The 144,179-nt window shown below is 44.6% G+C and overlaps 3 protein-coding genes across 5 annotated transcripts; 2 read left to right on the top strand and 1 right to left on the bottom strand.

Moving 5' to 3' along the window:
* Window positions 1–11,627: 11,627 nt before the first annotated feature.
* TUBA8 (tubulin alpha 8) lies at window positions 11,628–16,439 on the top strand. The gene is made up of 5 exons (XM_063447633.1): window positions 11,628–11,722; window positions 12,364–12,586; window positions 13,407–13,555; window positions 14,092–14,772; window positions 16,089–16,439. Exons 1-5 carry the CDS (start codon window positions 11,699–11,701, stop codon window positions 16,374–16,376), a joined length of 1,365 nt encoding a protein of 454 aa, XP_063303703.1. The 5' UTR covers window positions 11,628–11,698; the 3' UTR covers window positions 16,377–16,439.
* A 20,438-nt stretch (window positions 16,440–36,877) lies between these two features.
* On the bottom strand, window positions 36,878–37,931 carry LOC134600936 (gametocyte-specific factor 1-like). The gene has a single exon (XM_063445322.1). It carries the CDS (start codon window positions 37,866–37,868, stop codon window positions 37,200–37,202), a length of 669 nt encoding a protein of 222 aa, XP_063301392.1. The 5' UTR covers window positions 37,869–37,931; the 3' UTR covers window positions 36,878–37,199.
* A 32,004-nt stretch (window positions 37,932–69,935) lies between these two features.
* USP18 (ubiquitin specific peptidase 18) lies at window positions 69,936–109,589 on the top strand. Of its 3 annotated transcripts, none has more exons than XM_063447634.1 (11): window positions 69,936–70,018; window positions 80,097–80,245; window positions 84,081–84,177; window positions 87,756–87,901; window positions 89,157–89,236; window positions 89,422–89,568; window positions 89,674–89,769; window positions 93,390–93,554; window positions 96,173–96,304; window positions 97,526–97,575; window positions 108,106–109,589. In XM_063447634.1, exons 2-11 carry the CDS (start codon window positions 80,122–80,124, stop codon window positions 108,152–108,154), a joined length of 1,086 nt encoding a protein of 361 aa, XP_063303704.1. In that variant the 5' UTR covers window positions 69,936–70,018; window positions 80,097–80,121; the 3' UTR covers window positions 108,155–109,589. The 3 variants fall into 3 exon arrangements, with proteins under 3 accessions (XP_063303704.1, XP_063303706.1, XP_063303705.1); XM_063447636.1 differs by having other exon boundaries at window positions 89,160–89,236; XM_063447635.1 differs by lacking the exon at window positions 69,936–70,018 and adding an exon at window positions 79,760–79,880.
* The last annotated feature ends 34,590 nt before the right edge of the window (window positions 109,590–144,179 follow it).

Below are 144,179 nucleotides of genomic sequence, written 5' to 3' on the forward strand. Positions count from 1 at the left end.
ATTGTGAGGTGTAGCATAAACAACAGCATTAACAGTGAATTAATCGTCTCAACAAATATATACAATTAACTGGCAGTTCAAACATTGTTAAAGAAAAACATTAAGCGTATCCCTGTCCCCCTCCCCCTGGTCCCCCCGGCTAAGCTAGCTGGGGTGTAGTGACTAGGTCCCCTTTCCATTGGGCTGCGTGGATGTATCTGGATTTAGTGCAGGCGCCTACGAGGCCAGGGCCAGGTCTGGGTCATTCCTATTACCTTTGAAGCTGTTAGGCCTCACTGCTGGTGTTTTGGGCGTAACCGGTACAGCGGGCCCCCCAGGGCCCAGGCTCCCGCCTCCCCTGAGCCCCGTGGTGTCCACCGCGCCGGCGGCCCCGGGCTGGGCAGCCTCTACCTGACTACTGTCTCACAGGCACCCCTGTCGGTTGCGTCCCTCGCCCCAGGTGGGCCCCGCCGGCGCCACCGCCCGCCTGCTCCCCGAAGTTCGTCACAGGGCAGGTGGGTGACAGCAGCCGGGCCCAGCCAGCGCGAAGGGCCTCCCCCAGTTCACATTACACAGCATATACGATACAGTGATAATTAACAGTGGTCAGGTTCCCGTCCCGCTACCCCCTCCCTCCAAGCGAGAACCTCATCAGTGTGGGAGACCCCCTCAGGTTATAATAAACAGCTTATTTGATATAATACAAGTGAATAGCCTTAAGTACGGTCCCATCCCATTACCTCCCGCCCCCCGGGTGGGAACCCCTTCAGTGCCCATTCAGTCTGATAGGTTACCCTACTCCACTGAATTGTGGAGTTCACGTTGTGCATTCGGTCTCCGTTATGCTTTTGTCATCGTAGGGGATCTCGACTCACGATGGCTTGGTGTGTAGCATCACAGCGGAGTCCATTTAGTGTGTCCATAGTCTCTGGTTTCTCGGGGCTGAGATGGGATCGGCTGTTTAGTTCGTCGGTGGAGGACCACGGGTTGGGGGGGTTCTAGGAGCTCGGTTGCTTACATGTTGGCGCCTGAGGGGCGCGTGGTTTGTTGTCTCGGTCTCCGAGGCCTCGATGGTTGTTGCAGTCTGTTCTGAGTCTCAGGTGAAAAGGTGTAAAAGGCCATCGGGTCAGGCCAGGGCAGATGTATCTGAGGCAGTTGGAGTTCTCTTGTAATGTCTCTAAAGTCTTCTTCGCTCCTCACCATAAAGGGGCCTGTATTTGTGGTGATTTGTAATCCATTAGGGAAGCTCCAGCGGTACCTAATTTTGTTGGTCTGTAGCACTCTCGTGAGGGGGCGCATGGCCCTGCGGTACGCCAGGGTTGCCGGGGATAAATCTGGGTAGAGTTGTAGTTCTGCCCCTTTGTGTAGGATTTGGCGTCGGTCTCTGGCACTTCTCAAGATGTCTTCCTTAACCTGGAAGTGTGTTAGGCAACAGATGACGTCCCGTGGTGGGGACTCCGGCGGGCCCCTGGGCCTGAGTGCCCTGTGTGCCCTGACAAACTCAACGGGCGAGTCGGGCGGTTTCTGCAGGAGGGCATTAAATATTTCCGTGAGTGTGTCACGGATCGGTGTGGTTTGGTCCAGATCTTCCGGTATACCTCGGATCCTGAGGTTCTGTCGTCGCCCCCTGTTATCTAGGTCTTCCATGTGGAGGGCCATTTGGCGTAACTGTGTTTCTTGTCGTTTTATAATGCTTACTGTTGCGTTCTGCGCCGTCGTGACATGGTCGCAGTCAGCTTCTAGTTGAGCCAGTTTGGTATGGATCCCCTGCATATCCTCCCTCAGGGCATGTAATTCTCCGGTTATAGACTTGTGGAGGGCATCGTTGGCCTCTTTGAGGTCGGATTTCGTGGGCAGGTTGCTCAGTATAGTCGCCCAGTCCAGCTGGGAAGGGGGCAGATCGGGTGGAGTCAGTACCTGCTCGTTGTGTCCGCCGCATGGCAAGGCCGCGTGGGTAGTGCCTGAGGCTTCCGTTTCCCCGGAGGCCTGATCGGCCTGATCTGCTTGGGTTGTGAGGAATTTGCGCATGTTTGTCGCCTGTGACCCCCTCGGGGTGTCGGTGGTCGTAGTAGCTTGTTGGGACCGGTTATTTCTCCCCATTGTCGACGGGCTAAGGCTAGTGAGACGGGTTTTTTATTTCAGCCTGCAGGGAGCTCCTGGTTCACGCCGCCATTCCGCTCGGCGCTCAAGCCACGCCTCCCTATAGATACTTTTTATACGGATAGCCTGGCTTTATCGCAGGTTTCCGCCTGTTCCATATGGGCCCTCACATGGCCAGACCACCGCCGGGTTCTGACACTTTTTGACTCATACCAATTCAGATGGAGAGGTAATTGGCAACTAACTGAGTTTCTACTTACGGATGATCGCTTTGCCTATGATATTACAAACAAACTGACTGAATACTTTGAACATAATTGTACAGGTGATACTGTGGATACCTCTATCTGGTTAGCCAATAAAGCAGTGATGCAAGGCCTTTTCATCAGGCGATCCACTTACCTTAAAAAGAAACACCAAACAAAGCTAACCTCTTGCCACAAACAAATAGTATCATTAACCTAACAGAACAAAGCTAACCCATCTTTAGACCTAGCCGGGCAACTACAAAATCTGTACCAACGCCTTTACACATTTAACACTGATAAAACATCCTATTTCCTACACAAGTTGAGGGCCACCTCTTATCACATGGGCGGTAAGGCCAACAAATATTTAGCTAATAGACTTAGGGACAAACTATCTACTATCAGAATATCCTATATAACAGGAGAGAATGGCAACAAGAGACTAAGACCCCAAAGTATAAGTAAAGAATTTGCCTAGTTTTACACTAAACTGTATAACCTACAAAATAACCCTAATACACATAACCCAGCCTTACAAGACATACAGTCTTACCTAGATAACCTCCACCTTGCCCAACTCGCACCCGGCCAATTCCAATCCTTACTTCTACTACTCCCTTTGACCGAAATTACAGATGCCATCAAACAGTTGCCGTCCGGTAAATCTCCAGGAGTAGGTGGTTTAACTAATTTATATTATAAAAAATTTGCAGATATACTTCTTAAAGTATATCAATCAATGACAGACACTGGCACCTTACCAAATGAAGTGCTAGAGGCCACAATTGTCACTATCCCCAAACCGGATAAACCCACAGACGAATGCAAAAGCTTTCACCCCATTTCCCTACTGAATACTGGTGCCAAACTATACGTAAAAGTACTGGCCAACAGACTAAAGCCTCTTCTCCCAACTCTAATACGAGATGATCAAACAGGATTTGTAACTGGACACCCGAAAGTTGTCTGTGGTGCTTGGAAAGCTCAGGGGGGCCAGCCAAGGCGGTTTACTGCTAGCCTTATATGAGGAAAAGGTGTTTGAAAGCCTCGGCTGGGCCTTCTTGCGGCCTACTGACCATTAGACCAATATTTACCTTGTACTCTAACCCTATGACATAAGTATTACAAGCAGGGTTTTTTCCCTTCCTTTCCGCATATCAAATGGAAGAAGACAGGGATGTCCCCTCTCTCCACTAAATACTTTCTAGCACTAAAACCACAGTTAGAATCCATCAGAACTCACAAGAATATACAAGGGGTAGACCTCAGTGATAAAAATATTAAGATAAGTGCATTCGCAGATGACATCCTACTATACGTTACTAACTCTGAGACTTCTCTCCCAGCTATTATGCAATTGATAACTACCTATGGCCGAGTATCATATTACTCACTTAACAACCCCCAGACACAAGCTTTAGCCATAGGTGTACCTGAGCCCCTTCTTTCCACCCCATGGCATAACTTCCAGTTTGAATGGAGAACAGATACGATTAAGTACGTGGGCATTGCAGATATACTTCTCTCCCAGCTATTATGCAATTGATAACTACCTATCGCCGAGTATCATATTACTCACTTAACACCTCACAGACACAAGCTTTAGCTATAGGTATACCTGAGCCCCTTCTCTCCACCCCATGTCGTAACTTCCCGTTTGAAGGAGAACAGATACGATTAAGTATGTGGGCATTGCTGTCACGAAAAACCCCACAGACCTATATGCTACTAACCATGTTAAAGTCTGGAGCTCATGCCGGCTAATATTGTGGAAATGGAGCACATTATTTCTGTCTTGGACAGAAAGAATTATAGCGTTTAAACTGGTCATCTTACCCAAATTACTGTACCTATTTCGCACACTTTCGTTCGCTTTCCCATCTGCCTATAATAATTCTGTCCAGATGGATCTTAATACATTTGTGTGGGCACGACAGAGAATGCGAGTGCACCACACACTGCTGAGAACCCCAAAGACAAGTGGAGGCTTGGCCCTCCCAGATGTCCAAACTTATTTTCTTATTCTTTTTTTTTTTCTTTTTTTTTTTTAAGTGCAAGCAAAGAATACAGGCTGATCTGCAATGCCACAACAGCATGAGCAGGCAATGTTTGTTACAAGACAATACAGTGAAATGGCATTTGTTAAATCTGCACAATTATTTAGTAGTTGATTTTTTAAACTGTTTAGTTGGCATACGTTATGTGCTAGTCAAGATACGATCATAGCTGTTTAAGTAGTGAAAGTTAGTGCTAGGCATATGTGGATACTGTGTCATTCACAATTGCTGTGCTTTGATACACCTAGTGAGGGTAGTGAGCCCCTAAGTGGATGCTTGCAGGTCTATTTATAACGAGGGAACACTAAACTGTGATTAGGCTTAGACAGTGCTTAAACTAGACTATAGACAACACATGCTGTGCATATATATAATGGTAGCTATACAAACAGACTAGTGTACCCTGGCCATACATGGCATACAGGCTAGATCTTGTGAATTCACTGCAATACAGATATGCAAATATCACCCAGGCCAATCGGAGCCACCCGTGTTGCCTTGGCGGGGAGCCGTCATCGTGGTAGTCCTGCAACCTCATTTACAGGGGTAGTCCCGCTCCTATTTGATACCTGCTCTGCCCGTTCTTTGCAGCAGTGAGTGAGCGAGGGCAGGCATCAGAGCTCAGTCCGACCATTGGGCTTCTCGCTGGTTTCTTAGGGGCTGTAGCTGTGGTGCGGAGTGCTTGTCCCGCTTGGACCTCTGGGAGCCTTGATAGGAGGCTTGGTTTCATCTGCTTGTGGTCGTCATGTCAGGGGTCGTGTTGTGGCGGGCTGAGTGGCAGGTGAGCAGGAGGTCTGTCTCTCAGCAGGAGTATCATGCCTGGTGATAGGCTTGGTTCCTCCATGTGGCAGCAGCCGGTCCGTCGTGTTTCCCCTTCCCCCCAGTGCAGCCGCTGTCGTCGCTAGTGTGGGTGGTTGCGTTGGTAGGTAGCAGTGGCCCTGTGTGGCAGGGTCTGTAGGAAGAGGTTGCGTTCTCAGCTGTGAGTGCGGGGAGTGATCTGGACCTCCCCGTGTCTTCCGCGCACATGGCGCCCGCCATCTTGGCGCCCGCCATCTTGGTCGTGGCTATCGGGCCCCCCCGGCCTCGGCCCGCGGAAGCTGTGGCATGGCCTTGGGTTGAGGACCGGGATCTCCCCCACCGGTCCAAGGGCAGTCTGCCCCACTCACTGTCGGAGAAGGCCTCGGTTGGGGCAACGAAAGTCTCTCCTCCAGGGGACTGAAGCTCGATAAGCCAGCCTCTCCCTGGTTCCAGCAATCCCTTGCTTCAGCCATTATTGCTGTCGGTCTTCGTTTGGGGTAAAAAACATGTTTTTTCAGTCGTTTTGGGTGGTGTGTTGCAGGAGCTTCACTTGTGTGCGACCTTCCAGCTCGGCGGTCCGGCCCCATCCCCCCAAACTTATTTTCATGCAACAATACTTGTCACAACCATCCCACATCTCTTGTCAGGACCCATCCCCAGTGGGTAAAGTTAGAAAGCCATCTTTTATCACTGCATACTCTTGCCAAACTGCTATGGTTACCAAAACAGTTGCGCCCACCTACCCGGCAAACACGCCAACAGTTACCCTGCTCTACATATATGGGACAAATGCAGAGACAGACTCTGCAGAAACCCCAGGCTGTCTTTGGCCACCCCACTCACCTCCTTACCTTATTTCATCTGCACCTTTAATGATAAATGTGGAATTACGCACTTATACCACTTATTTGACCTTAACACCTAACAGGATTATAACATTTTAATGACCAAGTACGACCTACCTAGGTAATCAAATTACTTGTTTATCCAACTGAGATCTTTTTTCAAACACCCTAATCAAAAGGAGGCTATGGCATAAACCTCAACAGCTACAATAACGGAGTGTGAACAAATGTGTATTAATACATTTTTTCTTCCAACGTAAACCGATCTCCATGTGTTACAGGTACTTATAACAACATACACACTATGCACACTCGAATCCAGCAAAAACAGTGGAAAAAAGATCTAAACTACACATACATCCGAAATCAATGGGGAACTATTGATACTTTGCCTAAGAAATTAATTAAATCATCTGCACACATAGAGCAACATTATAAGACCCTTTATCGTTGGTTCATGGTACCCAGTCAACTGCATAAATTATATCCCAATACCTCCTCACAATGCTGGAGATGTGCGCTTGATGAGGGCTTTATATTTCATGTGTGGTGGCAGTGCCCAGAATTATTTCGTTTCTGGACCACCATTCACAAGGTGTCTACACAATCAACAGAATGCACACTATCATTATCATTATACCTAACACAATGCCTAATTCAAGAAAAAACAAATAATGCACATTGCCCTGATGGTGCAAAGACTTATTGCAAGAGCTTGGAAATCTACTGCACTGACTCGTACAGAATTATTGTCTGAGATTGACAAACAATGCTCCTATGAGCGAAATATTAACCCTATATTTTCCCCCACAAAAACCTTTCTTGACACATGGGTTTCGTGGGGGGACACATAAAGGTCGAGTACCTAAGTTGCTCTGTTCTACCTCAATTACGCAAGATGTACAACTATTTTCACCGATCTTCTGCATAACAATATTGTACCGTCATAATCATTTATTGTCTGATGCGTTTCTGTACATTTGTAATTTAATTAAAACATGTGTAGACTCAAGAAACTGCTTTATGTCTATATGTCTTTCGAAATATTGCTGATCCCCCTCCTTCCATAATCTCAATCTTTTTTTCTGTATCCCTTACCTTAATTTGAAAACGCAAACATTCAAGTGTTATAAAAATAAATAAATACACAAATCAATTAAAAAAAATATGAGGTAATATACGCCCTTGTATCCAAAAGCACCTCCTGTTTCTTTGCTGTTCCTGCATCAGAACTGGTCAGAGTCTTGGCTTCTAAGGACTCACTTATTTGCAGTATCATTCTTTGATGTTTTACTGTTTCATTTGATTATATTGCACTATTGGTCACCCTTCTTTCACCTTTCATTTCCCTCTACTTCTGTATATTTTCTTTTTCGTGGATCCATCTCTTGGATTACTGCTTTTGCCTTCCTTATTTGTTCCCATTCTCACTGATGTGCAGTGCTGCAATTTATTTCTGCCGGCGCTGCTTTGATATTGCTATTTTCTTGCACTGTGGCATTTGTCTGGGGTCTTGGGGCTCTCAGAGCCACATTTGGTCTATCTCCTGTCTGTGTTTGACGTCTTCAATAGGCACGGCGGTCATGTAATTTATGCTTTACATGTTTTGCACAGTTTATTCCCTGGTGCCAGTTTATTATGTTTTTATGGAATATTTCATTTGCAGCGTTACTATATGATATCAGTTGTCTCATGTTTGTTGGTATTTTGGTTAATTTTGAGATACTTTATCCTACTATCCGATATGTTCATTGAAATGTAAGTTCCCGATTCAACACTGTGTTAGGATTGACTGGCGTCCATTTACTGCTGTTTCTGTTTTTTGGATTTATTGTTTCATATTAGACTGATTTTTGTGCTGGTCTCTCACCCCAAGCAAAGAGGAGGTGCTTTTGGACACAAAGACTTGCTTTTGATTGGTTTATGTATACTTACGATTTGTGCTGCTGTTGCTGTTTAGTAAAGTGGGTCAAGCAAAATATTCACCTCCTGTCATTACTAAAATTAAGATTGTAGGTACATTAAAGCTTGCAAAATCTTCCATTGTTTGATATGGATGAGAGCAGCGTATTTGTATGTATTTTTTTACCAAAAGGTTAAACAATAAAGACCGTTTTTGCAGCTACTATAATTCCTGAAGATTTTTTTATTAAGAAAAATAACTGAAGAGATCCAATTTGAACTGGTTATATTACCTGGTGTTTATACATGATGGCTGTATCACCCTCTGGAGCTGACACATGTAAGCTGTATCACCCTCTGGAGCTGACACATGTAAGCTGTATCACCCTCTGGAGCTGACACATGTAAGCTGTATCACCCTCTGGAGCTGACACATGTAAGCTGTATCACCCTCTGGAGCTGACACATGTAAGCTGTATCACCCTCTGGAGCTGACACATGTAAGCTGTATCACCCTCTGGAGCTGACACATGTAAGCTGTATCACCCTCTAGAGCTGACACATGTAAGCTGTATCACCCTCTGGAGCTGACACATGTAAGCAGTATCACCCTCTGGAGCTGACACATGTAAGCTGTATCACCCTCTGGAGCTGACACATGTAAGCTGTATCACCCTCTGGAGCTGACACATGTAAGCTGTATCACCCTCTGGAGCTGACACATGTAAGCTGTATCACCCTCTAGAGCTGACAAGTACTAGTTCTATCACCTTCAAGAGTTTACATATGCTAGCAGACTAGCCCTGTAGAGCTCATATTTGCTACCTTTCTCATATCTGGCTCTGAACCTGTTTAATACTTTCTGATGATCCTAAGTAGCAGGATCAACCACTATTTCTTATGAGTGTTGGCTTTTCAGGATGATTTTAGTTTCCACAAATGTGATTGGCTGTCTGCTGTGATTGTCCTGTCACATTTCTATGATGCAGACAGGTGGCTACTTAGTATCACATCCCATGTCAGCACTCAGTCACAGCGACACCTGCAGGAGAGAGAGACACACACACAGTATAACTTGTCTAGAACAATGGTAAGCTACTTCTTCCATCTTACACTATAGCTAAATGAGGAAAGTTTAATAGCAAATATGAGCAACACCAAACTACTCATGGTAGTAACTACCCACTTTAGGAAGCCCAATTATTGATCAGATTATGTATATTGTAAAAAGTTATTCTGAAGAAGTTCCCATATTCAGTCTTACTCTCAGTTATTTCATGGTAAGAACAGATATACTTATTTGTTTACTTATTTATTAAACAGTGGTTTAACATCTGAGTTTATTTAGGAAAACATCTCAAACTCTTATTTTTAAGTATATATTCAGTTGTTAATAACTCACTGATTAATGAATAAACTATATGGGGGATGCCTGAATAGTGATTGTAACCAGGCTATTTTATACCTCCCAACTGTCCCTAGTTAGGACAGACAGTCACTATATTGGACACCAATCCATCTTTTCTATCTTAATGTCCTCTTTTCTCAGTGCTCCATATTGTTTGTGTAAATGAGAGGTCCACAGCAATAATACTTCATATAATGTGTCTTTTAACTATGATAAATGTGTTTAGAAATCAGTCTGTGTAAATGAGATACATTGTTATTGTTCTTAATAAGTCACCTAATATTTCTTAGAAGAGGCCCACCCAGGCCACACCCCCACTCAAAGACTTAAAATGAAAGATTCTCTCTTTGTCCATTTGAAACGTTGGCATGTATAATAATGTATTATAAATCCTATCCTATAAATTGATGATTTCTGCCTTGAATATAGAAAATATTTTGGTTCTCAGCAGAGATATATTTTTATCACATAGAAGATGTAAATAATAAGGTGAAATAAAGGAAAGATAAACATTTCGTACACTAAAGTGAGAATTGTGAAGAGTGTTTTTTCCAGATTAGCAGTTTTTGCCTGCAATTCAAAGTTTAGTGAATAAACTCCTTTAAATTCCCAGCAATTCACACTTTACTGAATAACCCAGAATAACATTGTTTGTGGGAGCAGGGAATGGTTTCAAGCAATAGGTAGACATGTGGCGTTTTTTTGCTTGTTCTAGAACTACAGTGATAATCTAGGGCAGACATTCAGTCATTCAAGTGCGTATGCATATTTAAAATATAAAATCGGCAAATCAGGCACTTTATAGAGCAGATATTACCTTTTGATTCCTTATTGAAAAAAACTTTTCAACTATTCTAACCAATCTTTCTGTAAACTCATTGATGACTTTGTTAATACTTTAAGGAACACTATAGGGTCAGGAACACAAACATGTATTCCTGACCCTATAGTGTTAAAACCATTTTTTAGCTCCCTGGCAAGCCCTTGCGTCCCTCAATATAGTAACATCTTACTTGTATTCAAGTCTGAAGCTGCTGGCTCTGCCCTGAACTGCCTCTGTCTGCCGACATCATCAAGAAGGTGGTCTGAGTCAATCACAATGCTTCCCCATAGGATTGGCCGAGACTGTCAATGAGGCAGATCATGGGCAGTTTAGGGGCAGAGCCAAACAAGCCAAACACAGCCCTGGCCAATCAGCATCTTCTCGTAGAGATGAATTGAATCAATGAATCTCTATGAGGAAAGTTCAGTGTCTGCATGCAGAGGGTGGAGACATTGAATGTCAGTGCTGCTTACTCTGCAGCACTGCCCAAGGAAGCAGCTTTAGCAGCCATCTGAGGAGTGGCCAGTGGAGTTATTACTAGGCTGTAATGTAACCACTGTATTTTCTCTGAAAAAGGGAATGATTTTACTCGCCAGAACAAATACAATAACAATACAACACTCACTACAGCTTGCCAGGATGCCCTAACGCCAATGTATTTGCTGACGGTTTGAATGTATCCCCTGTATCTGCTGGGTCTCCTCTCCTGCAAAGGAAGTCCGGCAGTGCAGGGATAGCTCATTGGCTGAGAGTGTCAGCTGATCACTCCCTGCACCTTCAAGCTTAGCTCAGTCAGGTAATTTCCAGCTTTCTGAGAGACATGAGCTGCACCAGCAGACCTTAAGTAATGAGTCAAGCCATTCTAAAATGGACTGACTGTTTACATTGGGGTGTCGCCTGCGCACTGTAGTGGTTATGGTGCTTGGGGTATTCCTTTAAGTATGTAATCAGATGACATAATTTAGCAGCACTTCCTTTAAACATGGTGCTGTAACACACATTTGTCTTGACAGATAAACCACATTCAGTATAACAGTCTCTGTGTTATGCATCAACATGCATCGTTTCACAGTTATAATACAGCCTCACATTTTTTAATTCCTTTTCCAGTTCTCCAGAATTCCTGGTTTAGTGCATAACCTCCAGTGGTCTATACCACCATATGCAATCTTAATTTTTTTTTCTTTCTTTCCATTTTCCAGTATGGATTTTTTTCCTTTAAAAATGCCACATACGAGATTACATTCAAACACACTGACAGAGTTATTCACTTAAGTGAGAATTCAAAGTGAATTTCAAATTTAGGATCACAATAGCCAAAATAGATAGATAGATAGATAGTTACTTTTTGTGTCTCAGTGCTCCTGTGTATACAGTATATGTGTGTCAGCTTGCCTGCCATTTAATTGGTAGCTGTTTATAGCTCCCTATCCTGTAACCAAATCCAAGTTATGCTGTTCATTTCTTCCTGCAACTGCTGGAGGGACATTCTGTGCTGGGCCTTAATTTCGGAGAAAGCAGACTGTTCTACACCTACAATGTGGGGGATCAAAACTAAATCTGTATGTTATGTGTGGAATGTGTTGAATATAACATAGAATTTCATTGGATTCAGATATGCTATTTGTGTCGTCTGCCATATGATGTGTTTGGGGTGCCTTACCACAGAGAGCTGTTTTTGCATAGGACTAAAAGGAGCAGCCAAGCAAGGCCCAACCATTTTACAGGGCCAGCAGCCCCTTATGTTACAGTGCTCAGAAAAACGGTTTGCATAGTGCTTTCACCAACCCGAAATGTCTACAAATTCTTTAAATCCACTAGCAGATCTTACAACTGTGTTTACATGTAACAGTCCGCTGATTATAATGTGCCATCATGTTGACAGTATATAAATAATACTGTTAGATACAGTGGAGCAGTTTGTATGATGTCCTGTAAGTGTTGAAGATAAGCCTGGCCACATACATTAACTTGTGAATTGGTTTAAGAATGGGGTAAGAACATATAATTAGTATATATCACCTAATGTGTATGTTTCCATGCTTTATTTCTTAGTATAAGTTTACATTTTAGTTATATTTATTGTTAAAGCTATTTGTATACAGGGTTGTTTTTTTTCCATACACTAACAAGTACAATACCAAAACATTTTTTTTGTGCTTTATATACATTAACCCCCCCCCCCCTTTTTTTTTTTATATAGAGGGAATGTATATCAATACACGTGGGCCAAGCGGGAGTTCAGATTGGCAATGCATGCTGGGAGCTCTTTTGTCTGGAACACAAAATCAAACCAGATGGATCATTTGTGGACAAAAATGCTCTTGGCTCATCTGATGACTCATTTACAACTTTCTTCAGTGAGACGGACAATGGCAAGCATGTGCCCCGGGCAGTGTTTGTGGATCTGGAAAGCTCTGTGATAGGTAAGTTTTTTCTCTCTGCTGATCTAAGCATGAGTGAATTGGCATGTTTCTTCTTCTCCTGGCTAGTGCATTAACTAGGGGCTGGGTGAAATAGAGAAGCAGTACAGCAGTACTCGGAGCCCTGTGCCCAACACTTTTCTATTGCACCTAAACCCTATTAACTATACTAACAAATAGGTCAAGATAAAAAAAAATGTAAATATCCGTAGCCTCTGTATTGCATAGTATTGTTTTGTGACAGTTTAAAATTGCTAATATCATCACTTGCCAAACCTGTAAAACAGGGACTGTAACTAGGCTGATAGCAATGATCCTACGTGATAAGTGGAGCATTAGGTGGCTTCCCATAACCCTGTCCAAAACACCCATTGAACTAGAAGTAAAAGCTCCTCATTGGTGGAGCCTTTTCCTAGTATGGGAAGAACTGTCTGTTGTGTCTGTAAAAATGCAAAAGCTTTACAAACTTTGAAAGTTTTGTTATTGCTTTTTAATTAAATTTTTGTTTGATTTAAAGGAATAATGCAAACCTCCAAAGCACTTCAAAAGATAGCTGCACTTTTTTTTTAAAATTAAGCTACTAGGTTGCCCATTCTGGCTATCAATCAGACAGTCAGATAGGTGCTTTTCCTCACTTACTGTAAGCACTTGCTCATAGAGAAGTTCTCTTTGAGAAGCATTGGTTTGGCCAGAAGATCATCTGTAGTGATGATCTCCTAGGAGCACTCTCTCACCACTGGTGAGTAATTAACAGTTTAGTTTGTGTTTTCTTTTCTATTAATTGAGATTGAGAATATATTTTGTATTGACTTTTAATTCCCAGATGAAGTGCGCTGTGGACATTACCGCCAGCTGTTTCATCCAGATCAACTGATTACAGGCAAAGAGGATGCAGCAAATAACTATGCGCGTGGTCACTACACCATTGGCAAAGAAAGCATTGACTTAGTATTGGACCGAATCAGAAAATTGGTAGGAAATGGTTAATCTTTAATGTTACACTGTAAAGACACTATTAGAAGCATCCTGATATGGGTATTTATTAAGAAGTTAAGTAAAAAAAATATATTAACATACTAAACTAAGCTCAAACTCTCATTACTCCTACAGCAATGACAATAGTACAAATCAGCCCCAATACATACAATAAAAAACAAAGAAAATAGTTACTTGCACACTATCCCAAATCCTTATGCACATTTAAATAACTGGAGTTTTTTTAGTGTCCTCCAATGGCCATTAAAGTGTAAGCTCACCTGCCACATCAAGGCAAAACCTCTCAGGTGAGCCCTACACTGCCTTGCTGTTTTCTTAGTGTGCCCTAGAGTGTGCCCTTTAAAACTACTTGTCTATCTGTATGTAGCCAGTGTCAGATGGAAACTCTGCGTTGCTTACCTCCCATTGGTTATATTGTGTTGAAGTTACAGATAATGACAAGTAGATACTTTTACAAATATTAGTAAGTAGATAACTTGCTTAAATTTACCTTATTACATCTTTATCTCCAGAGTGATGCCTGCTCAGGACTCCAAGGATTTCTCATTTTCCACAGTTTTGGAGGGGGCACAGGCTCGGGGTTCACATCTCTTCTGATGGAACGACTCTCCATGGATTATGGCAAGAAGTCCAAACTAGAATTTGCCATCTACCCAGCACCACAGATCTCCACAGCAGTGGTGGAGCCTTACAACTCCATTCTAACCACACACACCACACTGGAGCACTCTGACTGTGCCTTTATGGTTGATAATGAAGCTATTTTTGACATCTGCCAGAGAAACCTAGACATAGAACGTCCAACCTACATAGATCTGAATAGACTCATAGCTCAGATTGTTTCGTCCATCACAGCTTCACTACGTTTCGATGGCGCCCTCAATGTGGACCTGACTGAGTTCCAAACCAACCTAGTCCCTTATCCACGCATCCACTTCCCGCTAGTAACCTATGCACCCATAATCTCAGCAGAAAAGGCATACCATGAGCAACTGTCTGTGTCAGAGATTACCAGCTCCTGCTTCGAGCCAACTAACCAAATGGTGAAGTGTGATCCAAGACATGGGAAGTACATGGCCTGCTGCATGTTATATCGGGGTGATGTTGTTCCCAAGGATGTCAACGTTGCTATAGCGAATGTAAAGACAAAGAGAAGTATACAGTTTGTGGACTGGTGCCCTACAGGGTTTAAGGTGCGTAGTGACACATACAATGTCCTCTGTACATGAAATGCAGTAATATTTAATGGCGAACTTGATTATATTTATTTTAGCTTACAAATCATGAGTATCCTTATATATGTGTTTGTGTAGACACTAAATATGTATAATTCAGATATAATTTCTGCATGTATAAAATATGCTCATAATATTGGCCAGACAGAGGGATATATATCAGAAAGGGATGATGGCAGAAGGAGAAATGACCAATATAACTGTTCAGTCATGAAATTGCAAAGAGCTTACAGACCGACTGATTCAGGGGACAGAAAGGCAAGCAATAGGAAGGATACAGATTATTATAGGCCTCGATTTAATATTTTTGAATAAGATTTTCTAATGATTTAAGATTTTTGGCTAAACTTTTTTAAAATCATTTTCAACATATAAAAATATCAATATTTCAAAATATTAAAATATCTTTCAAAGTATCAAATAGTAATACTACACTTATCCAAAAATATAATCATTTGAAAAGCGTATCCAAAATATTATATCAAGGTGATAGTGGGAAGGGCAGAGAGACACTGGGAGGAAATCATACAGACATTGCTAAGAAAGCTATACAGACACTAGGCAAGTGTATTAGTTTTGACAGTGTGGGGTGGAGGGAGGTACCAGCCATACTTCAGAGAAAGGGAATGTTGACGAACACTGTGATAAGAGAAGATAGAAACAGAAAGGACTTCATGTCATACTGGGAATGTAGACGCCTAGGTAGTTGGCCAGACTAATTCAGGTCAAGAAGGGCAGATGCATACTTAGAGTAGAGGAGACAAAGGAATAGAATATACAGGCACTAGGGTGGGGAAGTTAGAAAAATACAAGGGGATACAGAGATTCTAGTAGAAGGGAAATAAAGGCTGGTTAAATGAAAGACAGTAACATGCAATGGGAAAGACATAGAGAAACACTCTGGACTGCATGTAGGAGCAGGCTGTAGGGTAGAAAACCAAAGTTGGACCGACACAGGGATGGGGTGGCCAGACTGATACAAAGGAGAGTGACAAATTGAAACAGGCTTATGTACAAGTATATGTGGGGGAGAGGACAAACAGAAAATAGAAGAGGCTAACAGGTACAGGGGAGAAGGCACAAATCAGGAGATGAACTTAAATGGATAACAACTGAAGTTCCTTTGATATATATCAATATTATGTTCTTTGTTCGCTTATTATACATTTTCTTAGTTGGGTAATTCTCATGCTTTGTAGAATGTTCTAGTCTCTTCCATATCTCCAGAAAGAATTTATTGAAGAAAAATATTCTCTTGTATTTTTGTGTCTTAGGTTGGCATTAACTACCAGCCTCCCACAGTAGTTCCAGGAGGGAATCTGGCCAAAGTACAGCGTGCAGTCTGCATGCTCAGTAATACAACTGCCATCGCTGAGGCGTGGGCCAGACTTGATCATAAATTTGATTTGATGTATGCCAAGCGTGCCTTTGTTCACTGGTATGTTGGGGAAGGCATGGAGGAAGGGGAGTTTTCTGAGGCTCGAGAGGACTTGGCAGCACTGGAAAAAGACTATGAAGAGGTGGGAATGGACTCCTTTGAGGAATTGAATGACACCGAATAATACAGAAGAAAAAGTCTCAGTGTTTCAAATAAAATTAACCAGAAATAAACATACTGAAACTTATTTTGATATGAAATAATCATTTGTTTTCCAAATATCCGCTACACTTATACATATGAAGGAAAGATAATACTCACTTAATTATAGCTTACTTTCTGTTGAATACCATACTCTCTCTAACTTCTCTCATTATTTGATATTACCCTACAGTCAGTGGTGTATTTTGGATTTGTGTTGCCCTAGGCACCTCCCCTCCATATTTAAATTTCCCCTACCCCTTCTTGTCAAGGACCCACTTTGACTGACAGACACTTTCTTACTGATGCAGTCACAGACCTACACTCACTTAACTATAGTCATTGGCACACATACTGTTTAATCAACACACACTTTCACTGACAGACAGACAGACACACACACTGACAAACAATGACATACATACTGATTTGACACACTCTGACAGACGCGCACACACTCACTGACAGGCGCACACTCATTGACAGACACACACTCTCATATCCACTGATTTAACACACTCTGACAGACGCACACACTCACATATACACTGACAAACAATGACATACACAAAAACTCACTGATTTGACACACTCACTGACAGACGCACACACTCACATATACACTGACAGACGCACACTCACATATATACTGACAAATGACATACACAAACACTCACTGATTTGAAACACACAGACGCACACACACAGACACATTTCCCCCCAACACTCACAGACACACACTTTCCCCAACACTCACAGACACACACACACTTCCCCCTGCGCGGGCATGTAGGGGGCGGACAGGCAGAGTAAGCGGCAAGGGATCTCTAATTGTCCTGCTCAGCTCCCTTGCGCGCCGCTTAGTGATGCCGGGAGCCGTAGTGACGTCATATTGGGGGGGGGGGACTCAAAAGTGTCCAGACGGCCAGCTCTTGAGCCCCCCAGGACACAAGGCAAACAAGGCATCCGCCTGGGCGTTTAGGTGTGTCTTTTTTTGCCGCCCCCTGAAAAGTGCCGCCCATGGCAAATGCCTTGTTTGTTTTGTGTAAGATACATCGCTGCCTACAGTACAATCCCCCCATACACCTTATTCCCTGTAACAACTCATCTTACATGTAACCTACCTTAATGCAAACATGTATTCCTGACCCTGTAATGTTTAATCCACCATTTAGGTGGCTTGCCTGGCTCGCTGTCCCCACCCCCAATCCGTCTCCTTGGTGACATCATCGGAATTGCCCATTTTTAGCCAATCCAATGCTATGGGAAAGCATTGCATTGGCTGAAATCGCAATGAAGACGCTGAACGGCAGTGCTGCCTACTGTGCAGCACTGCCCCAGGAAGCACTTCCAGTGGCCATCTGAAGAGTGGCCACTTGGAGGTGTCTCTAGGGGGCAATGTAAACACTGCCTTTTTTCTGAAAAAGCAGTGTTTGCATTAAAATGCCTGAAGGCAATGATTATACTCACTAGAACAACTACATTAAACATAGTTGTTCTGGTGACCATAGTGTCCCTTTAATATAATCATTCCAGAAAACTAATTATCCATAGAACCTCTTATAACATTTCCCAATATTCCATATAAGCCATGCCTATAGTTCCTCCTTATATGCCACCACTTCCCTAATTATAGATTCACCCACTGCACACGATAACTGTTGATCCTACTGACCCATGTTCCCTTGCCAATAACTCATTTTATTTTTCCATATAATTACTCTTATTGACCCTGCCTACATCTCTTTTTATTGCACCATATAATAAGAGATCATAAACAGTGTGTGTGTGTGTGTGTGTGTGTTTAGTGTATGTGGAGTGTGTGTTTGTGTACAGGATGCAGTGTGTGTAGTGGATGCAGTGTGGGTGTGTGTGCTCGCAGGGCCGCATTCAGTGGGTGACAACCATGACGGTTGACACAGGCCCGGCAGCCCTGGGGGGCCCGGCCGCCCGGGCCCCACGTGGAGCAGCGAAAGTGCCGCAGGTGCATCTGCACCGAGGCCCATCAGGTGGCCCAAGCATTTAGGGCCACCCGATGGGCCCTATATCTTCAGGGGCCCTGTCAGCGCTGCGGCCGGGTAATTGCGTGACTGGACCCCTTTAAAAAAATTGGGGCTGCACCGCAAGGGCTGCTGGGAGGAAGTGACGGCCGGTCACTTCCTCCCAGCTTACTCCGGGCAGGGGCAAAGGGAGAGTGGAGGAGCCACCCTCATGCAACTTAAAGGTAAGAGAAGGGTGGCTGATAAATGAGGTTGTGTGTGTATATATGTATGTGTCTGCAAGTATGTGTATGTCAGTATGTATGTATGTCAGTATGTATATATGTCAGTATGTATGTATGTCTGTGTGTATGTCAGTATGTATATATAATTAAAGAAACATGTACCAGTGTATACACCTCCCCAATGTGATCACAGCAAAAAATGAGTAATATTACCAATATAAAACTTGACTGTAATACAGACAGCGTAGAGCTTGATTGGGATATAGACTAAAACAAGAAAGAAATAAAAAAACAACATAGTGCAAACTGTATAATGACTGATGGAAAGTAAATGAACATATGACTCTCACTCACATGCTCCAGAGCCGTACCAGGCTCTGTAAATCAGGCTCAGGGGTGCCAAGTACTGGCTAACAATCCAGGTGTTTCAAGTAGATGAGACTCCAAAATTAAGCACAAAATATTTATTGTATAAAAATATATATAAAAAGTATATACACTGCTGGGCACTATGGGGGGGGGGGGGAGGGGGGACCCAAAACAATCAATAATGTAACATATAACAAAATTGGAGGTCCACTTCAGAGAAACTGCTATGTTTACATTAGGGTTAATCCAGCCTCTAGTGGCTGTCTCATTTAAGGTATTTTAACCCCTTAAGCCCTAAAGGAGGGGGGTGACCTATTAATACTTTAGTGCCAGGAAAACTAGTTTGTTTTCCTGGCACTATAGTGGTCCTTTAAGTAAGGAAGCCTATCAGTTAACCCGGCACTCCTGCACCTTCAGCCTGCCTGCATCTTGCCTTCCAAAAGAGCTCTGCAACCACTATTAACCTGTCAGCTTCTAGGTGACCAGAACACATGGAACAGGAATTAACCCCCATGTTAAGAAACTAGCAGGTTGAGATAGGAGTTGGTATTCAGGTGTCGATGATTAAAGGGATACTTTAGGTTATTGAACCAGTTTTGGTGTATAGATCATGCCCCTGCAGTTCACTGCTAAATTCTCACACAGACTGCAGGATGACAAATGGTTTAACCCCTTAAGACCGCAGGACGTACTATGCCGTCCTTATTTGGGCGGCTCTAAACGCCGCAGGACGGCATAGTACGTCCTGGGCGGTCTTCAGCCCCACGTGGCCGGCGGAACATGGCCGCTGCAGATCGCGGTCGGGGGGCATGCCTGGCCCCCCAGGCAGCCCCCCCTGTGCCTGGGAACCGCGGTCTGCAGCTTCCGATTTACCATGTGTCAGCCGATTTTAAAATCGGCTGACACATGGAGCCGGCCGCATTTTAAATCTGCAGATCGCGGTCGGGGGACATGCCTGGCCCCCCAGGCAGTCCCCCTGCGGTCAGTGACCGCGATCTGCAGACTATGATCGCAGGGAGAGGCTGTCTCTGCGATCATAATGCAGAGACAGCCTCTCCCTGCGATCTGATCGCAGTGACAGCCTATCACTGCGATCAGAGTTACTATGTGTCAGCCTATTGGCTGACCCATAGTAACTGCAGGCAGGATCCCCCTGCAGATCACGGTGGGGGGCATGCCTGGCCACCCAGGCACTCCCCCTGTGGCCAATTACCGTGATCTGCAGGAGGTGATCACAGTGACAGCCTGTCACTGTGATCACTGATCCTGTGTGTCAGCCAGTGATGTAAAATCACTGGCTGACACTGTCTCTGCCCCTCTCCTCCCCTATTAACCCCTTAAAGTAAAAATAAAATAAAAATTAAAGTTAAAAATAAAATATACTTAGATCATTTATATATATATTATATATATGATCTAAGTGTATATATATATATATATATATATATATATAGACACACACATTTACACATACACTAAGTGTATTTTAATATTTATATATATAATTATATATATATATATTAATATCAAAATACATGTAGAAGGATATTGATTAAATATATACATAATTATAATTATATATATATATATATATATATATATATTTTATAATAAAAAAAATATAAATACGTTAAAATAAATAAATAAAACAATTAAAAAAAAATAATTAAAAATATATATGTGTGTAATTTCGTTCTAACTGTATTTTGATATTAATATATATATATTGATATCAAAATACTCGTAGAACGAAATAATATATATATGTATATACCTAAGTATATACGTATACATCACTATATGTATACCTATATATAAATAAAAATAATTGTAAAAAAATTATATACATATATATATACATATATATATCCACACACGTGTATATATAATAATTTTACATATATATTTATGTAATAATTTTACATAATTAGGTATCCTAATTAATTACAATTAGCGGGACCTGCCTAACAACCCAGGCCGAAAGTATAGGGAATTTAATTTGCTAGCACTATATTTAACCCTATAACTTTCCAAGACACCATAAAACCTGTACATGGGGGGTACTGTTTTACTCGGGAGACTTCGCTGAACACAAATATTTGTGTTTCAAAACCGTAAAATGTATTACAACAATGATATCGTCAGGGAAAGTGAAATTTATTGCATTTTTCGCACACAAACGGCACTTACACTGACAATATTTTTGCTGTAATACTTTTTACTGTTTTGAAACACAAATATTTGTGTTCAGCAAAGTCTCCTGAGTATAACAGTACCCCTCATGTACAGGTTTTACGGTGTTTTTAAAAGTTACAGAGTCAAACATAAGGCTTGCGTTTCATTTTTTTCACAATTAAATTAGCCAGATTGGTTACGTTGGCTTTGAGACCGTATAGTAGCCCAGAAATAAGAATTACCTCCATAATGGCATACCATTTGCAAAAGTAGACAACCCAAGGTATTGCAAATGGGGTATGTTCAGTCTTTTTTAGTAGCCACTTAGTCACAAACACTGGCCAAAATTGGCTTTCAAATTAGTTTTTTGCATTTTTCACACACAAACAAATATTAACGTTAACTTTGGCTAGTGTTTGTGACCAAGTGGCTACTAAAAAAGACTGGACATACCCCATTTGCAATACCTTGGGTTGTCTACTTTTGCAAATGGTATGCAATCATGGGGGTAATTCTCATTCCTGGGCTACCATACAGTCTCAAAGGCAACGTAACCAAACTGGCAAATTTAAATGTGAAAAAACTGAAAAGTGTAACATGCTTTATTTGACCCTGTAACTTCCCAAAACACCATAAAACCTGTACATAGGGGGTACTGTTTTACACGTGAGACATCGCTGAATACAAATATGTGTATTTTATTGCAGTAAAAGCAAACAGTATTATGACATTCACAGTTAGAATGTCACATAGAACTAAGAAAATTTAAAAAAATCTTATTTTCTCTCATTTTTTTATATTTTATTCATATTAAGTTATGTTCCATACCTAAATATTTGATGTTAAATGAAAGCCCTGTTTCCCCTGAATAAAATGATATATAATAAGTGTGGGTGCATTTAATATGAAAGAGGTGAATTACGGTTGGACAGACATATAGCGCAAATGCCAGGTTTTGTTTACGGGTTTTTTGGATCACAACTTGTACATTTGGCTGCGGTCTTAAGGGGTTAAGGACACATGACATGTGTGACACGTCATGATTCCCTTTTATTCCAGAAGTTTGGTCCTTAAGGGGTTAATTTTTATTCAGGCGTTAACTTGCTTTAGAAGTTTTTATGCACTGCTCTGTAAATTTAACTTTAATCACACACAGGAGGCTATTGCAAGGTCTAGAAGGCTATGAACATAGCATGATGCATGAAATTCTAGATTAAACAACTATGCAATAAAGTAACCTAAAACACCTAGGTTACTTTTCAGGAAGTGTTTAGGAGGGCTGTGCAAGTCACATGCAGGGAGATGTGACTAAGGATGCAAAAACAAAGTGATTTCACTCCTAAATGGCAGATAATTGAGCAGTGAGACTGCAGGGACATGATCTACACACCAAAACTGCTTAACCCCTTAAGGACAGACGACGGATATATTCCGTCATGATTCCCTTTTATTCCAGAAGTTGTGTCATTAAGGGGTTAATTAAGCTAAAGTTGTTTTGGTGACTATAGTGTCCCTTTCACTCCGTATGTAGTTTCATGATACCTATGATTCCTGCAGTTGGTAGTTTGTATTTCATTCCATTAAAAGTAGGGACCAGAAATGTTAATTAATAAATTATATATATCATATCACACTACCAATTGCAGGAAAACATAAGAAAAATAAATAAATATATATATATATATGTAGAAAGGCCATTAGGCCTGAATTTGTGGGAGGAGTAAGTCCCCTACTTAAACACCCAACCCCTACTCACCTTTGACGTTCAAGTTCAAGTGTTCCTTGTACTACTTCCGGTTCGCGAGTCTTCACGTGCGCGTCACTTCCGGTCCGGACGTCCCCTGTACCAGCTGCACGGCTGAATCCTGCTCCCGCTCAAGTGCTACCGGCGGTCCGCTCAGTACTACCGGCGGTCCGGCAGATTTCCCCGGTCTGTTTCCTGCCTAATCGTGAGTCCTCTCATTCCGGTCCCCTCCACATCGCTCGGTGGTTCAGCAGGGGACCGGAAGACTAATTACATTAAAAAATCTTACCGGGGACCACCCACGCTCCCCTCATACTACGGTCTCTTTCTAAACACTCGTCTGGGGGGCTCTACACCCCCCCCCCCCCCCCCCCCACTCACCCCCTCACGGTCTTAAAACCAGGGAAACGTTACTTTATGCCAGGGGGATACATACATTAAAAAATTAAAACTCATACTGTTACTATGAAGCCATGTTTTCACTATGTGGGGAAATGAAGTCTTACCAGTTTCCATATTCTGCATGTATTACAACATTCATTCTTTTTTCGATATATTCTGTGTAGTTGTTCACATACCTAGTTTTTTTTTTTTTGGTCTGACATCGCCACCTAGTGGTTTTTTGTGGTACTTAATGTTCTGTATAAACATACAGCTTCCCTGCTAGTAATTACTATTTACATAGTCTTTTATTTTTTATTTTTTTTTACTATGCCTTAAAAACGTGCTAAATAAATCTCTGCCCTGTTAAAAATAAATCTCTTTGATCTCCACAGATCGCACTTTGCCACATAGTACGGCAATTAATTGCAATTATAAAAACTGGGGTTCTTATCCCTAATCCAGTTTCCTTTCTACGCTACTACCAACCGTTCGGTCATACTATATTTCAAACCCTGCTTCTTGTCCTTTAAACCAGGTATAGTATTTATTTATTTTTTTTAAACTTTTATTCTCTGTTTGAGGTAACTCAGGCAGCCAACAAGTTACACTTGTCAACTCACTCTGCGCTCACGCATTACGCCCACTCAGATTTACATCTGTCTCAAACCCTTAGGTTCTACTACGATAGCATCTACAACTTGCCCCGTCTAAATTCGGAGGAATCCTCAATAATTGTACCATATCCAGGTATAGTCTTCTTTAAATCTTCAATATATTACTTCAGTTTCCCATGAAAAGGCCTCAGACAGCCTTCACGGTTCATGCCCCCCCTATTAACTCATTTGGCACCCTTTTGCCACGCTCACGCAGATCTACATCTGTCTCAAACCCCTTAGGCTCTGCTACGACATCACGAACCACTGGACCTCTCTCATACACTTGAAGAAACAAGTCCACGGGTATAATCTCTGTCAAGGTTAGTATCCTACCAGCACATAAAACGCCAATTATCCCATAGTTTTTACGTGAACTGGCTCACAGGGTCTGAACGCCAGACCTAGATCACCGAGGCATTTACAAATCATCTCCCAAACCTCAACACGGAGGTACGGCCCACGCCCAAATCATAGTTAATCGCCTCATTCGCCCTTCTACAGGGCCGTAGTCAGGGCCTCACTCGTCACGGCCACACGTTTTGAAACCTTTTAAACGTCACCGAGAGGCCAACATCCCGCCACCACATCCGTGGCAACATAATCCACTTCGCCCAAATCATAGATAGAGCCTCTCACCGCCACTTGGCATTAGCAGGGCCTCAACCGTCACTAGTCTAAGTTAAGTTTTTCGCTTCGGCAATAATCCTACAGTCCAGTTCACATAAGCTTTCTTCCCCCCCCACCCCTTGAAATAGTCCTCAGACGCCCCTACTTAAACCAGCTCATTTAATTTATTTCTAGAATGTCACAAGATACAGCTCCCATGGATGAGGTACCTGATGAGGATATTACTTCAACACCTATCAGACCAGAGTCCCCAGGAGCTTCTCTCGCCCTTTCTACCCCTACGTCTTTGAGAGCATGGACAATACCTAAGATCGTTGCCGAACTTAGGCTCAGGGGCATCCCCTTTCCGGCTACAGCCCGAAAGGCGGAATTATACAGACTATTAACCAACCTAGCCCCAGAGCCTAGGCCAGGCACAAGCTCTCAAAGCCAAGTTTCTGGCGCTGGCATCGCTACCCAGGACACCCTCGCGGCAATCCTGGCCAACCTGCAGACCCTAAACAGCAGGTTAAGCAAGGTGGAAAGTGCCATAGCCTCCCCAGGTAACCTCCCTGTTCCTATAGCCCCAATCCTGGCTGTACCTATGGCACCAGCACCCGTACCTACACTTCCCCCTCCAGCTCCTGCTCCAGTACCGTCGCCTTTTGTGTCACCAGCTCACTCCGTCCCAGACGCCATTAGGAAAGAAATCCTAGATGGGAAGGACGTGTGTCTGGTGTCACTACTTATTGCCTCCCAAGACGTACTGGAGAACAGGGCTTATAATTTTGGCGACATCTCAGTGGTCCTAAAAACCAGAGATCCAAGGCTCAACAAAAAATTGTCTATCCCCAATTTCGTGTTGGCCTTTGGGATATACCGAGATGTTATCTGCTCGGTATATCCCCACAGGAGAGAGGAACTGGACCTCTATCTCCATAAAGTGGTGGATTTGGGCGTTAAGTACGGGGGCTCATCTTTCTACGATTATCACAAATCGATATCAGCGAAAGCGGCGACCCATCTGAAACAGTTTAATGTCAGAATTAACTGGTGTCAGATGGATACGGAACTATTCTGTCGCCATTTCGCTGGTCTGAGGCCCCCGTCCTGCGCTATATGCAACTCCTCAACCCACTTGGCTGATTTGTGCCCTTCTATGGCTGACCCAGCCACACCCTCTACCACCCCTCAATCCTCTTCCACTCCCCACCTTAAACAGGAAGGCGGCCAGAGGGACAAACTAGGGAGGCCCATCTCCTTTTTGGGGAAGGCGCAGGTGTGCAACAACTTCAACGCAGGTTCCTGCAGCTTTAGCGCTTGTAGATTGTTGCACATCTGTTCCATCTGTTTCAGGGCACACACGAAGACCATGTGTCCGGCCAGGTTGTCTCCTAACAAATGACTAACCGATGTTAATATCGACAACCTGGCCTTTTATCTTAAAGACCATCCAAGCAAACATCTGGTGGAGTACCTAATAACAGGCTTCACTCAGGGTTTCTTCACGGGTCTCGTAGCCATCCCCCCAGGGATACTGGAATGCCCTAATCTCCGATCAGCCTGTCTAGACCCAGAGGCCACGGATCTTCTCCTCTCCACTGAAATCACTCAAGGGTTCATGATCGGCCCCTTCACCACCTCACCTTTTTCCTCCTGGCGCACTAACCCTATCGGGATAGCTGTACACAAGTATTCTAATAAAAAACGTATGATTATTGATTTATCTGCACCGCACTCCTCTTTTGTTCCTAGCATCAACGCACTCATCCCCGCACACGAATTTTCACTACAATACGTTAAAATAGACGACGCCATACAATCCATCATGACAACTGGCAGCAACGCTTGGCTTAGCAAAACAGACATTACCAACGCTTTCAAACTGCTGCCCATGCACCCATCACTTTGGCACTTGCACGGTGTTAAATGGCGAAACAGGTACTATTTTTCCACACGCCTCACTTTCGGTTCCAGAAGCAGTCCTAAACTCTTTGATATTTTTGCGGAAACGCTATGCTGGCTGCTTCTGAACATTATTAGGTGTCACACAGTCATTCACTACTTGGATGACTTCCTCATCATAGAGCCAAGCACATGCACACCCACCGATATCCTCAGCACCTCTGCACTTTTCACCACCCTCGGGGTACCTTTGTCCCCCGCCAAAACAATTGGCCCCACCACTAAACTCACTTTTCTGGGCATAGAGCTAGATTCTGCTACCTTCCGCGCCAGCCTTCCCACTGAAAAACTTGTCCGCCTGAGAGGGGAAATAGACATGTTCCTGCGGAGCGATGTATGCACCAGGAAAGAACTTCAGTCCCTATTGGGGTCCCTGAATTTCGCGATGCGCATCGTTCCGCAGGGCAGATCTTTCGTGTCCAGGCTCCTTTGCCTGCTTCACGGGGTACCGGACGACTGCCCAATCGCGTTGGACCAGCATGCCAAAGCGGACCTACTCATGTGGAGGCAGTTTTTATCCCTTTGGAACGGTATCTCTATGTTTATCCCACCCCTCTCAGACTCCTCTCCCTGCTTTTACACTGACGCTGCAGCCAACACGGGTTTTGCAGCTATATTTGGTAATCACTGGTTTAGGGGTCACTGGCCAGCTGAGACGGATGCCTTGCCGGGGTTTAGAGAAACTTCAGCGCTGTTTGAGATTTACCCTATTGTGGCAGCCGCACACACTTGGGGTCACCTCTGGTCCGGCAAGGCAGTAAAGTGTTATTCCGACAGCTCGTCAGCTTGCGATATCATCAATAAAGGTCGCTCATCCTCTCTTACTATCATGCGGCTGATTCGCAAGCTGACCTGGTTGGCAGCAACCGTCCAGTTCCACCTAATTTGCCTTCACATCCCAGGTATTCACAACACGGCTGCTGACGCTTTATCTCGCTCTCAATTTCAGGTGTTTTTCCAGGCACTCCCGTCAGCCCACCATCAACCATCCAGAACACCGAATTTTCACGAACTAATCTTGGACTAAACACACTTATGCACCACGCCATGACACTCACGCACCAAGCACTATCACCAAGCACTGCAATCACCTACACTAGGGCACTTAACATTTTCAATAAATTTACTGCTGAATTCGGATTACAAGGCGATTTCTCAAACCAAACCATGGTGGCTTTTGCCTCCTTTTGCCATTTACATTTAAAACTTTCACACAACACCATTAAATTATACCTCACGGGGGTGCAGCACCACAGCCTCACAAATTTCCCTAACAACACCCCCTTTTTATCATCATACCCCATAAAGAAAATCTTAAAGGGGATCTCTAAAGTATCGGTTCCATCTATCACCACCAGACTACCTATAGATGGGCCTATCTTTAGATTACTAAGCAACCTCCTTGATGAATCCCCGTTTGATCCCAACACTAACCTGGTGATCAAATCTGCAATCTATTTGGCTTTTTATGGGTTCTTAAGACCTGGGGAATTTACTGTCGTTTGTCAAGGGGATACCACTCACAGCCTAAAAACCTCACAACTCACAAAAGTAGACGACTATTACGTTCTCACAATCCCATCTACCAAAACAAATCAGTCCCTACACCCCACCATCATTCCTCTCTTTCCAACAGACAATGCTTGGTGTCCAGTCAAGACACTGGACACATTACGGTCAGCTTATAGCACACACCTACCAGACTCACCGCTATTACAACTACAAGGACACCCACTCACCACAGCTAAATTTACCACACACGTAAGAAACTTACTGGGTAAATTGGGTTACAACCCAACTTCATTCTCCGGGCATTCCTTCCGTATAGGAGCCGCTTCAGCAGCTTCTAGCACTAACACCCCGGTCCACATCATAAAGAGACTGGGCCGCTGGAAGTCCTCCATTTACAACACGTATATTCCACGACCAGAAAGAGAACTTCGCCAGGCCTTCAGGAACTTGGTTATGTAATCAAATGCAATAAAGTGTGTTTTTTTTGAACTTCTCTTTGCCCTCTTTTATTTACAGGCCCACTCGGACGTTGGTTTTCGGCACACCACAACCAACTTTTATCTCTTACACTAGCTATTACATATTAAATTCCGAGCACAAGTAGAAAGGCCATTAGGCCTGAATTTGTGGGAGGAGTAAGTCCCCTACTTAAACACCCAACCCCTACTCACCTTTGACGTTCAAGTTCAAGTGTTCCCCACCCACCAGCACCCTTAGAACATACAATTCTCCTTGGTGGGCCCTCTTTTATTTACAGGCCCACTCGGACGTTGGTTTTCGGCACACCACAACCAACTTTTATCTCTTACACTAGCTATTACATATTAAATTCCGAGCACAAATATATATATATATATATATATATATATATATATATATACACATATTATTATATTATTTATTTTGTTTTTCTTATTTTTTACTAAACAGACTTTTCACTTGCCGGTGCCTTAAACACAAATATCCATAAAAGTATCTGCACTTACGGTCTTGTAGAAAGCTATCATTATTTCTTTATGTAGAAGTAAATTCACATGTCTGTAAACATATTGACGTTTCAGTCCCCAATCGGGACTTCCCTCAGGACAGAAGGAAAGTCCCGATCAGGTGCTAAAACGTAGATATGTTTATACCGATGTGAATGTACTACACTAATGCAATAATGCAAAACTCTTTTTACAACAAGTACTTACAAAGAATATGGAGGCAACGCAGAAGCTCACAGAACATCTGTTGAATTAATTGCACAGCTGCCTTTAGATTCCGTATATAAAGTCTTCACAGCTATACCAATGACATAGCAGAAAGGGCTAAGGAAGTTAGAAAAGATAAATGAAAATAACTTTAAATCTGTATATTTGTATCCACAAGTACAATTCAAATCCATCAGTACAGGTTTTTAAAGTAAGTCACTAATACATTATTAACTTCATTTTGATTAATTGACCTATTGTTTTAAAGTGCCCTTCTACATGTAAGGAGGATGGAGGAACGTACTTGTGATCACTCTCCCTTATAATTCTCCCTGTCTGCAAGGCATGCAGGCTGATTGTGTTGGGTTATGGCTGGAGGCTTACTGCAGATTTCCAACCTTTCCCTGTTAAAGGGACATTGTAGTCACCAGAACAGCGACCGTTAAAGGGACATTGTAGTCACCAGAACAGCTACAGCTACAGCTTAATGTAGTTGTTCTGGTGAGTATAATCAATGCCATCAGGCATTTTTATGCAACCACTGTCTTTTTCAGAGAAAAGGCAGTGTTTACATTGCCCCTAGGGACAGCTCCAAGTGGTCACTCCTCAGATGGCCACTGGAGGTGCTGACTGGCTCAGTGCTGCACAGTAAGCAGCCCTGCCATTCAGCGTCCCCACGCTCTGCATGGGGACGCTGAATTTTCCTCATAGAGTCATTGATTCAATGCATCTCTATGAGGAGGTGCTGATTGGCCAAAATGGTGTTTGGCCCTGCCCCCTTGCCGCCCATGGGAAAGATTTGGATTGGCTAAAAAGATTTGGATTGGCTATTCTGATGATGTCACCAAGGGGACGGGGCCAGAACCAGCGGACCATGGAGGGCCTAAAATAAGGTGAGTTTTAACCCATTCTGTGAGGGTTAAGGGGGGGGGGGGGCAAACCACTTAAATGGTGGGTTTTCACTATAGGGTCAGAAATACATGGTCAAGGTTGGGAGGAGAAAGAATGACATTTGGAGGGCGGAGCCTGAACGCTGAACAGAGCGGTCGCACTGTGGACGAGCTCCGGACACAACGATCCGAAACCCGTTAATTAACCCACAATTCTCCACAAAGAGACTACTTACCAACCCAAGCTACAAGTATCCAACATGGAGAAATGGATGCATCGAGATCCTGAGCAAAATGGGCGTCCTCGACCGGGAGAGAGACCTGAGGCCTACCCACAGCCTACCCAGAAGGTACAGGGGAGACGGCCGATCCCCCAGCCGTCTGCAGCCCAAACAGCGGGAGGTCTCCCCGGAACATCACTTTCCCCCCCCCCCCCTGCCGGTGAGGGATATCCCGGCGCCCACAGCATGTAGCCCTAGACGGAGGTACCGACATCCGCTCACCGACGCCGCAGGGCCAACGACAAACATGGCGGCAGCCACGTGGGCCTCAACATCCGAGGCCTGCCCGATTCCACTGTCGGAAAGGCTAAACCGACTATTCGAAAGCTTCTGGGCCAAGATCTCGAGCCGTGGGGTTACCCCGGAGGAGGCGCCAGCGACATCAACCCCAAGAGACCCCAAGCAGACAGCAGCAGTGCCGAAACGGCACACGAGGGAGACCTGGGCAGCAGGGAGAAGGAGGCGGGAAGCCCGAAACAAGCAACGACGTCTCAAAGCCCGACCACGGGTGAGTCACCTAAAATCTCACAAGGGACTCATCCGGAGGCTACCCCCGCAACACCTCCCCCTCAAACACCCGGCCCCAGAGGTGAAACGGCGCTGCACCGGAAGGCCCTGTACTTACAGGCACAACGAGCAACAAAACCGCTTCCCCTCAGCCCCAGGGACCCGCACGGGACTTCCAAACACTCACCGCCAAAACGAACCAGCGACGGACGAAAGCCAGTTCACCGACCGAAGTTCAAGGCCACCAGCATGCCTCACAACTACTACCAGCTACTCCAGCACCAGCATGAACCTAAGAGCAGCAGAGACCGACCGATCCAGCAGGCCCATACACCACTGTGAAGCACTCGTTGGACACTGGCAACCAAGCTACGGCGGCCTAACACAGAGGGGCATCGGCTGAGTAGCCCACTGGGACTTTACATACCCTGGCAGGAATTACGGCACCCGAAACCCGACACAGCCCTACTCACCTCTATCTTTTCGCAATGGACGCAATCCAGCCCTTTCTGCAACCATCCAGGTCTGCTACCTGCAAGAACCGACACGGTGTCCTCACATCTGACCGTTATGTATATGTTATCTCTCCTGCTCTTATCATGCTAATGTTTTTTTTTCTTTTTTTTTCTTTTTTTTATTATTAGTACATACTGTATAACTTGTTTAAGCTCTGGTACTAATGAAAAGTCTGATGATACAGCGACATGTTAAAGCGTCACATGTTAAAGCGAAACATACTTAAGCGGCACATGTTAAAGCAACACATACTTAAGCGACACAAGTCAAAGCGACTTATGTTAAAGCGACTTATGTTAAAGCGACTATTGTTAAAGCGACTATTGTTAAAGCGACTATTGTTAAAGCGGCTATTGTTAAAGCGACTATTGTTAAAGCGACTAATGTTAACTTGGACATAGGATATGTCATTTTTACTAACCCTTATTTGCTACGGTTTTGCATAAATTCACACTCATACTTTACTTTAAAAAAAAAAAAAGAGGCAATGCTAATCTGGAAATGTGACACAATACTGTTGTATTTATCCGAAGCTGTAACCTATTAGAACATTATCCTTGTTTTCTCTTCTGTAACCTATCCCATATGCCTTCAATAAAAAACAGATTGACAAAAAAAAAAAAAAAAAAAAAAGAATGACATTTGGGATGGAAACCATACATAGAGACCCTAAAGGTCGGTGAATGTGAGCTTGGGGTGGGTAGGAGATGCGAACACTGAGGTTGTAGGTGTAGTAGTGACACTAAGGAGCTAGAAATGGGGATACAGGTGAGGAGATAAGGTGACACTAAGTGTTTCTGAATGATGGTTAGATGTATAATGATATGGATTGGGTAATAATTATATTTTATGTAGGGGCTAATTGGGGTAAGACTTGGGGTAAGAGAGTCATGCGGTGGAGCTGGAAGAGTTTAAGCGGCTTTGTCACTTTTCAGTATTTCATGAAAATATAATTTTGGATGAAATACTCATACTAACTGTGTTGGAATCGCATTAAAAATTCCAATGCAATACCATACCATGAAGCAAAAATTAAAGGCCTGGGGCAAAGCTTTGTAGTCAACTTTTGTCAAATCCCAAGAGATGGTTGTGGGAATCAGGCATTCATATAATTGAAGAAATACCTGCACTCCCAAGATTGATAAAAAAATCAAATTTTAACAAACACAGATTGCCTAAATAATAACTACTTACAAGCAATAGTGGAACCCAATCTGTATCAAACTGTTTATCAAATCATACGTTTAATGAAACGTTTATATCTTGAATCGTTATGTCTTCCTAACTTAAAAATATATGCAAACCTAACATGTCACGATGTTATGCTATGACTATAAACCTGCGGGGGGCGGGGCCTGGCTGCCGAGCTGGCCGGTTGCACGGCACAACAGCTCCAGCAAATATAGATTGATAAACTTAAAATATGGACCTATTCCACCCACCCGATGGCACACCGCGGTGGGCCGGCACTTAAGGAGACACTGGACACGGGGAGAGGCTCTCAATCGATGTTTCAGTCCCCCGGAGGGGCATGCATCGCTCCGTTCGGATCAGGCCTACTCAGGCGGTGAGTGAGGACGGACGGCCGCCGCCCACTATCCTGCCCGATACTGCCCAGCCAGGCTTCTTCGGCTGGGAGGACCAGGCCCTGTCCCCCCTCCTGGGCCGGTGGGGGTGATCCCGGCCTACACCCTGTACGCCCGGTGGCTCCTGCTACAAGAGACCAGAGTACAGCCTAGACCACATCTAATATGGCGGCGCCGCGATTCTGCAGGCGCGCATGAGCACCTCTTGCTACCGAGGAGATAGTACCCACCTGTAATGCACGCCTGAAAAGAAAAACCCAGCACCCACTCACACCATGGCTCAGTCCCGAGACTCCAGACTACAATCCCTCCACAACGGCACAGCGAAATGAATTAGCCAGACTGCAGGGAGAGGACACCAATCAGCTGGGGGAGAGCGGCGGCAGAGTGATCTGTGGCACAGGGGGACATGTGTGCCTTCAGCGTCCAAGCCAACTCAATTTAGCAAAGACGAAACAGCTCTGGACTCACTGGGGGCGCAAAGACTGAATAACACCCCTCTTTAGAGCATAAATACCTGGAAGCCTACCGCTGGAGTGTTGGGGTGTCCCTATAATATAAGCGAATTGTAAAGGATCCTGCTATCCGTGCAGCGCTGATCCTTGTAGCGTCTCCCGAAATCCAAGCTGAAAAGAGTGAAGTAGTGATTATATCTCCCAATTCCCCAAACATGAGTCGAGGCTTCATGAAGGGGTAAAACGAATGTGTTTATTGATGGCTAAACTCAGCCCTTTTTATGATGGTCTCCCAGCAAGGGAACTCCCACATGGGACCTTGTGGAAGACTGTAACAAAATATGCAGAACCAATCAGTATACAGTACAATTCTTATACACACCCACAGGAAGAGTGTAACCCTTCCTCTGTATCCTGGAGATAATTAACTTAAGTGGTTGCAGAGAACCTAATTATCTCCGGGCAGAGAGAAACATGTGCTTTTTACCTTTTAACAAAACTGTATTAAAATCAATAACTCATGTTTCGCTGAACGAAGTCCCCATGTTCCACACACCCCCAGATAGCTTGGATCTGAGCGCATATTATAGGCGAATAGCGCTCAGATCCCACGAACACAGTTCTCAATAACGTCGAGTAAAGTTTAAGTTCACCAGCTGTAATGGAAGTTAAACTGCACGAACCCACATACGAGTGTAACAGGGGAAATGTATAATCCAAGCAAGTAAGGCGAATTATGTGATCCAGAGACAGCGGGCTCTGTCCCAAGTGCCTTAAGACCCCATGACTTAACGGGCCAGCATCCCATTGTAAGAGGCTAGCAATCCGGCTCCTCCAAGCGATAGGGGGTAGGGCAGTTTGTCACATGCAGACCCAGTGACAAAAGCCATTTTGTCACACATCTCCCCTTTTCCAAACGGACTAACAGGGTATCTGACCTCCTGCCGGTCAGTGCCCTTGTTAGTCCAGCAGCCCACCCACAAAACAGAAACAGCAGTACAGCCCTCCCACAATAACTGGTTACTACACCTGAGTGAGGGAAAAACTTGTCCATGTCCAGGTGCCTCACGACGGCTGTGTGGGGGACTGGTAGGCTGCCTTGGTGGGTGGCTGAGTGGGCAGAGACCAGCGGTACTCTGCCCTGGTACCAGCACTACTACGGGAGTAGTCTGGTTGAAACCTGGTTGCTGGAGACCGACTGTCTCCCCTTTAGCTGCACAGCTCTGCTGCTGGAGACCGACTGTCTCCCCTGTTTCTGTACAGCTCTGCTGCTGGAGACCGACTGTCTCCCCTGTAGCTGCACAGCTCTGCTGCTGGAGACCGACTGTCTCCCCTTTAGCTGCACAGCTCTGCTGTTGGAGACCGACTGTCTCCCCTTTAGCTGCACAGCTCTGCTGCTGGGGACCGACTGTCTCCCCTTTAGCTGTACAGCTCTGCTGCTGGAGACCGACTGTCTCCCCATTGGCTGTACAGCTCTGCTGCTGGAGACCGACTGTCTCCCCTTTAGCTGCACAGCTCTGCTGCTGGGGACCGACTGTCTCCCCTTTAGCTGCACAGCTCTGCTGCTGGAGACCGACTGTCTCCCCTTTAGCTGTACAGCTCTGCTGCTGGAGACCGACTGTCTCCCCTTTGGATGCACAGCTCTGCTGCTGGAGACCGACGGTCTCTACTCCTAATACAGTGTCCTGCTGCTGGGGAAAGGAGACTGGGCTCTCTATTCCCTGCTGGACCGGTGAAGAGACCTCGGTCCCATCTCCACATGCCGACTGTGGATCCTCCCCGGACCAGTCTATGAGGTCCCCTACCTCTGCAGCTGGTAGCGGAGCAGGGTGTACCTCAGCCGGGTCTTGCCAGTGGTAGTGCTGCAGGTTAGGCTGTGAGGGGATCAAGCTGAACAGATGTTGGTAGTCCTGCTCCAGCTCCCACTCCCTTCTGACCAGGAATGTTAGATCTGCTCTCACCCCCCTTTCGGGAGGCCAATTGTGTAGGTCTCTCCTGTAGTCCATAAGGTCCCAGAATCTGGACTCTCCTGTGCTCCCAAAATCCATTTCGTCAAAGGACTCCCATAATAGACCAGGGCCATTGTAATCCTCACCCTCGGGTCTGTGGTATTCCTCCATCCAGGGAGCCTGCCGCACTGTGTCCCACCATAGTGCCTGGTATGCGTCCTCTAACCAGGTCTCCTGCCATACCAGGGTCTCGAGCTCCGACACCCACTCCTTCAGGGGCTGCTCCCCCAGCAGAGGCTTTCGCAGCGCCAATCGCATTTGCAACCTCTGCTCCTCACTGGGGAGACTCTTGCTCCGTTGTCGCTGCACGTCCTCCATGGCCTCGTGCCATACGCCTTTCCGGGCTGCATCCCTGTAATCCGGGTGCTCCTCCTCATGGAACGCTGTCCAGGAACTAGCTGATTCCATGCTGCTGTAGCCAGGGGCACTGTACGAATACTAGCGTTGCCCTAATTATAAATCCATGGTACCGGTGTCGCTAGGATGCTATTCACTACTTGATTCGGTTCTGTATATCCATTCGGGAGAAAATCCCGCCGCTTGCCACCAGTGTAAAGGATCCTGCTATCCGTGCAGCGCTGAACCTTGTAGCGTCTCCCGAAATCCAAGCTGAAAAGAGTGAAGTAGTGATTATAGCTCCCAATTCCCCAAACATGAGTCAAGACTTCATGAAGGGGTAAAACGAATATATTTATTGATGGCCAAACTCAGCCCTTTTTATGATGGTCTCCCAGCAAGGGAACTCCCACATGGGATCTTGTGGAAGACTGTAACAAAATACGCAGAACCAATCAGTATACAGTACAATTCTTATACACACCCACAGGAAGAGTGTAACCCCTCCTCTGTATCCTGGAGATAATTAACTTTTTTTTTTTTTTTTTTTTTAATGGCAAATTAGTAGCTTTATTGCTTTTATAACATGTCTCCAATAGAGAATATAACTTGGTATTAAGTGCAATTGCAATGTAAACCACTTTCATTGTGATACATGTTGTATTATCAGATAAAATAAATGCAGCTACAGTTCACATTGTAAAACTGAAATAAACCACAATCCATTCAGTTGTATCTTGTTTATTAACAAAGGTATCATAGCCAACTGATATACGGACTAGAATAAACTTCGTGAGACAAAGGGTTATGCAGTTACCAATATTTAAGCCAAAATAAAGGTGTATCTTAATAAGCGACTACATAAAATATTACTAAGGTATAAAATCAATTTTAGCATAGTGTTTGCTATTCCAACGTTATAAACATAAGACGTCCAATGCAGTAACCTTTATCTGCTGGACTGAGAGCTTTCAGTGGGTAATCTGTGATGGCTGTGTAAGGTCACATCACAAGTTCTCAGATATAGACATCTGATTGGTGCTTCTCAACCAGGTCCATCTCCGAGACCAGCAGCAGTATTTAAACATGTGCGTAAAAACAAAAATACCTCAGGACTGTTACTATGGGAAAGGGTGCCCAACAAAAGTAGCCCATGGCACATTGCTAGAAATGTCAATATGGCTTGTGACTCCAGCTAACAGTTGGGACACGCCAACATAAATACTATAACTGCAAACCCTTTCCTCCTGACATGGTGTAGAAATGGCCTAGATAAAGCTTTCTTGAAGCAGAGTTTAACTTGCAAATTCAAAACAAACACCAACAATATCAACGCACAGGCACTTGAAAGGGCAATCTTCTCTTACAAATCTGTAAAAGTAGGATTTCTTCAATAGATTAGTCCTTACTGGAACTAATTTTCCACGGCAGCACATAGGGCAGAGATTTAGGTGCACGCAAACTTGAACCCAGACTTGATTTAGGATCCATTAAAGTTCCAGAACTAGGCACAGGGTACGAAGGTGTCCCCCACATGAACACAGAAGGCGGTTTACTCTGCAAATCTTGGTCCCAATCCTCAGAACACGGAGGGGAAGTCCACATGCTAGGCTTCACATCTCTTTTGTAAATGCTGTTTTCATCAGCAATGTCCTGTTCAATGCAACTTTTATCCTCACAGCTTGAGATATGGTGGCTGAGTTCTGCACGTGGCACCATATGACGAGCATTAAATGGGCAAGTGGCAAGCTGCATGGCAACATCTTGATGACTCTTTCTGCACTTTATCAGATGATAAGGGTATCGACAAGCCCTTATCTGGTGATTGGCATCATATGGGCACTGTAGAAGTCTCTCTGGATCTTGTGGACCATAGACTTTCATTTCTGGCTGTTCATGCTTAAAATGAACAGGAAAAGCTTTCCAGTTAGTTTTCTTCTTGGTGGCTTGTGGCACTGCAGAATTGCCAGTTTCCTTGCAACGGCTGTCCTGGCAGGTCATAATGTGCATTCTCAGATCTGTGCCTTGAATTTTGTGCTCATTGTTATAGGGACAGGTGACATCCATGGCTAAACCTGATATTTCCTGCCCGCCGCACACACCACAACAAACTCTCTCCTCCAAGGGCCCCGCGAGTCTCGGAGATAATTAACTTACCCCTCCTCTCTATCCTGGAGATAATTAACTTAAGTGGTTGCAGAGAACCTAATTATCTCCGGGCAGAGAGAAACATGTGCTTTTTACCTTTTAACAAAACTGTATTAAAATCAATAACTCATGTTTCGCTGAACGAAGTCCCCATGTTCCACACACCCCCAGATAGCTTGGATCTGAGCGCATATTATAGGCGAATAGCGCTCAGATCCTATGAACACAGTTCTCAATAACGTCGAGTAAAGTTTAAGTTCACCAGCTGTAATGGAAGTTGAACTGCACGAACCCACATACGAGTGTAACAGGGGAAATGTACAATCCAAGCAAGTAAGGCGAATGATGTGATCCAGAGACAGCGGGCTCTGTCCCAAGTGCCTTAAGACCCCATGACTTAACGGGCCAGCATCCCAGGGTAAGAGGCTAGCAATCCGGCTCCTCCAAGCGATAGGGGAGGTAGGGCAGTTTGTCACATGCAGACCCAGTGACAAAAGCCATTTTGTCACACGAGTGACCTCAGGACTCTAACTACCTACCAAGCGAAGACCTCTGCAACAGCAAAGGACATGATATAGCAACACTTAACCCATGAGTAACTATCATAATATTGTAACCCACTAGCCTGTATCACAACAATCGCTTTACTAACACTGTTTCATGCGCACACGTAAGCCTCATGCTACCCTACAAAAATGTGCTATACTGGGGGGCGGGGCCTGACAACAGAGCTGTGAAGATGCTTTTCTCAGCAGCTCTTGCTAAACTCGACATTTAAAGCGAAATTTCACTGACACACCGGCACCCAATCGCGATTATAAGGCCATCACATGAGAGTGGGCAATGAGGTGAGAAAAACGATACCTCTCAAGCAAAGGACCAAGCAAAACTCACTGTGAGGCCTACAAGCATGGCAGGCGCAGGGGAGACAGCCGCTCCCCAACCGCAACACCACGCCGGACACCTGGCAGTGGGCCATCGTTCCCCCCTCTCTGGACCGGTGGGGGTCATCCCGGTCTACCCACAACCGATCCCCCGGCAAAGCAACGGGCCAACACCAGATCCGCGGAGCCCAAAGCCAGCTGCCTCTGCGGGCGCTAAAATGGCGGTAACCTACCAAACCGCCGACTCACCCAACACATGGCAAGAAACGGAGATGCGGCTGAATAGCATCTTCTCTGCTTTCTGGGCAAAGCTGGAAGCACACATGGGACCCCCGACACCTGAGAAGCCGGGTCAGCCATCACCACAGTATACCCAGCAGGAGGCCAGACGGAGACAAGCAGCAGTGCACCCCCACCGCACCACCACGAGAAGCCAGCTTTCATTGCAGTCCCTCTCGAGGCCAAGCACCGGAGAACTAATGGGGAGTGGTGGTGTGAGGCATCTGATCCCTGGGACCCTAAGGGTGTCAACGAGACGGCCGCATCAAACAGGTGAAGCTCACCCAAAGCGGCAGAAGCAGAAAAGAGATGCAAGGCCCAAGAAGGTAGAAACCAGAAGATGGCGGAGGGTCAATCACTCACCTCTCCCACGCAAGACAGCAAAGCGGAGGGGACGGTTGATGCCAAGCTCAGGACCACCTCAGGTACCCAAAGCAGCAGGAATGAACCTACCCCAATGGCACAGCCCAGCCAGTCGACCACACACAGACCCACCCAATAGCTACACCGCAATGCAACATCACGGGCAACAGCAGCCCCAACGAGGCATCGGGTAAATCACCCAGGGTGAAGCGGGACACTAGCCTTCCCGGCCGTGTGACCTCATACAGCGCCCAACACAATAGCAGGATCTCACGACCTTGGGGACACATCTCACTAACTGCCGACTTGGCAGGGACATCCGCCTGGGGGACTCCAGGGGACATTTTGGATTTGTTTAGCACTGTTTGATTTATCTACTGACACTATCAATTTGCTATCTCACGTACCAAAGCCCAAGGAGTACACTCAGCAAGGCACACACTGACAGCTCTCACACTACTCCTCACATGTTCCAGCTTGTTAGAACTTTATAAAATGTTTATTATGCCTCACACGTGCTGTACCATACACCTTCAACCCTAAGCATAGCTTTTATATCTGTAAACACAGGTAGCTCAGCACCTTCACCACAATGCCCATCATGCCAGCAACACCATACACTCATCGGGAATAGGGTGAACCACTCGAACTCCAGAGTGCTACCAATCGCCAGGTACTAGTTACAACCCGGTATAGCCAGTGTGAAACCTTAAACGGCTATGGGCCAGCAGAACCCCCAAGCTGGTCTGCCACAGTTAGGCAAAAACCGCCCCTAGAATCGTATAGACAGATCATTATACTATTGCTTAGTTATTCAGTATGCTTTAAAGCTGACTGGCGAAAGTTTTCAATGACAAGCTCATAACATGAAGCATGCATACTTTTGTTTTACTATAGGCTTGATTCCAACCATTACTACATGCATGTTTTAGTGCTGCTAATCTCATAAATTTGTTTGTTTGTTTGTTTACCTCCCTTGCTGATCTTTTAATCTTCCTATCTGAAAGCGATGGTAACAATTAATCAACCGGTCAGCACTGATTACCACTTATGTCGATTTGCCTATCAACTGTTATACTGCACTGTAGGATATAGATGGTAGTCGCACTCTAGACTCACATATTTACTTAACACTGTCACACATCGCTGTGCAGCACAGCCAATTGTACATAGCCTGACCAGCATGCTTACAGCACATAAAAACTGAGACAGATCATCAGGATTCAGAATTTAGTTACTGACCACATGTATCCAATCTTAGTGTATGCAATGATTCCTTTACTATTATTCTCTATTCACATATAAAAATTTGTGCAGAACCCTCTGATACCGGAGAAACTGACGGAAGCCAAGCACAGAGAGATGGACACAGGTTTCTTCAGGAAGGAAGAGATTCTTTATTCGGTTCACCGATCGGGACTCAGATGGACTAATGTCACCAAAATACAACAAGTTCTGAGCCCCGGACAATAGTGTAGGCTCCTTATATAAGCATGTAACTCCTCCCATAAGTAGCTCCACCCACACATTCTCTTACCCAATCAATCGAATAAGAACTAACTTCCTGTTTGACCGCATGGCTTGCCCAGCACAATGGAGGAGGGGAATACTACATCCGGTATTCTCGCACATGCTCCGTACACTACTGATCGTATCTTTGCCACGTGCAACCAACCGACCGATACACCAGTATATGCACGTACACATGCCACGTGGTAATCTCGGCCTACTAAATTTATTTTTACCGAGATTCCACCACATTCCCCCCTTTGAGGCCTCTGATATTTTCACAATTACGGAGGCATCACTTAACCTTAGTTTGCATATACCTCAGGTTGCCATGAACCAGACCAGACTTTGCGACTAATGACGTGAATCCCTCAACATTCTTCTTCCTGCACTGGTTCTCCCTGATTTAGAGCCTCATATCTATATATGGCCATTATCTGTGCAGCAGCCTTTCTTTCTGCTATATTTTCTATAATGCCCTGCACAGACCTAACTACCAAAGGAACAAGACATGGTAGGAGAAGACAGAGCATTAAGATTAGCATGACTCCATCTACCAATGCCTTAAGTCCTCCAAACTGCTCATACCAATTACCAAACCAACTACTTGGATTATACCCTTTCCATACCTGAGTAGGCACATGCGCTAGTTTAACCATATGGCTATTAAGCTCAGCTATTGCTTGCCCTTCATCATCTATTTGAAGACAGCAATTGCTTAGGTTAAACTTCCCACATACACCTCCCTCTACTGACAATAGATAATCCAAAGCTAATCTATTTTGGTAAACGGCTGTCCTCATCCTAGTATTATGCTTCGCTAGGAGATTGAGCGCTTGTGATGTCTCATTGGTAATTATCTCAACCACTGCCTGTAACCTTATAATGCGGTTGAGCATATATATTGGGGTTCTATATCCGAAAGTACCATCTTCTGCCCAGTGGCTGGCCCATAATAATCTATGATACGCTGGGGAGGCCATTCATTATCTTCCCAGGTACCTATCTCTAGGGGTCCCCTTTTCTTCCTATGATTCACATCATATACTTTAACTCCCAAAGTCTCTCCTGTTTAAATAGGCAACAAGAAGAAGGATGGTTTGAGCATACCTAACACACATGCCCCTTCCCAGTCCTGTGGTAACTCCGAATAGGCCTTCTTACCACAGATCCAGTACAAATTTGCTGGGGCTTTCCAACTAGATGTGATAGATAGATCAAACCACACGTCCTTTAAATTGGCATAACTTGCAAACGGGTTAGGTGTTTCTGAGACATTTGAAGCCGACCACCAGGTTGTATTCTTTGTAGTATCATCATAAGCTTTTTGCCCTAGACAAGTTAGTTCTCTTACAGATGTGTTAAACATTATTCCTTTTCTTGCTATGCAAACATAACCTATGATGGAGGTCTTTAATCGCCACTCAGATTTACCTCTAACACTCATTTGATAATCGGCTTGAGAAGATATTATTTGTTCAATTGTCTCAGAACCGGACATTATCTCCTTTGCTTCCCAGGGCCATTGGTCTCCCATGTTAGTACCTCCACATACATAGCAGTTGGTCACATTAAGACTACCAGCAATACTTTCAGCTAAATCTATAAACAGGTTTTTAGCATTATGGGGGATCTTATTTTCAACACTCATCTCTTCATAAAAAGAATGGAAAACCTGATGAGTTTGGGATGCTACGGTATCGGTCTCTATCCCTATAAATAATATTGTCCCAGGATCTAAACCCGTCCCATATATCTGGAACCCAAATAAGTTACCAAACCTATCTAAAAATTGTTCAGGATTATTAATAAGTATATGGACTGGGTTACACTCCATAGACTTACAATACGGTTTGGTAGGCAACTTAGTAACAATCATATCCTTATCTACTGTCTGTCCCCAAGTTGCCCACCACACACAAGACCAATATGGGCAATAATTATAATCCCTATCTGGGCATTTTGGACTTACGTACTTATTTTTGCTACTGGGACAAATATACTTATCGTTAGACCCATACGTTCTCTCCCATTTAAGATCCCAACATACATTCCACGGCTTTCTACCACTTGATATCGCTTTACATGCATCAAATAGCAGAACACCCGAAGAATGTACGGTTTCTAATACTGTTTTATTTATTAGGGTCCCCTGTGGATCTCCATTCCGGAGGGTCAACCAAATCGTACGGGGTTGATACTCTGGATTGAAGCACTTAGGGTCTCCTACTCCTAAATGGCATACACTATATTCTATACCTAAGTATCTACACCTAGACACATATCCTTTACACTCATATTGTGAATGCCAAATTAGGGTCTGGGAAATATGATTACCTGTTATAGTAGTCTTAATGCAAACCTCACAGCTAGGTGTGTCGGTACCTCTACCTTCCTGAATATTTAAAAACACAAAAATACACATTATCAAAAACACTCCTTTCGCCGTCTTCATCCTCAGTCTTCGTCCGTGCGATGGCACCTCAGCTTCCAGGATGTAAGGGCTGCAAGGAATGGAGTTCTGCTCTTCCCTTCACAGAGGTCCCTTCGAGACACCCTGGCTATGACACGTGGTCAGGCTTTATTATGGCCGTCAAAACACTCACTTACTGATCTCTTTAAATACAATTGTAATCCCAATATCTCCTCGTCACTCCGACTGAGTCGTGCGCTTTAACCTGATCTTGCAGGGATTCTCTGGATCTGGTGTAGCTTGCCAAGAATCTACTGCTGCTGGTTTAACCCTGGAGTGATGAATCCACGGAGTCACTTCAGCCACCTTTATTGCTGTAGGGGTAGACAAAAGAACAACATAAGGACCCCTCCACTTAGGCCCTAACGGTATACTGTTCCACTCTTTAATCCACACTTGATCTCCTGGATGATAGCTATGAACAGGGGGATAAATATTCACAGGTAATCTATCTTGTACCCATTTCTGTACCTCCTCCATAGTTTTACCCAACTCTACAACCTGCTGCCGGGTAATTCCTTCTCCCAACTGACTCAAATCCCCCCTTAAGTTACCAAGTACGGGAGGTGGACGCCCATACATGATTTCAAAAGGTGAGAGACCCATCCTTCTGGTAGGTGTACTACGAATACGTAACAGAGCTATAGGTAAAAGAACATTCCACTTAAGCTGAGTCTCTTGTCACATCTTTGCCAACTGGTTCTTAATAGTTCTATTCATTCTTTCTACTTTACCAGAGCTCCGTATGAAGCTTCCACTTAATACCAAGCATATGAGTCAGTTGTTGTAGGCACTGATGAACAAAGGCTGGACCATTATCCGATCCTATAGAGCATGGTAGTCCATATCGGGGTATTATTTCTCGTAACAGGAATCGTACAACTTCTCCTGCTTTCTCTGTACGAGTAGGACATGCTTCTACCCAGCCTGAATAGGTACACACAACTCCACCGATGTCCACCGGATTTAGGCATTACTGTATAGTCTATTTGAAGATCGGACATAGGAAGTCCCCCCATATACTGGACTCCCGGTGGTTTCACTGGTCCTTGCCTTGCGTTGTTCTTAGCACATATTACACATCTTCGTACAATGGCTTGAGTCAAGTTGGACAATCTTGGTATGTAGAAATGTTTTCTGAGAGATTCTTCCATACTATCTCTTCCAGAATGTGTCCCGTTGTGATAGTTCTGGACAATTTCTACAGCTAGTGATGCTGGAATAACTATTCTTCCATCTTCTAACTGATACCATTTGTTCTCCAGGTACTTCCCAGCTTCAGTCTTTAACCACTCTTCTTCTTGAGCTGTATAAACTGGAGTCCATTGAGACAGTGGAGTCGGTATAAGTGCAGCTATATGTTCCACATATTCCTGTCTTCCTGATTCAGCGGCACGCTTAGCTGCATTATCTGCCATCCGATTTCCTTTGGTTACATCACAATCTCCTTTCAGATGCGCCCGACAATGTATAATACCAACTTCTTTCGGTTCCCACACGGCTTCCAGTAGTTGTAATATTTCAGCTGCGTACTTAATTTCTTTACCCTCTGAATTCAATAGTCCTCTTTCTTTATACAAAGCTCCGTGGGCATGAGTGGTTAAAAACGCATACTTGGAGTCCGTGTAGATGTTCACTCTTAAACCTTCAGCCAATTGTAACGCTCGTGTTAGTGCAATTAGTTCTGCCTTCTGTGCCGATGTTCCTTTTGACAATGGCCGTGCTTCTATCACCTTGTCTATGGTTGTTACTGCATATCCTGCATAGCGAATCCCTTCTTTCACATAACTACTGCCGTCCGTATAGTACTGGACATCAGGGTTCTGGATGGGAAAGTCACGAAGATCTGGTCTACTTGAAAATACTTCATCCATCACCTCCAGGCAATCATGTTGACTCTCAGTAGGTTGTGGCAAAAGGGTAGCTGGATTTAAAGTGTTAACAGTCTCTAAATGCACTCTTGGGTTTTCACACAACATAGCTTGATACTTAGTCATGCGGCTGTTACTAAACCAATGATTGCCTTTATAGTCTAGCAACGTCTGTACTGCGTGCGGGACTCGCACATAGAGTTCCTGACCCAGAGTGAGTTTATCGGCTTCAGCTACCAGCAGGGCGGCGGCAGCTACGGCTCTTAGACAAGGTGGAAGACCACTGGCCACTGCATCCAGTTGTTTTGACATATATGCAACAGGTCTTTGCCATGATCCCAAGTACTGTGTCAATACTCCCACAGCCATTCTTCTTTGCTCGTGTACATATAAGTAGAATGGACGTGTATGATCAGGTAGACCTAATGCTGGGGCACTCATCAAAGCCTTCTTCACGTCTTCAAATGCCTTTTGCTGTTCAGGTGTCCACAGGAAGGGATCGTGTTCTGTACCTTTTATAGCTGCATAAAGAGGTTTCGCCAATATCGCATAACTGGGAATCCATATCCTACAGAAGCCTGCTGCCCCCAAGAATTCCCGCACTTGTCTTCTATTCTTGGGTATTGGTATTTGGCATACAGGTTCTTTTCTCTCTGGCCCCATTATTCTTTGACCTTCAGAGATATGGAATCCCAGATACTTGACAGTTGGCTGACACAACTGAGCTTTCTTCCTGGACACCTTGTATCCTGCCTTCCAGAGAATGTGTAGTAGATCATGTGTTGCTTGCTGACATATTTCTCTAGTAACTGCCGCTATCAACAAATCATCTACATATTGCAATAGTACACACTCTCCTGGGATGGACTTGAAATCCAGTAAGTCTTGACTTAAAGCTGATCCAAATAGGATAGGTGAATTTTTAAACCCTTGGGGCAGTCTTGTCCAAGTCATCTGGCGTTTCGAGCCCGTTACAGCATTTTCCCATTGGAATGCGAAGATACACTGGCTTTCCGCAGCAATTCGAAGGCAAAAGAAGGCATCTTTGAGATCTAAGACAGTGAAATAGGTAGCCCCGCCCGGAATTAAAGCAAGCAGGTTATATGGATTGGGCACAACTGGGTGTATACTTACGACCGCATCATTGACTGCTCCCAAGTCCTGCACAGGGCGATACTCATCTGTACCGGGCTTTTGAACAGGCAGCAATGGGGTGTTCCAGGGGGAAGTACAGAATTTTAGGATACCATACCTTATGAACTTATCCAAATATGATTGTATATTCTTCGTGGCCTTTTGTGGGATATGATATTGCCTTAAGTTCACTGGATAGACCCCAAGTTTCAGTTCGATTCGAATTGGTGGGATATTGCGAGCAAGTCCTGGTGGGTTGTTCTCTGCCCACACTCCTGGTATATTAAACAAGGATTCATCACTCTTAGGGTTTTGGCTAGTCAACGCTGTATAAAGTCGCCACTCTTCTTCCTTTGGTACAGATATTGTCATTATACCTGAAGGTCCATTGAACTTTAAAGATGTTGTTCCATTTGGTAGAAACGTTATCTGCGCTTGTAGTTTTGACAACAAATCACGTCCTAGCAGTTGGACTGGACATTCAGGCATATAAAGGAATTGATGTTTTACTACGTGGCCTCCGAATGTACAGAGTCGACTTTTAAGAACTGGTTTAGCAGCACTCCTTCCAGTTGCTCCTATTACGGTGATGGTTCTTCCAGATGGAGGAGCAACTAGGTCAGTCACCACCGAATGTTCAGCACCAGTATCGATCATGAACGCACTCCTTTTTCCCCCTATTGATACATCGACCATAGGCTCCGCTCGGCCAAGGGGGATAGAGCCCGGTCGGTATCAATAGTCCTCCATGACCGTGTCAGCCAATCCTACAAAGTCCCTATCTTCTCTATCGCGGGATCTCTGCGCTGCTGGATAATACCTGTCTTCTCTAACACTTCCTCTATTGCTACCATTATTCCCTCCAGGACCTCCTCTACCTCTCGCTCTGCCTCTATAATTACCATATCCTGCCTTAGGTCTGTCTCTCTCATACTGTTCCCTTTGTGGACACTCACTTCTCCAATGCCCTTCTTCCCTACAGTACGCGCACTGATTCCTACTCAGGGGTTCCCTATTCCACTTACTATCGCCTTTACCTGCTCCCCTATACACCTCTTTCTCCCTTCTATCTACGCCTGCGATCGCTACCGCTAGCATATCTGCCTTTCTACGCATCTTGCGCTCTTCCTCTTTCTTCGTTTCTGTTTCCCTGTTCATATACACTTTATTCGCTACCTCCATTAGTTGGGTTATGGACATCCCTACGAACCCTTCTAACTTTTGAAGCTTGCGCTTTATATCTCCGTAGGCTTGGCTGACAAAGGCAGAGTTAACCATCCGTGAATTCTCACGGGCCTCCGGATTAAAGGGGGTATACAAGCGGTATGCCTCCAATAATCGGTCATAAAAGACACTGGGCGATTCATCACATTTCTGCAATACCTCAGCCGTCTTAGACATGTTAATCGCCTTCTTTCCTCCAGCTTTCATGCCAGCAATAATAGCGTCCCTATAAGCTTTTAAATGAACCAAGTCTGCGCCATTGACATTCCAATTTGGATCGGCATTTGGATAATGTGCTGTGGCCCATGCTGCTGGGTTGGCCTGATTTTGTGTACGGGCCTCTTCTTCCAGCGCTTTAATTGCCGCTTGATTTATCCTAGTCCTTTCCTCGTTATTAAACAATGTCATTAATAATTGCTGGCAATCAGCCCAAGTGGGATTGTGTGTCTGGACTATTGAGGTAAACAGATCCGTAATGGCTTGAGGCTTTTCGGTGTAAGAGGAGTTATGGGTCTTCCAATTAAAGAGATCGGTGGTCGTGAAAGGGACATAAACGTAGACTGGATCAGCATATTGTATCTGGCCATCATCGTTAATGTGTGTCGGGCCAGGAGTCAATCGAAGTGGCATTTGATAATGTCAGGGTTGGAGAGTACCGGTCAGTTGTCGGGTTAATACGGGGCTTCGTAGAGATGCGTCAGTTAGGGGTTCCGGTCGAGGGGTAGTAAGGCAAGGGGACGGGGAAGCTTTACTATGGGGAAGGTTGGTGAGTAGAATATTCCGGGCCGGGCTAGGGGGAGCCTGACCGGAAGCAAGATATGGCGCCAAATCTGGGTATGTGGAGTTAACGGAAGCAGGTATCGGAAGGGGAGGGTTCGAAACAAGAGGGCTGGGCTCTGAGCTAGAGGAGGAAGTAGGTGGGGACAACGGGGCAAGGGGAGGAGCGTTTCCAGCAGCACCTCCTCTTCCTCTTCCGGTGGAGGAGGAGTAAGGCGGCGGCATAGGGATCTCAGACTCAGGGGGCGTGTCCAAAATGGGCGTAATTACGGCCTTAGTGGACAAGCGAGTCCTGGCCACCATGAAGCGACATTGTTCCTCGTGGCATACTCGGATCCATTTTGGCGAGTCATTTACGGCCTGCCTCCAACAATCAATATAGGGAAACTGGCCGTAAAGTTCAGGCCTACCTGATACAGCCACGTGTACACGCTGTACCAGATTAGGATCCAAACTGCCACGTGGTGGCCATGCGGCAACCAAAGTAGGCCATTCCCTACTACACAATGTAATCAGGCGTGCTGGAGACATCTTTACCCCAAAATCACATGCTTTATATCCCTTTTTAAAAATTCTTTATCATACATCCTAAGGGATCCAAAATCGTCGAATCTGACGCGCCCATACTTAACAATGGAGCGTCGTTTCCAACAGAAACTATACAAACACTCTACCAATGGTCACACCCGTTTCCTTGGCAACAGCACCACGTGGTACAGTTACTAAGTGAAACGCACACAACAAAACACAGGGATTCCCGTACACACACAGCTGTTACACCAGTCACTAAGTAACTAATACTGTGCCCTTTGGCGTAAATATTCGGTCACCCACGCTATAATTTCCTATATTTGAATTACCCGTCTATAACATACCCCAGTAACATCGTCTTTACAAACAGTAGTTACAGTACAGTTAGCATAGGTTAAAGTACAATTTAAAGTCACAGTACAATTAGTAGTGGTTATGGTGTTAAACATGCAACATAGACGACAATTATTAGTACTTATTTACAGTGTCAGTAATTATACATGGTTATGGTACCATGCGCTTTAATACAATTACACACTATTCACACTCTCGACAGCAGAGCTCACGCTATCTAGCAAGATATACACGCTACTACAACAATCTTTAACACATATACAATTCCCAACTAATCTATTGGCCAGTACCTTGATGGACTACCTAAAACTATCTACATACGTTTTGGTTAGCCACACTGCCCAAGCACCACATATAGCGAACTAGAGGGCGGAATTTACAACAGCACCCTTTTAGTCTATCTACTCTATCAATAGTCTAGTGGGTTCCAAATTTACACGCCTTCCCACTTAGCCAAGATAGGTTGAGATCTAGCGAACCGAATTTACACAGGCGCCGCTTAGTCTCTCGGTCCCTCCGACCTAGCGAACTAAATATACACCCTAGAACGCTAGTCTAGACAAGACATCGGTGTCCGGCTAGGGCTATTTACACCAGAACCCCGCCTGACTCCAAACCAAAATTAAACGGGCTTACTAAAGGGCGTTTAATTGAGCGGTGCACCTTCGCTCCTTCCCTCCACTGGAGGGGGCAGATTCCAAATAACCCCTTATGGGCCTACCGCACAATCGGTATCCAATACCCCTAGTGGGTCCGCCGTCTAAAACAGCGGTCGTCTTACCTCCTCGTTCCTGAACCTGAGTTCACACTCATCGACGGGGACACCCCAGCACTTACTACGTAGAGGCCGATGATCTCCTGGACAACAAACCAGTGGCGCCGAGACGAAGGGAGGTCCACGCAGAAGTTCAGGGGTGCAGCCGTAGAGAACGTGGGCAAAGATAGACCGTCTCACGCCTCTGCTTCTCAGCTACCGTTGAACGATGAGCTTCCCGGCCAATGCACCAAATGATACCGGAGAAACTGACGGAAGCCAAGCACAGAGAGATGGACACAGGTTTCTTCAGGAAGGAAGAGATTCTTTATTCGGTTCACCGATCGGGACTCAGAGGGACTAATGTCACCAAAATACAACAAGTTCTGAGCCCCGGACAATAGTGTAGGCTCCTTATATAAGCATGTAACTCCTCCCATAAGTAGCTCCACCCACACATTCTCTTACCCAATCAATCGAATAAGAACTAACTTCCTGTTTGACCGCATGGCTTGCCCAGCACAATGGAGGAGGGGAATACTACATCCGGTATTCTCGCACATGCTCCGTACACTACTGATCGTATCTTTGCCACGTGCAACCAACCGACCGATACACCAGTATATGCACGTACACATGCCACGTGGTAATCTCGGCCTACTAAATTTATTTTTACCGAGATTCCACCACACCTCCACATGCTGACCAACTGTTAACAAATGCTTATGTATATGCTTGTCAAAGCTGTTGGGGCATGACGAGCCCACTTGTTATGTTTTCATGCACGCAAAAAATAAAGAATTTAAAAAAAATAAAAAAATGTGCTATACTATAAAAATGTGCAATACACCAACAATATTATGCACGACCAGTTGTGTTGAGCGCACGCTTAGCCTAGCATGATATACCACAATAATTATATATTGTGTAAATTCCAAAGAAGCAAAGTGTAACTTTAACCCCACTCATGTATGTTTAGTATAATTATTTTATGTTTGACTAGCTTATGACATAGCGTAAAAACTTACTATCCAGAAAGTTACAAGCGATGTTTTGTGTTTTGTATTGAAACGCTTAAGCAACGTAAATCTATACTGTTCATAACCTTACTAATTCAAAAAATGTGCTAGATCCACAGTCTACCCCTATGTTTAAACTGTTTACCACGCGCTAGAGGACTGCCTTTGGGGTACCTCACAAGCGACTGTTATAATTGTATGCACAACTAAAATAAAGAATAAAAATGTTTTTTTTAAAAAATACAAATCGAGCCTGCTGACGTTGTTGTGGCGATACAGGCACTGTTGTAACTACCTGCATATTAAAAATAAAGAATGTAAAAAAAATAAAAAAATAAAAAAATCTAATTTTATTGAAATACATAAGTAATAGTAGATCCAAATACATATATATACACCTATAACATTAGCATATTCCAATCAACATGACAAGTATCTTACAAATATATGTAGTAAAAATGATCAAAAAGCTAATTACCCACACATATACAAACAAGAAAAAAAATCTATATATAATCGCTGTGCAGTACATTACCTGACAAGTGGACAGAGCTGAACACCCAACGTTTCAGTTATGTAGCCTTTATCTAGGGTAGAAATTTCACCTCTGCAGATATGTCATGTTTGGGGTTTATGGGGGCAAATTATACAAAGACCCCGGAAGTAACAGATCCACTTTAACCCCTTAAGGACACATGACATGTGTGACATGTCATGATTCCCTTTTATTCCAGAAGTTTGGTCCTTAAGGGGTTAAGGGAGAGATGAATGTAACAAATTTTGTTGTGGACTCAAGCCCCAGGTATTCTTTCAACCATGGCAGGGGGTGTTTTGAAACATTTTAGGAGACTTACTAATAACAATGTATGCAACTAAAATGTAATTTAGAACAAGGACAATGTAACTTATTTCCAAAACACATTTATTATAGTTTAAAGACACATTACTGTATTATTGCTGTGGAGCTCTGTTATACATTCAGACAATAATAATAAGGAGCTCCTATATAAGAGGCAAAGTTGGATAGAAAAGAGGTAAAAAAATTATGTGGGCTCAATACAGGGATTGTTGCACCACGCAGGCCGGGGCCGCAGCACATGGAGGCGGGCACCCGGTCGCAGGGGTCCACAGGGCGGCCGGGCTCCCTGGAGTAACGGGCCCTGCAACCACGGTATGTACGCCACTGCTTGGAGTGTATGTAGACAAAAGGAACAGGGCTGCAACTGGACAATGAAAACTTGTAGGAAACAGGAAGTCATTACAGTCAGGTACAGGATGAGTTGGCGACAGGCTATTTAGACTGTTAAGTCGGGGTGTAGGGCAGGAATAGACGAAAATATAGTGCATTGAACTGTGGAGAGGAGCTAGATCTGCAAAGCCACATGCCTAGGGAACGCTGTAGTGTTACCCTACCAATTTAGGTGTCGCCTCCCTGGTTAAGACCATCGAGATTGATGATCTTGCCAATCCAAAGCTTGCTTATATAAAATTGCTGCGCTGCGCCAATCAAATGCTCTCTATGAGCAGCATTTGATGGAATAACTGAGTCTGCTTCGGTTATTCAGAGGAAGCGCTTTTATAGGCAATCAGGAAGACAGCCACAGGATGTGTGTTAAAACCTGCAACCACTGCATTGCCATATCTACTAAACAGCAATGATTTACATTGCAAGGTTAAAACTAAAGGACCACTGCATCTAGATTGTGTCATTGAGGTAAAGTGGTCTGGGTGCCTGCAAAGGTCCTTTAATGCAGACAGGGCTGTACAGAGTTGCAAATGCTAAATAAACAGGATATTCCATACTAGCAAAAGGGTTTTACAGACCAGATTGTGGTTATTAAGGGGTTAATCTTGGATCCTTACGCAGAACATAAACAGCAATTGTGACCCTATCCTGTTTCTGAACCATGTTTACGTGAAACATTTGCAGGGGAGTGATTCATTCACATGAGAAAAGAAACCTAACTAATATAAACCATCACTCACAACCTGGTGTAACTGTATTGCAACACATATCCATATACTTTCTACTACAAACCTTAAATCACTTTATATATATATAACCCCAGCATATTGTTTTAATTTATACTCCACGTTTTTACTGGTCATCCAAATAACTCCTCCTATAGCACCAACTCTTATTCTATCTATATTTAACCGTACCTTTAGCTTATCATATTGGTTTATATATATATATATCATGATATATATAATACCATCCTTCTGATCTATATTTCTTTGCCATAGAGCTCCTCCCAGCTCCCATTACTCCACACAACTCATTTTAATATTTCCTCTTATCACCCATGCAACGTCCCCTTTTCTGCTATTTCATATTATTCCTTATGACACCACGTTACTGCTTCATATTTCTTGCTTTTATAACCCTCCTATTTCTCCACATTACTTCTCCCTATAGTTCCACAGACACCTCTTATTACTTCATATTAATTCCCAGCACCCTATTTTTAACAGTGCGGAGGCGTCATTACAACAAAGTACATAAAAGTGTCCACTTTAAATTTCATCTCTTAGATTAGGGGTCAGCTATGTGAGAATCAATCAGCTTACTCTATTGCTGGGTTATTCCAGATCCACACTCTAGGCACTATAACCACTATAACCACTTCATCTTATTGCAGTCTTATGCACTCTTTTGACTGATTTGTCAAACAGATAAAAAAGGACTTGAAAGTGGAGCTAGTATTCCCCCCACAGGACAGGTACTGCCGGTCAGAGAGTCAGGAATTAATATAAATAGCTGGTATGTCACTGCTGGCATGGAAGGGACTAGCAGGAGCTGCTCAGAATTGTTACATGCTCAGCACCAATTAACACATAGAGAGGGACAGGTATTTTACTTGCAGCAATGGTAAGTCCCTCTGTGTCAGCACATTGTTTGTTCTCTGAGTCAGGAGGTGACAATATAGTCAAGCTTAAAGGGACTCTTCAGTGTGGCACTGCAGGTCCCCTCTCCCTCCCACCTCCCACCCAGGGCCGGCGCTACCATAAGGCGGCCGCCTTAGGGCGCACCGGCCCTGAGGGCGCAAAATCAGGCTGACCGGAAGGAGGGAAGCGCACTTCGCTCCCCTCCAGCCGACGACCTATTGGCCGAGCGCTACCAGAGTCGCAGAGGGCCCGGCCGCCCCTGCGACCCGGTATGTACCCACTGGGCCAGCCTCTTCCCCTGGGGGGCCCAGGAGCCGGCCACCTCAGGGCCCCCAGAGGCTGACCCTGGTATCACCGGGCTTCCGGTTCTGCGGGCGCGCGAGGGAGCACTCTCCCATGTGTGCTTCCTCTTCAGCTCCCTCGCGCGCCGCATACTGATACCGGAGCCGGAAGATGACGTCACGCGGTGCACGAGGGAGCTGAAGAGAAAGCACACATGGGAGAGTGCTCTCTCACGCGCCCGCCAGCCAGCCTGCCTGCCTACCTACCTGCCTGCCCAGGAGCCCAGCAGCACCACTGGACCCCAGGGAATCCCTTCAGCACTCCAAAAGGTAAGGAGGCTGGGGGATTAAATAAAAAAAAAACATGTGTTAGTGTGAGTGTCAGTGAGTGTGTCTGCTAGTGAGTGTCAGTGTGTGTGTCTGCTAGTGAGTGTCAGTGAGTGTGTCTGCTAGTGAGTGTGTCTGCTAGTGAGTGTCAGTGTGTGTGTCTGCTAGTGAGTGTCAGTGAGTGTGTCTGCTAGTGAGTGTCAGTGAGTGTGTCTGCTACTGAGTGTCAGTGTGTGTGTCTGCTAGTGAGTGTCAGTGAGTGTGTCTGCTAGTGAGTGTCAGTGTGTGTGTCTGCTAGTGAGTGTCAGTGAGTGTGTCTGCTAGTGAGTGTGTCTGCTAGTGAGTGTCAGTGTGTGTGTCTGCTAGTGAGTGTCAGTGAGTGTGTCTGCTAGTGAGTGTCAGTGAGTGTGTCTGCTACTGAGTGTCAGTGTGTGTGTCTGCTAGTGAGTGTCAGTGAGTGTGTCTGCTAGTGAGTGTCAGTGAGTGTGTCTGCTAGTGAGTGTCAGTGTGTGTGTCTGCTAGTGAGTGTCAGTGAGTGTGTCTGCTAGTGAGTGTCAGTGAGTGTGTCTGCTAGTGAGTGTCAGTGTGTGTGTCTGCTAGTGAGTGTCAGTGAGTGTGTCTGCTAGCGAGTGTCAGTGTGTGTGTCTGCTAGTGAGTGTCAGTGAGTGTGTCTGCTAGTGAGTGTCAGTGAGTGTGTCTGCTAGTGAGTGTCAGTGAATGTGTCTGCTAGTGTCAGTGTGTCTGCTAGTGAGTGTCAGTGTGTGTGTCTGCTAGTGAGTGTCAGTGAGTGTGTCTGCTAGTGAGTGTCAGTGAGTGTGTCTGCTAGTGAGTGTCAGTGAGTATGTTACTGTGTGTCTCTGACTGATTGTGTTTGTGTGTGTATTAGTGAGTCTGTGTTTGTCAGTGAGAGTGTTTGTTTTGTAAGTGAGTGTGTATGTATGTCTGTCGCTGAGTGTGTCTGTCAGTAAATGTGTGTGTCTGTTGGCTGGTGTGTATGCATCTGTTCGTGATAGTGTGTGTGTGTGTGTCTTCTGCACTTACCTTTCTCGAGCGCCGGACTCCCTTGGCGCTGGGGATCCATCCGCCTCCTCAGCTCCGAATGCTCTTGCCGCGCACGCATTCAAACTGCCCATAGGAAAGCATTACTCAATGCTTTCCTATGGACGTTCAGTGTCTTAGAATAGCGGATGCTCCTCTAGCGGCTGTCAGTGAGACAGCCACTAGAGGCTGGATTAACCCTCGGTGAAACATAGCAGTTTCTCTGAAACTGCTATGTTTTCAGCTGCAGGGTTAAAACTAGAGGGACCTGACACCCAGACCACTTCATTGAGCTGATGTGATCTGGGTGTCTGTAGTGGTCCTTTAAGTGTGTGTGCATCTGCATGCACTGACGTACATACCGTGGTCGCAGGGGTCACAGCCCTGCAACCCCTGCGACCAGGTGTCCGCCGCCATGTGTTGCGGCCCCGGCCCGAGCAGAGTAAGCGCGAGGGGGGGGGGGCAGGCCCACAGATCAATTTTCGCACCGGGGCCCCATGGGTCATGTGTACGCCACTGCACCTACCCTGGTGTCTGCCGCAGGCTGTGTGGAGGGGGCGGGGATATGAATGACATCATATCCCTGCTCCTTGTGTACCACACAGCGCGGCTGGCGCACTGTGATGGGGCTGGGCTGCAGGACAGGACTCCAAGGAGCCGGACAGCATGCACCCAGGGGACAAGATTGAACTGATGTAAGTATGTAATTGTGTATGTCTCTGTATGTATGTATGTATGTATGTATGTCTCTGTATGCCTGTATGTCTTTGTATGTATGTTTCTGTATGCCTGTATGTCTCTGTATGTACAAATGTATGTGTCTGTATGCTTGTATGTATTTTTATGTATGTTTCTGTATGCCTGTATGTCTCTGTATGCCTGTATGTCTTTGTATGTATGTTTCTGTATGCCTGTATGTCTCTGTATGTACAAATGTATGTGTCTGTATGCCTGTATGTCTTTGTACGTATGTGTCTGTATGCCTGTATGTCTCTATACCTGTATATATGTACGTGTCTGTATGACGGTATGTCTCTGTATGCGTGTATGTCTTTGTATGCCTGTATGTATGTATGTGTCTGCATGCCTGGATGTCTCTGTATGTATGTTTCTGTATGTCTATGTATGTATGTATGTATGTATGTATGTATGTATGTGTCTGTATGACGGTATGCCTCTGTATGTATGTCTTTATATGCCTGCATGTCTCTGTATGCATGTATGTCTCTGCCTGTGTGTCTGTATGTGTCTGTGTCTGTATGTCTCTGCATGATTATTTCTGTGTTTGTATGACCCTTATTTTAAACGAGGGTGGGGGGCCCCAAAATGCATCTTCGCCTGTGTAACTAAAAATCCTAGCACCGGTCCTGCTCCCACTTCCCATCCCCAGTTGCTGAAAGGGTCAAAACCCCTTCAGTGACTTACCAGAGGCAGCGGCATGTCCCACATCGCTGCTTCTTCCTCCGCCGCCTCTCCTCCTCTTCATTCCGTCGGCTGGTGGGCGAGACTGATCCCGCCTGCCGGCCGGGGAGACCTAATCACCAGAAAAACAACAGCATTTCACAATACCTGGGTGTCTGTATCTGACCAGTTAACTTTATTAATGGCCAGACACCTCGGCACCAACCGGTAATACACCTCAAAACACAATTTTACTTGCCAGCATCCCCAATCTGATGCCACCACCAGATAGCTAACCCCTAGACAGGAGTTTAGTCCAAGAAACGTTAAGATCAGAGGTGTCAAGTCTAAATTGTCTGGATAATTCGTTTTGACTGGGCTGCGAGCTTCCTCTTATCAAGCTCAGAGTTCCATAGTCCTAGGTGAGAAGTCCTGGTCACTTTTGAAATTAGTACATGGAGCTCATCAAAGTTAGTACATGGAGTTCATCAAAGTTAGTACATGGAGTTCATCGAAGTTAGTACATAGACCTCTCTCAAGTCCCTGGTGTTGTTCAATGCCTTACCACCTCCTGTATCACCCCTCCAAATAGCGCCCTGCTTGGTGATCCTGTTTGAGCGACCTTGATGAAGTTTGACCGGACTACGGCAACTCTATGATCCGGTCTGGAGTTCCAGGAGGTTTGTAGGTTGCTCTCAGCCAGCCAGTCTCTGAGATTCCCTGGGCTAAGCTGGGAGGAAAAGTCTGGAGGGGGACTAAGTGTGTGATCATAGTTCTTTCGGGAGAAGGTGGCCACTGGGAGCCATGTACAAGTCCTAGGTGAACAGGTGGTCCATCACAGGTACGTTTTCTCTAAATCCCTATAATGCTAAACACTCCAGAGCAGGGGCGGCTCACTAATTAGGCGGCCGCCTAAGGCCTCACGCTGTCTGGGCCCTCCCTCACCATCAACCCCCTCCCTCAACATCACCACCTCTCCCTCTCACACCATCACCCACCACACCATCACCCTCCCTACTTCACACCATCACCCTCTCACACACACAGTATCACCCCATCACACACACAGTATCACCCCCCTCACACACACAGTATCACCCCCCTCACACACACACAGTATCACCCCCCTCACACACACACAGTATCACCCCCCTCACACACACAGCCTCCCCAGACACACTGTCAGCCACCCCTCACACTGCCACCTACCCACACATTGTCACCCCTCCCTACACTGTCATCACCCCCCACACACGGTCAGCCTCTTCATGCATCTACACTCACATTAACCATTCCTAATCCTGTTAATCTCACCCCTCCAAACTCACCTGCCCTCACTCTGCCACATTAACCCCCTTAATCCTGTCACACTCATCCCTCCTACAATGCCACAATTGCCCTGACACACTTACCTCCACTTGTCCTGTCACACTCCCTCATCAAACCATGTCATACTTACTGTCACTCATTCTCTCTCACAGCCCCCTCCCTGTCCATTTACCCCCTTTGCCCTGTCACGCTCTCCCTGCCACTGGTACTGATACCGGAGAAACTGACGGAAGCCAAGCACAGAGAGATGGACACAGGTTTCTTCAGGAAGGAAGAGATTCTTTATTGGATCACCGATCGGGACTCAGAGGGACTAGCGTCACCAAAATACAGCAAAGTCTGAGTACTGAATACATAGAGTACATTCCTTATATAGCACTGTAGCTCCTCCCACAATTAACTACACCCACACATACCCTTAACCTATTTAATAAATAGAGTCTAAACTCATCCATCCGGTCTAACCACGTGGCTCATCTGATACAAAGGAGAGGGACGCGTAATTCCAGTTCTTACATTCCTGCACCTGGTCAGTACAGTGATAACAGTATCTTAGCTACGTGTAATTAACTAACTGATACTACAAACACATATACATACATATGCCTTGTGGCAATCTTAGCCTGCTAAACTTGTATTTTACTGGAATTACATCACATTCCCCCCTTTGATGCCTCTGATATTTCACAATTACTTGAGGCATCACTTAACCTTGGTTTGCATATACCTCAGGTTACCATGAACCAGACCAGACTTATCTTATGATGTGAATCTTTTAACACTCATCTTCCTGCATTGGTTCTCCTTGATCTAGAGCCTTATACTTATATATCGCCATTATCTGTGCAGCAGCCTTCCTCTCTGCTATACTTCCTATCAGGCTTTGCACAGACCTAACTACTAAGGGTATAAGACACGGTAGGAGTAGACACAACAGTAAAATCAGTAGGACTCCACCTACCACTGCCTTAAGCCCTCCAAACCACTCATACCAGCTACCAAACCAACTACTTGGATTGTACCCTTTCCATACCTGAGTAGGCACATGCACTAGTTTAACCATATGGCTAGTAAGCTCAGCTATTGCTTGCCCTTCGTCATCTATTTGAAGACAGCAATTGCTCAGGTTAAACTTCCCACATACACCTCCCTCTACTGCCAAAAGGTAATCCAAGGCTAATCTATTTTGGTACACTGCTGTCCTCATCCTGGTATTATGCTTCGCTAGAAGATTGAGTGCTTGTGAGGTCTCATTAGTAATAATCTCAACCACCGCCTGTAATCTTATAATACGGTTGAGCATATAAATTGGGGTTCTATAACCAAAGGTACCATCTTCTGCCCACGTGGCTGGCCCATAATAATCTATGATACGCTGGGGAGGCCATTCATTATCTTCCCAGGTGCCTATCTCTAAGGGTCCCCTTTTCTTCCTATGATTCACATCATACACTTTAACACCTAAAGTCTCACCTGTTTCAATCGGTAACAAGAAGAAGGATGGTTTGAGCATACCCAACACACATGCCCCTTCCCAGTCCTGTGGCAACTCCGAATAGGCTTTCTTACCACAGATCCAGTACAAATTTGCTGGGGCTCTCCAGGTAGATGTGATGGATAAATCAAACCACACATCCTTTAAACTGGCATATCTAGCAAACGGGTTAGATGGTTCTGAGACATTTGAAGCCGACCACCAAGTTGTATTTTTAGTATCATCATCATAAGCTTTTTGCCCTAGACAAGTTAATTCTCCTACAGAAGTATTATACATTATTCCTTTCCTTGCTATGCAAACATAACCTATGATGGAGGTCTTTAATCTCCACTCAGATTTACCTCTAACACTCAAATGATAATCGGCTTGTGTAGATATTAGTTGGTCAACTGCCTCAGAACCGGACATTACCTCCTTTGCTTCCCAAGGCCATTGGTCTCCCATGTTAGTACCTCCACACACATAGCAGTTGGTAACATTAAGACTACCGGCAATACTTTCAGCTAGGTCAATGAACAGGTTTTTAGCGTTATGGGGGATCTTATTATCTATACTCATCTCTTCATAAAAGGAATGGTATACTTGATGAGTCTGGGAGGATACCGTATCAGTCTCTATTCCTATAAACAATAATGTCCCAGGATCTAAACCCGTCCCGTATATCTGAAACCCAAATAAATTTCCATACTTATCTAGGAACTTGTCGGGGTTATTAATAAGTATATGGACTGGGTTGCATTCCATAGACTTACAATAAGGGCTAGTCGGCAACTTAGTCACTATCATGTCTTTATCTACTGTCTGTCCCCAAGTCGCCCACCCCACACAAGACCAATATGGACAAAAGTTATAGTCTTTATTTGGGCATCTAGGACTCACATATTTATTTTTACTACTGGGACAAATATATTTATCATTAGACCCATACGTCCTCTCCCATCTAAGATCCCCACATACATTCCACGGTTTTCTACCACTTGATATCGCCTTACATGCATCAAATAGCAGAACACCCGAAGAATGTACGGATTCTAACACCGTCTTATTAATTAGGGTCCCCTGAGGATCTCCATTCCTGAGAGTCAACCAAATTGTACGAGGTTGATACTCTGGACTGAAGCACTTAGGTTCTCCTACTCCTAAATGGCACACACTATAGTCTATATTTAGGTATCTACATCTTGATACCTCTCCTTTACATTCGTATTGTGAATGCCAAATTAGGGTTTGGGAAATATGGTTACCTGTTCTCGTAGTCTTAATGCATACCTCACAGCTAGGAGTGTCGGTACCTCTACCTTCCTGAATATAAAAACACATATAAATAAACACAATCAAAAGCACATCTTTCGCCGTCATCCTCAGTCTTCGTCCGTGCGATGGAACCTCAGCTTCCAGGATGTGAGGGCTGCAGGGAATGGAGTTCTGCTCGTCTTCACAGGTGTCCCTTCGAGACTTTCCTGGCTTATACACTATGTGTTGGTAAGCGGACAGGCTTTATTATGGCCTTCTCACTCACACCTGTAACAATAAAATTTGTAATCCACAATAATTCCTCATTACTCCGACTGAGTAGTGCGTTTCAACCGGATCTTGCAGGGATTCTCTGGATCTGCTGTAATTTGCCAAGAATCGACTGCTGCTGGTTTAACCCTGGAGTGATGTATCCACGGAGTTACTTCGGCTACTTTTATCGCTGTAGGGGTAGACAAAAGAACAACATAAGGACCTCTCCACTTGGGCCCTAACGGTACATTATTCCACTCTTTAATCCACACTTGGTCTCCTGGATGATAACTATGAACAGGGGGATAAATATTCACAGGTAATCTATCTTGTACCCATTTCTGTACCTCCTCCATAGTCTTACCCAACTCTACAACCTGCTGCCGGGTAATTCCTTCTCCCAACTGACTCAAGTCCCCCCTTAAGTTACCAAGTACGGGAGGTGGTCGCCCATACATGATTTCAAAAGGAGAGAGGCCCATCCTTCTGGTAGGGGTACTGCGGATTCGCAATAAAGCTATGGGTAAGAGAACGTTCCACTTAAGTTGGGTTTCCTGACACATTTTAGCCAACTGGTTCTTTATAGTTCTATTCATTCTCTCTACCTTACCAGAACTCTGGGGTCTATATGCAGTATGAAGCCTCCACTTTATACCAAGCATATGAGTCAGTTGTTGTAGGCACTGATGAACAAAAGCTGGACCATTGTCCGATCCTATAGAACAGGGTAGTCCATATCGGGGTATTATTTCTCGTAGCAGGAATCTTACAACTTCTCCTGCTTTCTCTGTACGAGTAGGACATGCTTCTACCCAGCCTGAATAGGTGCACACAATTACCAACAGGTAACGATGTCCACCCGATTTAGGCATTACTGTAAAGTCTATTTGTAGATCGGACATGGGGAGTCCCCCCATAAACTGGACTCCTGGTGGCTTTACTGGTCCTTGTCTTGCATTATTCTTAGCACACGTTACACATCTGCGTACAATGGCCTGAGTCAAGTTGGACAATCTTGGTATGTAGAAATGTTTCCTGAGAGATTCTTCAGTACTGTCTCTCCCAGAATGTGTCCCGTTGTGATAATTTTGGACAATTTCTACCGCTAGTGATGCTGGTATGACTATTCTTCCATCTTCTAGCTGATACCACTTGTTCTCCAAATACTTTCCCGGTTCAGTCTTTAACCACTCCTCTTCTTGAGCTGTATAAACTGGAGTCCATTGGGACAGTGGAGTTGGTATAAGAGCAGCTATATGCCCCACATACTCCTGTCTTCCTGATTCAGCAGCACGCTTAGCTGCACTATCTGCCATCCGATTTCCCTTGGTTACATCACCATCTCCTCTCAGATGCGCTCGACAATGTATGATACCGACTTCTTTCGGCTCCCACACTGCTTCCAATAGTTGTAGGATTTCAGCTGCGTACTTGATTTCTTTGCCTTCTGAATTCAGTAGTCCTCTTTCTTTATACAAAGCTCCGTGGGCATGAGTGGTTAAAAACGCATACTTAGAGTCCGTATAGATATTTACTCTTAAACCTTCAGCCAATTGTAACGCTCGTGTTAGTGCTATTAATTCTGCCTTTTGTGCTGATGTTCCTTTCGCCAGTGGCCGAGCTTCTATCACCTTGTCTATTGTTGTCACTGCATATCCTGCATAGCGGATCCCTTCTTTCACATAACTACTGCCGTCGGTGTAATATTGAACATCGGGGTTCTGGATGGGAAAATCACGAAGATCTGGTCTACTTGAAAATACTTCATCCATTACTTCCAAACAATCATGTTGACTTTCAGTAGGTTGCGGCAAAAGGGTAGCTGGATTTAAGGTGTTTACAGTCTCTAAATGCACTCTTGGGTTTTCACACAACATTGCTTGATACTTGGTCATACGGCTGTTACTAAACCAATGATTTCCTTTGTAATCCAACAACGTCTGTACTGCATGTGGGACTCGTACATAAAGTTCTTGACCCAGAGTGAGTTTATCGGCTTCAGCTACTAGCAGGGCGGCTGCAGCTACGGCTCTTAGACAAGGTGGAAGTCCGCTGGCCACTGCATCCAGTTGCTTAGACATGTAGGCAACAGGTCTTTGCCATGATCCCAAGTACTGTGTCAATACTCCCACAGCCATTCTTCTTTGCTCGTGTACATATAAGTAGAATGGTCGTGTGTGATCAGGTAGACCTAATGCTGGGGCACTCATCAAAGCCTTCTTCACATCTTCAAATGCCGTTTGCTGTTCTTGGGTCCATAAGAAGGGGTCGTGCTCTGTACCTTTGATGGCTGCGTACAGAGGTTTTGCCAGTATCGCATAGCTGGGAATCCATATCCTACAGAAGCCTGCTGCCCCCAAGAATTCTCGCACTTGTCTTCTATTCTTGGGTATTGGTATTTGGCAGACAGCTTCTTTTCTCTCTGGCCCCATAATCCTTTGACCTTCAGAGATATGGAATCCCAGATACTTGACAGTTGGCAAACACAACTGAGCCTTCTTCCTGGACACCTTGTATCCTGCCTTCCAGAGAATATGTAGTAGATCGTGCGTTGCTTGCTGACATTTTTCTTTTGTAACTGCTGCTATCAACAAGTCATCTACATATTGTAACAATACACATTCTCCTGGGATAGACTCGAAATCCAGTAGATCTTGACTTAGAGCTGAACCAAATAGGGTAGGTGAATTTTTAAACCCTTGGGGCAGTCTTGTCCAAGTCATTTGGCGTTTTGAGCCCGTTACAGCGTTCTCCCATTGGAAAGCGAAAATACATTGGCTTTCTGCGGCAATTCGGAGGCAAAAGAAGGCATCTTTGAGATCTAAGACTGTGAAGTAAGTAGCCCCGCCCGGAATTAAAGCAAGCAGGTTATATGGATTGGGTACAACTGGATGTATGCTAACAACCGCATCATTGACTGCTCTTAAGTCCTGTACAGGTCGATACTCATCTGTACCGGGCTTTTGAACAGGCAGCAATGGGGTGTTCCAGGGGGAAGTACAGAATTTTAGGATACCATACCGTATGAACTTATCCAGATAGGATTGGATGTTCTTCTTAGCCTTCTGCGGAATGTGATATTGTCTTAGGCTCACTGGATAAACCCCATGTTTCAGTTCAATTTTTATTGGTGGAATATTGCGGGCCAGTCCTGGTGGGTTGTTCTCTGCCCAAACTCCTGGTATGTTAAACAATGTCTCATCACTCCTAGGGTTTTGGCTAGTCAACACTGTATAAAGTCGCCACTCTTCTTCCTTTGGTACGGATAAAGTCATAATACCTGAAGGTCCATTAAACTTTAAGGATGTTGTTCCATTTGGTAGGAACGTAATCTGCGCTTGTAATTTTGATAGCATATCACGTCCCAGCAATTGGACTGGACATTCAGGCATATAAAGGAATTGGTGTTTTACTACGTGGCCTCCCAATGTACAGAGTCGACTTTTAAGAACCGGTTTTTCAGCACTTCTTCCAGTTGCTCCTATCACAGTAATAGTCCTTCCAGATGGAGGAGCAACTAGATTAGTCACCACTGAATGTTCAGCACCAGTGTCGATCATGAACGCACTCCTTTTCCCCCCTATTGATACATCGACCATAGGCTCCGCTCGACCAAGGGGGATGGAGCCCGGTCGGTATCAATAGTCCTCCATGACAGTGTCAGCCAATCCTACAAAGTCCCTACCTTCTCTATCGCGGGACCTTTGCGCTGCTGGAATATACCTGTCTTCCCTAACACTTCCTCTGTTCCCATTACTCCCTCTATAACCATTACTCCCTCCGGGGCCTCCTCTACCTCTCGCTCTACCTCTAAAGTTTCCGTAGCCTGCCCTGGGTTGGTCTCTCTCGTACTGCTCTCTTTGCGGACATTCGTTCCTCCAATGCCCTTCTTCCTTGCAATACGCGCATTGATCCCTACTCAAAGGCTCCCTACTCCATCTATTATTGCCTCTATCTGGGCCCCGTTTATCTACGCCTGCGATCGCTACCGCTAGCATATCAGCCTTTTTACGCATCTTGCGCTCTTCCTCTTTCTTACTTTCTGTATCCCTGTTCATATAGACCTTATTTGCTACCTCCATTAGTTGGGTGATGGACATACCTGCAAACCCTTCTAACTTTTGTAGCTTGCGCTTAATATCTCCGTATGCTTGGCTGACAAAGGCGGAGTTAACCATTCGGGAATTGTCTGCGTCTTCCGGATTAAAGGGGGTATACAAGCGGTATGCCTCCAATAATCGGTCATAAAAGACACTGGGCGCTTCATCGCTTTTCTGGATCACCTCAACTGTCTTTGACATGTTAATGGCTTTCTTTCCTCCGGCTTTCATGCCAGCAATTATAGCGTCTCTATAGGCTCTGAGTTGAACCATATCAGCACCATTTACGTTCCAATCGGGATCGGTGTTGGGATAGTGTGTCGCGGCCCATGCTGCTGGATTGGCTTGGTTCAAAGCACGGGCTCTATCCTCTAATGCTTTAATGGCTGCTTGATTTATTCTTGTCCTTTCCTCATTGTTAAATAAAGTCATTAGTAACTGCTGGCAATCAGCCCATGTCGGATTATGCGTCTGTACTATTGAGGTGAACAGATCAGTCATAGCTTGTGGTTTCTCAGTATACGAGGAATTATGGGTCTTCCAGTTTAAAAGATCGGTTGTGGTAAATGGGACATATACGAAGACTGGGTCAGCGTGTGCCATTTGACCTGCGGCATCGATATAAGCTGACCCGGGATTCAGACGAAGAGGCATCTGATAGTGCTTTAATTGTTGGGCACCAGTCAACTGTCGGGTTTGGATGGGGCTACGTAGAGAGGCGTCAGTCATGGGTTCCGGTCGGGGAGAGATAGGGTATGGGGATGTGGGAGGTCGGTTTTGGGAAAAGGTCGTAAATAAAACACTTCGAGCCGAGCTAGATGAAGCTTGACCGGAAGTCTGAAGTGGCGCCAAATCAGGATATTCGTTTCTAATGGGGGTGGATTCTGGTTCCGGAAGGGGAGATTTAGTACGAGGGGGGGTGGATCCTGTACTGGAGGAGGAAGCGGAAGTGGATGAGGGTAATGAGGGGAGGGGTGCAGGACTTCCTGCGTTTGCGTCACTTCTTCTTAACGGAAAATAAGGGGGCGGCAAAGGGATCTCGGACTCAGGGGGCGTGTCCAAAATGGGCCTAACACCAGTCCTAGTGGACGAGCAAGTCCTAGCTACCATGAGGCGACACTGCTCCTCGTGGCATGTCTGGAGCCATTTTGGCGAGTCATTTACGGCCTGTCTCCAACAGTCAATATAAGGAAACTGGCCGTAAAGTTCAGGCCTACCCGATACAGCCACGTGTAAGCGCTGTACCAGAGTTGGATCCAAACTGCCACGTGGCGGCCATGCCGCAACCAAAGTAGGCCACTCCCTAGTACACAAAGTGACCAAACGTACAGGAGACATCTTTACCCCAAAATCACAAACTTTGAATCCCTTTTCAAAATTCTTAACCATACATCCTAAGGGATCCGGAATCGTTGACTGCGACGCACCCATACTTAACAATGGAACGTCGTCGACAACGAATACTATACACGCGTACTATTCAACAGTCACACCCGTTTCCTCTGGCAACAGCACCACGTGGTACGGTTACCAAGTGAAACGTACACAATAACAATAAACACTCAGGGAATTCCCGTACACACACAGCTGTTACACCAGTCACTATATAATCAATATTATGCCCTTTGGCGTAACTATACAGTCACCCACGCTATAATTCTCTATATACGAATTACCCGTCTATAACACACCCCAGTAACATCGTCTTTTACAAATAGCGGTTACAGTACGGTTAGCATAGGTCAAAGCACAAGTTAAGGTCACAATACAATTATTAGTGGTTATGGTGTTAAACATGCAATGGACGACAATGATTAGTACTTATTATATAATGTCAGTAAATATACAGGGTTATGGTACCGTGCACTATAATACAGCAACACACTATTAACACTCTCGCTAGACGGCTGAGCTCGCGCTATCTAACAAGATATACACTTTACTAAAACAATCGTTAACACATTTACAATTCCCAACTAAACTATTGGCCAGTACCTTGAATGGACTACCTAAAACTATATACACCCGTTTTGGTTAGCCACACTGCCCAATCACCACATATATAGCGAGCTAGAGAACCGAATTTACACAGGCGCCTCTTAGTCGCACTATCAAAAGTCTAGTGGGTTCCAAATTTACACGCCTTCCCACTTAGCCCAGATAGGATGAGAACTAGCGAACCGAATTTACACAGGCGCCGCTTAGTCTCCCGGTCCCTCCGACCTAGCGAACGTAATATACACCCTAGAACGCTAGTCTAGACAAGACACCGGTGTCCGGCTAGGGCTATTTACACCAGGACCCCGCCTGACTAACCAAATCAAACGGTCTGACTAAAGAGCGTTCGATCGAGCGGTGCGCCTTCGCTCCTTCCCTCCGACAGAGGGGGCAGATACACAGATTCAAAACCCCTTTGGGCCTACCGCACAATCGGTATACCCCTAGTGGGTCCTGCCGTCTAAAACAGCAGTTGTCTTACCTCCTCGTTCCTGAACCTGAGTTCACACTCATCGACGGGGACACCCCAGCACTTCTCACGTAGAGGCCGATGATCTCCTGGACAACAGACCAGTGGCGCCGAGACGAAGGGAGGTCCACGCAGAAGTTCAGGGGTGCAGCCGTAGAGAACGTGGGCAAAGATAGACCGTCTCACGCCTCTGCCTCTCAGCTACCGTTGAACGATGAGCTTCCCGGCCAATGCACCAAATGATACCGGAGAAACTGACGGAAGCCAAGCACAGAGAGATGGACACAGGTTTCTTCAGGAAGGAAGAGATTCTTTATTGGATCACCGATCGGGACTCAGAGGGACTAGCGTCACCAAAATACAGCAAAGTCTGAGTACTGAATACATAGAGTACATTCCTTATATAGCACTGTAGCTCCTCCCACAATTAACTACACCCACACATACCCTTAACCTATTTAATAAATAGAGTCTAAACTCATCCATCCGGTCTAACCACGTGGCTCATCTGATACAAAGGAGAGGGACGCGTAATTCCAGTTCTTACATTCCTGCACCTGGTCAGTACAGTGATAACAGTATCTTAGCTACGTGTAATTAACTAACTGATACTACAAACACATATACATACATATGCCTTGTGGCAATCTTAGCCTGCTAAACTTGTATTTTACTGGAATTACATCACAGTACCCCTTTACTCACCTTGTCACAGTCACCACCTGAAGACATTCATCATACACACAGTCAAGAAACATAGCTTTGCCATAAACACAATGCACAAAGGCTACAGGCAGACCCCCATTCACACAACACACTTAAAGCAGCTACCCCATACACATAGGGTCCCAGACAAAAATGCAAACATGCTCACAGAGACATAGATTCACACACACACACACACACACACAAGGATACTCTCTGTCAGACACACTCTCAGTCACATACACAGGTAAACTGTGCATCAATGTGTGTATGTGACCGTGTGCATGTATTGCATCTCTATTTTTTTTTTCACTTTTTTGTTAGTGGGGCCTCATGTTTGAGTTTTGCCTAAGGCCTCATATAGACTAGAGCCGCCTCTGCTCCAGAGGTATCTTTTCCTAAACCTAACACTGAATTTTCTTTTTGCATTCACTTTAAAATTAATGCATAGAGCCGATTATATGTCACATTTAGCATAATCATTCAGAGGAACACATGCATTGTAGTCGTACATGTGCCATACGTGTCCTGATGCCACCATTGTAAGTAGTCAAACCATTTTAAAATTCTCCCCGCCTCCACTACAGCCAATAGAGAGCCAGAATCTCTCTGTCTGAGCGAAGATTTTATCTTTTTGCAATGATAAAATTCTAAGTTTAGCTTAGTTTGTAATGTCGAAATCCACACCTTTTTAACCAACAACTGGACGCCCAAATCTTGACTTCTTCTCAGTCATTCTTAGCTCTGTCCTTTGCACCAGCAGTTGCCACAAGGAAAAGCAAACATACAGAGAACAGGAGAAATGAAACATTGTTTCTATATCTATTCTCTCCAGTATGTGTCCTTTTTTTTTGCCTTTTCTGAACTGGGTCATTGGATCTTCCATGTAAATGTAAAAAAAATAAAAAATAATAATACAATGATTTATTCAATAGTGCATATTTCAGATAAGTGACAGGCACCTTTAAACTTCTACATACACATGTCTACATATTGTACATACTTTCTGCATAGTGAAATAATGTTCTGAAATCACAATTCACAGAGTTTAGATCATCTCAGCAGGGCATTGGAAGGGTTAATCCCGGCATAAATCTAGCCAGGCAGGTACATGTTAACAGGCCAACAGCTTGCTGCATGTAGATGATGTAGGATGCAATTCGCTGTGCTGTAGTTTCATTTTTCTCTTTCGTGTGTGGGGAAATGAAACTTACAGTATCTGTCTCTGCCACTGTGTGTGTGAGAGTGTGCGTGTGTGGCTGCAGATAGTATATAAGGAATAATCCAGTCACGGCTCCTGTGTTTTCAAGAAACAAGCAGGAATTCTAGAGGCTTATTCCAGAGATTCCATGCTCTGTAAGTATAATATATACATTTATTTTATCCCACTGAATTTAATCTCAAACTCTCCTAAACATCTATTAGCAGCAAGTACTGCATTTCAAGAAGAATAAGAGGTGCCTTTATTTTTAATTTTTTTAGCATTATATTATACTTTCTAAGAACAAATACTGATCAGTAATGGATCAGGACAATAAATAGTAATAACATGGTAAAACAAAAGAAAACTAGATTAGAATAATAAAACCTACAACCACACACTACATTTAGATATCTGATATCCCAGATTATTTATGCATTATTAACTTTTGCAAAAGAAGAAAGGAAAAAAAATGGAAAAAAGAAAATTCCGCCTATAAAATGGTGGATTGAATTATATGGACCCCATAGACAATTTGGAGATGGACCCTAAATGTCTGCTTGTTTCTTTTACCCAGGCTTATCCTCTGCATGAATAACAAAAGAAATACATTCACACCTCTGAAGAAACACTCCAGATGTGTGAATAGTAACTGGAAATAAAGATTAATGAAATAATATCAAAAGTAGAAAATAGCTTAGTAGCTGTACCTCCCTAATGTCTATGATAATTGGTGTTTGAACAGACTCCTGACTTTAATGTTATATTCGATGTCAATGTCTGAAAAAAATGAAAATACAAATGTCATAGACTACAATTCTGGTCTAACACAGCACTGCATCAATATATCCAATATACAGGGCAGCCTAACAGCAATATATAATATAATGCTGCTGCCTAATTAATCAGATAGTGCTGTGTTATTGATGTATTATTATTATTATTGCCATTTATATAGCGCCAACAGATTCCGTAGCGCTTTACAATATTATGAGAGGGGTAACTAATGACCTGTTAAATATTGTGCAACAGGCATACCACTTGGGTAACTGTGTATGGGATTGTATTCGTCATATAAATGCCGCTGAAATAGACAGTAAAAATAGCAACATTACTGTCAAAAAAAACTCACAGACCGGTAGTGGCTGCCTGTGATGCTTAGTATAAAGGCAGGTATACATGAATTTACTACCCCGTTAGTACAAAAAAAGAATCATACAGGATTGAAAGGAAAAGAACGAATTAGAACGTGCTAATGTGCAAGACCATACTTAGAATGTTGGTCCCTGCACATGGTGACAGTGTGCCCTGTGAAGTGAAGAAAAGAAGGAAAACCCCCTCTGCATGCTTTGCAACATATACAATTGCATCTTGTTGCATCCGTTGGTGTTAATGTAAAATTATTTACAATTCAAGATTTTAGTTTTATTTTTGCATTTGTTGCTATGGTATAATTTGCTGGCAGGCATTAGTAGCAATGTGTACAGTTCTATGATATTATAGCAATAGGTTCAGTGCAAAGGATATCCCTGGTAAGATGGTACATGGGGTAACTGCAACCTTTACTATTCGCAGCGAGCCATACAAATTAACCTTTGTCTTTCTGACACTTGGAATAGTACAAGTAATATGTTTTTATAAAACTGTATACGGGGTTCATTTTAGTTTTACAATGCATTTTGAATAACAGATTTCTATTATTTTGGCGTGTAAGAGCAGGCAACACGTCAGTGTGTGAAAATATATAAATACATTTAGTTTTTTAGGACATTTTATTTATTAATTAGGTTTTGTGCTAGCGTTAGGCAATATTAAAACATACATTTGCTTGTGTACTTGAAATTGGCATGAATTACACTCCTGGACAACAGCTGCTATGTGTAGCTGCCACCATATTAATTCAGTGTCTGCCAATAATGCTGTGTCAGTAGAGGATCTGGGGAGACAGAATAAAGCTGACTGGATAGTGCTCCCCTACTGACACAATTAAAATGATGATATTTGTTTGCTAGGAATGTGACTCTCACTAATCACAGGCAGACCAGAACAAGTCCTCCATGATCCTGCCCTAATTGTTGGGTGTGACAAGCAAAATAAATGAATAGGTTTTACATGGGTGTAACACAGAATATTAAAATACATTTTCAAAATGAGAACAATATGGTACTTATGACACAGAGCAAGTGTCAGATTGTCAGTAGAGGGTGATATATGGTATTATGGGTATTGTGTACACACAGGGCTGCCCTTTTAGGGTTACTCCCTAAATTACCACCTCATTTCTAGTGTTTGCCCTTGGTTTTTTAGGTTTCAAGTCCAGACAAGTTTAAAATGCAAAGTTTTGAATAAAACAATGATTTATATATTGTTTGTTCAGATATTCATTTAGTTTTAGAATCTTGATATGAATTTTAACCACTTAAAATAGCGAAGATACAGCTCAATGTTTAAATCAAGAAGAAACAAAATGGAAGGAAAAATAAATACATATGTGATTGTTGAATGCTGTGAAACGTTGCATAAAATTGATATTTAATCAGAATGAGGACTGTCCCACAGTTTGGCTACTTACCAGGGGATAGAGGCAGGGGAATTTTGGCATTGTAGCCACTAGAGAAGGCTCTAGTGGTCATGTGCAGGGTTGCTATCAGAAATTTTGGGGACCCTGACAAAGCTCAAGGTCTGGGCCCCCAGGGCCCGCTAACAGGGCTCTTCCTGAGTACACCCACAAAGATGCAGTAAAGTACTGAATGTGGTGTGTGTATAGTGGATTTAGAAAGTGTGTAAAGTGGAGGCAGAGTAAGTTGAAAATGGATGCAGTGTGTATAGTCAGGGCCGGCGCTACCTGTAAGGTGACCTAGGCAGCCGCCTAGGGCGCAACTTAGCAGGGGGCGCCGGATCCCTGTGCCCGGTGTGGCTCCTCATGCTGCGCCGCCTGAGCGCTTTTACAAGCCTCAGGCGGCGCAGCACTGCTGCATGGAGGGCGGCCGGGTTTGAGTGACCGGCAGGAGGGAAGCGCAGAGCGCATCCTCCTGCCGGTCTCTCTATGTAGCGTGGCCGGGCGGCGCGGAACGCGGGACAGGAACCTCTGTTTCCTGTACCCGGCTGCCGGCGGAATGACAGGAAGTGCTCACTCAGTGAGCGCTTCCCTTCAGTCCGCCGGCGGCCGGGTACAGGAAACAGAGGTTCCTGTCCCACGTTCCGCGCCGCCCGGCCACGCTACATGGGCAGGAGGGGAGGGTAAGGACCACTAGGGGGGGAGGGAGGGGGGGGGATAAGGACCACTAGGGGAAGGAGGGGATAAGGACCACTAGGAGGGAAAGGGGGGGTATAAGGACCACTAGGGGGGGATAAGGACCACTGGGGATGGGTAAGGACCACTAGGAGGGGATAAGGACCACTGGGGGTGGGTAAGGACCACGAGGGGGGGTAAGGACCACTAGGGGAGGGGAGGGTAAGGACCACTAGGGGAGGGGAGGGGGGAGTAAGGACCACTAGGGGAGGGGAAGGTAATGACCACTAGGGGAGGGGAAGGTAAGGACCAGTAGGGGAGGGGAGGGGGGAGCAAGGACCGGGAGGGGAGGGGGGAGCAAGGACCACTAGGGGAGGGGAGGGGGAAGAAAGGACCACTAGGGGAGGGTAAGGACCACTTGGGGAGGGGGGTGAAGGAACACAGGGGGAACGGGGGTGGGGAGGTAAGGACCACTGAGGGAGGAGGAGGGGAGGTCCACTAGGGGTTTGGGAGAGGGAGGACCACTAAGGGGGGGAAGGACCACCAAAAGGGGGTAAGGAGGGAGGACTACTAAGGAGAGGGGAGGAGGGTAAGGACCACTAAGGGGGGGGGAGATTGCCACTAAGGGGGTGGGGGGAGTAGGGGAAGGTCTACTAAGGGGTTTGGGAGAGGGAGGACAACTAAGGGGTTTGGGAGAGGGAGGACCACTAAGGGGGGAGGGGGGAGTGAGAAGACCACCAAGGGGGGACTGCAGAGGGACAGGGGGCCAAGGGAGAGCACTAAGTGACAGAAGAGGAGAACACAGAGGGACAGAAGGGAAGGGGAACGCAATAATTGACCGGAGGGGAGAGCACTATGAATTTAAAAAAAAAAAAAAAAAGAGCTGTTCCCCTCTTAGTCCCAACTCCAGCCCAAAAACCCCCTCTTTTACACTACACACATACACAATGCTAACCCCCCCAACCCCACCCCACACACACACACACAGAAACATACAATGCATTCCTACTCACACACAGACACACCCGAAACACACAATGCATCCCTTACGTTCTCTTACATAATTAATGCCCCCCTTACAGACACACACTGCATTCAATTACATACACAGAAACAAACCTTGCACCCCTTACACACACACACACACACGCAGAAACATACAATGCATTCCTTACACGCAAACACACACTACATCCCCTATAAACATACTACATCCCTTACACAAATTGCACACATAAAACATCCCCAACTCATGGATGGGCCATGTAGGTGGATTTATGGGTGGGCATTGTAGGCGTATGCCCCCTGGGGGCCCAGACCTTGAGCTGTGTAAGGGGCCCTAAAAATGGAGCTGCTTCCTGTTCGTTAATTGTTGTGAGCACTGTTAAAAACAGTCTCCAGAGAGCCTCTTATACACCAGACCTGTGGAGCCAGACTGAGCCCATCATCAGCCTCTTGTCCTCATCTGGTGGTAAGTAGGCAATCCAATATATTATTAGTGGCACTAATCTCTAATTTACCTCACATTAAATGGATACTATAGTCACCAGAAGCACTACAGCATAATGTAGTGGTTCTGGTGTCTATAGCCTGTCCCTGTAGGCTTTTTACTGTAAACACACTGTCTTTTCAGATAAAAGACACTTTGTGAAGACTGGCGTTGGCCCATATGGCAGAGCATATGGGCGGGGCATTGTGATGTCACATAGTGGGCAGGACATATGGGGGGGCGGCAAAATTTATTTTGCCTAGGGCGGCAAAAATCCTTGCACCGGCGCTGTGTATAGTGGATTTAGAAAGTGTGTTAAGTGGACGCAGAGTGCGAGTGTAAAGTGGAGGCAGAGTAAGTTGAAAATGGATGCAGTGTGTATAGTGGATGCAGACTTTACATTTGTGTAATGGGTGTAGTGTTTGTGTGTATTAGATACAGTGTGTGCAGCAGATGCAGTGTGTAAAGTGAACGCAGAGTGCACATGTAAATTGGGTGATGTTTTGTACAAATCAGCCAATAATTCCTGTATAACGAAGTACTCACTTTATTAATACATATATATACAGAATCTTCATATTGCAGCCTTGTTACACAGGGTTTCAAATCCCTCTAACATTCCACCAACTGCCAACAGGAATAGGAAGTAAAGAACCACAAGAAAGGAAGTGCATCATCCACAGCCAAACAGCCCAACTGCCCATACATCACAATACATACACTCACACACTCACACACTCATACACAGCCCAACTGCCCATACATCACAATACATACACTCACACACTCACACACTCATACACAGCCCAACTGCCCATACATCACAGTTGCAGAGTGTGTGTGTAAAGTGGAGGCAGAGTAAGTGGAAAATGGATGCAGTGTGTATAGCGGATGCAGATTTTACATTTGTGTAATGGGTGTGGTGTTTGTGTTTATTAGATACAGTGTGTGTAGCAGATGCAGTGCGTAAAGTGAACGTAGAGTTTGTGTAGTGGATGTAGTGCGTGTTTGATTAGCGGATGTAGTGTTTGTATTAGATGCAGCATGTGTAGTTGATGTAGGGTCTGTGTATAGTGAATGCAGAGTGTGTGTTTGTGTAGTGGATGTATTGTATGCAGAGTCTGTGTATAGTGTTTGAATGTATACTTTGGATGTAGTATGTGTATAGTGAATGTCATCTAAGAACCCAGACAGCCACTAGAGGAAGACTTAAAAAACTGCAATAATTACATGTTTAGGGTTAAGGGTGATGGGAGTTGGCACCCAGACCACTTCAATGGCTGAAGTGGTCTGGGTGCCTAAGGTGTCCCTTTAATTCACTCCAAGCCTGGACTGGCCTACTGGGATACTTACCTGGAAACTTCAGTATCTTTGGCCGATCAGGCTGCCTGAGTATGTGTATGTGTGTTGTCATTGAAAGCATTTGCAAGTGTCCATGAATGATGTGAGATGAGACAGTAATCAAGGCACTTATATATGCTGATATTCACTGGTCGTGTAGTCACAGGAAACAAAGACTGTATCTGTGAGGTTTTCAGTAATCTGTTTACTATATAAAGGTTATACAATGTCTCTTCCAATATTCCTGACTAGTGTTGTGCCATCAGCCATCGTCAATTCTGGTGACTGAATTTTGAGAACAATATTTTTTGAAGTTAATATATAGCAAGTTCCACTTATTCAGGTTTGTTTGGCACCAATCCTATTTGTTAAATGACAATTTGGCATAGTTAATTTATTGTCTTATTGTCAGTGAACAGTAAGGGACATTCTAGTCACCAGAACAACTACAGCTCAATGTGCAACCAGGGCAGATCTTTAGCAGGTGTACTGGATGCACTGAACCCAGACGCCCGAAGGTGGAGGGCGCTGAGAGGAGCCCTGTCACAAGGTGCGCCTCCAAAGCAACGCTAATTCAGTAAGGCTTGCAGTTTCTTACTTTCTCCTCATGTGCTCTGTGATGCCAGGAGCCAGAATATGATGTCATTCTGGCCCGGCATTCTAAGCAGCACGCAGGAGGAGTGAGGAACTGCAAGATTACAGCCCCACATTGGACCCCAGGAAAGGGTAGGGAGGCAGAATGGGCCTCAAAAAATAAAATTAATTTGTGAGAGTGTGCAAGGATGTGTGAGTGTATCTGTCAGTGTGTGTGTGTGTGTGTCTGTCAGTGAGTATAGCTGTCGGTGAGTGTATGTATATCTGTGTGTGTGTTTCTGTCAGTGAATGTGTGTCAGTGAGTAACTTTCAATGTTTGTGGTCGGTGAGTGTGTGCTTCTGTCGGTGAGTGTGTGTGTCTTTCAGTGAGTAAGTCTATCAGTGTGTGTGTGTGTGTGGGTCAATGAGTGTGTGTCTGTCAGTGACAGTGTGTGAAGCTACTCACCCATGTTAAAATAATCTTTCTGTCAGCCATCCTCAAACTATACAGCTGATGTGCACTGTCCAAAGTATATATGCACAGCAATGCCACTGAAAACAAGACCGCTAATTTTCCCAATCACTGCAGGCATTTGGGTATCGCAGCAAAGGTGTGTCAGTGAGTGTGTGTGTCTGTCAGTGTATCTGTCTGCCAGTGAGTGTATGTCTGTCAGTATGTGTGTCTGTCGCTGAGTGTGCCTGTGTGCCTGTCAGTGTGTGTCTGTTAGTGAGTGTGTGTGTGTCTGTCATTGAGTGTGTGTATTTGTCTGTCTGTCAGTGAGTGAGTGTGTGTGTGTATCTGTCAGTGAGTGTGTTTCAAATCAGTGAGATTGTGTGTCTGACATTGAAAATATGTCTGCCAATGTGCGTCTGTCAGTGTGTCTCTCTCAATGAGAGTGTGTGACTGATTACAAACAGTGGTGGGCCTTATAGATGGATAGGTGGAGTTGTTTCATGAATCTCTGGACATTTGCAAAGGGGATGAGTTAATAAAATGACCATGCCCACATTGGGACGCCAAAAAACGCTCTGCATTGGGGCGCTCTGCATGGAAACGCTGAACACACCCCATAGAGGTGCATTGATATAATGCATTTCAATGAGGAGATGCTGGTTGGCGCAGTACTGCATTTTCTCACACATGCGCAATAGCCTCCCACTGCTTTCCTATGGGAAAGCTTTGGATTAGCTGAGATTGTCAAATTTGTTGAAAATAGTCATGGAGGCAGGGTGAGGCGAGTAAAATACCTTTTGAAAGGGAGGCGGACACCTGGAGAGTGATTTTACCACTATAGTGTCAGGAATACGTTACATAGTGTTCCTTTAAATGATAATGAGGTTGTGCGTTCCTGCTTGATAAACATTAATGTGGTAGTTCATTTATTGTTGTAAGACACAATTTGAATGGTTTTACTTATGCAATAGTTCATTTCTCTGTGTCCACATACTGTATTTTTTTTTGTTCATTTATCCAAACCTCACCTTTACTTGCTCCGCACCATGATGCCTACGGATTTCTACTTTTAACCATTACTTGAGGGACAGCGGACCCTTCCCAAGGTACTCCTGTTTAACAAACAGCTACTCTTATCTTAACTTTCTGCAGAGCTATCTTTGGGTTTTGTAATATCTTGGCACATGTAACCTGCAATATAATGTTCTGGAAAGTAGTGAAAAATTATGACATGACGTCAGTTCGAGTTGGTACTTTCCAATTCCAAATGTTATTAACATAGCTATGGTAAATATGAGCAAAAGTAGGCTATACGTTTTATTTAACCCCTTAAGGACACATGACGTGTGTGACATGTCATGATTCCCTTTTATTCCAGAAGTTTGGTCCTTAAGGGGTTAAAGGGACCCTGTCATAAGAAATATGGCACAATCTTTTTCTGCCAAATTCCTGAGTAAAGATTTATAATAATATTCTTACCTTCCAATGCCCACAACCAGTCTGCTGTGAAAAAGAAAATGAATGGCTGTTACAGGCAGATGTACAGACATTCAAATTGAATTGAAAAATTGACAAATTAAAACCATGACTGACTCAAAGGCAATTTTTACCTAACATGTTTAAACTTTCCTTTATTCAATTTTGAATCCTAACATTTCACAGTTTATTGAATAATGTGTGGGAGAATTGGTGATTTTAAGTGAAACCATGACAAGTTAGTTTAAAGGAACATTTCTTATGTTATGACCATTTAGCGTCTTTGGACTAGTTAAGTCTGGATTTCCCTGGCTTTAAACTGTTAAACCATTTATTTACAATCCCTGCCACCCATTGCATGTACGGATCGATATGAGCTACACCAATCATTTATAGCAATGGGCAGCAGTGATAGGCTGAGAGAGCTCATGTGGCACTCTCAGCCTATCCCTGTACCCCATCACCACTCAGGTTAAGAAAGTTAGCCAGGACGGAAGTGGTGCCACGTTAAACTGCAAGTAAAAGGTTTAACAGTGAACCTAGTTACCTAGCTAAAGTGTCCCCCTGCAGTTAACTATCGGTCCAGCCGGCCACCCAGAGATGAAAGGGTTTAAAACCCTTTCTTTCATTTACCTGATTCCAGCACTGAGATCCCTTGGTACTGGCTCAGCCTCCTCTGACATCAATGGATGGGAGAACCTAATGCACATGTGCAGCCATTGTAAAGCATTAAATCAGTGCTTTCCTATGAGAATATGGAAGACGCTAGACGTCTTCACGCAACCTCCAGCATCGTTTTACATTGTTAAACTCTGTAAAAAGCCAGGAAGTAACTCTAGTACCTATGTGGTAGATAGCCAGTACAAGCAATGTTTTACATTGCATGATTAAGGGGACAGGGGCACTGCACCCAGACCACTTCAATGAGATAAGGCAGTCTGGGTGCCTATAGTGTCTCTTTAATGTATAGATGAACTTCCATGTTATTTCAATGAAAGCTAACTTTCGTGTACCATTGCAGGTGAAGTTAAAGTCTCAATGACAAATAAATTCTAGGTTAAAGACACTGTTATTAAGCCCAATGTTTGAACTGACTCTGTGACACTGACACTGTGTAAACATGAATCTAGCCCTGCATATCTGTGATCAAATTCACTTCTGTAGTAAAGAATGAGCAGCATTTTCCATTCTAGCTGTAATCAGAGAGAATACAAAAAACAAAGTTTAGATTAAGGTACCTGTGAGGTGCAGGTGCATTAGAATAACAGACTACCCACTTTTCTAGCATCACATCCTGAGCTAGGACTTCAGGGGATTATCTAGCAAGAATTGTTTTAGAAATGGAACTTTCCCTATGTTATGGTTCAGCATGATTTCCACTATCTGCAAGATTATGATGGCCGTATGTGTTAGTCACTAAGGGTGGCCTGTGTGGGTGGTCTTGAGTCCCAGGTGAGTGATGTCTATTCTAGCATACTAATGCTTAAGTGCAATGTTAGGCTGAGGATAAACGCTTTCAAGTTGCTGTCTTGCTCTCCCCCTACTCCACAATCTGATAAACAATTCTAATCAGGTTTGTCCTTCAGAGCTCGCTGTGATTCAGTTGTGTAATATGGTTCCTCTTGCTTGCTGCCGCCATTAATCTGAAGATGGGGTAATTTTTTTTAGAATTGATGATGATTCCAAGATAAAGATGTATGAGGACGGATATGTGGACATCAGCCAATTATTGGAGAACGACGAACCTGAGCATGCCACCTGTGGAGCACCACCACCAGCAAAACAGCTGTCCTATTCCACCGGGAAATTCAAAAATGGTCAGTCCTAACCCAGATTTGTGTTGCAGCAGATACATTCAGCCATGTTGTAAAGACAATACTGGAACTTTCCAGACACAAAGTGCTAGATTTGGAGTGATCATCAAAATGTTCCATTGGATTGCATTCTAGCACATCTTTATATTTACTAATATCATCCCTCTGCTTCTGTGTTCTACACAATTACCGTATATTCTCGAGTATAAGTCGAGTTTTTCAGCAAATTTTTTGTGCTGAAAAACCCCAATTCGACTTATACTCGAGTCAATGTCTGTATTATGGCAACTTACATTGCCATAATACAGACCAGGGGCTGGCAGAGAGCGTTTACTTACCTCTCCTGCAGCTCCTGTCAGCTCCCTTCTCCTCCGCGCCGGTCCCCCTCCTTCACAGTGCACACCACTGGACCACCAGGGAGTGAGAGGTCCCCTCCTTGCCATGTATCAAGCAGGGAGGGGGGACGAAAAATATAAATAATAAAATATTAATAATAATAAAATAAATAAATAATAATACAATTTTAAAAAATATTAATAGAACAAAAAAAAAGAATATTAAAATTATAATAATGAAAAATAATAATAAAAATGCCCACCCCCCACCAAGGCTCTGCATCACACACACACTGCACTCATACACACACTGCACTCATACACACACTGCACTCATACACACACTGTACTCATACACACACTGCATTCATACACACACACTGCATTCATACACACACTGCACTCATACACACACACTGCATTCATACACACACACTGCATTCATACACACACACTGCACTCATACACACACTGCACTCATACACACACTGCATTCATACACACACTGCATTCATACACACACTGCACTCATACACACACACTGCACTCATACACACACTGCACTCATACACACACTGCATTTATACACACACACACTGCATTTATACACACACACACTGCATTTATACATACACACACTGCACTCAGACACACACACTGCATTCATACACACACACACTGCATTCATACACACTGCATTAATTATATACACACACTGTAAATAAATATTCAATAAATATAATTATTTTAGGATCTAATTTTATTTACCAAAATTTACCAGTAGCTGCTGCATTTCCCACCCTAGTCTTATACTCGAGTCAATACGTTTTCCCAGTTTTTTGGGGTAAAATTAGGGGCCTCGGCTTATATTCGGGTTGGCTTATACACGAGTATATACGGTAATATTTTATACGTCATAATGTTCCATGAATAAAGATAATCATGATTATGCTAGTAGAGAAAATAGCTGTCCTGTTGTTGCAGGAATACAGTTTACGTGATCATTTAAAATGGTATGCAACAGATCGACAGCTACATATTGGCTACTGCTGCTGAAAAGAAGTTTGCCCAGAGAGAAAACAATTGTTAATTTTACAGGAGCTCTACAAAAAGTACCTATGCAAGCATTCCAGTTTAAAAATAGTGATATACACTCTTATTCCAATCAGGGATGTTTCAAAGGGTCAACGTGAATCCACACACGCAATTTACAAAATATATTTAAGAAAGTAATAAAGCACACCTTTAAACCCAAGTAGTAATCCCTTATTCAGTCAGATAGAGATTACAGGAGATTACTTTCATGAAATTTATATCATTATTATATATCACATATCTTGTTATCCATCTTACTTAACCATTAGATGCCCTTTACTGTATTGACTCTCACTTCTACTTCTTTTTTTACATTGACAGATGTTACAAAAACATATCAGTTGAGTTGAGGCTTGCACATAAGCCTCTATCACATGATGTTCCACATTAGTGTTCATGTAGTTCAGATATACAATTTATACAGTGCTATGCCATTTAATAAAACATATACTGGTGGCTGTGCTCACTTCTAAACGCGATTTCTCTAGATCAAGGGTAGGCAACTTCGGCACTCCAGATGTTGTGGATTTCATCTCCCATAATGATCTTACAGCCATGATGCTGGCAAACCATCATGGCAGATGTAGTCCACAACATCTGGAGTTCCAATGGTTGCCTACCTCTGATTTAGACATTAACCATTGGGCTTTGCTTTTTTAACCATTCTCTTCTAAGTAGAGACCGGCAGTAAGTTTCCCCAAAACTACTCCACCCACATTATGGCTCTCTCAGATAAGAAAGAATTAAGCATGCATTTTAGATGATTTCTCGGCCAGCTCAAGGAACCCATCATCAACTTCACAAAAACTCTATTAACACAAATGTCTGAGGAAGCCGAACCTCCTAAACGTTAGATACTATAACACGGCAGCCATCCTCTGTCATAATACATCTACTCTCTTTCTTCCTGCAGCCAAAAAGCTAGTCATACTAAATAATCCCACTAATTACCTACTTCCAAGAACATAGCTACATACAGAGTATCACTAACACTTTCACAAACTGTGACCGGATCAGCCTCATTCTACCATTCTTTTATCACACAAAGACAATATATGAAGAAAAGGTCTAAAAGACATTGACCGATGGAGAAACCAAAATGACAATGCTACCATAATCCACGCACACTCACCAATCGTCTATAGCCAATATCATACCAGAAACGGTCATTAAAAATTACTTATACATATATATATATATATATATATATATATATATATATATATATATATCTTTCCCATGAGACAACACTACATGGATCTAACGAACAAAAGCAACTGTTAAAGATTAATTTAACAAGCAAGATGCCTTTTCAATCGTCCATCACTCTTGAAAGCTTAAAGAATTGTTAGGATGTGGCAGCAAAACCTCCACCCACTTACACATTCTATCACTAATCAGATCCTATATCACACAAAGTTATCCCTAATTTGTCCCATGGATAACCCTGGAATTTCATTGCAATTCCCACCATCTTTATGAGTATAAAGCATCTAAATTTACAAAACCTCTAAAGTAACCATGCAGCTCAAGCATAACACTCCTTGATTTTTTTTTTCTAACTCCCAGTTGGTTGAAACTATGTTTGGACAGAAATATCTCAAGATTCCTTAATTTTGTTAACTGTGAACAGCTTTCCCACAATTTCCACAACCATCTCTTTAATTGTACTCTAACCAAAGTAGCATTGTCTTATATTTCATGTGACATGATGTTAATCTTACAAGCATTCTGTATGCTGTTTGCGCAATAAAAAAAAGGAATTATATGAAACTGACTTACTGGAATAATTCCCTTGCTGTTATAATCTTGTTCCTATAAAATACAATAGAGGAAAGGAAAAATATTGATAAAAGATGCTCAAATCACCAAGTGTGAGTCACTCCAAATCACACAGAAAATATATAGTAAAAAAAGGAATCTCCCAAAATGCACTTTTGGGAGATTCCATTTTTATGCTATTCATATGCAAATAAAGCTTTTTTGTTCCTGTATGTTCCTATTTGATTTTTATGCAAACTACACAAGGGAATTTCTACAGTGAACAATCCGATTTGCTTCTTAGCATTTGGTCTCCAGGAATACTTTACAAGGCGCTTATAGTCTGAGCCACTTCAAACGGCTCAGCACCACGTGAGTGGGTAATTTTATACCTATATTTATTTGTATTATTAAATACAGGCTATACTATTTTCTTTATTTTATGTTTTTAGGACATGTAAACAAGCCAAAGATATATGGTAACATTGCCTGTTTTATTCATTTTATCTGTTCTATACTTGGTGTATATAGTTTGCTCTCACCATACCACCTATACCTTTTTTTACTATAATCTTGTTCCTGAAGGGTAGCAATACTTTTTTGTTCCCTGTTCTCTGAGACGCCTATTTAAATTTTATCTCCTACAGGAGCCATCGGTCTGTGCAACGTTGGTGTAAAAAGCTGCCTCAATTCTCTGCTGCAGACTCTCTATATGAATCCAGATTTCTCCGATATACTGTGCGGGTGAGTCACTTTGTCGGTATATATAGAGAGTCACGTTTACTATTGATGGGAGTCACATGACCACATTCAAAGTTACATGATAGTGCATTATTTGTGGATTACATCATTGGTAACACACATATGTACTTAATTCAAGAGGTATACAAGAGTGGTTAATGAATCTTGGGATATACATGATTAAGGCCTACTACTGCCAAAACATTGTTGTTTTTTTATGAGATAAGGGCAATAACTTTGCTGAGTTCGTAGGGAATCATGGCAAGTAATGCCAGACCCAACCTATTAATATTCATTGGAATCCCCACAATAAATGTTTCAAAAGCACCCATAGCCATGAATATAAATGTTGTAGGTTTGTTATTGATGTTCTGGGTGTGAGACCTCTCGTACAGTGTCCTATGCTAGCGATTCTCAACATTATTTTGGCCAAGGCATACTTTATATAGAGGGGGGGGGCGGGAATCAAAGCACACCTACCTTTCATTTTTTATTTTCATCCCCAGTTTATGAATGTCACATTTACTTGTAGCCAGGGGCATACCTAGAGCATGTCTGGCACACCCCCTGCCCCTCCCCTCCCCCCTCCAAAAAAAACACAACTTCAAAATTTTTAGAAAAGTGTTCTTTTTTTTTACATTTTACATATTTTTTTACATTTGTTTTAAATGTATTGAACAAGTTTGTAAACTTGTTAAAACCCCTACCCCCTTCTACAAAATCCCTGCTGCACCCCCTCACACCCAGTTACAGGCACACAGTTACAATCAGACTGTCACACATATAGTCACAGGCAGTCATACACACAGTTACAGGTAGAGAGTTACACACACACACACACACACACACACAGTCAGTTACAAGCAGTAACACACAGTCATGCACACTGTTACAGGCAGACAATCACATATACAGTCACACAAACGGTCACAGGCAGACAGTCATATACATAGTTACAGCCACACACACACACACACACACACACACACAGTTACAGGCAGCTAGTCACACGCACACAGTTGCAGACAGTTACACACACAGTACGTTACAGGCAGTCATGCACACAGTTACAGGCAGACAGTTAACAGTTAAAGGAAGACAGTTACACACACACACAGTTACAGGCAGACAGTTAAGCACACACACACACACAGTTACAGGCAGACCGTTACACACACACACACACGCACACAGTTACATGTAGACAGTTCCGCACACACCCACACAGTTACAGGCAGACCGTTTTACACACACACAGTTAAAGACAGATAGTCACACACACACACACACACACAGTTACAGACAGTCACACACACACACACACACACAGTTACAGACAGATAGTCACACACACACAGTTACAGACAGTCACACACACACACACAGTTACAGACAGTCACACACACAGTTACAGACAGTCACACACACACACACACAGTTACAGACAGATAGTCACACACACACACACACACACACCGTTACAGACAGATAGTCACACACACACAGTTACAGACATAGTCACACACACTCTCTCTTACTTACTTACAGACAGTGTGGGCTGGAGGAGCAGGGATTCCTTCTTGCTGCACCTCCATGTGCAGTAGTAACAGCAGCGGGAAAGGGCTGTGTTAAGCCCCGCCCCCGCTTCCGGATTGACTCCGCACCCAAACGGCCATAGCCCTGCCCCCTTATTAATTCCGTGCGGCCAGTTCATATTGCTGGTCTCCGTGTGAGCTGTGCGACACCCCGCTGCAATGGGGCGCAGCTCACACATCCCCATAAGCCCTCAGACCAGGGGCATGGCGGTCAGCCCCCCCTTAGTCCGCCACTGCTTGTAGCCACATTAGAGGTGTAAGAATACTTCTAGTCAAACTGATCTATTGGTTTTAATTAATTGTGGGGTTGGAATCTCATTTTAATGTTCACTTACACATTTAAAAAAGGGACTGCATTCAATCTATTACAGCCCTGAAGTCTATGTATTAGTGGTACTATTTGAGTTGGCTTGAGGTCACGGCAAACGGTTTGAAATCGTGTTGAAAATTATTGGTCTGAGCTTTGAGAAAGTGCATACAGAGAAGGGAATGAACATCCATCTTATTTTCACACCAAGAATGCAGATATCCTTTAACTTATGATTTTAAAATCATGGTTATTACTAGTTTTATGAATTATTTTTCCTAAACGCTTCTAGCCCTAAACCAAGCACTGTATCAGTACTGTGCAGCTTTGGCAGTTCCATCATTCCGGTAACCCCTTGTAGGAAGGCTGTGGAATGGCAACACATATTTATTATACTGGTTCCAGTTTCTGTAGAATTCCAATACTTTCATGCATTTTTTATGAAATCAGACTCTATTGTGTACCTCCTGAATTAATCTTATCATAACCATAATCATTTGTTCATGGCATTATTGACCTAATGAAGGGAAATATATGATACTGTGGCAGGATGGTCAGGCTCTTGACAATAAACCTCAAATGCAAGCTTTAGGATAAAATAGTACTGCAGTTTATTTGCACTTTCCACACGTTTTACAATGCTGTGCTTCACATAAATAAATAAAACAAAAAGAAAATAAATCCTACTCCAACTTGGAGACTTACTAAGCAGCAGTATCCCTAACTATCCAACTGGCCAGCTAATCCAGTTCCCAGTTTTAAACAATTTAAACACAGCACTTTAAGCAGGCTTTTACACAGTACTTTTTCCTTTAGATACTTAGAGTCTCAGGCTTAAAGGGAATCTCCAGTGCCAGGAAAACAATCTGTTTTCCTGGCACTGCAGGATTCCTCTCCCTGCCACCCCCCAATCCCCAGTTGCTGAAGGGGTAAAAAACCCTTCAGTCACTTACCTCAGGCAGCGACATGTCCCACGTCGCTGCCTGCTCCTCCCCTGCCGCTCCACCTTCTTCCTCCGTTGGCCGGTGGGCGAGACTGATCCCGCCCACCATCCGAGGAGACCTAATGCGCATGCGCGGCAATGCCGTGCATGCGCATTAGCGCACCCCATAGGAAAGCATTGAAAATGAATTTCAATGCTTCCCTATGGGGAATAGAGCGACGCTGGAGGTCCTCACACAGCGTGAGGACGTCCAGCGACGCTCTAGCACAGATAATCTGTGCTAGGGACCAGGAAGTTCCCTCTAGTGGCTGTCTAGTAGACAGCCACTAGGGGAGGCCTTAACCCTGCAAGGTAATTATTGCAGTTTATAAACAACTGCAATAATTACACTTGCAGGGTTAAGGGTAGTGGGAGTTGGCACCCAGACTGCTCCAATGGGCAGAAGTGGTCTGTGTGCCTGGAGTGTCCCTTTAACTGCCTCCTCTCTCCCAGCCTTTAGACTCCTTGATGCCTTCAGAGGCTGACCTTTTAAACCACTAGTGCAGGTTTATTACATTCACCTGAAAGGGCTGACTTCCACCAATTAACCCTGTCATGCTGGGAATAGAGAGCGCTCCAATCTGTTACTTACATAGAAAGCCTCTCTGACCCTACCACAATACATTCTTATTAATGTATGTAATTCAGCACTGTGTAAAATATTCAGAATTCTCATTTGTTTTTCTCTTCCCGGCAGGATAGGGGAGCCAAATGATAATGTGCCCCTCGAGAGGAGATTCCCCTGTGAGCTACTCGCCCTGTTTGAGGAAATGCAGAATAGCAAGGAAGATGCTGTGGCCCCATACAGGATACTGAGCTGTCTGAGGGAAGCCAACATGAGATGTGAGAAACAGGGGCACGGGGAGTACAAAGACTAGAGAATAGGAGAAATCAAGTCATACATAGCTGCTAGGCAACTGAGAATGAATACACAATGCAGTTGGAAAAGGAAAGATAGATTCATGTTATCGGATAGCTGTGAATCATGGGATGTATGTAAAGTGATACAATATGTATTGTATCCTTGTGTAAGAACATAGCCTTAGAGACACAAGCTGTTAGAGCAGGGGTCAGCAATGGGTGTGTCTTTGTATGGTACGGGAGACTGCTGGACCCAAATTAACCAGTTGGGGAGATCAGAGGATCTTCCGACCTGGGCCACACTGCCCTAGCATCCAGAGCACAAGGGAGCCTGTGTTCTGCACCCACACACATAATCCATATACAATCCGACACAACACTACAAACAGCCACACATACACAACCCTGCAAACAGCCCAAACGCCCACACCACACATACAAGTACTATAGGCAACCTACCTACACACATTTAACATCACAAGCAGACTATATGACACAACAGGCAATCAACATAAACAATACACACAATAGCACAAACTGTTTACATACACAAAAACATCAAATACAGCCTCCACTACACACACACAATGGTTACATATACACACAATACCACAAATAGCCACGCTTACTCCACCACAGAAATCACCATAACACACTCACAAATAGTACAATCAACTCAGATACACCCACTTATAACAAATTGCCCCCTCACATACATAAAACAACATGCTGCCGACACACAATATTACAAACAGTCTATATACCTATACATACATAACACAACAGGCAGCCAATAATCACACACACAGTACAGCAAACAGCCAACAAACACAACCCCACAAACATTCCATACAAATACGCAATGCTACAAACCCCTCCACACACACACACACAATACCACCATATTCATTCACACTGCAGACATCCCACACGCATAGCATACACTCACGATGCATACAGCCCACCTACATCCTACATACACACCTAAAACCTCACAAAGCAGCTACCTTACCTACACATAACATATGCAAAATTTTCCAACATACTTAAAAATTAGCTTAAAAAAAATAGAGATGGCTCCATAAGGGACTTCAAATTTTACTTCAGCACAGCACTAACAAAAGCTTGCCTAACCCTTTGTTAAAGGGCCAAACGGGATAAAATTGCATGGATACAGCCTTCTACATGGAGTCTACATCTGATTTCTTCTTTACCTCTTTTTTCTGGCTCCTTTCAGTAGTTAGTCTGTATGATGTATCGGAACTCTTCTGCAAACTCTGGAACCTACTTCTCCAACAGATGCCTCATCCACATTTGGTATGTAAAGTATGAGAAGCACTGCTAGTGGGGCAGTGATGCAGTTCTCTTAACACTGATTATTGGATAGGAATATAACTCTCTGTGGGGGATGGACAAATTAGCTGCTTGATTTTGGGTGCATGACCCTCAGTCAAACAAATAATTTTGGTTGACATTATAACCTTGCATTTATAATGTGACAGGAAGAAAAGCTGAGGACTTTATACACTGTCCGACTTGAAGAATCTTTGAAATGTTTAAGCTGTTCTCATCAGAGGTCCAATGAGGTGAATGTGTTAAATATCTTGTTGCAAATTACCCACTCCAAGCATCACAGGAACCTAACCCTGGTGAGTTAAGTAGCTTTAGATGTCTTCCACCACTTTCCAAAACCAGCAACTATTTATGGCTTATATTAACCAAATAATGCTGTTTCATATATTGGTTTCCAACAGGAATATTGTCTCAGAAGATACTTTAAACCCAGGGAGGTCATTGGAGAAAGCGACAGTATCTGTACAAAATGTGGAGAGAACAAAAAAACAGTCAAGGTAATTATAGTCACAAGATTACTTTGTATAACAAAATGTGACTAATATTTTCTTATTTTTCTTACAATATTTCCCCTTTACATACTATTGTAGTTGAAATGTAGGTATGACATTACTTTACCATTACTAGACAGTTAACTAGTATCCAGGGCTTAAAGGAACAGTATAGGATCAGGAACACAATCATGTATTTCTGACCCTATGGTGTTAAAAAAACAATATCTCTATCAGAACCTCTAGTTAAAACGTATCTTATATTCTGACATAACCTTTTTAGACCTAGCCTGGTATTATTATTTAAAAATGTGCTGTCAATCGCATGCCATGTCAAACCCAATGTTCCTAATCAACTTGCCAATGCTGTTGTGGCATTGCAAGAAAAATGTTATCCGTATTTACATGCAGAAGAAAAATAAAGAATTAAAAAAAAAAAAATGCTGGACATTTATGCTCTGTGCCCAGACTTATTGTTTAAAAAAAACAATATCTAGCCCCACTTGCTCCCTTAAATATAGTAAAATCCTACCTTTATTTCAGTCTGCTGGTGCTAGCTCGGCCCCTGCTCTCAGCCCATCATAATGCTTTCCCATAGGAACCAAACACCGCCCTGGCCAATCAGCAACTCCTCATACAGATGTATTGAATCAATGCATCTCTATGAGGAAAGTTTAGTGCCTCTATGCCAGTGATGGCGAACCTATGGCACGCGTGCCACAGGTGGCACGCCGAGCCCTCTCTGTGGGCACGCGGCCACAGGTCCGCCATCACTGCAGAATAGGCGCCTGCCTGCCCGTAACGGCAGGCGCCTATTCTGCTTCCGGGTCGGGAGGCAGGGGGAGGGATCTGTGTAGCAGTTCCCCTGTCCTCCCGCGCGATGCTGTGTGGAGCGTTGCCGAGCGTTACCATGGCAACGCTCCACACAGCATCGCGCGGGAGGACAGGGGAGCTGCTACACAGATCCCTCCCCCTGCAGTACTTACCACCACCGGACCACCAGGGATGGCTGTGTCCCCCCCCCCCCACACTTCATTGAAGGTAAGACGGAGGGGGGTGGGATACTAACACACCACCCCTACCCCCCCCAGAAGTACCCTTACCCCCCAGCAGCACCCTACCCACCACAGCACCACCCCTACCCCCCACAGCACCACCCCCACAGCACCACCCCACCCCCCCAGCACCACCCCTACCCCCCACAGCACCACCCCTACCCCCCACAGCACCACCCCTACCCCCCACAGCACCCCCCACCCCCCAGCACCACCCTACCCCCCCAGCAGCACCCTACCCCCCCAGCACCACCCCTACCCACCACAGCACCACCCCTACCCCCCACAGCACCACCCCACCCCCCCAGCACCACCCCTACCCCCCCAGCACCACCCCTACCCCCCCAGCAGCACCCCACCCCCCCAGCAGCACCCCACCCCCCCAGCACCACCCCTACCCACCACAGCACCACCCCTACCCACCACAGCACCACCCCTACCCACCACAGCACCACCCCTACACAGCATTACCCCACCACACCCCCCCAGCAGCACCCTACCCCCACAGCACCACCCCACCCCCCCAGCAGCACCCCTACCCCCCAGAAGTACCCCTACCCCCCCAGAAAAACCCCTACCCCCCAGCAGTACCCCTACTCCCCCACAACAGTACCCCTACCCACACACAGTACCCCTATCCCCCCACACACAGCACCCCTACCCCCACACACAGTACCCCTACCCCCCCCCACAGCACCCCTACCCCCCACACACAGTATCCCTACCCCCACACAGTACCCCTTACCCCCCACAGCACAGCACCCCTACCCCACACACAGCACAGCACCCGTCCCCCACACACACACACACACACAAACACACACACAGCACCCCCCAAACACACACACAGCACCCCTCTCACACACACACAGCACCCCCCCACACACACCCAGCACCCCCCACACACACACACAGCACCCCCCCCACACACACAGCACCCCCCCACACACACAGCACCCCCCCACACACACAGCACCCCCACACACACACACACAGCACCCCCCACACACACACAGCACCCCTCATACACACACACAGCACCCCTCATTTACACATACAACACCCACCCCCCCCACACACACACCCTCCCCCACACACAGCACCCCCCCCCACACACACACGCACACACACACACACGCACCCCCCACACACGCACCCCCCCACACACACACACGCACCCCCCCCACACACACACGCAATTGCCGTGTTGGCACTTTAAGGAAAAAAAAGTTGGCATGTATTGCGGTTTGGGCACTCAGGCTCAAAAAGGTTCGCCATCACTGCTCTATGCAGATAATGGAGACACCAAATGACAGTGTCTGCACCAGGAAGCACCTCTAGTAGCCATCTAAGGAATAGCCAGTGGAGGTGTCCCTAGGCTGTAATGTAAACACTGCCTTTTCTCAAAAAAACTTGATGACTGAAAAAAGCCTGCAGGGGCTGTCTATAATCACCAGGACAACTACAATAAGCAGTAGTTGATCTGGTGACTATAGTGTCCCTTTAAATGTTCTATTTTTTATCACAATACAATCAAGTTACATATCAGGTAAAGCCAGTTAGCATTCTAACAGGAAGGAAAGCCTTTTAGGTAAGTTCAACTCTGCACAGTAATCTGAAAATGGGGAGTATCCAAAAAATAATTAAAAATAAAACATTTCAGTGGTTTATCAGTAAACTAAGAATTTTAGAGAATGGCTAAAAGAAGTACACATTTTATATAGCTGAGCTGAAAAAAAAAGATAAAAATACATCTGGATATTTTGTCATAAAAAATCTTTTGATTTATAATTCCTAGCTTAGTGAATTAAATTCATAGAAATAAATTATTGGATTTTATGAAACAAAAAAATGACACCTCTGCTTTAAAGTAAATTATCGACATACAAAAAAGAGAAAATAGTTACATGTTTGAATGTGTAACCTTGTAGTTTGTGTAAACCACATGTTCCACATTATTCAGGGCCGTTTTAGAATTTGAAGAAGTGTATATATAACACTGTAAGAAAAAACATTTGCGGCTTTAGATGCTCAGATGTAACTGGGGATATTGGGGCTAATGTTTTGCCCCTGTGGCACCCTCTCCTCTGCCCAGAATAAACAGATCAGTGTTTATGCAAAATTAGAGACAGTAGTTGGCATGATTAATTCTTTGGAGACATCCGCATATAGATCAGCTCACCTGCTGTAGACTTAATTTTTTTATTGATCATCAAAGAGAAATTGTGATAATGCAATCTGGGAAATGAAACTGGGTAGGAATTTGGAAGAGTGGAGACCGGATAGTAGGAAAGGATAGTAATATGTGACATTTGATGCATGGAGAAAACCTTAAAAACAAAAAGGAGTCATAAGTAGTAATCTTATTGAAATGTGCATAAAGGATATTATTTTTCAATTCCTTTCAAGGGGATTGGTGCAATTTGCCCACAAACATGGTTGGTATACAGTTTTTAACCCCCATTTAGTAGATCCCATCTTTAATTGGAGAGACCAGCTGTTATACTGGGATGGCATGGGGATTAATAGCAAATTCTGACTATTTACCCTAGCTGAGCATTTGTTTTGCAGGGTTTACGGTTGTTCTCTCTGCCCCGTACTCTAACCATACATCTGAAACGTCTGAACCAAAGAAAATCCTCTCTGAAAACCAATAGAACTTTGTCCTTCCCAGAGCTTTTGGACTTGAGCGAAATTCTGGATCCAGAATATTTACCTGAACAAGAATACAAACAGGTACACTATAAGTATTATACATGTAGCCCAAAATGAATTGCCTTTTTGGAGCTCCCTGGCAAAGTTTTAGTACACACAGCAGTGCAGTTTAAAACAAATCTGTACATGGAAATTCTTGTTAGGGTTGAATTCCGGCGTCAGATTTTTGGGGCTATAGGATGCCCACCATGACAGAAGAGACGGGTGAGGATTGGTTGAAATAGACATAAACGAAACTATTGCTTGTACAGAAGATGTTATCAAGGACCAGCTCTGCTCTGTGTGCTTTTCATCCACCCCTGCAAATTATTCTCATTCTTCTATAATCACTTTGTATAGCAATGTCTGAAGGGTCATTGTGTGGGGGTAAGTGTGATAGGGTAACTGTGTGTAAGTGGTTAGTGTGGGTGGTGGATGTACAGGGTGACTGTGTGTAGGATGAGTGTGACCGGGCGACTGTGTGAGGGGGTGAGTGTGACAGTGTGACTGTGAGGGTTTATTGAGATTCTTACACACACACACAGTTTCATACAGTCACATATTCAAACACACACTCACAGATTCACAAACAGATTAACACATACTTACAGATTCACACAGTAATAAAACTTTTTCATGCCAATAACAGGTCATAAGAAGAGCTGGCAGCTCCTGAAGTAAATGGCAGATTCATGTACAATTCCTCTTGGAAATAAGTGGAAGAGCTGCATTACTCATTCCCTATACTGAAGTTGCAGCTTGCATGTAGCTCACACGCATTTTTATAAACTAAGATTTCCCTGATTATCAGCCATTCTCTGACTGGTACGAAGTTGGAACTTTTTAAGCTGTAGTTTAAAACAGGTAAAGAGCTGGCTTACTCTGAGCAGCATATCCACCAAACAAACAGTGAGTTGACAAATGACAATGCTTAAAAAAAAAAAAAAAATAGAGCTCCTGTATGGGTGAGTTAGACACCCATTTATTTTCTACCTGAGCTACTTTGGCTTAAAGTGACACTATAGGCACTAAAACAACTTTAGCTTAAAGGGACACTCCAGGCACCCAGACCACTTCTGCTCATTGGAGTGGTCTGGGTGCCAACTCCCACTACTCCTAACCCTAATTACATTGCAGGGTTAACTCCACCTCTAGTGGCTGTCTACTAGACAGCCACTGGAGGTCACTTCCTGAATCATAGCAAAGATTTCCTTTGCTAGCGCGTCGCTGGACGTCCTCACGCTGTGTGAGGACCTCCAGCGTCGCTCATTTCCCCATAGGAAAGCATTGAAATTCTTTTTCAATGCTTTCCTATGGGGAGCGCTAATGCGCATGCGCGGCATTGCCGCGCATGCGCATTAGGTCTCCCCGGCCAGTGGGAGGGATCAGTCTTGCCCACCGGCCGACGGAGACAGTAGGAGGAGCGGCGGGGAGGAGGAGAAAGCGACGAGGGACATCGTCGCTGCCTCAGGTAAGTGACTCAAGGGGTTTTCACCGCTTCAGTGATCAGGGATTGGGGGGTGGGAGGGAGAGGGAACCTCCAGTGCCAGGAAAACTGATTGTTTTCCTGGCACTGGAGATTCCCTTTAATGAGGCAGTTTTGGTGCATAGATCATGCACCTGCAGTTTCACTGCTCAATTCTCTGCCATTTAGTAGTTTGGTTATGCAGCCCTAGCCACACCTCTCTGCATGTGACAGTTATCCTAAGCTCTTCCTGTAAAGAGTCATCTAATGTTTAAACTTCCTGTATTGCAGTGGCGTATGGTCACAGTCGCAGGGGTCACTGCTTCGACCAGGCCCATCACTCCAGGGGGCCTAGCCACAGATGCAACCGTAGGGCTGGGGGAGGGGGATGGGGTGTGAGACACATGAAAGGGCTGGGCCAAGGGAATGAGGCACATGGTGGGGCTGGGAGGGGAAGAGACACAGGGGGGCCAGGGCAATTTTCACACCGGAACCTGGTGATTTCTAGTTACACTCTGCTTTATTGCATAGTCTGTTTAATGAAGAATTTCAGCAGCATGATCTATACACAAAAACTGCTTCATTAAGTAAAAGTTGTATTAATGCCTTTAGCATTAACCCACGGAGGATCATTGTTTACTAAATAAACCCCTCTTTTTTTTCTGGTTTTCTGTTTTTTTTTGTCCATTTTCATGGTGCTGATGGTTTTTACACACACAGTGAATTTTACTCATATGCATTAGTTTGTGCATTCAGAAAAACAGGATACTGAGGGAACCTTAAGTGATAGTAACATGAATATAATGGTTGAAACTAGCATTAAACCTTAGACACTCTATGGGCATTGCTGATTTTGTATCTTCCCAATCCCTGCCTTAGTCCTGGCCATGATATTGAATTTTTTTTTTTTTAAATTAGACTTTTATTTTTTGCAACAAAGTAGTAGGTAAAACAAAGGGACAAGCAGATCATCATCTATGATACGTAAAAAGAAAGGTAAAAAGGCGATTTTGTTAGCCGTGCACGGTTAAATGAGATGCATAAACAGGAATGTGGACAGACAGGGCCTATAAGATATATCAAGGCCCTTTAAACAAAACATACATTAACATATCCGCTAAATCAGTTAAACCATAAGTGAATAGTGAGCATCCTGGGGTGCTATAACAATATTATATATTTTGTTTCCTGACAGGGCCAATATATTTATGGTCTGTTTGCTGTAGTAGCACATTCAGGAACAACAAGTTCTGGGCATTTCTGCACCTACATCAATAGCTCAAAGGATCACAAGTGGTATTGTTTCAACGATTCGTGTGTGTGCAAGGTAAGGATCCCTGGCGGTGTACATGAGCCTGCATTACAATGTGTTGTGAACTGTTTAGATATTAAGTTTAAGCTATAATAATAAAGGGATCCCCTTTGCCATCTGTTCTAGTGTTTAATCATAGAGCAAACACTAGTAAATGTGTAGCATAATACATTACTCTTTAAAAATGCATTGATTAGGCTGGTACCACAAAATACTGATCAAAAAGGTTTTCTGACTTTCTCCCGTTATTGTGTCAGTGTTTTTAATGCAATCACAACCCAAAAATGTAACAAAAGTTTTCTTGTAATAATGCCAAACAAAAGTTTTTTGTATTACAACCAGGCTTAAAGGAACACTACAAGCATCCAGACGCTTCATCGCAATGAAATGGTCTAGGTGCCTTGTCGCCCCTGTTTTACCCTGCAGCTGAAAACATTGCATTGCAACAATGTTTTCAATGCAGGATTGAAATGTCTCTAGAGACTGTCATTCAGACAGCCACTAGAGGCACTTCAGATTGTTTACCCCTTAAGGACCAAACTTCTGGAATAAAAGGGAATCATGACATGTCACACATGTCATGTGTCCTTAAGGGGTTAAAGAGATTGTGCATACACGCTCTCAGCCAATGTGTTGGGACAAAAGCAGGGAGACTGGCACTGTGAGTGAGAAAAGGCAAGTGGTGTGCCATTTTACTAATTGTTACTGTAGTGTTTTCAGTGATTTATCAAGTCATTTTTGATGCTGAAGTGCTAAGTGTCCAATGGGTCTGTTAATGTGATGAAAGATTGTGATCACTTGAGCTTCACTGCATACTATAAGGTATAGGACTCTTTACATCGACCCATGGTTATCTAAAGTATCATAATAGCTGGACTGTGATCACTTCAAGATTGTTAATGGCTCGCCAGAAACTGATAAGACATCTCAATAAATATCAAACAATTGACATGTACACCTGACAAACTGTACCCCTGGCCAAAACTGACAAACTAGAAATATACCTGACATGGAGAATATATACAATTCAACAGATTTGTTCACTTTGAAATCACTTAGAATTCAACAGAATGTCACACTTTGGTGCATAACCCTGTCTAAACTATGGGATTAAATAAAACTTTATGAGATAGATTTTGACAGAAGTTGTATGACAGTGACATATCTAGTCTGACAATTTCCTATCTGGCTGTCTGATGAGTTTACAGTTGATGCTCTATTGTCTTTGTATTTCAGGTGTCCTGGGATGATGTGAAATGTGCATATGGAAATACTTCATTCCATTGGTAAGTATACAAAGAAAGACAAACAACGTACAAACACATGCAAACAGGTGGCCTTTGAGCTAAAATATCCTGCAGATCTCATCACCCTCAACTATATACATTAGGAAGTATGTATATACCTTTAGTCAGGCAGCAAGTCACATGGCTGCAAGTCGATATATAAAGCAGGCAGTCAAGGTTTGGTTGTTTCATGTCCTGTCTGTTGAATGAATTGGGCAAAAAAAAGATTTGGAGGTAATTAGAACTAGATTGAAGTTTAAAAATAATGGCGGTCTGTCTGTCTACTATTAACTTGTGCTGTAATGAGCAGATCACGGGTTAACATTTTGATATAAACCTCTTAAATTCATTATTCCATTGTACCTTTGCCAATGTTATGCTGAGTGGTTTCTTGGCATACATTACATTTCTTAAAGAGTTACTGCAAGATTCGGAACTACTACAACCTGTTATAGTTGTTATGATGTCAGGATTATCCTAGTACCATTCCCCGGTAAGGGGGAAACTTTTTTTCTTACCTGGGTCCTGCCAGAAGCTGAGCTGCAGAAGTAGGTGATAGTACTGATATTCATTCAATGGCTGAGCACTCTGAGCGGTTATATGAGTGTCTGTGCATAGAATAAACACAAAATTAATATAAGCAAGCTGGGAACTCTTCCAACAGCAACATCAAATATATCTGTATGTGTGAGAATTATTATTTTTTTTTTTAGATAGTAATGCCATTTATTGTAACAGCCACACAAGTGGTCACTAAGTATGTAGTAAATTGCTGTTGTTTACCAGTAAAATGCATGCGTACAGAAGTTTAAGAATTCTGTGTTAAAAGGACACTCCTGGCACCAATACAACTTTGATGCATTTAATAGATTCTGTCCTCATTAATATACTGTATTTTTGTGAATGCTCAAATCTTTATAGTTTTTGCACAAAAATAAAATTGTTTTGCAAAATCCTGCATCATAAGCCTGCCTCCTTAGCCATGTCTCCTCGTGCTAGAAAGACCTCCTTATCAAAGGTATGCACACAGTCTCAACCCCAACAGCACTGAGTAAGCAGGTGCAGAAAGTGAAAGAAAATACAAACAGATAGTAAAATCCTTAAAGGACAACTCTAGGCACCCAGACGACTTCAGCTTAATGAAGTGGTCTGGGTGCCAGGTACCTCTAGGATTAACCCTTTTTTTTTATAAACATAGCAGTTTCAGAGAAACTGCTATGTTTATAATGAGAGTTAATCCAGCCTCCAAATCCTCTAGTGGCTGTCTCATTGACAGCCGCTAGAGGCGCTTGCGTGCTTCTCACTGTGAAAATCACAGTGAGAGCACATGCGACCGGCTGAATGCGAGCGCGGCTCCTGCCGCGCATGCGCATTCAGCCGATGACGTCGCGATCAAGATGGAGAGGAGGAGGAAAGCTCCCCGCCCGGCGCTGGAAAAAGAGGTAAGTTTAACCCCTTCCTCTCTACAGAGCCTCTCTGTTTTCCTGGCACTAGAGTGGTCCTTTAACTGTGGTGTCTTCTAATGCAGGGTGTTTTGTTAAGATCATTTAGAGTTGCCAGTGGCTGAGCTTTATGCATAGCTTTGATAAGGAAGTCTTTTTTTTAGTGAAGGGGTATGGCTAATGAGGCAGGTTATGTTGCAGCATTCTGAAAATCATTTATTTATTTTATGCAAAAAGTATAAGGATTTGAGTATGCATAAAGTTACAGTATATTATTGAGGCCAAAACTGATCAAATGCTTTAGTAGTAGTAATAGTAATAGTTCCCGGAGTGTCCCTTTAATTCATTAATGTTTGTGTGAGACTTGTTAAGTTTCTCTTTTTAGCAAAACATTGCCTGTGAATTGTAATTGAAATCCAGAACTCAGGTATTCATAAATACCTAATTGCAGTTGTGTGTGAAATAGCTAATTTTAGCATCTAAAGACTCAGGAACTGACCAGTAACGGTCATATAGTATGATCTTCTTTTGCTGAGTAAGATGAATGAACTACAAAGAGATCCACAAAAGATCACTGGACTACGACTCAGATTATAGTTTCAATATTTCCAATTTCAAGTTTGCTTCAATTGATCAGAAGACATGTTAAAGGGACACTAAAGGGGGCAGGGCCGGATCGCCATGCTGAATGGTCACACAACAGAGCAGCTCCTGCAATCTTTTCTTTTTTTAGCCCATAAACACCGAATTAGCACCTACCTGACAACTGGCAGCTGTGACCCAGTGCAAGAAGACATCCTGGTTCTGATGAGAGGCTTGCTGTTTAGTTCTTGTCCCTTGTAGAGGTGCTCTCCGTGATCCAAGATGGGGATCGCTCGGGCGGTGAGCTGGGTTGACGGCCGCTACCCTGCTATCCTGCTTACCAGCGCCAGAAACAAAAGGCTATGTGGAACTGGCCCTGTTCCTCCCCCCCCCCAGACCGGTGGGGTTAATCCCGGTCCCCACCCTGTGGCCTCTATACGTGCAAAGACACCAGCACTTGGAGTCGACCCAGGGCTCAGAGGCCGCATCCACAATGGCGGAGACCACGTGTCGAGCCACCTATGCAAGAGGGAAGACAGACGCTCCCTCCTCCCTCGACTTCACACTAGCGGACTGCTGGCGCGGGCTGGACGGAAACCGGCGGATGCCTGCTAAGACCCCACTTAGAATCCGGGTTCCTGTCCTGGGATGAGCCAGGTTATGGCGGAGAAGTCAGAGGCACACCAAGCCAATGCATGCAGCACTAAAGCGACCAACGGAGGTCAGCTCCTGCAAATCAATCACCAAGCCTCCCCAAGTATACAGCTCGCAGAATAAGACACTGCTCCAGCGTCCTAGCTTTACCTGCCATACCTCCCAGACTGCTGCGCGGGGGCCAAAACATGGGGCGACTGCCTGCAGCTGTGGTGTTGAACCTGAAGATCAGCAAGGCCATTGGGATCTGTATCCTGCCGGCGGCAGGCATCGGCTGAGACGCAAGTTAAACACTTGGGGACTACCACTCTGACACTTACCTAGATTACATCTCCTACAGCAGTTTTCAGGCTTTGTGCCCCTGTTTCTTTATCTAGACGGCTCTCATGGTACATAGTCACTGACTGTCATCTTGCTGACACGGGGATCACCTGGGTGGAAAATCCTAAAGTTATATTCTCACCTGTCTGAAGCTTTTTCCTATAGTTGTTTTCAAGCTACCTAATAATCTTCCCCCGGGCAGGTAGTTTAGTGAAACGTTTGCCAACTCAGAGATATTCATTCATTCATTCATTCACTAAGCGTCTGCTACACTTCTATTAACATAGTCAGTGGATAAGCCTATACAGCCTCTTACAGACACGCTATGACTTGCACCACACTACTGTCTACTCCTATTACACCCTTTTCCAAATTATTATGCAAATTATAATTTTCTCATTTATCTAAATAATTGATGTAAATAACAGTCAGCATAATTCTCATGTTATCAACTAATAAGAGTACAATTCAAATGTTATTGAACAAACCTCCTAATGATAACAGTATTTTTTTAAACATAAAAAACTTACAATGCACTGTTCCAAATTATTACGCACAGTAAGTTTCAAAACACTTTATAGGTTGTAAAGAACTGACAATTGTCATTTGTTGTGTTTGCAGCATATTTACTGAAATCAAAAGCTATTTCAATCAAACTTATGACAACATTTTAACTTTTTAAACATTTTAACAGGTCACGTTACATTTTAACATAACCCCTTATTTGATAGCAGCTTCACAAGTCTTGCATCCATTGAACTTGTGAGTTTTTGGACAGTTTCTGCTTGAATTTATTTGCAAGATGTCAGAATAGCCTCCCAGAGCTGTTGTTTGGATGTAAACTGCCTCCCACCCTCATAGATCTTTTGCTTGAGGATGCTCCAAAGGTTCTCAATAGGATTGAGGTCAGGGGAGGATGGAGGACACACCTTAACTTTCTCTCCTTTTATCCCCATAGCAGCCATTGATGCAAAGGTATTCTTTGCAGCATGAGATAGTGCATTGTCATGCATGAAGATGATTTTATTACGGAAAGCATAGTTCTTCCTTCTGTACCAGGGAAGAAAGTGGTCAGTCAGAAACTCCACATACTTTGCAGAGGTCATCTTTACACCTTCGGGGGCCCTAAAGGGGCCGCCTAGCTCTCTTTCCATGATTCCAGCCTAAAACATGACTCCACCACCGCCTTGCTAACATCGCAGCCTTGTTGGAACAGGGTGGCCGTCTACCAACCATCCACTACTCTATCCATCTGGACCATCCAGGGTTGCACGGCACTCATCAGTGAACAGGACTGTTTGAAAATGAGTCTTTATGTATTTTTCTGCCCAATGCAGCCGTTTCTGCTTGTGAGCATTGGTTAGTGGTGGTCGAATAGAAGGTTTATGCACAGTTGCAAGACTCTGGAGGACTCTACACCTTGATGTCCGTGGGACTCCAGAGGCACCAGCAGCTTCAAATATCTGTTTGCTGCTATGTAATGGTATTTTAGCAGCTGCTCTCTTGATCCGATGCATGGATCTGGCAGAAATCTTCCTCAATGTGCCTTTATCTGCACGAACCCGTCTGTGCTCTGAATCAGCCACAAATCTCTTAATAGTGCGATGATCACGCTTAAGTTTTCGTGAAATATCTAATGTTTTCATACCTCGTCCAAGGCAATGAACTATTTCACTCTTCGGCAGCAGAGAGATCCTTTTTCTTCCCCATATTGCATGAAAATGGTGCTCTGCTTAATGATGTGGAACACCCTCCTTTAGTAGTATTCCTTAAATTGGGCTCACCTGGCAATCTAATTATCACAGGTGTCCAAGATTGTTTTTGGTGATCAAAAGAGCCCTGAGACACAATGCCATCCATGAGTTAAACTGAAAAACAAAATATTTAATCTTTGTGACACTTAAATAGAATTTGCATAATAATTTGGAACAGGGTGTAAATTTAAAAATGTGCACAGTTTATCCATGCCATACAATTGTCTATGGAAACTCTGGCATTAGCTGTTGTGGCATTGCTGGTGTAAACGTAACTTGTATAATCCATGCACGACAAAATAAAATTTTTTTTTTTTAAAAAGGGACACTATAGTCACCAAAACAACTTCAGCTTAATGAAGCAGTTTTGGTGTAATAGTCATGTCCCTGCAGTCTCACTGCTCAATTCTCTGCCATTTATGAACCCAAGTCACACCTCCCTGCATGCAACTTGCTAAGCCTTCCTAAACACCTGCAAAGAGTCATCTAAAGTTTATCCTTCCTTTACTGCAAGTTCTGTTTAATTTAGATTGCTAGACCCTGCAAGAGTCAATTTACAGAGAAAGAGATAAAATTGTTCAAGGTAAATTACATCTGATTGAAAGTGAAACCAGTTGTTTTTTCATGCAGGCTCTGTCAATCAGAGTCAGGGGAGTTGTGACAATGGCTGCATACAGAAACAACATGATTTAACTCTTAAATGGAATTGAGAAGTGAAATCTATACACAAGCCACTTCATTAAGCTAAAGTTATTTAGGTGACTATAGTGTTCCTTTAAGATGCTGCTTGCTTTGTTAATAAAACCATGTGGTGTGGTACTTACCCTCATTTCTAAACAAGGTCTCACTAGTGACTGATACAGGAGTATGGGCACAGTATATTTTTTAAGCTGCCTGTGTGGATACAACTAAACATCTTGAAATAATGTTTTCTTTCAATCCATATGCTTATACAGCTGTCATATTTATGCCCATCCACAAAAAAAGAAACAAGACATACAGTACATATACATTGCATGCATTAATCAGAAATGTAATTAACACAAACAACATACATACAACAAACATAATGATTAGAATTCCATGTACTCCCACATGCAGTTAAAAAACACTATGTTAGCTCCCTCAATTTTGGATATGGGTGCCTAAACAAGACCGACCACCATTACATACATCTTGCCCAGCGATCCTTAATTCCATTAGGATTTGGGACTTGACAGCCACCAAATTCGCCCTGAAACATACACCCTCACCGCTGACTCCGTACCTACGGAACGAAGCATTTGAGCCCGGGCTGAGCGCACGAGACTTCAGGGGGATAGAAAGCACAGGAATGCAAAGATATAAGCACATGTATACGGGGGACTCCTTCAAAACCTTCGAAACTCTACAAACCACTGCACCCCTAACGACCAAGGACGTCTTCCGATACATGCAGTTGCGAGACTTTGCCAAACACCCGAACATAAAGAAAGCAGCCCAGACCCCTATGACATTCTATGAACGGTTGTGCGACGCCGAAACAATCCAAAAAGGGATGATTACAACAATTTATGCTCAGCTCAGTGCCCCAGAAAGGGGAGCCACAGACCCAAATTACATACGCCAGTGGGAAACAGACTTAGGGGGAGCAATAGAAGGAGAGGACTGGGTAGACATATGGGAAGCGACAGCAAAAACATCGATATGTGTGCTTCATCAGGAGAAAGCATATAAGATGCTCATGAGGTGGTACACCACACCTGCTCAGCTCTATAAGATGGGGAAAACAACGACAGACACATGTTGGAAGGGATGTGGCGGCAAAGGTACCTTTATCCACATGTGGTGGGAATGCCCTGAGGTAACTCAATTTTGGAAAAGAATCCAATCACTGCTCCAAGAGGTCCTCACACGACACATAGACCTAGATCCCTGGGCGATCCTCCTATCCAGACCAACTGACTGCCTTTCTAAGAAAGAACAACAACTACTGAACAAACTTACACTGGCCGCTAGAAGGGCACTAGCTCAAACGTGGCTGAAACCCACGGTCCCCACTGACAATGACGTGATAGTCAAAATCAAAGATACATATTTGATGGACAAACTAACTGCCCAAATAAGAAATACGGAAAAATCATTCCAAAAAATATGGCAACCATGGGAAATTTACACTAACGAATAATTCCAGAACAACTAAAAATTGCGAGCTGCGGCTCGGCATGCTTGTGCCTGCCGGGCGCCCCGACGAGCATAATACCTCCACCTCCTGTAACTAACCCCCCCCCCCCTCAACCCGTAACCCACACCCTACCCTACCCCACTCCCTACTAGAACGATCACTCAGTACCTCAGCTTGGTTGACATGCCAGACTAGCAAAGCAGCCTCGACTGGGTAGAACAGGACGCATAGACGTAGGCGGCGAGAGGTGACTGTGTTACAGTAACGAGAACCACATAGTAGGCGCAGAAACTCCTCGCCCACCAACAGAATCCCAGACCCATATAATGTTAACTAGTACACATGCTGTGAAATGAAGTACTGAATTTCCATGACCATGTCATTACTCATGTTTTTGTGTATGTATAAGTTCGATACTTGGGCTTCCAACGCCCGGATAACAGAAAATCAGCGCCGAACGGCACATTACTTCATATTTGTATATGACATCACCATGCACACTCTGTTAAAACACTGTATAACATCTCTATTAAAGGCCCCTGCGTGGGCCGCATGCTGTTTTTTACTGCCGTTACGGATGCTGAAACAAAAATAAAGAAATTAAAAAAATAAAAAACTATGTTGGGAATACAAACATGCATTCTTAATGATATAGTGTTCTCCATACTATTTATTTAGGTGTCCTAAATCCTGAGGGATTAAAAGGTTTAAAAAGTAAGATTTATTAACCTTATATCCCCAAGCATGTTGGTCTTATGGCAGCCGCCCTGCCTCCTCAGCTGATATCATTGGTCTTCATGATTTCAGCCAATCCAATGCTTCTACTTAGGGAAGCATTGGGAGGTTAGCACGCGTGTGCAGCTAGTTGCTGCGCTGTGTCAGTCAAATGTTCTCTAGGAGAAACATTAATTGAATAACCAAGTCTACCTCAGTTATTGCAGTGGAAGCACATCTGCCTTTAGTGTCCTTTAATGCACATCTCACATAAATAATACAATGTAACAGAGACTCAATAAAATGTTGTATTTGCATGTACAAAGCTGACAATTCCATTATTTGATGACATGTTGTAACCAGCTGATTATTTGGAAGATGTCACATTTGTCATCTTAACAAATCTAACCGATCACTGAAACCGCAGGGGAGCAGCACAGAGGCAGCCTACAGAGCAGTGGGGCCTCATGTTTGAGTTTCGCCTAAGGCCTCATAAAGTCTAGAGCCGCCTCTGCAGAAGGAGCCTCAGAAGAAAAAGAAGACGGTGTCAAATGAAGGAGAAGAAAATGAGATTGGAGCACTTCATTCTGGACACCACATCATAAGGCTTTGGTACCTGGGCCTGGCAGGGAAACTTTAGACCTTCTCATCTCCCCAGGTGTTAAATTCCAATCGAGGGGCGGAGCCAAGCAACGGACCTGAATGGCCGCACGCCGAAAGAGCTCTCCAATAAACCAGCACATTGGGCCTGATACCGAGAACCCAACTGCGCAGAACCAGCATTAAACTGACCCACCGACTACCGCTAACGACATGGGTCGCAAATCTAAAAAACCGAAGCCTGACAACCCACGGCACCAACAAAACATTGGAGACATGTGGAAAAACGCATTGGGCGCCCAAGGCCCAAATATGGCCGCTTACGACGGCTACAGCTCGGAAATATCCGATGACTTTACCACTGAAGCAGGAATGATGACTCCACATACGGGGATGCCACCCCGCCAGTCACCTCCGAGACCCGACTCCTCACCGGTGACCGTCTCGGTCAGGAGGGGCCTCCTGGCAGAGCTCCAAACGACGATTCAGGCCGACATGGCCCAGCTGCGCGCAGACCTGCAGGGCCTGACAGGCCGACTAAGCACGTTGGAGGCAGACTCCCAAGGCGCTAAGCAACATGCCCAACGCTTGCAGCACTCAGTCCAAACTATCACACAACAGCACCTCACCTATGAGCAACGTTTAGCAACACTGGAAGATAAGAGCCGCAATCGGAACATCAAAATCCGAGGTATAGGAGAGGACATACCGGAGTCTGAGCTCCCTCATACACTGAGGAGACTGATACACTCGCTCCTACCCCCCAAACAAGCCAGACAGGTGCCCATTGAACACATGTTCCGCTTGCCGAGGTCAGCTAAAGCCCCAACAAAAGCCCCACGAGACCTCATAGTCCAATTCCAGAACCAAGGCGACAAACGGGCGGTGATGCAAGCCACACGGAACCACTCACCATACCCGTTCGAAAACATGCAGCTTTCCTTCTACGCAGATCTGTCAGGGTCCACTCTGGCATGGCGACGCACACTACAACCACTCACTGCTCTCCTGCGCCAGCATAACATCACTTACCACTGGAGAGGATCACGCTCTCTGCTTATCATCCACGGAACTGTATCCCACACCGTCCGTGACCTGCAAGGAGCAGATGAACTGCTGCCAACACTGGGTATACCCTCGACCCCTCAGCTCCCGTCAGGGTCCAGCACTACATCGGCCAACGGCTCCACCTGGAACCCCGCGACAGTGGTCCCCTTCGTCCCCAGAGGAGCAGGGCCGGCAAACAAGTCAGCAGCCAAAACCTGAGGCGTCTCCGAAAACACCAAGTTGCCAGACCATCATACTTCTGCAGCACTACTTACTGCATCTGATGGACTCAGACATATAACATGTCGTTGACAGTTTGTTTTTTGCTTTTGTTCTTGCCTATGTTCTCCTTCTCACTTTCTTTTGAATTGCTAATTTCCATGTTGCTTTAAATTTTATATTTATCTCTGACACAGAGCGCTAGCAACCGTAGCCATGGATACTCTATGGCGTCTTACACGAAGCTCCTTTTGAGCATCCCCCCCCCCCCCCCCAGGGGTAATTGGGGTCCCATAGAATGGTGCAGACGGGCACACTAAACCACCCGCAACAGCTTAACCCCAGGGGGATAGAAGCTACCACACCAGAGCCGGCACAGTAGGCCATCCAACCCCAGACCTAAAGTTTGACACAACAATGCTTAGACCCCCCCACGCCAGCGAGGTACCCGCTGCCCTATAGCTTCATAATACGAGACTTTCTCGCTTTAAATTTTCTAAGGCGATGTACCAGACAGTTCCCAGATATTTTAGTATGTCTACTACAACCAGCTTCTCTAAAACTTATTAAAATACAAAAGTGCTTCTTTCAGTAAAGTCACTGTGATAATCCTGATGATTACATGATTAGTGCTGTTGTGGCACATGAGATATGTTTGTAACTACCTATGCACAAAAAATAAAGAATTTAAAAAAAAAAAAAAAAATCTAACCTTTGGATAAAAAAAATGATTACAATTTATTTTCACATTTCAGTTTATGAAAGGTATACAGTGTCAAGCAATATATCATTTGCGCTGCAACACTCACTAACATATAGAGTGGATATTTAGAGAAAGTGAGATCGATCATACAATAGTGTTACTATGATCTAGCATGTTTCAATGTCCTTAATAATGTAGTATCTCTAGGATCTTATCACTCTGTAGCATCCCAAGAAGACTGATCTTGGTGTTTGAGAATATAAGGAAACCACATATAGTGCTTTCTCACAACTATTTCACTGACTAATACAGCCTTTTCTTTTATTTCAGGGGTGTAACAGCCTGTCTCTTGATCTATGTGCAAACAGATGGGAAATAGAGCTTCTGTTATGAAGAATAGTGCCATATTATCCTAAACATTTCAAAGCTGCTTGATGCCTCATACATCAGACATTCAGTCATGCCTGATGGTACTTAAATATGCATCTAAACTGTGCTAAGATTATCCGAATGTTTTAATTCCACCTCACAGAAGTCCAACAAAGTATATCCATGGTGCTAATAGCTTGATGTGCACGGAATATAGTTTTCTGCTTTGTAGATTCAACAAACAAACCTGGTCTCTTAGCAGTTTGAATTCCAAGCATTTCAGGCAACTTACTGCACTTTACCTCATTTCCCATGGGTACATGTGAATTTTGTGAAATTAGTTTGCATATTTTTCTGCTTTTTTAATACTAAGATGGCATTCTTGCAGAATTACCGAATTTGAAATTAGCGGAAAAACTATCACAAGCTGAATGGCACAGTCTAACCACAGCAGGTAATTGCAGTGGTTATGGTGCAAGCATATTTGGTTGCAGTCCATACAGTTATTGTCAAACTGTTTTTGAGTGGTTTGACTAAAAAAAAACCAAAAAAAACAATGCTCTTGCAAATTCAAGCCCTCTGCTGCAGCCAAGATAATGCAGATGTGTCACATGCTCCACCCATTGTTCTCTGACAATCTTTGTCGCCCAAGGTTTTACAGCTTTGGACATATAATTCAGAAGTGTGTCTTCTGCATTATACAACCAGCTGCAGATTGAACCAGCTTTTGGTAGTGGAGAGAGACTGTTTTTTAACCAAAACTCTGCAAAATGTTTTGTTTTTGAACCAGGGTATAGCACCCATTGCATATCTCAAAATTAGTCTTGTTTTTTATGGTGCATTGCATAAAGTGTCATTTTATTTAAAAATCAGATTAAAGTCAATGTTTTGTCCAAGCAATTTCTCTATGCTTTTGTTAATACCACTTTTCTCTTGTATGACGGCATCATCATAAGAGGTTAAAATTCTAGTAAAGTGTTTTTCAGTACAACATATTTATTCCACGAAACATGTCCCTCACAGGAGCCACAATTTTCATCTGGCTGGTCCTCTTCTGTTCCTGGCTCTTGCGCAAGAGTACAGCATTGAGGTCTATGCAAGACCATCTATAGATACAGTTATTATCTCTGCAGCGGTTGAGTGATTGACACTGCTTGACAGCTGTAGCTCATCCCAGTGTCTAGAAGTGTCAGACATAGGAAAATACAGAGACAAAGTAGTCCTCTTTTGACTGGGTTGGAATTTCAGTGGGGGAGGGTGGGAGACCGTGCCGCTTTAATAGTTTACTGCATATATTTCCTAATTGATAGTGACATGATGAATTAAACCAAGAAATCATATGAATAGCTGTGTTTGCTAGTTCTGAAAAATACCCTCTTCCAATTGTGTTTGGTAGGAAAAAAATAATGTAATTAACTGACTCTGCTATAAAATAAAAAAGAGGTGAAAAAAAAGCTATGTTTAATCACTATTATAGAATTGACGATGTGAGGATAAAACAAGTGAATTGTAAATAGTCTCAAATTTAGCTGTTCTAACCAAAAATCTGCCATTTTTCTGGCAGTTCGCAATTCTTTATTTTGTAAATAAACCTTTCTACAAAAAAAAATAATAAAAAAAAAATGATTCTAAACCTAAACGTGCTGTGTAGTAGTTATAGTGACAGCAGTCCCTTGAAGCAATGCTTGATTTAATCCCCTGGGTGTCCTACTTTGTAACATGGTTCCCCTAAAAGCTTCGGTCCGGCCTCACCTTCAGATATTGCTTCCACAATATTGATGTAAATTTTACATTGGCAGAATAAATAGCTGCAGGCATCTAAATAGTTATAAAATTAATATATCTAATGGGAAAGCATTAAAGGGGTACTCCAACCTCCATGACCACTTTTGCTTTTAGAAGTGGTCATGGAGGAAGAAATCTGAGTGTGCAGCATTTCTGCTTGAAAAAAATAAGAGATAGTTACACTTTTGTGCTCGGGGCTACTTACAACCCCAACACATGTAACTTTGGCAGCCTGGTACTCTGTTCCGGACAGCAAGACATTGGGGGTGAGTTCCTAAAGATTAATGTCCACGTATTTTTTTTTTTTTTTTTTTTTAAAAAGAAGAAAATAACAACAACTAAAAATGGTTGGAGTAAGCCTTTGACTCCAGCTTTATCCGAATCAGAGATGGAGGTCATACCATAGGCACACTGGGGAGCCAAAAAATTTCAAACAATTTGAAAATGATCAGATTCTTATCAGTGGGCACACAAGGCACCATAAACAGTGCATTACGTTGTAGTGGTTATTGTGTATAGATTGTCATTAAGAAATTCTATAACATTAATAGATTTCCTGCGTATTTCATCTGCTTTTATATGTACTCGCTTGATATTCCCTATTGATTTCTTCTTTCTGTAAACCCTTTCCTGGTACATAATGTCTTTATTACAGTCCATGTATTAATTGTCCTTTGAATACTCTCTAAAAACTCACTTACCTTTACAGCAGCTGTTAAAGCGGTCCACGGTACCCACTTTTTTATTTTTAGTTGTGCAAACCTTTTTCCATATTGTGCTAATTTTATTGAAATATTGCACACAATTTGCTAAACTGTGCCTATGATATACTTATACTGCCATACCAGCTCACCAATCTGTTCCAGTCACCACATTCTTTTAGAGTCGTAGTTGGGGGTTGAGTCCAATCACATTAAATTTTTCTTTCCTTAATTGTGCCTTCCATTAATAGTGGTCAGAGATGGATGTATTGTCTCTGTTAGAATGTTATATGGATCCTTCTGTCTAGACACAATCTATCGATCTTTACAACTAATAAGTGAAGGTTGTTTAAAATTAAGAGGTTTATGGCATTTAGGCACCCCCACCCCCATAGCAATGGCTCTCTCAAGAAGGGTAGTGATGGAATTCATTGGTGTCCTGTAGTGGCAATGTAAGTATGTCATACAAGTGACATCAAAACTGAATAGCGTATACTCTAATAAGCTTCTACAATAATAAGGTTTTGGAGTGAGATATTGAGCTTTGTGTTTGTGAAACAGTTCTAAGTTTTATTTTTTTGTTATTTTTTTAATTTTATTTAAAGTTTACTTTAATTATATACATGTATTTATTTTAGAAGTCGTATGGAATGTGTTGCTTACATTGTGAAAACTAAAATCTAACACAGTTGTTGACATTCTAAAGCACCATGTATATTGTACTTGTTAATAACATGTTGTTATGTTCAGAATTGTAGTTATAATGATTTGTAATGTCTATTAAAATAAAACACAAACAGTATTGTTACTCTATAAGTTATATGATACATTCTTTCAACATATTCTTATTATATAATGTTCGGTCAATAAAGAAATGTGCATTAACTTGAGGACAGTAGCATATTTTTTTTAAAACTTGATTTGCTTGAAAGTGTAAAAATGAACCATTTAACTAACCAGATTAGATACAAATGTACAAAAGCTAATGAAAATTCCAACAGTAATAAAAAACTATCGATTATTCCCATGGAAAGTCTCAAGAGAAGTGAGATTAGTGTGTCAGAGCTCTCTGATTGGTTGGCTTACAAGCCATATTGGCAAATTGGGGGGAAAGGACAATAGCATGTCCATCTACCATTTTATATTTAGTAAAAGCCCCCACTCACCACTTATTATTATGTATAGAGCCACCGTCTATGTGTAAGTAGCCCCTACCCACTGACTACGGGTAGTAGCATGGTGAGACAGTAGAATGTCCCCCTTCCCTCTGGCTATGGTTGGAAAGGGGGATGGACACCATTATTTAAATCCCTCCAACCGATGCGCATGGGAGACTAATAAAATGGCTACCGAGTCACTATTTTTATTACAGTCAACCAATGGCGTCGCTAGGCCTCCTACATCATGCGGGGCCCCTCTGCTCCAAATTTTAGATCAAGGCTTTCCCCGCAAACAAAGGAAAAAACTGAGAGGGTAAAATGGACCTACATATCTCCCCTAAGACAACAGCGATATGAGCCTAAAAAAAAAATGTCCATATATCAGATTTAAATTTACTCCCCAGACACCTCTCTCTGCTGAATAAAGAACTGTCATTTGTCCCAACGCCAACTTGGGATAAGTTTGAATGGCCTTTTCGGCAGAAAACTTGCTCTTGAAGTCATTCAAAAAGAAACAAGAAAAATTAGTCAAGGACCTAAGGTTACATATTCAAGACTATATCCACTTACAAACCCTCACTATACCCACTTAAAAACGATTCACCAAAACCAATGACTGACCTAAAACCAAAAATCTGGTACACCCCCAATTTCTCTGAAGTCCCACATATGGAACTGTTTGTACAGCTTACAACTAAAGAACTAGAACAAACTAATTTACAATCAAAACAGGAGCACAACCTTACAACACAAGAAAGAAGGGCTTTACGTGAACTTAGACTAGCCGAAGATACAGTTATAAAACCCGACAATAAGGGGGGCAATGTTGTTCCTATGAAACGTGAAAATTACATCTAAATGTATATGGAGCATCTTAATGTTTCTCAATGTTACCAACTTATCAACTCAGATCCAACCTTCAACTTCTTGACGGAACTAAAAGATCTCCTCTCAACTGCTTATTTTTACAAAATTATCTCCCATCAAGAATTCCAATACATGTTACCTCACCATAATCTGACAATAGCAACATTTTACTGTCTGCCTAAGATCCAAAAAAACATTGAAGACCCCCCTGGCAGACCCATGGTTTCAGTAAACAATAGTTTAAATGAAAGACCGGCAAATTCATTGAAAAGGTCTTGCACCCTATGGTAAAACAGCTTCCCTCATATCTGCAATATACTAAAGAGACTCTATTAGCACTTGAGAACGCACAGGTTCCTCCATATAAGGTTTTAGCGAGTCTTGATGTAGTATCATTATACAGCAATATTACACATGAAAGTGGACTAGAAGCTTGTAAATATTTACTAAATCAATCATCATATAATGAACACCAAAAACAGTTCATTTTGACCCACCTAGAATTTGTTTTAACATACAACCACTTTATTTTTTAGAACAAATTCTACTTACAGTTACTGCTTTGGAGACTGCTTGTGCCCCTAGCTATGCCAACTTGTTCCTGGGTTGGTGGGAGCAATGTGTTGTGAATTCTCCACCTTCCATTCCATACAAAACATTTATCCACAAATGGTACCAATGCATTGATGATATATTGATTCTGTGGACGGGTTCCATCTCTCACTTTGAACAATTGGTGAAACAACTAAAGGTTAATAACATCAACCTCAAACTTACCCATGTAATTGATGAAAAATGTATGATTTTTTGGAGCTTAAGATCATATTAGAAGATGACGCTGGTACAATTCATATCCACCTCTACAGGAAATCAACATCTACAAACAGCCTTCTACACCCACGCCAACTAAAATCTTCTATTCCTTACGAACAGTCGTGGACAGCTTTCTATAGGAATGTAGAGATTTACGCTCTAGGTTTAAAGCCCTTGGTTACCCAAACAGGTAACCAACAAGTATGCTTAAAATATAGATCAGAGAGCTTGAGAAAATTAAGACACATAGAAAATCTACCCCAAACCAGATATGCACAGCAACTTTTGATGCAGGGTGGTCTACAATGTCAGAAAATGTACTGGCCAATACTGACTAATAACTCGGTATTGAAAGAATCATTGTTAACACATGCCACTATAACAGCACGGAGATACAAAAACCTAATGGACATTTTGGTTCACATTCATTTGAGTACTAAAAAAGTTACCCCCACTTGGCTAAATGATACCAAAGGCACCTCCCGGTGTGGTCACTGTAAGGCTTGCCAGTTTGTCAAACCGTCTAAATTCAAAGTGTCAAACCAATCAGGCATAGAAATATCTCCTAATGCCTTTTTCAACTGTGGAACTACAAAGTTAATCTATCTGATTACATGCACCTGTGGTAAACAATACATTGGCAAGACATTCCAGCAGTTCAGAAGAAGAATTCTTCAGCACATTAGATCTATCACTAATCCTGGTATCCTTAGCCCAGTGGCTAAACATATCATCAATTTCCACGACACTGACATTAAACATCTAACTTTTCAAGCAATTTAAAAATGACAATCTAATCTTAGAAATGCGATTTTAACAAACAATTTTTACTGAAAGAATCACAATGGATATACAGATTTCGAGCCCTGTCACCTCTCGGACTAAATGAGGAATTTACACCTCATTTATCCATAGATAATAACAACTTAATATTAGAACACAGTCATCAAGCTTATTAACACTGAATTCACCTCTTCTCTCTCTCTCCTTAACAAAATAAAACATTTTCTCTATATGTATAAGTTTTATTTTTCACCACGTAGATACTTAACTTACATAGGCTTTACACCATAGACGAAGTCAGGATAATAGTCCCTATATCAGGCAACAACTTCCCTTTTATCTTCCACCCTCCCTCCTCTCCCTCCCAACTGCTATTCACAGACCGACAAGACATATTTCTTTAGTAAACTTTTACAGTTTCTTCACTTAAATTTACAGTTTAATGTTCAATCTACTAAACCTTGTTAAAGTGAGACTCAGGTCTTACACTTAAGTAATAAGCAGTTCTTACCATCCTACAAGATTATACAATGGATAATATCCAGCTATGCAGTAGTCCTTTAAAAATAATTTTATGGGGCGGGGCCTAGCAGCCAAGATTTAACACAAACAACCTAAATAATAAAAATTTTTATTTATTATTTGCATCTATCCTGATTAACGCTGCTGCTACTATCTGATGATTGCATTACAGCCTCCAACCAAAATAGACTAATCAACTAAAAGTCTAATTATCTGAATACGTTCAACCTTCATATGTTGTTTATTTCTGTCTTTGTTATATTATGTATGCCTCTAACCTATAATTTCTCTTATAGGTTTTCCCTCTCTTGATTTACCTGTTAATTTCCTTGGGGCATATTGCTTAAGTCTTATTTCAGTCCTTTCCTTTTACCTATAATTCCTTTTATAGGTTCTCCTCTTCCTTGAACCTATAATTCTGTTTATAGGTTCTCCTTGTTCTCCTCACCTTTAATTTCTCTTATCAGTTCTCCTGAGACCGGATAACCTGATTGGGGCATATTGCATAATTGCGTAAATAGCTTTTTCACAACTATGGTCTCAGGAATACACGTAACCAGAATGTTACTTTAATTTGCTTAAAGGAACTATAGTGTTCCTTGAAGCAAATTAAAGTAACATTCTGGTTACCATAATTTCATCTAAATAAAAATGCTATGATGCCAGGGGGGCCTGGGCGCTCTCTTTCCTTTAAGGGGTTAAACCGCTCTCACATGGTTTAAACCCAAAGGCTTCCCCCTGCTCCAGATCTCCAGGTCGCTCAGTGGTATTCAGCTTCTGAAACAGAGTGTCAGGAAGTGCTGACTGACGTCAGGCATGGGTGCCGCTGATTGGCTAGAGTGGTCAGCTGATGCTCTAAGCCAATCGCTAGTTCCCGGTTCATAAAAATGTTTACTTATGAATGGGGATCTAGTGATTGGTTTTGAGTGCAAGCTGACTGTTTTAGCCAATCAGTGGCACCCCTGACACTCAGTAAATAAAAGTGACCACATTAACACTGACATTTTTTTTTTTTACCTGGGGAGATGAGAAGATCCAATGTTTTCCTGCCAGGCCCAGGGACCAAAGCCTTGTGATGTGGTGTCCTGAATGAAGTGGAGGGATCACTTCACTTGTCCTACTGCTCCAATCTTCTTTTCTTCTCCTTCATTTGGCACAGTCGTCTTTTTATTCTGACACTGTCTTCTCTTATACTTGGCTCCTTCTGCTCCTTTACCTTTCAGCTTCTTTTGCGCCCTTCTACCCCTTTCTGCTACTTTTTCTCCCTTCCTGCTCCTTATGACCCTTCCTGCTCCTTGCAGACCCTTCCTACTCCTTCTCCTACTTTACCTTTCTGCTCCTTGCTGACCCTTCCTGCTACTTGCAGACCCTTCCTGGTCATTTCTGTTCCTTCTCCTACTGTCAGGGTGGCGGTCCGGTGCCCGGGACCCAGACACTGTCTGGGCGGCGGTGCGAGGACCGGGACCCAGTATGTCTGATATTATAAGTAGGAGTCACAGTGTGGAGGTGAATTAGCAGGGTCTGGTGCAGGGTAACCGCACGCCCCCTGGTGTTGAGCACCAGCGTTTGTGCAGTCACATACCAGGACCCTGATGCAGCTTCAGCGGATCCCAGGAACTAGGAGCAGGAATTAAGCAGACCTCCCAGAGCTGAATAGGGAGGCTCTGCAGTAGGAGTGTATCCAGTACAGAAACAAGACAAGGCTAGGAAAGGCACCAAACATGAAAACAAGACAAAACTAGGAGAACCCAGAACCGGAGAAGGATAGGAAGCTAAACCCAGAACATGTACACAAGACATGAGGGAAACATGAACATAACATGGGCATGACTGGACAGGACTGTACATGGACTGGGTATACAAACTAAAACAAGACAAGATAGGCAAAACAAGAGGAGAAATAACTAAGCACTATATGAAAATCATGGGGATTTAGTCACATTATATGATTATACATTGCATAAGCCTGCAAACAACGCCAATGTACCCCATATCTGGCAGGTCCTAAACTGCCTAATGTATGCTAAAACAACCAAAGAAGACATATATAGAACTTACCTGCAAGAAAGGGCAGAAGACTTGTGCAGCTGCCTGCAGGAACACTGAAACAAAAGGAAAGATGGAAAACAAACGGGTGTGGCAAATAAAAAAAACATTTAAATGAAACCTGGAGACTGGGAATTCCAGGGACGGATTACAGAAATGAACCCAGAAAACCCAGCATAAAGAAAACCATACATAGAATAGAAAACCAAAAAACCAAGAGAAACTAAACAAGAATTGTAAAAAGAGTACTAGATACCAGAAGCCAACACCAGAATGATCCGCAGCTAGGAACACGATGTGACACCTACTTTACCTTTGTGTTCCTTGCGGCCCCTTCATGCTCCTTGCTGACCCTTTTTTGCGACTTCTCCTACTTTACCTTTGTGCAACTTCTGATACTTTCTGCTCCTTTACCTTTGTGCAGGGCCGGTGCAAGGATTTTTGCCGCCCTAGGCAAAAGTAAAGTTTGCCACCCCCACCCCCCCCCCCCCCATATGACATCACAATGCCCCATGTTAACTAACGCAAGTGCTGCAGTGCCGCCGTGTTTACATTAAAAGACCTGCAGGGACAGGCTATAGACACCAGAACCACTACATTAAGCTGCAGTGGTTCTGGGGACTAAAGTGTCCCTTTAATGTGAGGTAAATTAGAGATTAGTGCCACGAATAATATACTAGATTGCCTACTTACAATCAGATGAGGATGGTGATGGACTCTAGCTGCAGTCTGGCTCCACTCGTCTGGTGTAGAACAGGCTCTCTGGAGGCTGTTTGTGTTCTGGGAGAACGGAAAGCAGCTCCATTTTTTTAAAGGCCCTTTACACAGCTCATGGTCTGGGCCCCAGGGTCCAACTTCATGTTCCACCAAATAGTTTGTTCACAGGAGTAGGGGATGTCCTGATATGTGTGTAAGGAATGCATTGTGTGAATCTGTGTTTGTATGTGTAAGGGCTGAAATGTGTGTTTCTGTGTATGTACGGGATGCAGTGTGTGCGTCTGTAAGGGGTGCATTGAGTGTGTGTAAGGGGTGCATTGAGTGTGTGTAAGGAATGCATTGTGTGTTTCTGTGTGTGTAATGGATGCATTGTATGTAAGGGTTGAATTGCTTGTGTGTGTGTGTCTGTGTGTGTGTAATGCATTGTGTGTTTTTCTGTGTGCAAGGGGTGCATTGTGTGTGTGTGATGGGTGTCAATATCCCCCTCCTCCCTTGTCACTCTCTTCTCCCCCTCTCCCTCCCTCGTCACTCTCTTCTCTCCCCCTCCTCGTCACTCTTTTCTCTCCCCCCCTTGTCCCTCTCTTCTCCACCCCTTGTCCCTCTCTTCTCCCCCCTTGTCCCTCTCTTCTCCTCCCTCTTGTCCCTATCTTCTCCCCCCTCCCTTGTCACTCTCTTCTCCCCTGCGTGTCCCTCTCTTCTCCCCCCTCCCTTGTCACTCTCTTCTCCCCTCCCCACTCTCATTCCCCCTCCTAACCCCGTCAATTCCACTCCCTGTCAATTACTTCCCCCCCACCTTGTCAATTTATTCCCCCCTTTCAATTTATTCCCCCCACCCTCCCTGTCCATTTATCCCCCCCCTCCACTTATTCCCCCCCTCCCTGTCCATTTATTCCCCCCTGTCCATTTATTCCCCCCCGTCCATTTATTCCCCCCCCCCTGGCTGTCCATTTATTCTCCCTGTCCATTTATTCCCCCCCTCCCTGTCCATTTATTTCTCCCCCCATCCCTCTCCATTTATTTCTCCCCCCCTCCCTCTCCATTTATTTCTCCTCCCCCCCTCTCTCTCCATTTATTTCTCCTCCCCCCTCTCCATTTATTTCCCCCCTCTCCATTTATTTCTCCTGCCCCCCTCTCCCTCCCTCTCCATTTATTTCCCCCCCTCCATTTATTTCTCCCCCCCCCTCTCCATTTATTTCTTCCCCCCTCCCTCCCTCTCCATTTATTTCTCCCCCCTCCCTTTATTCCCCCCACCCTCCCCTACCTATGTTGTAGCGTGGCCGAGCTCTGTACTGTCTGCGGGTACAGGGAGCTTTTGTTTCCTGTACCCGGCTTGACTAAAAGGAAGTGAACACTTCCTGTTAGTCCGTCCGGGTACAGGAGACAAATGCTCCCTGTACCGGCGGATCATACCGCGCTCGGCCACGCTACAGTGAGGGAGTGACAGGAGGGAGCGCTGAGCGCTTCCCTCCTGTCAGCCCCTCTCCTCATGCTGCGCCCGGGCGGTGCGCCCTCATGGACGCACCAGCCCGGGCGAAGATGCAGCCGCCTGAGGCGCTCTACAGAGCGCTCGGGCGGCTGCAGCATTAGGGGGGCCGGCGCTCCTGGTGGCGCCCCTGTCAGGGTACCTGAAGTCTCTACCTCGGAGGAGGTTAGACTTTCAGACGGCCGTCCTCTCAGGGGGGCTGACTCATCCAATCCTCACAGCTCTCATAACCGTTTACACGCCGGCCGCGATAGCCCCGCCTCCTTTTATGACGCGGCGCTCAGGAGCCAACGTCATGACGGCAATCACGTTCCGACCTGTCAATCTAGTTCCGAACAACGAATCAGGGCTCGGCAGGGGCGGAGTCATCAATTAAAGAGCCAAGGTATAAAATAGGGATGTGTGTAATGGTTCATTGCCCTGTCGTGGTTCTAGCTTGTCTGGTCACTCAGTGCTCTTATTACTGTTTGTCTTTTTGGTTCTGACTCGGCTTGCATTTTCGTTCCTGCTTACCTCTCGTGTCCTTTGACCTCGGCTCGTCTCTCGCTTACCTGTTCTCTCGTTCCCTCGACCTCGGCTTGTCTCTGACCATTCTTTGCTTTCTCCTTACGTTAGTCCGGCCATTCTAAGGTCCGGTATACGTACCTAGCTCCTGTTTGTATTCTGCGTGTTGGATCCCTGTCCCGATCCTGACAGCCCCTTCCCAAGGGGCGTCCTAGGCGGCTGCCTAGTCCGCCTTAATGGTAGCGCCGGCCCTGCCTTTGTGATTATTCTGTCCCTTCCTGCTCCTTGCTGACCCTTTCTGCTCCTTCTCCTATGTTACCGTTGTGCTCCTTCTGATTATTTCTGCTCTTTTACCTTTGTGCTCCTTCTGTCCCTTCCTGCTCCTTCCTGCCCTTATTGCTCCTTGCTGACCCTTCCTGCACCTTGCTGACCCTTTCTGCACCTTGCTGACCCTTTCTGCACCTTGCTGACCGTTTCTGCACCTTGCTGACCGTTACTGCTCCTTGCTGACCCTTTCTGCACCTTGCTGACCCTTCCTGCTCATTTCTGTTCCCTTCTTCTCCTTCTCCTAGTGTACCTCTGTGCTCCAGGGTTCGTTCTATCTATCTTTAGATGATAGCATATTTACACAGAACAGGTGGCCTCAAAGGCACAGTTTAGAATTGTTTTGTTAGATTAATTACAGTGCCATTTGGGGTTATATTCTGATCTCTTTGATGTTTTGTTTACCTGCTCAGAACAACTATCATCTATTTATTTAATTCTAAGATGTATCTTCACTTTAATAATACATTGGTTAAGGTAGATTCTCCGATCAGTTTAGTCGAGCTTTCAGATAGTTTCTCACAGTAGCCCACTTCAAGGGCATTTGCAACATAATAACTTACTTGCTAAAACCAACATATTGCAACATTCACTCTGTTATTGATTGTTGTTCTTCTAGACCAGGGGTAGACAACCATCGGCACTCTAGATGTTGTGGACTATATCCCCCATAATGCTTTTACACCCATAATGCTGGCAAAGCATCATGGGAGTTTTAGTCCAAAACATCTGGACTGACGAAAGGTTGCCTATGCCTGTTCTAAACTGCTAGACATCGCTTTTCTGTCAGTCGTATCAACGTTATGTAATTTCAGATACCTTTTTGACTCTATATGTTTAGCAGGAAATATACATATTGATTTCATATTCGATGACCAATTATTTTATCACCATTTATATATATTTTTTTCTTTTCTCTTTATATTAATTTGATCATACTGGGTTTATTTTTAGAATAAATTCACGTTGATGCTTTATGTGTTTTTAATAATTAATACATTAAATGTTATGTTTTAGAGAATCTCACTTGTGTAGGGCAATTGCCTCATTTAATTGTACTCTTTACCTATGGTCAGGGCCGCCATCAGAAATTGTGGGGCCCCTAGCACAGCTCAAGGTCTGGGCCCCCGGGTGCCCGCCTCCAAATCCTGCCCACAGGAATACACACACACAGACACAAAAAAAAACACAGACACACACACAGAAAGATACACACATACACAGATACAGATACACACACACACATACATACATACTGACAAACAGACATACATACAAACTGACATACATACACATAAATACATACTGACATACATACATAATGGCATACATACACATACATACTAATCATGGCCGGCCTTAGAGGTGTGCGAGCTGTGCGGCCGCACAGGGCGCCATGGAGCAGGGGGTGCCCTGCAGCCACCCAGCTCACACATGGCCGGCTGGGATTAAAAATAAAATAAAAATTGTGGCGGGGTGGGGCTTACCGTGCGGCAGGGGCGGAGCTAAAATGCCATCTAACTGCTGCAGGGGAAGCAGGAAGGAGTCCCTGCTTCCCCCCAACAACCAGAATCCAGGAGCTGCACTGCCTATCTGCCTCCATAAGGAACAGAGGTAATTATGTGTGATTGTCTGCTTGTGTGTGTGTGTGTGTGTGACTCTCTGTGTGTGGCTGTCTGCCTGTGTGTGTGACTGTCTGTGTGTGTGTGACTGTCTGTGTGTGTGTGTGTGTGTGTGTGTGTGTGTGACTCTCTGCCTGTGTGTGTGTGACTGTGTGTCTGTGTGTTTGTCTGCCTGGGTGTGTGTGTCTGTGTGTTTGACTGCCTGTGTGTGTGTGTGTGACTGTCTGTGTGTGTGTGACTCACTGTGTGTGGCTGTCTGCCTGTGTGTGTGTGTGACTGTCTGCCTGTGTGTGTGTGTGTGTGTGTGTGTGACTGTCTGCCTGTGTGTGTGTGGCTGTCTGCCTGTGTGTGTGTGTGATTGTCTTTGTGTTTGTTTGACTGTCTGTCTGTGTGTGGCTGTCTACCTGTGTGTGGCTGTCTGCCTGTGTGTGTGGATGTCTGCCTGTGTGTGTCACTGTCTGTGTGTTTGACTGTCTGTGTGTGTGACTGCCTATGTGTGACTGTCTAGGCAGACTAGATGGGCCGAATGGTTCATATCTGCCGTCACATTCTATGTCTGTGTGTGTTTGTGTGTGACTGCCTGCGTGTGTTTATGGCTGTCTGCCTGTGTGTGTGTGTGTGTGTGTGTGTGTGACAGGGTGTGTGGGAAGGAAGGAGGTGGGAGGAGGAGTGGGGGAGAGGGGGATGGGAATGGGGAGCGCTGTGAAGATTTTTCACACAGGGCGCCCAAAGGCCTAAGGCCGGCCCTGATACTAATATACATACATACACACACACACACACACACACACACACACAGAGATAGATATATACATACACAGATACACACAGATATACTGACATACACACACACAGAAATACATGACAGACTTACTCGAGTCCAACTCTCTGCTAGGACCGCTTCAGTCTGGTTTCCGCGCTAAGCACTCTGTGGAAACGGCACTGACCAAAGTATCCAATGATCTACTCGATGCAAAATCTCGTGGTCACTACTCTATCCTAATTCTCCTTGACCTGTCTGCGGCTTTTGACACTGTTGATCATCAACAGCTTCTTCTCATCCTCCGCAAGATCGGTCTACAAGATATTGCTCTCTCCTGGTGCTCCTCCTACATCTCCCAGCGTTCTTTCAGTGTTTCTTTCTCTGGCTCTGCTTCTGGAGGAACTAGTAGCGGCGCTAAAACTCTCCAAAACCCACAGAGCGCCAGGACCAGACGGCCTACTTTTGATATACTTGCGCACATTCCGAGACATTTTATTACCGAACCTCTTGCGAGGTCTTAACTCCATTCTGGAAGGGGGACGTTTTCCCACGGACACGCTGGTGGCTATAGTCACGGTGATACCTAAGGAGGGCAAGGACCCGACGAACTGCGCGAGTTACCGTCCCATATCTTTGCTAAATGCGGACGTGAAGCTATTTGCTAAATCCATTGCCCTGAGAGTCGCGAAACACCTCCCCCACCTGGTACATGCAGACCAGGTTGGGTTCATCCCGGATAGAGAGGGGAGGGATAACACAATCAAAGCACTGAACATCCTACACATAGCGCGGACGCATCGGAAGGAACTTCTACTACTGTTGACAGATGCCGAAAAGGCTTTCGACCGGGTGGACTGGGTGTATCTGGAGAGCACACTCGCACACATGGTATTCAGCCCACACATGCTGTCATGGGTGCTCTCCCTGTACACGGGTCCCACGGCAAGGATCCGTGTTAATGGGGCTTTGTCTGCCCCCTTCTCGATCCGGAATGGCACTTGCCAGGGATGCCCACTGTCCCCCCTCCTTTTTGCCCGCTCCCTAGAACCATTCCTGGGAGCAGTCAGACGGAATGGGGGAATCACAGGATTCGGCGTTGGTCGTAATGAATACAGAGTAGCCACATATGCGGACGATATGCTGTTCTTTTTAACACAGCCACTGCTCTCGTTACCTAACCTCCTCGTGTCTTTCCGAGAGTTTGGAGCGATTTCTACCCTTAAACTCAACACTGATAAGTCCGAGGCCCTCCATCTACCGACCCACAAAGATCCCACAACACTTCTCTACGCCCAGTATCGATTCAAATGGTGTAACACCAAACTGAAATACTTGGGAATATGGTTATCCAAGGACCCGTCTCAACTATATCACCATAACTATCTCCCGTTACTACAATCGCTGCAGGCAGACCTTAAGAAATGGACCCCATACTATATATCCTGGTTTGGATGTATCAATGCGGTTAAAATGAACGTGCTGCCCAGGATACTTTATCTATTCCAGACAGTACCGGTCACTGTGCCCAGAGCCTTCTTCAGCTCCATATCGACCGCCATCCGCCGATTTGTTTGGAACTCCCGCCCTACCCGCACTAAAAATAACACCCTAGAACTGCCGAAACAGATGGGAGGCACAGGGTTGCCCTCCATAGAGATGTACTACCGCGCCGCGCACCTGCATAGACTAACAGACTGGCACGTACAACACCCCTTAAAACAGTGGGTGACCTTGGAACTAGAACAGACAGATAGGAAAATACCCTCCAGACTATGGCTACACACCGCCACGTACGCAGACTTACACACCAAAAACCCACTGATCGATGCCACACTTAGAGTGTGGATAGCTACACAGTACCGACTGCAGCTCACCACCTCTCCTAGCCCCCTAACACCTATCACGCACAACCCAGACCTTGCCGATGCCCTAACTCAGAACGACTTAACTGGCCTCCAACAGTCCGATTGGATGTATCTACACCAATGGTACGGCCCACAAGGACTTAAACCACTCAAAGACCTCTGCCCAGATAGAACGCCAGATAAAACATACTTCTAATCCCTGCCGGGACGTGGACACCTGCTCAGACCCCTTACTAGCTTTGAACTCCTGTGCGTACATCGAACACACATTCACAGGGGTATCTCGACCCTACACACCATACTCAAGCTCCAGACCAGTGGGGACGTGGTGCTCAGATTCAAGGACCACTGGGAGAAAGACCCTTTCCGCACAGGAATGGGACAAGATCTTCACCCTCACACATAAATGCTCTATCAGTTCGAAGTACCAAGAACTGAACTACAAAATATTAACACGCTGGTACAGAACACCCGACATTCTACACCGTATGTCAGGGATCCGCGGGCGGCAGTGAGGGGAGGCTGCAATCCCCTGCGGTCCCCTCTCACCTTACCGATAAGCGAGCGGCGTCCTCTCCTCTTGACACGCCGCTCGCGTCCTCCTCTCCTCCTCCCAGCGGCAGCATGTCTAACGCTGCACGCTGGGAGCCGGCCCTATTATCTAAGCGCCGGGGTCACTCACGTGACCCGGCGTTAAAGCTACAGTGCAACAAACACAGTGGGGGGTATAGATATCCCCCACGTGTGTTTGTTAATACTGATTGGTGGTTAGCCAATCAGGATTCAGGCTAGGATTTAAATACTTACCTTTCCTGTCTTTCTGTGCCCTGTTGTGATCTTTGCTTCATAGTATTGATTGTGAACGTGTGCTTTCTGGTTACGTACTCTCTGGCTTGTTATACTGACTTTGTGACTTTCTCCTACCCTTTGACCTCGGCTTGTTTCTCGTTATTCTGTTTTCTGGTTCCCCTTACTCGGCTTATCTCCTGACTATTCTGTGTGTGCTTAGCCACTCTAAGGACCGGTACTGCACACTTTCTGTGTGTGTGTCTGTGTGTGTGTTAGCGTGTTGGGTTCCCCGGAATCGTGACATTACAACAGGGCCATAATGGAACCTGCTGACATACCCCAGCTCCTAGTTAATCAGGAGGCTAGAATGGATGGCTTGGACCACCGTATGGATCAGTTTGCTCAAGCTTTGCAGACCATACTGGCTCGTACTGCACACCTGCAGCCTGCCGTCCAGGAGGCGGTTGCTGCTGTGCCCGAACCCATTACCACTCCAGTACCCGTTCCTGCTCATGTAGTCCATATGACACCGCCACAGCGCTATAGTGGTGACCCAGCTTTGTGTCGTGGTTTCCTCAATCAAATTGACATCCATTTGGTGATGAATCCACGTTCCTATCCCACCGACAGGTCCAAAATTGCCTTTTTGATAAACCACCTGTCTGGGAGAGCTTTAGCATGGGCAAACCCCATGTGGGAAAATATGTCTCCTATGTCCTTTGCAGATTTTTGGTCAGCATTCAAACGCACGTTTGATCAACCCGGTAGGGTTGCCTCTGCTGGCAAAGCTCTGCTTAGGGTTCGACAGGGTAACAGATCTGTAGCGGATTATACTATCGAATTCCGCACTCTAGCAGCTGAAGTATTTTGGAATAATGACGCCCTCGTAACAGCCTTTCAGGAGGGTTTGGCCGCTTACATACTGGATGAAATAGCATCCAGGGAACTGCCTGTTCTTCTGGATGATGTTATAGACTATGTAATCCTTATTGATAACCGTATTAGAGAGAGGCGTACTCAAAGACGGCTGGATACACGGGTGTTACCTGCTCTACCCAGTACTGCATTACTAGCATTACCCGCTCCTAGACATTCATCCCCCGAACCCATGCAATTGGGTGCTACAGGGTTAACTGAGGCTGAAAGAACATATCGTAGAAGGGAGGGGTTATGTCTTTATTGTGGTAAGAGGGGGCACCACTGTAATACCTGCCCTAAGTTACAGGGAAACTACAGCACCTAAGGCCCAGAGAGGGGTCGGCCTCGGGTGTTATGACCTTGTCCCCTCATGTGTCCATCTCCAGACCGTTTATTACGGTTTCTCTTTTGGTCAATAAAACCACTATAACAACCAAAGCCTTGATCGATTCAGGTGCGGCAGACAACCTTATGGATGAGAACTTTGCCAAAACCGCAGCCCTGACTTTGATCCGAAAGGCCACACCCTTGGCCGTTGAGGCCATAGATGGTAGACCACTTGAGAAACCTCTGGTGACCCATGAAACCCAAGATATAGTTATGTCTGTGGGTGCTTTACACAAGGAACGATTAACCTTCCAAATAATTGACTCCCCTACTGCTACCATCGTTCTGGGTTTTCCCTGGTTAGTTAAACACAACCCAGTACTTGATTGGGGTTGTTTAGATATACTCTCCTGGGGGGAATCTTGTCAACGAGACTGTATGGCCCAGGTACGTCCCGTTTGTTTACTCAACGTGCCCACAGCTAAACCACTTTCTGATTCTGTCCGTTCTGTATATGCAGACCTTGCATTGGTTTTCGAAAAAAGGGAGGCAGATAAGTTACCTCCACATCGTGAGTATGACTGTGCCATTAACCTATTACCGGGTACTATGCCTCCTAGGGGTAAGGTCTACCCTCTTTCTGAGAAAGAGAACCAGGTCATGGAGGAGTACATACGGGAGGCCTTAACTAAAGGTTTTATTAGAAGGTCCTCCTCTCCGGCTGGTGCTGGTTTCTTTTTTGTGGCGAAAAAGGAGGGTGATTTGAGACCGTGTATAGATTACAGAGCACTAAACAATATAACGATTAAAAATGCCTATCCGATCCCTCTCATTACGGAGTTGTTTTATCGTGTCAAAGGTTCTAAATATTTTCCAAAACTAGACCTCAGGGGGGCTTTGTAGCAGTACTTACCCTCTCCAGGGGCCGGCCGGGGTCCTCTCTTCTCGCCGCACGCGGTCCTGCTCCGAGATCAGTCGGGTGGGCAGTGACCGCGAGAAGCGGTCACGTGTCCCGCCTGATACTAAGAGCGCGCCGCGCGTCTCGGGCGCGCTCTTAAAGGGACAGTGGGAGACAAAATTAGAATCAGTCTCCCATTGGCCCCTGTCATGCCACGTTCCCCATACACTCACGTTTTGGGGGCGTGGATATGACAGGGGCCAATCAAAGTGAACATTAGGGTATTTATACTCACCTGTTTCCTTTGCACCTTGCCCTATCGTGGTTTCTGTCCAGTTCCCTTTAGTGCTTGTATCGTTCAGTTGGTTTTTTGGTGCTTGACCTTGGCTTTGTTCCTGACTCCGCTCTCTCTTTATCCTTGCTTGTTTATCCGCTGGTTTGTCTTCTGTGTACCAGTCCTCGGCTTGTTCTACTTTACGCTGTCTCTCCGTTCCCTTGACCTCGGCTTGTTCTGGACTCTGTCTTTTCTTGTACTCGTCTAGTCCGGCCATTCTAAGGTCCGGTAAGACGAATCCTGGTTTCTTGTCTCTTGACTATTTGGACTATTCCTGCGTGTTGGGGTATATTACCGTGACAGGCTTATAACCTTGTTCGTATCAAAGAGAACGATGAATGGAAAACGGCGTTCAATACACGCAGTGGGCATTACGAGTATCTAGTCATGCCTTTTGGATTGTGTAATGCTCCTGCCGTATTTCAGGATCTCATAAACGATGTCCTTAGAGACCTACTGCATGTCTGTGCCGTAGTCTACCTTGATGACATACTGGTATATTCTCCAGATTTGGAGACACATCATACTCATGTTAGGATGGTGCTTAAAGGGTTGTTGCAGAACGGTCTTTATTGTAAATTAGAGAAATGCTTATTCGACCAAACTTCTGTACAATTCCTGGGTTATGTTATTTCTGAACAAGGATTCAGCATGGATCCTTCAAAATTGGAAGCTATACTGTCCTGGCCCCTTCCCCAAGGACTCAAGGCAATACAGCGATTTATAGGGTTTGCCAATTATTATAGAAAGTTTGTTAAAAACTTCTCATCCATTATTTCCCCTATCACTAAACTGACAAAAAAGGGTTTACACCCCAGGGTTTGGAATCCTAATGCTATTGTGGCCTTCGAGACTCTAAAAAAGGCATTTGCCACTGCCCCTGTGTTACACCATCCTGATCCTTCCCTTCCCTTTGTACTGGAAGTAGACGCCTCTGAATCAGGTATAGGAGCAGTGTTGTCACAAAGACAATCGTATGACGAACCCCTCCTTCCCTGTGGTTACTTTTCAAAACGCTTGTCAGAGTCTGAAAAGAATTACGACGTTGGGAACAGGGAATTATTAGCTATAGTGATGGCATTTAAAGAATGGAGGTACTTGTTAGAGGGAGCTAGACACAAGATTCTGGTTATAACCGATCATAAAAATCTATCCTATATCGCAGATGCTAAGAGGTTATCCTCTCGTCAGGCTAGATGGTCTTTATTTCTCTCACGTTTTCAGTACATAATCACATACAGGCCTGGTTATCGAAATGTCAAGGCTGATGCCATCTCCCGCCAGTACGAACCTGTAGATTCTATTACCTCCACTCCTGAGCCCATTGTACCCACAACTAAAATAATAGCTACTACCCGTTTGGTTATCTCGTCTCTTTTTCTTGATGGTATCAAGTCAGACCAATCCCAAGCACCCTCTGAGACTCCTACTGGTAAACTGTACGTGAAAGTAAAAGACAGAAAGAAGTTGTTAACTTTATTTCACACAGCCAAAACGGCTGGTCATCCAGGGGTTACCAAGACTTACAAGGGTCTTTTCCAACAGTTTTGGTGGCCCTCACTCAAAAAAGACGTGGTAGATTACGTGCAGGCTTGCCGTGTCTGTACACAGTGTAAGTCCCCTAATGTTAAACCCCTGGGACTCCTTATGCCCCTATCTGTACCCAAGAAACCGTGGACACACTTATCCATGGACTTTATTGTGGATCTTCCTTCATCTGATGGGCAGACAGTAATTTTGTAACGGATAGGTTCTCCAAAATGGCGCACTTCATTCCGCTTAAGAAGCTACCTTCTGCGGTTCAGTTGGCTCAGGTGTTTGCCAAAGAAGTGTTCCGCTTGCATGGTATACCACAAGATATCGTATCTGACAGGGGCCCTCAGTTTGTCTCTAGGTTTTGGAGAGGCTTTTGTGCTGAGATGGGGGTCTCCTTATCATTTACTTCCTCCTATCATCCGCAATCTAATGGAGCTGCCGAACGAGCAAATCAGTCTGTGGAGTTGTATTTACGCTGTTTCACGAATGCACACCAGGACAACTGGTCCCATCTCCTTCCCTGGGCTGAGTTTGCCAGAAACACTGTGTCTCATTCTTCTACTGGCGTAAGTCCTTTTATGGTGGCTTATGGGTTCCAACCCACTGTCCTTCCCGGTGTGTTCTCCGACAAGGGAATGCCCGCTTTGGACGAGCACCTCGCCTCCTTACGGAAGATGTGGGATCAGGTCCATGCTGTTCTTTGTCGTGCTGCTGCTACTCAAAAGAGATTTGCTGATCGTCGCAGATGTGCGGCTCCTTCTTATGCTCCGGGTGATAGGGTTTGGTTGTCCTCTAGGAATCTCCGCCTTAGGGTTCCCTCGATGAAGTTCGCGCCCAAGTTCCTTGGTCCCTATAAGGTGTTGCGTAGGGTGAATCCTGTATCCTACTCCCTGGCCTTACCCCCTTCCATGCGCATACCTAACACCTTTCATACCTCCCTTTTGAAGCCCTTGCTCTGTAATCGGTTCTCTGGGTCTCTCAGGCGTTCCGATACCCTTCGCGCAGTCTCTAGTGACGTATATGAGGTGGCTGCTCTCCTTGATTCTCGTTTCTCTCGAGGTCGGTTGCAGTATCTGGTTGATTGGAAGGGTTACGGCCCGGAGGAGTGGTCGTGGGTTTCTGTCTCTGACTTGAACGCCCCCTCCTTGATCCGCTCCTTTCATGCGCGGTTTCCTTTGAAGCCTTCGGCTTCCCGCCCTCTGGGCGGTCTTCGAAGGGGGGGTTATGTCAGGGCTCCGCGGGCGGCAGTGAGGGGAGGCTGCAATCCTCTCGCAGCACTCACCCTCGGTCCGTCGCCGCGGTCTCCTCTCCCCTTACCGATAAGCGAGCGGCGTCCTCTCCTCTTGACACGCCGCTCGCGTCCTCCTCTCCTCCTCCCAGCGGCAGCATGTCTAACGCTGCACGCTGGGAGCCGGCCCTATTATCTAAGCGCCGGGGTCACTCACGTGACCCGGCGTTAAAGCTACAGTGCAACAAACACAGTGGGGGGTATAGATATCCCCCACGTGTGTTTGTTAATACTGATTGGTGGTTAGCCAATCAGGATTCAGGCTAGGATTTAAATACTTACCTTTCCTGTCTTTCTGTGCCCTGTTGTGGTCTTTGCTTCATAGTATTGATTGTGAACGTGTGCTTTCTGGTTACGTACTCTCTGGCTTGTTATACTGACTTTGTGACTTTCTCCTACCCTTTGACCTCGGCTTGTTTATCGTTATTCTGTTTTCTGGTTCCCCTTACTCGGCTTATCTCCTGACTATTCTGTGTGTGCTTAGCCCGGCCACTCTAAGGACCGGTACTGCACACTTTCTGTGTGTGTGTCTGTGTGTGTGTTAGCGTGTTGGGTTCCCCGGAATCGTGACACTGTATGCACAAGAACACCCCAGACACATGCTGGAGATGCGGCTCACACCCCGGTACATATTGCCACATATGGTGGACATGCCAGCAATCGCCCCATATTGGGAGAAGATCAGGGAGGAGATACACGCAGTCACAGGCTCAACGATACCTCTAAATCCCCTAACAATACTATTGCACAACACCCCCACTCCCCTAAAGGCATATAAGAAGTCACTGATGCTACCACTGCTCAATGCAGCCAAGTCCCTCATTCCTGTCCTGTGGAAACAGAGGGGTGCGCCCACCCTCCAGCAATGGGTGACAAAGGTGAAAGAAATACACTCTATGGAAACTCTAACGGCAGATCTCCATGGGAGACAGGATCAGTGTGCATTGACCTGGTATCCATGTTCAACATACCTAGCCAACAGAGTAGCGACCCCAAATGCGACACCTCAGGGGCCCTCAGAAACCCGGAACACGCATACCTAACCTTCCCACCTACCCCTTCCCCTAATGTCGACAACACCCACCCCCCTTGCCTCATGACTGGACTCCGGACTGCTCCCCCAACGACTATCACAGACAGTAGAAAGACTACATACCCACGCAGATTATGGACACGATCTGTCCTGGACAGGACGGGATGCACGCAACAGTTGGTTGAGCACTGACAGAAACGCGATACTTAAGCCACCTACACCAAAACAGGGAAAGAGTACCAAAATGCCAAGATACAAGGCAACCAATTTCTTAAATGACATACAAATCTAAATCGCACATGAAAGTAAGGTGCCTTAAGCATAAATCCCTCCCGTAGAATCCAGGTCTAAAACCTACTTGGTACAACGGTGGGAGTCAAATTCACCTCTATAGGCCTTCTTATTATCTCACTTAACACGGTTAGTCTGCAAAAGCAGGCCAATAAATACAATTCTTAAGCACATTTATTGGACGATCAGTCAAGAGCGGCCAACATGAATATTGGGTTCTGTTGCTGGAGTTACTGAGGTCATAAAGCCCAGCTGCAACTCACGAAAATAAAATATTTATTGTCAATTTTCGGCCAATAGAATAAAATTGAGGCCACAGTTACCGTATCTACCTGTTAAAACAATGTATGAAGGGTAAAAACTACACAGGGAAATGTAACTGTATAAAATTATGTCACTAGAACGCCAACATGACACCAGGCAACCTTGTCTGTCATCCAGTAGGATCTCACGTATGACTAGCTATACATCTGCTCATCCCAACATCTCAACATACAATTACTCACCTACAGAAGATGATAATTTAGTTTGAATTAGTACTCTTGGTTTCTACCTATGTTATCTAATGTTCTGACTGTGAATATTTGTTCACTGACATTAGAGATGTAATATCGCAAAAATGTTCTTCGATATTGTTGTTCTGTACCTTGCACTATAACATATATGTAAAAAAGTAAAATGGAAAATGAAGATTGTCAAAAAAAAAAGAAAATACAGAGCCGAATCGAAAACCAAATAACCAACAGAAATAAGAGCACTGAGTGAACAGACAAGCTAGAACCACGACAGGGCAATGAATCATTGCAAATGAGTCTCTTTTATACCTTGGTTCCTTAATTGGTGACCACGCCCCCAAAATGTCCTGATTTGCGGTTTCTGGCGGGTCGTGACGTCATTGATGTCATGACGTCGGCTATTGAGCGTTGCGTCATAAAAGGAGGAGGAGCTATCGCGGCCGTCGTGTAAACGTGTCAGGGTACCTGTGGTCTCTACCTCCGAAAGAGGTAGAGACTTAGCCGTTCCTCCATCCAGACGGTCTGATGGCTTCCTTCCTCGCGGTCTATCCGGTCATGTTAAGCCGGCCGCGAGGGAGTGACTGCCTTTTACAGCATCACGACCGGAAGTTGACGGCAGGACACTACCCGGAACGACCTGTCAGTCAATTGCTGCAGGACCAATCAGGACGCCTCGGAGGCGTGGTTACTTTCCTGAACAGGGTATTTAACGGAGCTTCTTTCTTTAGCTCATTGCCCTGTCGTGGTTCTAGCTTGTTCTAGTCACTCAGTGCTTGTATTCTGCTTATTCCTTTTGGTTTTGACCCGGCTCGTTTATCCTACTCTGCTTACCTCTGTACCCTTGATTCGGCTTGTCTCTCGCTCACCTGTCTTCTGTTACCCTCGACCTCGGCTTGTCTTTGACTATTCTCTACAGTACTACTTACGTTAGTCCGGCCATTCTAAGGTCCGGTATACGTATCTGGCTACTGTTTGTACGCTGCGTGTTGGATCCCTGTCCCGATCCTGACATTACGACAGGGTCAATGGATCCTGCAAGTACAAACAGTCAGCTTGCTTCTCCTGATCCTAGGTTTGAAGCCATGGATCACAGAATGGATCAGATGGCGCTTGCGCTACAGGCACTTTTATCTCGTGCCAATAACCCACCAGAGGAGATACATAATACCCCTATTTCTCCTGTCAGTTCAGGTCTAGAGGTAGCCACAGTGGGTGCTTCTTCTCGCATTACCCCCCCAGTACGCTATGGTGGGGCTCCTGAGAAGTGTTGTGGTTTTTTAAATCAAATTAGTATCCACTTTGAATTGCAACCTCGCTCCTATCCTACAGATAGGGCAAAGGTAGGATTTATTATCACCCTACTTATTGAGAAGGCTCTGAGATGGGCCAACCCATTATGGGAAAACGATAACCCATTAGTGTATAACTATAATGCATTTGTAGCTGCTTTTAGAAGAACATTTGACCCTCCAGGTAGAAAGGTGAATGCAGCCAGATTACTGTTGCGCCTGAGACAGGAGAACCGAACACTTGTGGATTATGCACTAGAGTTCAGGTCTCTGGCGTCAGAAGTCAAGTGGAATGAGCAGGCGTATATGGATGTATTTTTGAATGGCCTATCTGATGTAATCCTTAATTTCGTTCATCTCTCGTATAGATGAACGTTTAAGAGAGAGACAGAACACTCGAGAGAGGAATCAGAGACCTTCTTTTAGGTTAGCCTCCGCTTTTCCAAGTCCTGACTCCACAGTATCTTTGCTTCCTGAACCTATGCAGATAGGGTATACCCGCCTCTCTGAGGAGGAAAGACAGTACAGGAGAAGAGAGGGTTTGTGTATGTATTGTGGAGCCAAAGGTCATTTACTCTCGAACTGTTCTAACCGTCCGGGAAACGCCCGCACCTAAGTCTCTCTAGAGGACAGGCCTTGGGTGTTTCTATTTTGTCCTCTACTCCTAATTATAAAGATCACAGGCTTCTGCTACCAGTTTCCTTAACTTGGGAGAAGGAAGTAGTCAGGGCTATGGCTTTGATAGATTCCGGTGCTGCTGAGAATTTTATAGACCAAGCCTTTGCTATTAAAAACAATTTCCCATCCCAGCTAAGGGAGACACCCTTGGCCGTTGAGGCCATAGATGGTAGACCACTACTAGATCCTGTTATCTTTCATGAAACCGTACCCATTAATTTAAATGTTGGTATCCTACACGTGGAGAATTTATCTCTTTTGCTCATTTCGTCCCCTTCCGTTCCCATAGTTCTGGGGTACCCATGGTTGAAGAAACATAACCCTATTATCGATTGGGAGTTAGGGGAGATACTCTCGTGGGGCCAGGGCTGCCAGGAAAGGTGTTTAGGCAAGGTTTCTCCATTAGCTAACATTAACATACCGGAGAATCCTACTTAGTCCACAGAAGGACAGATACCAGACCTTTACCTAGACTTAAAGGCAGTATTTGACAAGAAGAATGCCGATTCTTTACCACCCCACAGGTCATTTGATTGTAAAATTAAGCTTCTACCCGGGACTATGCCTCCGAGGGGTCATGTATATCCTTTGTCTGTTCAGGAAAACTCGGTTCTAGAGGAGTATATTCGGGAGAATTTAGAAAAGGGATTCATTAGGAGGTCTTCTTCTCCGGCCGGGGCTGGGTTCTTTTTCATTAAGAAAAAGGATGGCACGCTGAGACCTTGTATCGATTACCGAGGCTTGAATAAAATAACTGTCAGAAATGCCTATCCTATCCCACTGATTACCGAGTTATTTGATCGTCTTAAGGGCTCCAAAATCTTCACTAAGTTAGATCTCCGAGGGGCATACAATTTGGTGAGAATCCAGCATGGTCATGAGTGGATGACGGCATTCAATACCCGGTATGGTCACTACGAATACAAGGTTATGCCATTTGGACTTTGCAATGCTCCTGCAGTATTTCAAGATTTGATTAATGAGGTACTTAGGGAGTTTCAACATGATTGTGTTATTGTTTACCTGGACGACATACTAATACACTCTAAGGAGATTGAGACTCACCATAGACAGGTCAGAAAGGTATTACACAAACTTCTGCAACATGGTCTATACTGCAAATTGGAGAAGTGCAGTTTTGATCAGTCTCAGACAGACTTTCTTGGGTATGTGATTTCTGGGGAAGGTTTTAAAATGGATCCTGAAAAGCTCCAATCCATTTTAGACTGGCCTTTGCCCAAAGGACTCAAGGCTATCCAAAGGTTTATTGGTTTTTCCAACTACTATAGGCGCTTCATTAAGGGATACTCCTCTATCATTGCGCCTATTACCAATATGACCAAACAAGGGGCTGTTACTAAGATCTGGTCTAAGGAAGCTCTCGTTGCTTTCAAGACTCTCAAGGAACTTTTTGCCTCGGCTCCCATTCTAGTCCATCCTGATACGACTCTGCCTTTCTTGCTCGAGGTCGATGCCTCTGAGACAGGAGTTGGGGCTGTTCTGTCTCAAAGGTTAGGGGTGGATAAACCGTTACACCCTTGTGGTTTCTTCTCTAAGAAATTATCTGGGCCTGAGAGCAGATATGACATCGGGGAGAGGGAACTCTTAGCGGTCATTAAGGCTTTAAAGGAGTGGAGACATTTACTGGAAGGGCCATTACACCCTGTTACTATTTTAACGGATCATAAGAACTTGTCTTATATTGGGGAGGCTAAGCGCTTATCCGCCAGACAGGCTCGCTGGTCATTGTTTCTCACTCATTTAATTATGTACTCACTTATAGACCTGGTTCTAAGAACTCCAAAGCTGATGCTCTGTCTCGTCAATATGAACCATCCACTATAACTGAACCAGTCCTGTCCTCCATAGTTCCTAAGGGGAATATCATCGCAAACACGAGTCTCAGGATTCACTCTCCATTGCTTTCCGAGATCATGAAGTTTCAGCATTTGGCACCTAAACAGACTCCTGGGGATCGACACTTCGTTCCTGCCGCTCTCCAACTGAAGGTGCTACGCTGTCTCCATAACAGCAAAGTGGCTGGGCATCCTGGCATCTGCAAAACATATGCTCTGGTCTCTAAAGATTTTTGGTGGCCTGACTTACGTAAAGATATTAAAGAATTCATCGGGGCATGTGAGGTTTGTACCAAGACCAAGCTACCTCATTCGCTTCCATGCGGATTTCTGCACCCTTTAGAAGTTCCTGAGAAGCCTTGGTCCTGCCTGGCTATGGACTTCATTGTTGATTTGCCTATCTCTAAAAAGCAGACTGTCATCCTCACTGTGGTGGACAGATTTACTAAAATGGCTCACTTCATTCCCTTACCTAAACTACCATCTTCGCTCGAATTAGCGGAGATATTCGCTAGGGAGATTTTCCGTTTGCATGGGATACCTTCCCAAATTGTCTCTGACAGAGGCTCCCAATTTGTTTCCCGCTTTTGGAAATCTTTCTGCTCCCAACTAGGCATCAAATTGAATTTCTCCTCTGCTTATCATCCTCAGTCCAATGGAGCTGCTGAACGCACTAACCAAAAAGTTGAACAATATTTACGTTGTTTCGTTTCGGAACACCAGGACGATTGGGTCGGTTTGATTCCTTGGGCGGAGTTTGCACATAACAATCTCATTTGTGATTCTACGCATTCTAGCCCTTTTTTCTTGAATTATGGCTTTCATCCCTCCATCCTTCCTTCGGAGTCTTCTTCTCAAGGGGTACCGTCGGTGGATGTTCATGTGGCCAATTTAAGGAAGTTGTGGGATCAAACTCGACAAATCCTGCTGCACAATTCTATGCTGGTTAAAAAACATGCTGACAAACGTAGAAGGGCAGCACCGGTGTTTGTTCCAGGCGATAGAGTATGGTTAAGTACCAGAAACATTCGGTTAAAAGTGCCGTCCATGAAGTTTGCTCCTCGATATATTGGACCTTACAGGGTTCTGTCTCAAATTAACCCAGTTGCGTATCGTTTAGCGTTGCCTAATGCCTTACGCATCCCTAATTCATTTCATGTTTCTTTGCTAAAACCTCTAATATGTAACAGGTTCTCCTCCACGATCGCCCCTCCTCGCTTGGTTCAGGTGGAGGGTCAGGAGGAGTATGAGGTCAATTCCATCGTTGATTCTCGAATCTCCCGGGGGAAATTGCAATATCTGGTTGATTGGAAAGGTTATGGTCCTGAGGAGAGAAGTTGGGTACCTCAGGAGGAGGTGCATGCCCCCCGTCTCCGCAGGGCGTTTCACTCTCGCTTCCCTTCTCGCCCTGGTGCCTTCCGCCCGGTGGGCGTATCTGAGAGGGGGGGTACTGTCAGGGTACCTGTGGTCTCTACCTCCGAAAGAGGTAGAGACTTAGCCGTTCCTCCATCCAGACGGTCTGATGGCTTCCTTCCTCGCGGTCTATCCGGTCATGTTAAGCCGGCCGCGAGGGAGTGACTGCCTTTTACAGCATCACAACCGGAAGTTGACGGCAGGACACTACCCGGAACGACCTGTCAGTCAATTGCTGCAGGACCAATCAGGACGCCTCGGAGGCGTGGTTACTTTCCTGAACAGGGTATTTAACGGAGCTTCTTTCTTTAGCTCATTGCCCTGTCGTGGTTCTAGCTTGTTCTAGTCACTCAGTGCTTGTATTCTGCTTATTCCTTTTGGTTTTGACCCGGCTCGTTTATCCTACTCTGCTTACCTCTGTACCCTTGATTCGGCTTGTCTCTCGCTCACCTGTCTTCTGTTACCCTCGACCTCGGCTTGTCTTTGACTATTCTCTACAGTACTACTTACGTTAGTCCGGCCATTCTAAGGTCCGGTATACGTATCTGGCTACTGTTTGTACGCTGCGTGTTGGATCCCTGTCCCGATCCTGACAAAACGGCCGGAAAGGTCGAAACGATCGGGTGTACAAGCCCTCTTCTGAGGAACCACGTCCAGATATATGACCTCCTCTGAGGTAGACACCACAGGTACCATGACAGTGTCCAACTTGTCTGGTTACAACTACATGTCTGTTCGTCCACCCATTGTAAAGCGCTGCGGAATTTGACGGCGCTCTATAAATATCATAATAATAATAATAATACTGACATACATACTGATAGATATATACATACACACATACTGACACACACACACACATACATACATAGACATATATACATACTGACATACACACACATACAGATAGACCCATACAGACATACTGACATACACACAGACATACATGCATACTGACATACATACATACACACACACATACATACTGACACACACACAGACATATATACATACTGACATACACACACAGACATGCATACTGACATACACACACACAGACATACATACATACATACTTGCAGACACATACACAGACATACATACATACTGACACACACAGACATACATACTGACATACACACACTCACAGACTTATATACATACTGACATACACACACACATACTGACAGACATACAGACATACATACTGACATACACACACATACAGATAAACACATACAGACATACTGACACACAGACATACATACATACATACTTGCAGACACATACACAGACATACATACATACTGACACACACAGACATACATACTGACATACACACACACAGACATATATACATACTGACATACACACACACATACTGACAGGCATACAGACATACATACTGACATACACACACATACAGATAGACACATACAGACATACTGACACACACACATACATACATACTTGCAGACACATACACAGACATACATACTGACATACACACACAGACACACATACTGACATACACACACAGACACACATACTGACATACACACACAGACATACAGACATACTGACATACACACACAGACATACATACTGACATACATGCATACTGACATACACACACAGACACAGACATACATACATACATACTTGCAGACACATACACAGACATATATACATACTGACATACACACAGACATGCATACTGACATACACATACAGATATACACATACACACATACATACACACATACATACTGATACAGACATACTCTCTTCCTATGACCAGTTGATTTCCCTGACAGACGAAGTCCGTATAGAACTCCACTGGTGGCTACACGACATAGAAGCCTGGAATGGCAAAGCCATATTCGGGTCGCAGCCAGACTTTGTCCTGGAATCCGATGCCAGCCTCCTCGGGTGGGGCGCAACTTGTTCGGGAAAGTCCACCGGGGGACTTTGGTCCCCCTCAGAATGAGCTCTCCACATCAACTGCCTGGAATTAATCACAGGATTTTTTGCAATCCGCAGCTTCTCAAAAGATTTCTTCAATTGTTCACTGGTACTAGGCATGGACCATGTCTCCGCAGTGCGTTATGTAAATCAGTTGGGAGGATCCCGATTGAAATTGCTGTCCGACCTTATGAAGGACCTTTATCAATTCTGCCTCGAGAGAAACCTCTCCATACGAGAAGAATACCTTCCAGGCACGGACAATATAGTCGCAGATTGGTTCTCCCGCCATTGGAGGGAAGTCAGCGACTGGCAACTGGACCCATTTCTGTTTCATCAGGTTCCCTGTCTTCGCGGGCCCCTCACGCTGGACCTTTTGCGTCTCGGTTGAACCGTCAGACGGAGGCCTTTTTCAGCTGGTTTCCAGATCCCCAATCCTGGGCAGTCGATGCATTTCTACATCCTTGGCCAGATTATGCGTTCCCGCCATTTTCCATGATCCAACGCACCCTTTATCGGGTCAAAGCTCTAGCAGTGACGATAGTCATAGTAACACCTTCATAGAGGGCCCAGACCTGGTTCCCAACTTTGTTAGAACTATCAGTGAATTACCCAATCCTATTGCCTCAATTCCCCGACATTCTCAAGAATCCAGTGGGGGACTGTCATCCGCTCGCTCTCCAAGAATGGCTCCAGCTAGTAGCTTGAACCATTTCCGGGGATCTTGGAATGTCTCAGGACTTTTGACAACAGCTCAGACTCTCATATGGGACTCCTGGGCACAAGCCACTAGACGGGCTTACCTCTCCGCATGGCACACTTAAGTCGACTGGTGTTTGGAAAGGGATATTGATCCCTTTTCAGCACCTCTCACAGCCTTCTAAATTATCTATCTACCCTTTTTGATCGAGGCAAATCCTATAGATCGATTAACGTGTCTGTTACGGCTCCCCCGGTATGAGAGGGGTTACTGCCGTACAGGACGTTCCCTTACCGAATACAGAGGTAGCCACTGAGCGCTCCAAACTGACGAACAGCAATCATACGTTTCCCTTATTCACGTAAGCAACCAAGCAGCAATCATACGAATTCGTTATTCTCCCAATACTGACGAACAAGCATACTCCATATGAATATGGAGTTGAAGGGTCAGCAGGAAGCTGGTTTAATGAGGGCTACCTGCCCGGCTTTTATGCAGGTCTCCCAACTGGTGGACACTCCCCCAGGGGACCAGATGGGAGACTGTGACAAGGACATTACAGTAGCCAATCACAGGGTATACACGTAGCCATTCCCCTTTTGTTACCCAGCACCCTCTGCTTTGCCCAGGGAGATAATTGTGAGGTAATTCAATTATCTCCCAGGACAGAGCCTAACCGCCATTTTATATGCATATAACAAAAATACATAAAAATACATAACTGCAATATTTTCCAACATAATACCGGCATTCCACAGGTCCCCAGATAGCTAGGATCTGAGCGCACAAAAGTACCGAATAGCGCTCAGATCCTATGCGCACAGTCCAATCGCCGTGGAGCCAAAGAGTTCACAAAGTCCGTTTTCATACGAATGAGCTCCACGGGATGTCTATCTGGGGTATGGCATATTCATGAACAAAATGCCAAACACCGGGCTGTTCGTGACTTTCTACCGAACAAGAAGGGAGGTCGTCGGCTGCAGCGGTGTTCGTGCCAAAAAGTGTCCGTTTCGAGTTCCATAAATTAGGCATCGAACACCGCTGTGTGTTCGTGGATTTAAAATGGCCGCGACCTCGTGGTCGGTATACGAACCACCCAACTATCAATTAAGAGGTGTCTACGGTTAACCTCCATAGGTGTGCGCACGGGGTGTGCCGGGTGTGCCTGGGCACACCCTAATCCCCACAGCACGCCTATGTATTGAGACCGGCAGGGGAGATCTCAGGATCTCCCCTGTCGGCTCATGCAGAGCCGGCGCTATCCGAGCGCCGGCTCCGCTCTACGCCTCCCTCCCAACCGACCCACAGGCAGTGAGGGAGGCAGGAGAAGACCCGGGGCCGCGGCAAAGCTCAGATCTCGCGAGAGTGAACGCTAGCCCCGCAGGCTAGAGTTCACTCTCCACTGGACCACCAGGGAAGGCAGCAGCAGAAATGATCCCCCCTCCCAGGCATAATGTAAGACGGGAGAGGGGATATTTACTAAACGGCCCCCACACAATACACACAATCCCCCAAACATACAGCACACACACACAGCACACACATACAGCACACAAACAGCACCCCCCACACACAGCATCTACACACACAGCACCCTCACACATACAGCACACATACACACTAACAGCACCCTCACACACACATCACCCTTACACACACACTAACAGCACCCTCACACACACACATCATCCTCACATATACACACTAAAAGCACAATCACACACAAACACATTAACCTCACATATACACACTAACAGCACCCTTACACACACATACAGCACCCTTACACATACAGCGCCCTTACACACACAGCGCCTTCACACACACACACAGCGCCCTTACACACACAGCGCCCTTACACACATAGCGCTCCTTACACACACAGCACCCTTAAACACATCGTCCTCACACACACAGCGCCATTACACACACAGCAGTATGTGTGTGTGTGTGTGTGTGTATATATATATATATATATATATATATATACGCGGCATGTGTGTTTGTGCTTTAGGGTGCACAGCCTTATACAATAGGCTGTGCACGCCTATGTCCTGCTTCTGCCTTCAGCCTGTCCTGTTTCTGCCTTCAGCCGCCTCCCACGCGCTTCTGCTGCTGACAGGCTCTGGGAGACAGGAAGCTCGTGCACAGTGCTGCACAGAGCTATCCTCTGTCTGCTGACAGCAGATCTGAGTGGATGGAGGCGTTTTAAGCCTCCATCAGCTCTGAAGTCCCTCTGGTTCACCCTGAGTGACTGCAACTGGAGGTGTTCCTAGCTTTCACTGTAAACACTGTATTCTCTCAGAAAATACAGTGTTTACATGAGAAAGGCTGCAGGGAGCTATAGTTCTCACCTGAACAACCTCATTAAGATGAAGTTGTTCAGGTGACTATAGTGTCTATAGCGTTAGGAATGCAAACATATTCCTAATGCTGCAGCTTCTTTTTTCCTATCTAATCGTCACACCTTCCCCCACATGTGAGGGTTTGAAAGGGCTTGAGAGGTCGCCATCAGGTCGATCTTGGGTATGCCCCACCGATGGGAAATCCATTAAAAAGCTGCTGGATAAAGAATCCATTCTCCTGGAAGAATTTCTGTTCTGCTCAGGAAGTCCACAGTAACATTCTCCGAACCAGTAAGATAGATTGCCTTTAGACCTTGAAGACTGTTCATGGCCACTTTCATCAAGGGGGCAAATTTCTCCAAGAGCAACTTGCTCCTTGTGCCTCCTTGATTGTTCAAATACGAAGCAACTGCTTGGTTGTCTGTTTTGATCAAGACCCAAGATTCTTTGATCCTTGGAAGGAATTCCAAGATGGCCTGTATATGGCCCTTAGTTCTCTCAAATTTGAGGGCAGGAGACTTTCTTCGCGGGTCCACTTGCTTGTTTCCATATTGAACTGAAGTGGGCCCCCCATCCAAACGTACTTGCATCTGTCGTAATTATGTTCCACGAAGGTTCCTCCAATGGGAAACCCTTCGCCAAATTCTCTGCCCTTCCATCAGTTCAATCCTTTTCCTACCTGGAAAAGAAGGGTTATCCTCTGATCCCAATTTGCTTTTACTCTGTCGAATTAAAGAAGGAAGCAATTCTGCATAGGGCGAGACTTCCATTAAGCCCATTTTACCAGCCCAATTGTAGAAGTTAGAGAGCCCAGAAGGCTCATAATTTCTCATGCTGAGGCCTTTTTTAGAGATTGTATTTTCCCCATTTTGTCTTGGATTCTCAGAGCCCTTTCTGAGGAGAGGCACACATGGGCTGAGATTGTATCTATCACTGCTCCAAGGAAGACGATATTCTGAGAAGGATTCAGGGAGCATTTCTCTGTTTAGGGGCCAGCCGTGATCCTGAAGAATGTTCATAATCACTAGAGTGTGATAAGCCACTATCTGATGTGATGGGCCTATGATGAGGATATCGCCCAGGTAATGGAAAATTTCTATTCCTCTTTACCTTAAAAACACAAGAACCTGGGGGGCGGGGCCTGACCGCCATGCTGACCGGTCGCATGTCCCTGAGGCTCCAGCTAACTTTACCTGTAACCGACAGAAAGCATGGGCTTACCGCTGACAGTTAGGCGGAATAGCCTGCTGAAGTGTGCAGGAGAGGGTTGGCACCACCGTGGACTCCGAGATCGGGAGTTTCGAGGCCCCAACGGTACGAGACTTCGGAGCCTGCGGCCTACACGGGAAGATGCTGGGCAGACGGCCGCTGCCCTACTCAAAAGCCTGGTTGCCACACCACAGCCCTGTAACACTCCTCACAGGCCCCGGTCCCCCCCCCCTTGGGCCGGGGGGGTCATCCTGGCCCGTACTGGAGGGAGCTAAGGTGGTATGACAGGCTCCCCGGAGGGCAGGCAGAGTGCCTGAGTGCGTGTACTGTGCCTCCAACATGGCGTCCCACACTGGGCGCAAGTGCATACACCGCCAGCAGGCAACATGATACTCCTGTCACCTCGCTACTTAGGAACAAAGCAACAGAACCTTACTACACACTACGGCAAATCCTGGCTCACCTGACTCACAAACCCAAGATCTGGACCTGGTCCCCACGACAGCCTTCCTGGGCCTTGAGCCCCCAGAGAACGTTCCTCGAACCGCAGCCCCAAGCACACTCCATCAGCCAGGCATCCCGCTACCGACCAGAATTTGAACCGGAACCAAGGGCACAAGCAGTCGCTTGAGCAGAGCCCAGGGATGGCAGAGAGCGGTATGTACCAGACCAGCCCTCTCATCAAACCCCGCACAC

This window comes from Pelobates fuscus, chromosome 3 (assembly GCF_036172605.1).
Source record: "Pelobates fuscus isolate aPelFus1 chromosome 3, aPelFus1.pri, whole genome shotgun sequence".
In the NCBI taxonomy this organism is placed as follows: Eukaryota; Metazoa; Chordata; class Amphibia; order Anura; family Pelobatidae; genus Pelobates; species Pelobates fuscus.

Coding starts and splice junctions, on each gene's coding strand:
- TUBA8 (XM_063447633.1), top strand. CDS start 11,699: ATGTGGGGGATCAAAACTAAATCT. Junction 11,723..12,363: donor GGGGGATCAAAACTAAATCT/GTATGTTATGTG, acceptor TTTTTTATATAG/AGGGAATGTATATCAATACA. Junction 14,773..16,088: donor GGTGCCCTACAGGGTTTAAG/GTGCGTAGTGAC, acceptor TTTGTGTCTTAG/GTTGGCATTAACTACCAGCC.
- LOC134600936 (XM_063445322.1), bottom strand. CDS start 37,868: ATGGATGTCACCTGTCCCTATAACAATGAGCACAAAATTCAAGGCACA.
- USP18 (XM_063447634.1), top strand. CDS start 80,122: ATGTATGAGGACGGATATGTGGACATCAGCCAATTATTGGAGAACGAC. Junction 84,178..87,755: donor TTCTCCGATATACTGTGCGG/GTGAGTCACTTT, acceptor TCTTCCCGGCAG/GATAGGGGAGCCAAATGATA. Junction 87,902..89,156: donor GAGGGAAGCCAACATGAGAT/GTGAGAAACAGG, acceptor GGCTCCTTTCAG/TAGTTAGTCTGTATGATGTA.